The sequence below is a fragment of the Lissotriton vulgaris genome, chromosome 5, assembly GCF_964263255.1.
Source record: "Lissotriton vulgaris chromosome 5, aLisVul1.2, whole genome shotgun sequence".
Classification (NCBI taxonomy): Eukaryota; Metazoa; Chordata; class Amphibia; order Caudata; family Salamandridae; genus Lissotriton; species Lissotriton vulgaris.
In genome coordinates this window covers 965,446,771-965,590,949 of record NC_141693.1, presented here as the reverse complement: position 1 = coordinate 965,590,949, position 144,179 = coordinate 965,446,771, and positions in this window count along the sequence as shown.

The following is a 144,179-nucleotide window of genomic DNA, read 5'->3' as shown; positions in this document are numbered from 1 at the left end:
AGCGTGTTTCAAAAACTTATTGAGAATTTATTTCATGGTATTTCTGGTGTTCAGTCATTCCAGGATGATATTTTAATTTTTGCTGAAACTTGTGATCAACAGAATGTCATTCTCAATAAGGTTCTTGGCATTCTTGGTTCTAAAGGCATGACTGTCAGCAAGGAAAAGTGCAAATTTTTGGTTGAAGAGCTTAATTATTTAGGACACAAGATCACGGCTGATGGCATCTTTCCTAAAGAAGATTTAGTCAATACTTCGGATAAAATTTCTACACCCAAAGACACAGATTTTTTGCGTTCTTTCTTAGGTTTGGGAGAGTATTATTTGAGATTTGTGAAAGGATATGCTCTAGTAGTGGAACCTCTCAGACAGTTGCTTAGAAAGGGTGTTCAATTTATTTGGAGCAAGATTCACGATGAAGCTTTTGTCAGTGTCAAAAAACTTATTTCCAAACCACCTGGTCTTAAGACTTTTGATCCCCAGGGTAAATCCTTTGTTACTGTGGACGCGAGTACTGTTGGCCTTGGTGCTGTTTTTACTCAGATTGTGGATGGTAGAGAAAGAGTTATTTCATTCATTTCCAGGGCAATTCGTAGTGCTGAAAAGCACTATAGTACCATTAAGAAGGAGGCCTTAGCCTCTGTTTGGGCTGTTGAAAAGTTCAAAAGTTTTTTGTGGGGTAGGCCTTTTGTTCTTGTTACTGATCATAAACCGCTTGTTTTCATGATGGATGGTCTCAGGAGTGGTAAAGCGTCTTCTAGACTTGTTAGGTTGGTTGCTAGATCACAAGAATTCAACTTTGAGACGCAACATATCCCTGGTGGTAAAAATTTCACTGCTGATTGTTTGTCTAGGCTTCCTCCCTCTGAAGAAGATAATGATGAGATTTTGGATGAGCATGAATGTGTTGTAGCTCTGGTCGATGCTGTAGGTTCTTTTGAGTTGAGCATTTCTGAGCAGGATTGGATTGAAGCTATGGACAAGGATTTGGTGCTTAATAAAGTCAAGGTGTTTGTTGGTGAAGGTTGGCCTCGCATTAAGAACTTGGAAGATGGTTTGAGAAGTTTTGCCCAGATTGCTGATGAACTTAGTATTGAGGGGGATATTTAATTGCGTCAAGATTTGTTTATTCCTCCTGATAGTCTAAAAAACAAACTTATCAAGCTTGCTCATGCTGGTCACCCAGGTATTTCTGGTACCAAAAGGATTCTCAAGAACTATTATTGGTGGCCAGTCATGGATGCAGGTTTCGAGAATGTAATTGATAATTGTTCGGTTTGTGTTAGGGCTGATAAGCATTGGAAGGTTTCGTCTCAACCTTTGTCTCTCATAGAAGGTGCTATTGGTCCTTGGGATAACATTTCTATTGATTTTTCTGGTCCTTTTGAATGTTTAGGTAGGGAAAAGAGATTTTCTATTGTGGTGGTAGATAATTTTTCAAAGCGGATCTATTACACCTTTGTGGAACATCCCAATACTGATGCTGTCATTGACTTTTTGGATTCTGTTTTCAGTTTGGAAGGTGCCCCCAATCTCATTTTATCCGATAATGGGGTGCAATTTGTTTCCAGGAAAATGAAATGTTTTTTGGAAAAATTTGGCGTAGTATCTGAAACCACTCCTTTATATTGTCCTAGGGCCAATGGTCAAGTTGAGAGGGCCAATAGATTCATTAAGGAGGGCATTCAGGCTGCGTTTGAGAGCAAATTGGATGTTTTTCAATTTTTGAAAGAGAAACTGTGGAGTTACCACGTTACTCCTAATTCTTCCACTGGTTTTTCCCCCTATTTACTCATGAGAGGTAGACATGCGAAGTCTGTTTTAAGACCTAACTTTGTTAAGGGTGTTAGGCATAATGTCAACTTGCAAGGTATTGTTGATGAAGTCAAACAGAACATTTATGAGTCTCGCATTGCAGGAAAAATTTATCATGATGCCTCTCTTAAGTCTAAAGATAAGATCATCAAGGTTGGTGATTGGGTTCGTGTTTTGAAACCTGTTTTTCCTAGCAAGGGTTTTTCTAAGTTTTCAAATCCTTTTCAGGTTGAAAGAGTAACTGATTCTGCTGTTTTTCTAGCTGAGAAGGGTTGGTGGAGCAAGGGTTCAGTTATTCTTCTTAAACCTGGGCAAGAACGTTTCTTTGCTGAAGATGAGGATGGTGGTTGCATGTGGAATGATCTTGTTCAAGGAAAGGAGCTTCGTGCTGCTGATGTGTTTGCTGATGGATCTGCACATGATGTTAGTTCTGAAAATGTTGTTCCTTCTGAAAATGTTGTTGCTTCTGATTGTCCTGAGACGTCTTTTGTTCCTGCTTCTAACTTGCAGGAGTCAAATGAGTCTTCTGCTCAAGTTGATTCTTCTTCCCACTAAAGGGTTTCTAGAATGCATAAGAAATTTGATGATTATATTTTGGATGTTTGATTTATTTTATTTTTATTGTTGTTCTGTAAAAAGATACATGTGGTAGTAGGTTACTTTTCTTTTTTTTATGTCTATTTTCATCTGTATATTATTAGCTCATATGTAGAATTTTACTGTGTCATCTTTAGAATTACATGATGTAATTTAGAATTATTGAGGTTTGCTCTCTGAGGAGAAAACGGTTGGGTTTGGTAGAGTTGGGATGTTTGCCCTGCTGCTCCTGTGGGTCTATGGTTTATGAATTAAATAAACTGTACAGAAACCACAATATCGACTGCTCTCCATCTTTATACTGCCTTAGAGCCCCCAGTCCCCACCTGGCTCACACACTTACTTTTACACCATGTTGATGACTGTATGTGTGAGAAAATCCCTTCAAGAGCGTAGGCGCACGTTTTTTAAAATAAAAATTATGAATTTACTCTTGCGAAAAATGTTATGTGTGCATCGATTTTGACTTAAGTTTGTAAATTATATTTTGCTACAGACTTGTTTCACATACCATATCTACCCTTTGCAAATTCAAATTGTGAAGAATGTATGTTGTGCAAACGCATAGAGGTCATGCCCTCATTTTGTCAAGACAGTGTCAGTCACATGTCAGTCATGGCGCTGACAAGCCTAAAGGACTAGGGCAGAGTCATTCTGCTGTCAAACGCACCTCATTGAAGGACAGAAAGTCAGAGATGTGAATCAATAACCTGTGATTCCCATCTCTGACTGGGTCCCAGGGCTTGAGCAAAGATGGAGGCTTGGGTATATTGGACTGGAGGAGAGAGTGTCTCTTGCAAAAGGCACATTTAGTGGGCGAATATAGCAGAAAAGTTAGTCACATTACATTTCTATCAGGTTGATATGCAAGGAGTTGTGCCACTCACGGAGGACAAAAATGAAAAGGATCAGAAGGACTGGGGAAAAGTCAGCCATGACACTAATGGGCCTATTACAAGTAGTGTCAAGACCATGCCAGGTGTGTTGAGTAACTTTGAAGGGCCCTCAGGACTTGTCCTTCTCCATAACTTTTCAAGCTTCAGAAAGTTGATTTCTGAAAATGCAGTCACACAGATGGGCACATCCATGCTGAAAGCGCAAGACAGGTAGAAGCTACTCAATATGTACAGTGGTGCACACAGTCCACCACAAACTCACACATAGACACAGGCACTGAAGTACATTGACAACACAGAGACACTTGAGTGCAGAAAACACGGATACACGCTCCCATGAAACCTCATACTTTGAGTAGGTTTGTAAGGGTGATATTTGTTCTGAGTTCTAAAAAGAGCCTCCCTGAATGTTCTTGTGTTTACACTGCACTCCGATTTCATGATTCTCTCCCCTTTGCATCTTATCCCCCTTGCCCCCTTGCTTTTCTCACTTGTTCGTACCCTTTACTCTCCCTTTGTTATAGATATTATTGTGTTGGCGTTTGTATATTGATATAGTGTTCACCAAATGTCCCACACCATACAAGTAGTAGCCTGTACCTGTTGAAGAGCCAGCTGCCCATGCATTAGGAATAGCCAGAGTGCAGGTAGCAGTATATATGTGCACTCACTCTAACCAAACAGGTGTAGCAGAACAATAGCAATCAAGGATATACTGTGTTTTGGATTAATGCAGCAGCAAATACTACTCCTAGTTTGTCTCTTCTGTGTATCACTCAAGTTTTCAAAGAATCAGTTTGCAATAATCTTTTGACTATCTATCTCAACATACTGTACGTTTTAAAATAATACGTGTTCTTTCCATATAAACTTATTCATAGCTTCTTTACCCAAACTAACATTCAAATAGCATTTTGAGTATTTCAAAAACCTGCCCAGATTAAAATGCTAATATATTTTATTTAAAAGTATATTTACATTCTACATAATTCTTAAATACATTAGCAGATGTACTGCCATTGTATTATATGTTGCATTGCAAGTAATAAATACATCAATTTAAACTTATATTGTAACAATGCCAGCATGAATTACTACACATAGTTTACATCTTTATCCATTAATGCATTTATAATCAAGTTTTCTTATGGAAATCAAAACTCATGCATCTTGGCTTTGTCACTGTATATTCCCCTTTCTCGCCTAAATCGATTTGCTCAATCTGCATCTTTTTTTATTTTTTTCAGCACATTTCTACATTTCTCTTTCCAGTTTATCTTCTTTTGCATCCATTTGTTGTTTTTCTCCCCCGCATATTTCCTCCAACTTAATGCTCTCACATTCTCTGTCTCTCTTTGTCATTTGCCAAAATATTCATCCGTTTTTCCTCATTCTGTTTGTTTTCTCTCATTATCAGGGACAGCACAACAAGACGTTACAGCATCGTTATGGCACAGCCTGGTGGTGGTAGCAAATCACAGCAACAGGCTTGAAAGTTGTCTGTTTATTGGATTATGTGGAGCATTTTTTAAACAAAATTTTTATTTTTCTTGGAGCGCCGAAATATCTCGTGTTTTATGCAATCTTTTTTTTCCCTCCCAGTATTTTTCCAGCTTTTCTATTCACCCTCTCTTTTCTATCACTATCAGATCTTGCACATCCCAGGTAATCTTTCTCTTCCTCCCCCACATTAACCTTTCTCATTCTTACTTAATTTAAGTGTAAAAAATTCCAAAGAAGTTTGGCTCACACATTAAACTCATTTATATTAATCAATTTTATTGCATATTGTTACGGAGCAGCCAGCTCTATAGATCAAAAATATAATGCACTTTCCATACTAATGTATTTATCAAATGATCAACACTTCCGGGTTGTTGACTTGCTGACAAGGGGTCTGATGTATGAAATCGCGTGTTTGTGATCTTCCAATAACAAATTTTAGCGATTCACTATTAGGAAATCACAAACTGCGATGTATAACAGTGTTTTTGACATTGTTATCGACTCACAGTGGGTCCAAATAGACCTGCCTCATCAATATTCATGAGGCAGGTTGCAATTTACAACTCATTCTGAATGGCTACAATCACAGGGATGGTGGCCTGCTGGGGTCAGCAGACCACCACATCTGTGATTGTTTTTTAAATAAAACAATATTTTTTTATAATACAGCCGATTTTCCTTAAAAAAGTGGTCTGGTTGGTGGTAACTGCAAATGTTTGGAGGCCACATTCCTGGTTGCAAAACATTCATGCATACCAGTGCTATTCTGTATTAGGGAGGGATGCCCTACACATGCCCCTACCTAATGCAAAAGCAAAATACAATTTGGTAACAAGTTACAGTCTCGCATTTTGCTTTCTGTACATGGCAAAATGAATCTTATCGGTTGCAAACAGCCAGATGGTACATTTGCGAAAAGTAAAATGCTTCATACATCCGGACCTAAATCTGTTTTTTCAAAGCATAGCAGTTTGAGAGCATGATCAAGGAACGTGAATTAACATCAAGTGTTCTCTGGTTGTCTCTGCTCACTTCTTGTCGTAACGTGTGCAATTGGATTAAAGCCTTGGTAGTACGCTCGTGAATCTCTTAAATTGCATCTGTTATCTTTACCTTTTTAAAAGACTGAGGGGCATATCACCAACAAGTAGCGATATTTATCGCTAAATATGCTTGCGACGATTTTTTTATCGCTGCCTATCGCTGGATATGTTAGTGGAGAAAACATGCTATTAGCAACGTTTTTCTCCATTGTGCTAAAATATCCAGCGATAGCGGAGAAATGCGTGAATATCGCTGAGAATACAGTGATATTCATGCATTAGCGGCGAAATGCTCTTAGCCATGTTATCCACCTCCCATCGGATAACATGGCTAAGAACTGGTCTGGGTAGGTGTTAGTATTTGGAGATATTTGCGCGTAGCGCAAATATTTCCAATGCTACGCCTGCCTTGCTAATAGGTGATAGCGACGTTAGCGACTGCTTTCAGTCTCTAACTGGTTGGGTACGCCCACTTTGCATGTCATTAGCGATAAAGATCGCTGACATGCAAAGCGGGCCCTAAACCGCTCGCTATCGCCTAAAATCTGTCGCCTACATCAGTTAGCAACAGCTTGCTAATAGGGCGATAGAATTATCACCGCTTGGCCGCTAAAACGGCGATAATTGGCTATCGCACCCCTTGGTAATATGCCTCTGAATCTTTATACTTTCACAATTTCCAATTGAAGAATACATTATGAAAGGGTTTCATCCTGACGTGAAACAAATCCACACAAGGGCCCTTATTGGTGCGCATTTATCCAAGTGAATTTCAAAACAAACTTTATCTTACAAAAAAGTTTAGGTTTATCTTGTGAATCAGGCCCTAGGTATCCCCTGAGACTTATTTTCATAATTAGCATTATATGGCAGAAGCTCTGTTATTAATTCAGGGCAAGATAGCTCTACATCTGAATACTTCTATGATCTCCAAACATCTTGAAGACCAGAAGAAGAGACATATTATAATTGAAAAATGTTGTGAAACTCCAGTTGGCTTTATTTGTTTCTTATTTCTGGACCATAAAAAACATCAATTAGTGTTTTTTTAAAAACATTTTAGGCATCATTCATTAAATGAATTCTATTCAAAGGAAAATACCTCTGACTTCATCTTTTTTTGAGAATCAGAGATTAAATAACAGCAATTAGGACTATTCCCATTTCCATGAAATCATTGGTATCAACTGATGGAAAGTGACTACTGCTGGCAAGTGGCTAATTACATAAGCGCAATCAATCAACAGGAGAGTAAGGGTATAAGTGTTCACTCTCTTACCCCTAATAGTACTATTCATTAACAACAGAAGAGTGAAAGAACAATAAACAACCTCAAAAGTTCATGTGAGGGACAAACAGCAAGAGGAACATTGGTGAGGCAAAAACACACAAAAATGAAGTTTTTAAGAACCCTCACTCACCAACCTAGTGGTGACATGCTTCATCACTGGGTTCCCACTGGAAGGACCTAATGTCCTTCCAGTGTGCTACGACGCCTGTTTACAGCGGAGCTGGTTCTTGTGTGTGTTGAAGTGGTGAGAAATAACCCAATTGTGCTAAGTGAGTGCAAAAAAGGGGGGGAAGTTTAAAAAGATGCAAAGTTGTGACTGTCAAATATTTTATTAATAGTCCAACCAGCACTAATTAAAAACAGGTGATGAATGGACTCATAGGTTTAGTCTCATTTATTAAAGACCCCTAGTCCTCAGTGAATTTAAACGAATTTGGTCAACATGTTTCTGCTTGAAGAACCCGAGTCGCTCAGCATTCTTCAGGACCAGTAGTATGTTCCTCCGGCGGTATGCACGCACTAAGGTGCACCGTACCATGAGGACATTAGCGTTAACACTAATATCCTGATCCAGAAGAATGCTGAGTCCATTCATCACCTGTTTTTAATTAGTGCTGGTTGGACTATTAATAAAATATTTAACAGTCACAACTTTGCATCTTTTTAAACTCCCCCCTTTTTTGCACTCACTTAGCACAATTGGGTTATTTCTCACCACTTCAACACACACAAGAACCAGCTCCGCTGTAAACAGGGGTCGTAGCACACTGGAAGGACATTAGGTCCTTCCAGTGGAAACCCAGTGATGAAGCATGTCACCACTAGGTTGGTGAGTGAGGGTTCTTAAAAGCTTCATTTTTGTGTGTTTTTGCTTCACCAATTTTCCTCTTGCCTGTTTGTCCCTCACATGAACTTTTGAGGTTGTTTATTGTTGTTTCACTCTTCTGTTGTTAATGAATAATTACATGAGCGTACATTTGATGTAAACATAAAATAGACAAAATATTTAGGGGGAAACAGCCATTACAACGGGCTGTTTCCCAGCATACCATTACAATGCAAGTGATATGAAATCGCGTGTTTGTGATCTTCCAATAACGAATTTTAGCGATTCACTATTAGGAAATCACAAACTGCGATGTATAACAGTGTTTTTGACATTGTTATCGACTCACAGAGGGTCCAAATAGACCTGCTTCATCAATATTCATGAGGCAGGTTGCAATTTACAACTCATTCTGAATGGCTACAATCGCAGGGATGGTGGCCTGCTGGGGTCAGCAGACCACCACATCTGTGATTGTTTTTTAAATAAAACAATATTTTTTTATAATACATTAATAGTCCAACCAGCACTAATTAAAAACAGGTGATGAATTGACTCATAGGTTTAGTCTCATTTATTAAAGACCCCTAGTCCTCAGTGAATTTAAACGAATTTGGTCAACATGTTTCTGCTTGAAGAACCCGAGTCGCTCAGCATTCTTCAGGACCAGTAGTATGATCCTCTGGCGGTATGCACGCACTAAGGTGCACCGTACCGTGAGGATATTAGCGTTAACACTAATATCCTGATCCAGAAGAATGCTGAGTCCATTCATCACCTGTTTTTAATTAGTGCTGGTTGGACTATTAATAAAATATTTCACAGTCACAACTTTGCATCTTTTTAAACTCCCCCCTTTTTTGCACTCACTTAGCACAATTGGGTTATTTCTCACCACTTCAACACACACAAGAACCAGCTCCGCTGTAAACAGGGGTCGTAGCACACTGGAAGGACATTAGGTCCTTCCAGTGGAAACCCAGTGATGAAGCATGTCACCACTAGGTTGGTGAGTGAGGGTTCTTAAAAGCTTCATTTTTGTGTGTTTTTGCTTCACCAATTTTCCTCTTGCCTGTTTGTCCCTCACATGAACTTTTGAGGTTGTTTATTGTTGTTTCACTCTTCTGTTGTTAATGAATAATTACATGAGCGTACATTTGATGTAAACATAAAATAGACAAAATATTTAGGGGGAAACAGCCATTACAACGGGGCTGTTTCCCAGCATACCATTACAATGCAAGTGATACCGCGCATGCCGTTACAACGAATTTCATTGTAAAGGTATCTGTGGTAAAAGCACATACCTTGTAAAAAAATATATAGGCGATCCATGTTGTTATGAGGAAACAGGGGCTCTTCCGTTTGCTCACCACCCCTGAGACCCGACATGCAGTAGGAACCAGGAGGAGAATGAGGAACCATGAGGAGATAGAGGTAAGCGGAATTAGGCCTGGGGTCGGGTTATTTTTTAGAGTAAAAAGTAGTGGGGGTCATGCAGGGTACTGTTTTAGGGTTTAGGTTAGGGCAGGAAGTTGTGCAGAATAGTGTTTTATGGTAGGGAGAGGACTGCAGGTCGGGGAAGGTCGTGCAGGGGTAGTGATGTGTGGTTTATGGTAGGGTCGGGTGTGCAGAGTAGCGTTTTAGGGTTTAGGGTAGGGTTGAGTCGTGCAGGCCAGGGTAGTGTTTTAGTGTAAGGAGAGGTCGGGGGACGGGGAGGGTAGCGCAGGGGTAGTGTTGTAGGGTTTAAGGTAGGGTCGGGGGTCATGCAGGGTAGTGTTTTAGGGTAGGGAGAGGGATGGTGGTCGGGGGAGGGTCATGCAGGGTAGTGTTTTAGGGTTTAGGGTAGGGTCGGGTCGAGCAGGGTAGTGTTTTAGTGTAAGGAGAAGACGGGTCGAGGGGAGGGTTGTGCAGGGTAGTGTTTTAGGGTAGGGAGAGGACTGGGGATCGGGGGTCATGGAGGGTGCTGTTTAAGGGTTAGAGTTGGGTTGGGGTGTTGCGCTGCGTACTGCATTAGGGTTAATGGTTGGGTCCGGGGGTTGTGTAGTGTTTTAGGGTAGGGAGAGGACTGGGGATTAGTGGGCCATGAAGACGTAGTGATTTAGGGTAGGGAAAGGATTGGGGCTCGGTGGGCTCATTCAGGGATTTCTAAATTAGGTTTTAGGGTAGGGCAGGGTAGTGTAACTTACCTTAGATACTTTTATCAAGAGTATACCTTTACCACCGATGCCTTTGCGTTGTAATGACATGCGTGGTAAAGGCATATTTGTGGTAAAAGTATGCGTTGTAATGGTAGGTCGTGGTGAATAACTACGCATAGTAGTACCCGTGTTGTAATGACACGTGTGGTATTAGTACGCATAGTAACATGTCATATTCTATTTAGGGACAGAGAATATATGGATAGGGGACATGCACATGATTATTTTTTTGCAGATGCTAATTCAGGCACCTCAGACTGATTTTCTGTTCCGCTCTACTTCACAATCTCCTCTCACAAACAATACTACACAACCAAATCCATTGCATGAAACATATACATCAGCACCCTTTTTCACTACTCCTCAAAAGCAAAGCATATCACACACACCAGCACAACAAGATCTTCAAAGCGCAACACCTCATATTGCTTACCATCACAAAATACAAACATGTACCCACCTTTCAAACTACACAAAGGAACAAACTCCAATGCCAAGCTTTCACTCTTCCGCCACACTTAACACTGATACTGCAACACAGCACCTCTCTTCTAACCACCTCTCATCCATTGGACAATATAGAACATTACTACATGACCCACATGCTTCACCACCTCCCCTGACTCATACACCTTCTGCCTTAAACACACGCAAAAATATAAGCAGCAGGCCACACCTCACAACTTTGCTTCCCCATGTCTACTTCACAACAATGTTACACCACAAAAGCAACACAGCACTCCAATTCACTCTCAAACACCATCTCCAACACATACACATGCAGACCCATCAAAATGCCTTCTTAGCATGCTGGATGAGGAACACAATACAGAACAGCTACATGATTGCTATCCTAATACAGCTAATACCAGCAGTAAAAACACACCTGCTACAAACCCACACAATACTGATCACTCTTCTACCAAACAAAGTACCACTATCACCAAAGGCCACTCACTAAACTGTCTACTAATAAATACTCGATCCCTCTCTAAAAACAAGCATCACATCTCAGACCTTCCCACCGATGCAAAACCAGACATACTATTCATAACCGAATCATGGTTGGTAGAAGATCCGGCTCCAGTTCTGCATGAAGCCATTCCTCTAGGCTTTCAAATAATCACCTAAAATCGTATAGCCAAAAAAGGATGTGGTCTAGCTGTTGTATTCAGGCAACCAATACATATCACTAAAATTGACAACAGCTCCATAAAGAATTGTGAGGCTCTTCTAACAAAATGCAATCCTACACCATCGTCCTCCTGTAACTTCCTGCTCCTTTACAGACCTCCACCTAGCAAGGCAACATTCCCAGACGCACTTCTAGACACCATTTCAAACCTGATAACAATACAATCCAACCTCTGTGTTCTGGGTGACCTTAACATTTGGTTTGATAAACCCAATATGACCCATCCAAAAACTATAATCACCGGCCTAGACGCATTGAACCTGCATCAGATTGTCCACAATCCGACACATACAGCTGGACATATCCTAGACTCATTTTTTATAATACTTAACTAGTTACCTTTCAAACTATAGCTCCAGTCACATGGTCAGACCACCACTTGCTTGCCTTCCAACATAAAACAACGCTAAGTGACTCATCTAAAACTACCTTACATCCATCCACCTATCGGCCGTGGAACAAACTCAGTTTGGAACACTTAGAAACACAACTAACATCCAGTACAAATCTGGAAACCATAAATTCGGTTCAAAATCTATGAGTGGCTACAGGAAGCTTTTGACATCCTGATACCACTCAAAACCACACAACAGAACAAAAGAAAAAAAGGGCCTTCGAGAAACATAGAAATAAAAGACATAAAACAACAAATTAGAAAGCTGCAACGTACCTGGCTCAAAAGAAACGCCAAACAAGACAAACTTCACCAACAGGAAATTAACAGATTACACAAGTCTGCTAAGAAAAGGTACTATTTAGACAGAATTCAAAACGCTAAGGCCTACATGCATCAATATCGGCTTTTGCGATTTCTAAATTGCGATAAATAGCGATTCGCAATTTAGAAATCGCAAAAGCCTATGCATGATTATTTTTTTCATTTTTTATGCAATTCGGTAGAAATCGCTATTTTTACCGAATTGCATAAAAAATTCGATTTTTAAATTGCGAATTCGCAATTCCCATTCATTCCTATGGGCCAAAAGGCCCATAGGAAGAATGGGAATTGCGAATTCGCAATTTGAAAATCGCAAATCCTGATTGCATTTCAAGGGTGGTGAGGGGGGTTCAAATGAACCCCCCCTGCACCCATGAAATGTTATTTTCGCATCATGTTGCACACACACATGTCCTAAGGACATGTGTGTCCGTAACATGATTGTTTAAAAAATGCATTTTCAGCGTTATTTTCACTTTTTGCAAATTTACCGAGTAGTTCAACTACTCGGTAAATTTATCCCTCTAATTGCGAATTCGCAATTTAAAAAGTATTCATGCATTGCTTTTAAGAAATCGCAAATTTGCGATTTCTTAAAAGCAATCGCAATTTTACAAATCGCAAAAATGTTGCGATTTCTAAAATAGCTTGATGCATCCAAAAAAGCATTTTTGGAATCGCAAACGGACGATTTTAAGGAATCGCACCGTTTGCGACTCCAAAAATGCTTGATGCATGTGGGCCAATATGTGCAACTAAAGAATTTTATAAAATACTCAATGAATTTCGCAAACAAAATTGCCTAGAAGGAACTCCTCCTGTTACTCTAGATTTTACAGACAAAGTGGCAAATCATTACACGGACAAAGCAGACATGTTGGAATCGTACTTAAAACAGAAACAAAGCACCAGCACTAACCCTTGTACAAAACAACAATCCAAGAATGCTCTAATCAAGCCTCTTCGTTCCTTCCAACACATCTCACACAATGAATTTATGGACCTGGTCAATGCAAGCAGGCCTGCCGGCAGCCCTTCTGACCCCTGTCCGCCACAAACTTTCAAGACAATTCTTTTAACAACCTCTGCTGCGACTCCAGTAGGAAGAATCATCAACGATTCCTTAACTACTGGAATATTTCCAGAAGAACTCAAAAAGTCATACAAACGCCCTTTACTGAAGAAAACAAACTTGGACCCGCTGAACCCTGACAACTACAGACCCATTACAAATGGACAGTTCCTGGGCAAACTGATAGAAAGAGCAGCGTTCGCCCAGATGTCACAATTCATTTAAGAGAATGACATACTTTCAGACTTCCAAACAGGATTCTGTCCGGGAAGAGGCACTGAATCTGCCCTCCTCGCCATCTGGGATGACCTAAAGAATACAGTTGACCGCAAACGGGTTGCTGTGCTACTCCTCTTGGACCTCTCAGCTGCCTTTGATACGGTTGACCATGACACTCTGAAACAAAGACTCTATGAAGCCGGAATAGAGGGAACTGCTCTAGACTGGATCGCGTCCTACCTTCGAAACAAAACTAATGTCATCCATACCCCACCTTTCTCGTCCAAACCGTACTCCACAAAAGCAGGGGTCCCTAGAGGTTCTATCATCTCGCCCATGTTTTTCAACATTTACATAAAGTCATTACCAGTACTGATCAATAAATTTCACCTTACGTGCTATAACTATGCAGATGACATGCAAATACTCCTTCAACTGGACTGCCCAAAAACAATGGAAAATCACAAATTTTCAGCTGTCTCAGACCCGTGGATCAATGGATGACCTGGAGCCATCTCAAATTGAATGCTTCAAAAACTGAAATACTCATGTTTGGCAATTGGAAACATTACAACCCAATTGCCGCATGGCCTGATGAACTGTGATCACTGCCTAAAGTATCGTAGGAAGTAAGAAACCTCGGAATGACCATAGACTCCAAGCTGCCGATGAATGCCCAAGAGGATAAACTAGCAAGATCAAGCTTTGCTACTATAAAAATGCTGCAACAAATTTTCCCTTATTTGGGATTTCCACGCAAGGTCCAAGCTACCATCTCCCTTGTTCTGTCCAAACTCAATTACGCCAATAGCCTCTAACACGGATCACCTTTAACAACCATGAAAAGACTACAACGGATTTAGAACTCGGCTGACCGCAAGACCACATCTCCCCTGCCTTGAAAGCCCTGCTTTGGTTACCGGTTGCCAGAAGATCCACGTTCAAGCTGCTTTGTATCACCCACAAAGCAATACATGGAATAGGACCACTCTTCATCAGGAATAAAATCACCAAACACCTTCAACAAAGGAACCGCCGCTCTAAAGGAGCATCCAGCCTCAAAATCCCACCATACAATAAAAAAAAACATGGGTGGCACATCTTTCTCTGTTAAAGCAGCCAAACTATGGAACTCTTTACCCCCAACATAAGGTCCACTGACAACCACCTTATCTTCAGAAAACTAGTCAAAATTTGGCTCTTCCCCACATAAACACCATACCGAACAAATTGACTGCATATCACTCTGTATACAAGCATATTTTTCTCACTATAGATATGTACCTATCTTTGTGTATTACTTTGTATAAACATGTAAAATAATTATGTTGTTGAGAGGAAAAAAATAAAATAAATAAAATTATATTTGGTCTACATGTACATACTTCCATTGTACATGTATGTACCTTCCATGTACTTGGATCTGTGTGTCTGTTACTTTTCTCCTGAAAAAGCATATCCAGTGCACTACCCTATTTCTCATCCTGTGCCTCTATCAATATATTTAATGTACATATACTTACCTCCTTTATGTATCTATATACTTTCAATGTAATTATGGATCTATATATTTATCACTTTCTTCTAATTTAGCATTTACAATGCACTTCCCTATTTCTCAGCCTATACTTCGCTCAATATATCTTCTAGCCCAACCTTCTCACTCATCTCAAACTTCTTCTACTACTCCTTCCAATGCACTACCCTATCTCTCATCCTATACATCTATCAATATATCATTTACATCCACTCTCTCATTTATCCCAAACCCCATACCACTACTATGAGTGCCAAAATAACCCTTTCTAGGCTATCTCCTACTCTACCCCTCCTTGCATTATCTGACACCTTTTTTTTACTATACCGATCCCCTAAAACAAACCTTTCTAAACTCTTCCCTCCGAGTCCCCACCTCCAACAATCCTCACCCAAAAGCCTCCTCCTACTGCTAAGACCTAAAAAAAAGAAAGAAAACATCCTTCATTCTTTTATCCCTCCACTATACTTTTCCATCGATATTAACAGACTAACATGTTCACTTCTCAAATTCCATTTTAACCTATACTAATATACTACCCAAATAACTGAATAACATATCCACTACTCAAATTACTTCTTATTTTTTTTACTGTACTAATTTTCAACATTAATCCTTTATGGGTTCCGGAGTGGAGTGCTACTCGCCAGAAAAGTGCTTCAACACCCATCAGGGGTAACAAGTGCTATATGAATGCAAATCTTTCTTCCCCTTTTATCCCTCCACTAACCTTCTCACTCCAAGTTACTTCATATTTCACCATATTAATTCACCACTAATCCTTTGTAGGCTTCCTGAATAGCGTGCGTCAACAAGCGCTATATAAATACAAACCTTTGTCCTACTCTATCCTTCTGCTATCATTCCAAATCTAATTAACTGACTAACCTATCCACCACTTAAAATGTACTTGCATGTTTCACTATACTAATTCAACACTAATCAATAAATGCAATTACAATACAATACAATACAATACAATCTGGTAGTCATTTATGAGGGGAACTATGGGGTTGATTACGATTGCGGGCGCTCGGACTGCTGCCCACATTCATGGGGGTAAGGAGTCCGCCCGACAAACAAGTTGAAGGCTGACTGCCACATTATGATGCAACTGTGATAATTGGCAGTCTCAAAGTGCTCCTTTACATGGCCGCTTGTGCTGCAGCCCAGGAAAAGGACCACAGCACAAGACGCCATTCAAAGGATCACTTCCTGCACATCCATGAACTGTGTGCCATGTACCATGTAGTGCAAGGAACACAGTGCATGGATGTGAGTTGGGGCCCTATATGTGCCTCCTGTGCCACTTTACAGTGGGCCCCCAAAATCCGTTCCCAACAGCCTTTTCTTGGTGGTCTTTCCAACATTAAAAGGCTGTCGGAAAGGGATATCGTAATCCTGAAAGTAGTGCCTGCCTCAGCACCGCCTCTATTCGGGAATGCGATTCCAACCGCCTCACCGTCTGGTCACATGATCCTGTCATAGGCGGCGGTCTACCTCCCGACCATTTAGGGTCCCACCGTCTGCATTGAAATGCAGTGGTCACACCAAAGGCCTGTTGCAGTCGGTCTGACCGGCATTATAATCAGGGCCAATGTACTTAAATAACTGCTAAATTCTCTGCAGGACTAGTTTTTGGGCTGTTTTTTTTATTACTGTTGCAGAAGGGTTGCTCCTGATGAAACGTCATGGCCAGACCGAAAAAGCACTGAGATTTTTTTATAAAAAGTATCTCCAAATGCTTTTGGAGAACTCCCAATGTTAATAATTTGGTTTTGAAGGACATTTAAAAATAAACAACTTTCATGTTTGCAAAAGTGCAGCATCCTAGACAATGAGAAGGGAACTCTTGGAATATCAGGGAATTTGGAATTTGGGCTATTCTTCATTTATGAATGCCATTTTTATATAATGTTAGCAATATGATGCACACCATGAGGAAATTGGCAGCAGTGGCTTTGACGTAACACTGGTCCTGGATTTATGTTGGTGGTATGATACAACCATGCATGACTAAACTACACATATCTACACAATGCGGTCTGAACCACAACCATGTTTTTACCATGCAGGCCTTTACCATGCATTCTTTTGCAATGAATTTAGTTGTAAAGGTATATTTGCTAAAGGGATATGCATGGAAAATTGCACATCCAAGCCCCCCAAACCCCAGCCCTGCAATCCACCCAGCCCTTAAAACTGCCTCGACTCCTCACCCTGAGCATAAAGCTGACCCCCAGCCCTTAAAACTGACCCCTTCCCACTCCACGTGGACTAAAACCATGCCCCCCGCCAAAAAACTATCCCAGCCCCCGCCCCCTCTGCCCTGGGCCCTAAACTGACCTCACCTATAGAAGCGAGCCTCCCAAACCCGGCTCCAGCTCCACTTACCATGCTGTGTCCCGGATCTTCATCTCCCGATCCTTTCTGTTCCTCTCCCAGCCCATCTTTACATCTAGACCGCTGACTGTCTTAACTATGAATACACGTGGTTAAGGGAGGCATATGTGTGGTTAAGGCAGATGCGTGCTTTAGGCAAGCATTGTTCAACTTGCATGGAAATGGCACACATGGCTCAGCCTGCGTTGTAAAGTCCATTTGCAATTATGTTACATACTTAAATTTAATTGAAATAGAATTTAAATGATTTCTTCTGTGGTGGTACTCCAAAATTAATTGGATTACAACTGGTCACTTTCCGAATCCCCCCAAAAAAATTGATGACAATTATAGAGAGAGGAAAACTAGCAAGTGCCACCTTTACCCCTTGCATTATGCTAATTTATGTAGAGGTTTTAGAAGGTAGTCAACACATTAACGAGAATCTCTCATCTACAGGTGATATTACTACAGAGGATTGTCCTGATCCCTGAAAAACATAACACAACTACAAAAGCAGTGGTATTTTATATTAGATGATTATTTGTTATGCAAGGTTCTGATAAGTAGGAATGATTGTAAGGATTGTGAGCAGCCCAGCTGAAAATATATTTACAGATGGTTAGCTAAGCCCCAATAACATTTTATCGCACATCTTCAATCAGGCTAATTACTATCGCAGAGGCGGGCCACCGTAGGTGACTGAGGAGCTGTCGCCATAACAAGGCGGCGAGCCCCCAGTGCAGCTAGGTGGGGGCAGGAGATGGCACAGGAGACGCCAATATGGCGCAAAAATGGGGTCGCCCTAGCAAGCAGGGGAAACCCCAAAAGGTGTCCGGCTCAACCCCCCCCTTTCTCGCATCGCGGCCAATGGTGGGGGCCGGGTGACATTCGAACCCCCAATGAGGGGGAGTCTCGTAGCTAAAGTGCAGCCTGGGGGGCATATAAGCGCCGCTCCCCCAGGTATACTCCTATCTACAGGAGCGGGGGGAGCAGCACGGCGCACAAAGAATCTTGTAGTGGACAACAACGCGACACCGTGCAGCCCCACGTGGAGGACCAGCGAAGGGAGAGTGGTACCGGAGCCCACCCGGGGCACCCAGCCGATAGGAGCGCCCAAGGACCCCTCCGGAGAGCGACCGGAGCCCAAAAGGTACCTACAGCATCTGTACAAAGCGCCCGGCGGGAGCCTTATCGGTGGTGCACTAAGAGCGGGAAGTACGCAACCGGAGCCCTCATGGTGTGCCCGAGCGGACGGGGGACAGCGGGGACAACGCCCGGGTGAGCCGTCTCCGCGGCACGATTGAATTGCCCCCGAGAAGGTGACCGGAGCCCACCAGGTGCCTCACTAACAGCCGGAAGGGCCTGGGCCACAGGAACGTGACTGGAGCCCACCCGGTGCATCGTGACCAGGGAAAGACCCACCCAAACCAACCGGAGCACGGCCAGGCAACAGGAAGTGCGACTGGAGCCCACCCGGTGCTTCCTGACTAGGGAGAGACCCGCCCAGCACACAACCACTGCGACCGGAGCCCACCCGGCATGTGCAGGGACTGAAGGAAGCTCGGGGAATCGATCCCGAGCAGGAACAACACCCACCGTTTCCCCGCACCTACCTTGCTCCAAGGCACTGGGGAGAACGGGAGGAAAGCACAGAGCCCGCCCAGCAGCACCGTCGAATGGGAGAAGAGTGCCCCTCGGTATCCAGGGAGCACGAGTCAGCAGCAGCGGGCGCCCCCTAGTGGAGGAGGAGGGCAATAGGACACTGGAATAAGACCAACAAGCATTGGCAGAGCAGGGAGGTTTTCTGTTGTGGGGACTTTTGCTTTGGTGCGTAAAACACAGCGGCTGCACCCAGCCACCACGTGCCACAGCGGACAAGTTTGGTGCAAGGGCACTGGTGGCAGTACCCCGCTCTACACACGGAGAGCCCTCACCGAAAACAGCGGCACTCCACCCAGAAGGGATGGCCAGGAGAGGGGGCAGACAGAAGGGTAAGGACGACCTGAGTGACCTGCTGAGGAGGATACGCGCAGCCTCAGAGGTGCATGGCGCCGGATGGTTACCGGAGCACATCGACGCGATCCGGAAGAGGGGACGAGTGAGACGCGGCGAAACGCAAGCACGCCCCTCGGGGCCAAGAGGAGCAGGAGGGTGCCAGCGAAGCTCGATGATGCGGCAAAGACCACGAAAGCACCAAAACGGACCCAGCCAACTGCAGCCAGCACGGCGGTGGCGGGACCGGACAAGGGGACTAACCAGTGGTGAGCATATTAGCACAATTATTCAAGAATGTTGTAGGACAATGGCGCCACTGTTATTACAAGGGTTAGGGGTGCAGAACGCAGGAAGCGCAGGGGCGGCAGGGGCGCAGACAAGCACGGGACAGGGGCCAGTGCTACCGGAGGGAGCGACAACCTCACAGGGAGGGGATGCCACAGGGGCTCCTTGGTATTTAATCAAACCAGGTGCGGCGCGGCAGCAGAAGATGATAGGGGAACAGACCGCAGCTGCTCCGGAAAGGGAGGGGGGGTCACCCACAGCAGCATGGGGAAATGTCCAGCTCCAGGGCGCACCTCTCACCACAGTAGACATAGCCGGGGCCTACGCGAGACCTTCACCGGGCCCGCACCCATCACCACCAGAGCCACAGGCCTGGCTAGCCTCATTCCCTTGGATGTAAAAGAAAGAATATGGCGGAAGGAGTTCATAGATATCTTCTCGCTACTAGAGATACAGTTAGAGGGGCTAGACTTGACAACATGCGACAAGAAGGAGGAAGACAGGAGGGAAAGGAGAAGGGAGCAGAAGGAACGGATATTTGACAATTGGTTAGATGCGTTCCGGATAATGGCATGCATCATAGTCGAGAAGTTCCCGCGCTGCGCAGCCGACCTATGGCTTTACGAGGCAAGCATACACAATGCACAAAGGCAGTTCCAGGGTGAGGCATGGCTAGAATACGACAAGGGTTTCAGGCTCAAAATTCAGACACACCCGGAAATGGAATGGAACAAGGAAGACTTTTCCGGTTTCATCCATAAAATGATGGTAGCGAAGGACGCTAGGTCTTAGGGGGGGAGGGGCGAACACCCCTTTCGTGGATCCTTTTAAAGAGGGAAAGGAAGGTCGTTTCAGTAGCACAAACACTTCAGCACAGGTAAAGGAACGCACGCAAGCGGACCACCAGCAATATGCTGGAAATTTGAGGCCAACAAATGCACATATGGAGCAGCATGTAAACTCTTACACACATGTTCAGCATGTGGGGGAGGGAACCCGGCGGCAAACTGTAGGCGCAGAGATGACCCAAAGCGCGACAAAAGGGAGAATAAGAAGCAATGAGGCACGCAGGGAGGACAGCGAAGGTGAAGCGCGACAAGGTACCCCCTCCCTCGCATGGTCCCCCATCAACACACAACGACTACAGGCGCTAGCCAACAGATACCACAATAAGTCAGACGCGAAAATATTGGTACAGGGATTTGAGAGAGGTTTTACCATGCCACTCAGAGGTCCACTCCCCCCAGCTGCAAGAGGAACTTGAAATCAGCAACGCAACACCCTGGGGTGGTAGCAAGGAAGATAGAAAAGGAGAGGGCCCCTTCCCAGCTGGGCAGGATGGAGCTGGTCATCTCACCACTGGGGGTGGTGCCAAAGAAGGAGGTAGGGCAATTTAGACTGATCCACCACTTATCATTCCCGGATGGGTTGTCAGTTAATGATGGGATTGAGTCTGAGGTGTGCTCGGTGAGCTACTCCACAATAGACAATGCAATAGACTTGATAAGGGCCACGGTCAGCGGCACGCTCATGGCAAAGGCAGACATAGAATCGGCGTTTCGCCTTCCCCCAGTCTACTCCGACAACTTCCACCTGTTAGGTTTCCAGTGGGAGGGACAGTACTACCATGACAAAGCAATGCCAATGGGTTCTTCAGTGTCATGTGCCTACTTCGAGCTATTTAGCACATTTATTGAATGCGCATTACACGACCACCACCCGGCAGGCGGGAAGCTATATTACTTAGATGATTTCTTATTTACCGGCCCAGCAAGGCCCCCCGAGTGCCGAGACACCTTGGGGGCATTCATCAAGCTCGCAGGAGAATTAGGGATTCCCTTGTCCAAAAACAAAACCGAGGGGCCAACGACAAAGATCATGTTCCTAGGAATAGAGCTGGATTCAGTCTCAGTCACGTCCAGGCTCCCCCCCACCGAGAAGGTAGAGGACTTCAGGCGAGAGATAAGGGGCCTGTGTGGGCGGGAAAAAGCCACACTAAGGGAGATACAGCAACTCATTGGGAAGCTGAATTTCTCCACCAGGGTCATCCCAGCAGGCAGAGTATTCGCGAGGCGATTGACAAAACTCACGCGTGGCCTCACACACAAGCACCACCACGTTCGACTGGGGGCAGAGGTAAAAAGGGACCTGGTGGTGTGGGATTCCTTCCTAGAGGACTTCAATGGGGTCCTGATCTGGAGGGAAGGTTGGCTCACCTGCAAGCAGGTCGAACTGTACACTGATGCGTCAGGGAGCACAGGGTTTGGCGCAATCTTGAGGGACAAGTGGTGCGCGGGGCAGTGGCCCGACAGCTGGCACAGGCAAGGCGTAACAAGCAATATAACGTTCTTGTAGCTTTTTCCCATTGTAGTAGCTCTGGTGATTTCTAGGGAGGAACTTCAGAACATGAAATTGGCACTATAGTCTGATAACAAGGGCGTAGTTCAGGCAATGAACAGGGGTACGGCCAGGTGCCCAAACACACTGAGACTAATGGGATGTCTGGTTACTTTGCAGTTGGAAGGCAACATAGACCTGCGGGCAAGGCACGTGCCAGGGGTGGAGAATGAGATAGCGGACGCCCTATCCAGAGACAACATGAGCAGATTCAGGGAACTGGCACCCAGGGCAGACGCAGAAATGACCCCCTTCCTGCCTCAGCTGTGGAAACTAGCAGGGCAGACCTCTCAGAACTGATCACCCACGCACTGACCATCGGCGCAGCGAAAAGGTACAACAACTACGTAGCGACAGTGTTGAGAGTAGGGGGCATACAATCACTGGTCAACCCGGGTGACACGCGCTGGTCGGCAGAGCAGTTTATTGTCTGGGCATACAAGAACGAGAGGTCCAGGTCATGGGAACAGGCCGACCTAGCAGCCGTAGCGCACCATGCAAAGTTAGAAACAGGACACAACCCGATTGCATCACACTACATAAAAACCGCAATGAAATGCTGGAGGAGGAAGGAAGGAAAGAAAGCGGACACGAGGCGCCCAATAGATTTTGAAAGATTAGGGGCGCTGCTAAAAACACTGGAGAGCGTAGCGTCATGCGAATGTGAGCGGCTGCTATTCAGGGCAGAATTCATCATGGCTTTCTTTGGGGCATTCCTCATCAGCGAACCAGTGGCCCCCGCCAGGGAGTGCCTGGCGGAGCGCTGCCTACAGGCCAGTGACGTAACTCCAAGAGCCGGGGGGGTAGAGTTGGTGCTGCGGCGGTCAAAGACAGATCAGGCGGGTAGATGGACCACAGTGAGATTACATTGCATTAAGGACCAGGAACTCTTCGCGGTATGCTGCCTGTTGGCCTTCATGGCAGTACGCCCAGCAGGAGGGGGCCCCCTACCCAAACACAGGGATGGGTCCCATCTGAGCAAATTCCAGTTTACAGCGGTAATGCGCCTCGCCCTCAGCAAGGCGGGACTGCCACCAGGGGACTTTGTGTCTCACTCATTCCAGATAGGGGCAGCCACAACCGCGGGAAAATGCGGGATGCCCGAGGCAGGCATACAGGCAGTGGGGAGGTGGCGCTTGCGCGAGCGCATACAAGACATATGTGAGGCCCCAGCTATTATGACCAGGGGGCACACGGGGTAAGCAGGAGAGTGACCGGTCGCTTACCATTTGCATGACAGGGAGCAGACCCCACCTGGTTTGGGTGGTTGGCCACTTGTTCATCAGACGGATGGGCACATGGTTGAAAAGCAGAGGACGCGTGCTCGGGGCCAGACCACGACACACGTGCATTCGCTGGTTCGGCCGGTCGGGCATGCGTTGGGAGCAACTGTCGGCAACCCTCAGAAGCCTGAGGGAAGAGGCGGGGCGCCACCCGGACGTTCTGACCATACACCTGGGGGGGGGAACGACCTGGCCAGTTTGGGGCGGAGGGCCCTACTCATCGGGATACAGAACGACCTGGTAGAGACAGCCAGGGCATTTGGGCGCTCGACAATCATATGGTCCGAACTGGTCAACAGGCAGAAATGGCGAGGTGCAGAATCATACAAGGGGGTGGAGAACTCAAGAAAAAAGTTGAATCTCACAGTGAGTAAATTCTGCAGGGCAAACAGCCTGGGATCAATCAGGCATGGGTTGATACACACGGGTTGTCCGGAGTATTACGCCAACGACGGGGTGCACCTCTCTGAGCAAGGGATGGAGATCTTCTGGAGCAACCTGTGGGGCGCCATGGTGTTGGCAGGATGTCAGTAAATGAGGGGGCGTAAGGGGGGAACCGCAGGAAGACAGCAGCCTCCCTGACAGCGTGGCGAAGGGCTACGCTGAGAACGGTTGGTACGGAGGCACACCGGAGGGCGGTGTGCCAGAATAGGTCCACTCACCTTCGGATGCCGCACGGCTGGGTGAGATGGCCTAAGGACAGCGGCTCTTGGATGCCTCACGGCTGGGTGACATGGCTATGAAGGGAAGGGGTAAAATGCAGAGACGGCACTCGCAGCCCTGCCCCCGCCGGATGGCAGGGCACAACAAAGTCGAAAAGGTAGCGAGGCGGCCTAACTCTGGTACAACGGATATCCCCTTCCCGCGCAGAGGAAGTGCAAGCAAATCCAACCTACGGAAGAACCGCCCCAGAAGGGCAAAAAGACAATAGCAAGGAAACGTATGATGACAGAACATGAAAATGCAAGATATACCTGTTTCCTTGTAATCCTAATAAACTGCGGCCAACAAATGCCCACCACAAAGACAAGACGTGTAGTGGCTTTCTTGGCGGGAGGGGAAGTACAAAGAAAAGGTATTGGGAATCACTGTGGGAGTGGGGCAGAGTGCGGGGTTTATCTAAGACATACCTGGCTGATTAACAGTGTAGTAGCATTCGTTTAATTATACCAAGTCATTTAAAGCCCTTCTGCGTATCTTCACATGCCATCCGGGTTGAAGTAAAAACTGCATATTTCTATATCTCTCCATTAACTGGGCCTTCTGACTAACCCTTCCCCAATCAGCAGCATCTTATGTATCTCTGTTATATATGATGCATTATGAAGCGAGGAAGGATACAGGACAGTGAACAATATTTCTGTTCAAATTATGGGAAGTACACAAACGCCTACTGCTATGATATTGCCTCTACTTCCTTCATGATGGAAATTAGAAGGTCATTTCTCCCTCTGGTTACATATCAGCTGCGTTGAATATTAAAGAGATTCACAGAACGGAACATTGTTCTTCTCCAGCCAGTTATACAAGCCTTAAAAAAATTACAATTGTGTGCATATTTTACAAGCCTGTCTAAATTGGACAGTTCTTGATAGGAAATAAGAAAGAAATCCTTTTCCTATGCCTTATGCCTCCGTAATGCATTCCAGTTCATTCAATGCATGATCTGTGACCATATTACCATACAGATGTCCTCAAATGAGCAGTTATAATTCTGTTCTGAAAGCAAAAGTTATTTCACAAACAAAGCTCTCAGAGTCAAGGTTAGTCCAAACATGGTACATATTGTTTTAAGGTGCAATGTTTTCAGTCTTTGAGTGCTTTCTAACCAGATATGTTCATAATAAATTTACAGTGAACTATACTGAATTGGGGGGTTTTCCAGGGGCACTCTGGAATAAACAGTGCAAAACGGAAACAAGTGTATGCTAAATCATATTTGGGATACACTGAAAAAAATAGGCACACCTTTCATCACAAGGCGTGGTGGGTACATGTAAGCTTGTTTTCCCTACGACAGCAACATATGTATATTTGGCTTGAATTGTTTTATTCAGAGGTAGAAAAGTAATTGTTAGTCATCACTGTGTTTTCATGTAAGACAAAATCATAAATTGTTGGTAAACAACACTTTGAAAACCATCTCATGAATGCTACAGTTTTCTTTACATTTTCTATAGTATTGAGATTCATTTGCAAACCAGTTTGTTAAAGTTGCAAAACAGAGATCAAAGACTCAAAATGTGCAACATACGTTGCCTTAAATAGCATGTGCTGCGTCATTTTCATTTCCTCTGCCAAAAAGTGGTTCATTATTGAAGTATATATCCAGGGGCCCTGATTATAAAATGTAAAATGCTCCCTAAATTAGGAATATATTGGTAAAAGCATCAACTCAGCAATAATAATCAATTCAGTATCAAGATAAGATGTTCGATAAAAGGGTCTCCAGCCTTTTCTGTAACAAGAGCTACGTATGTTCAATGAAGCCCATCAAGAGCTACTAATATTATTAATGTAATAGTGACCACATCAGACAAGATTACATTAGAGTCCACCATATTCACCAGTGATCAACTCTGTGACTGTATCAGGCTTGGTAACGAGCAGTAATGTAAAAACTATTTGTCAATATCGAATTCATCTGTATGGGTAATACATAATAGCAATAGCTGCAATGCCTGCTGTACCATGGTAATAACATTTGTAAATGGCCTCCCAAGTGCGACATGATGCCACAAATATCCAATCTATATATTTTTGGGAAATCCAGTAATTCTTCTACAAATATCAGCTCATGACTTCTGAAAATAGGTATATTTTCGCTCAAACATCCACTCTCTATTTTGGTATACATAAATAACTTAAACCATGCAAAAGCTTCCACTTTAGTAAGCTGCACTGCACACGGGAGAGCTACTAACGGGTAGCATGTTTTTTTATAGGTTTACAAGAGCCCTTGTCATAACAGCCAATATAGTTTCTTTCGAACAAAAAGAGTTTTTTTAAACTCGATTATATGCGAGAAAAATCGAGCAAAAGGAATCCCACGTTTTGTGCGATGAACCATAGGTATGGACATAATTAGTAAAGGCAAAGTTTAAGTAATACAGAACACGAGGTTTGATTTCTTGTAAACAACATTTATGCAGATGTCATACTGGAAGTTGTAACAAAATTGCTGCATATAATATGTGAATGTTGAAAATAAAAAATAAAAAAGATTTTAAAAAAAACAGTTTTAAGGCTCTAGCGTTTGGCATTATTTATTAGAAGCATACCCAGCTGAATTTGAACACAGACAGGGCTCCCATTCATTTTTCGAAAGCTTCCTGAATGTTCCACTTTCCTCGCGCATTGATGTTTGGTGTATATGAAAGCATTTCTCAAGGGTTTGTCTCTGGGGTTTCTCAGGAAGGAAAGCAGATTGGGTGAACTAAGAATACTGACTAAAGCTCTTTCAGTGCTGCTGGTCGCTGGAAACCGACTCCCGCATTATCTCACTAGCACATAGAAACATAAAAAGAGGAAATTATGCAGAAAAGTATAAATTATGTAGATGATGGAAAGCCTATGCAAAACATGATATGTGCACATAATGGCATATTTCCCCAGGGTTTAATTGCATCCTTTGGGTACCTTTTGAAGCATTTGAGTATTCAGAAGCAAGCACATTTATTATAATTTAAAAAATAACACATGGAATCCAGTTGATGAAATATTATACACTGTAATAGGAATCTGGCCGCGCTAATTTCTGAGATTTGACGAATATGCAGAGCAGGCTAAAGTGAAGCAACTGGTGTTTATGGGATGATCAGATTTTCAATTAAAATCGGAAACACTTTTGATTTATTTATTCCCCAAGCAATAAGGCTTGCAGGTTACACTCTTTTCTTGCACCGTAGGAGTCTCGGTTTTGTTTGCATGTGGGCAGTGGCGTTTAATATTAAATCAGATGTAGACACATTTATTGAAGTATCGTTTGAGAGGCTGATTAACACCATACACCTTGGTCATATATTTTCTAAGACACAATGGTGATATTGTTCTATGTTATCTGATCACCTCCCACGATACACCTTCGACATTATTCAGTAGCTATCTCAGAGTAAGTTAGTGCATTATATGCATCTTTGATTTATTTGACTATATAGTTTCTTTCATATTTGTGAACATTCCGATGAAGAACATTTTAAAGCTCAACTAAAACACTAGTTGGAACTTAATATATATGATTTTTGATTTGCAGCTGGCTAACATGTCACCTTCTGGCTACTTCAGAGCACTTGAGAATATTTTTGAGTATGTAGTAGATCGGTGCAGCGTCTTTGGGTAAAACATTTGTCTCCCTGTCAACAGGGCCTATATTATTCATTGTGCCCTGGGAGCCTAACAGGCATGTGTGCCCACTTTATGTGTCCCCAGGGCACAATGGTATTACAGAAGGGGCCGCAGATGCTTGTCTGCTCCCTTCTATGATACTGATAGCGTTGGTGCAAATGCTGCGTCAGCGCTATCTTGAGAGTGCGTTCCCTCATTTGCATGGGGTGATATGAGTGCATAGGCAAACATGCCTTTCAATGTGCCTCCTAAATTCAGCTTTCTAAGGATGACAAAGGGGGTTCTATGGACTCCTCAGATATCCCTCTGCAGGCGGGTGCAGCCACTTGTGCACGCAGGGCTAGACTGACTGTAGCGGGCACCGGGCAATCCCCTGGTGCACCGCACGGGTGGGGGGGCCGGTTTTGGGCCCCTGGGGGCCGTCTTTGTTACAGGGGCGTTTTTGCAGCATAGCTGCAAAATCGGCCCTGTAACAAAATTGGCCGAAAACCGGCCCGGGGAAAGAGCTCGGCAGCACCCCCAACCCCCCTGGGGGGGTGGCCGAGCACTTTGCCAGGGCCTGTTTTGGTTTCCAGTCCGGCCCTGACTGCACCTGTATGTAAGGGGATTCAGAATCTCTCTTGAAAGTTCAAATTGGTTGCTGCCAGCACAGAGAAGCACAGAGCACCTTTTAAACAGCTGCAGCATTAAGACTTGAATGCACTGCCTCCAGGTAAGTGCAAGTTTGCATCCGCTCTGGGGGCAGCACAGTCATCCAAATACGGTGCACTTTCCTTCTTTGCGCATGGCGCACTCTTTGAAAGGTGTGCCATGGCGCAAGCAAATATAGAGTGCCGGTCCCTGTTTGTTCGATGGATTTCAAAAGTTTTATGATCTTTTAAAGGTGTTATTTTGTGCATAATAATGAATTAAAGATTCAATGTGGAGAAGTTAGATGCCACCAGCCTTGCTGCAGCCATTGTTGAAGCAGTACCCTTCAGCCTTGCTGCAGCCATTGTTGAAGCAGTACAGAAAGCTGGACTTGACTGGAAGAATTTTTTTTCATGACTTTGATGAGTATACCCCTGGATGAGAACTAGGATTACAGGTAAGTAACTAATCCATTTGTTACCTTTGCCTCAAATTGTAAAGCGCTCTGATATCCTTCGGGATCAAGTTTGTGCTATATAAAACTTTATAAATAAAAAATTAAAATAAATGCAGAGCTACCTCGCAGCTTTAGCAGTGCTTAATTTGTGCCAGTGGTAGCAGATAGAGTACACTGCTGCTCATTTATGGGCATATGGACTTATTTGTCATCATCAGAATTGAAAACAGAGTAAAAAAAAGAAAAGAAGGAAAAAAGAAAGTTGGAAGAAAGTGTCAGGAAAACAGTGATAACACAAGAAAGCAGGGATAACACAAGAAAGCAGGGATGAAAAAGAAGTCAGATAGAGAGACAAGAATTCTAGGGCGGTGAAACAAAAAGGCTTGAGGCGAAATCAGGACTAAGCGACCTTGCTATTTCCTTAAGCCCCTGCGCCTAGTATCCCCACTAGCAAGCCCCTAAGAACTCTTTGGCCCTCTCCACATTTATTTTTTAAATATAAATTAAGTGCTGATGGTTGCTTTATAGCATTGGATTCACTCCAGCACATTGATTTATTCCCCCCATTTGTTTTGCAAGCGAGCATGGACTGACAAACAACTTCATGCTTCCTAATGTATTAGCTTGGGGAGAGTTTGGGGTCCTGTTCTTTTTATCAATAGCTATTTGGGCAAAGAAAAATATGTGATCATGTATTAACTTGAATGTACATTTTCAAGTTCCCATTAAATGTGTTGTGCCATTTTAATGTGTACATTGGGGGAATTGGAATGAAAATGCGATGGAAAAGTGGATACATTAAGACTGCCCAACAAGTCCTCAGCAGATGTGCTAGGAACCTGGACTGTGCTCTGACACCACCTCTTTGTTATTGTATTCAAGTGGACCCAAGTAAGGTAAACTGGGAAGAGGAGAACATGTAGAAAGAAATGTGCCAGGAACCTGAGCTGAGCTCTGATACCTTCAGCTAGTTTTCATGAAACACAATGTGGATTCCTATGTAGCAAGCCTTTTATTTGGACCCGTAATAATTAAGGGTAGTGCCATTATCTCCCTGCACTTGGTATGAGCAACTTGATAAGTCTATGGGTAAGAGAGACTGAAGAGAAACATCAATGTTAAAGTAGGAATCAGGAGAAGTGTCCATGAGATATTGAGAGACACTTCATACTCAACAGAAGAACGTATTTAGAAACTACACTTTAGAAGGTTGAAACCAGGCTCATGAAATCCCTTTATATGCAATCTTTGTGCGATAATAAAAGACTAAGGGCCCGATTCACAAAGGTAAAGAGCGACAAAAGTCTAACTTTACGACTTTCGGTATTCACAAAGGGCATTTACTACTCCTAAATGCTATTTGTGAATACTGAAAGTCGTAAAGTTAGACTTTCCTCTAACTTTACCTTTGTGAATGGGGCCCCTTGGGCCTGATTTATATATTCTTGGTATGTGTACTCAGCCAATATAATGGTCCTCCCAAAACATTTACATGCAGGAGGATCTTAGATTTAGCTATGGTGGTGACTAGTCTGTCACTGTCATTGCCAAACCTCGCCTACGGCTCGACAGAGTTAGGGCCGATGTAGAATTAACTATATGTCTGCCTATCCAATTAGGATGGGCGGACAAATAGCCATTTATTTTGTGTCAGCCATTGGCAGACAAACCCTGGCAGTGAGGGGCAGTAAAATGCAAATAATGGTCAATGTCTTCCATGGAGAGAAAAGCATTACTTTTTTTCTCCAAAAATTAAATATCCTTCAGAATTTCCCTTGAAAAAAAAAACTGTTTGGTGCAGGGCTGCGTCATGCTGACATGTGTCATCTTGATGAGGCTCCAGGGCATAACCTGGCACCAAAAGAAATTTCTGTGGAGGAAATCAAGAACAGAAACAGAGCAAAAGGAGAGGGATTGATTTACAAGGGGGTGTGCCTTCTGTGGGCACCAGTGTTTTGACCTTGGGCAATGGGAACACATCTCTCGATTGGCCACATGAATATCCTACAGACACTATGGATGTGGGTCTAGTGGGGATATATTATGTCAGCCTTCTCACAAAAGGATAAGTGGGGTGTAGTAAGGGAGTACTAATATGGAAAAGCAAGGGGCCTAGTAGGTAGTGGTCACAGACAAACGATTGTCAGGCCTAAATTGGCAGTTTATCTAACATCTTATCATTTCCTTTATACAGGGGGACACTAACAGTATCCCATAACTTAACAAATACATGGCTAGGTAATATGCATCGCTGTATATATCTTACCTCATCTACTGACTCATTGATATTAGGAACGGATATTCCCCAGTTTTTTTAACTTGTTTATGACTCCTCGTATGAACTCAGAAATGCTACAAGTAGTCCCATTTCCCTTCATAAAGAGAAACTGCCACAACAAAAGAAAATGTTGTCCCAAAAGAGGTGGGAGTACAGGTAATTCCCCTTGTAAGAAACTGGGGGGTGGAAGCCCCACTAAGGCAACAAAAACAATCCTTGTCAGGGTCAGGGTGATCCAAAAAAGCCACTACATTAACTTGGCAGAAAATCAGTAAGGCTTAACTCAGAGGCAAATTGTAACTTATTAATGCAGCTCACAAAGAGTAATAAAATGAAAACCCAACCCCAAAAATCCCAATCCAATTTAGGAAAAATAGAGTTATGTTTAATAAATAAAATGATACCAGACTATGACAACTCTAATCAGTAGAGCAGGAAATATTACGTTTTTAAAGTTTTAGGTTCAAATAGTGCCTAAAAGCACAAAAGCGCCACTAATGCTCATCTGGTTGCACTAGCCCAGTGAAAAATCACAAGATAAGGCTGACCACGATTGAGCACTGGTCAGATACATGGACCAAATTAATCCTGCTGAAGACCTACCTTCAAGGATAAGGATAAATCATGCCATGGGAGAAATGTGTTCTCTAAACCAAGAAAGGAGGGCACCTAATAAAAAACAACAATCTTCAGTGTCCCCCAAATTGCACACCATATACAATAATTTTGAAAGATGTGCCCACGCTACCGCCACATAAAAAGAAGTCTTTTTTTCGCTGAAAGACAAGATAGTACACTGGCTTACACACAATTCTTGATGGTCAAATAATCTTTCTGCAGATGTGCTCTTTGTTGGGAGACCCCCTTGGATTGGCATACACAAAAAGGAAACCAATAGAGATTGTGTGATTGTAAACTTTAAATCCCCTCAAACTGTAAGAAGTTTGCCACATATCCTCTATCAATGAATCTTTATCAGAGTCTCTATGCAAGCTGTGCCTTTAAGATAATATTACAGAGCAAACTGTCCACCAGCAGCATTGTCCCCCACATTAGCAAATGCAATATCACTAAACGTTTGACCACCCTATAAAGTGGAAACAAAAAATAGTTTTGAAGCCCAAAACTCTTCTGAAGCGCTGGACTGACTCATTATACAAGAGGAATGAGAGTATGGTGGTAATATAAGTATGTAAGAATCTCTGAATAGGGAACTTTTTCAATAAGAGTCATCAAGGACAGTCAATGGAGTACCTACTATTGGTGCTCGCACAGCCAGGCAGCCTACCAGGATTCTATCATGCAATATTAATGGTGTCTAAACCAAGATATTAAGCTAAGTCTGGTGCTGCGTCTTAAATGATTTGATATAATCTACCTTCTGAAAACATAGGCTTCTGATGCCTTCAGTCTAAATGGCGTTTATTTTCTGTGCGGCCCAACTATTCCATCATCATCACCAGGCAGACCTAAAGTGGGGCTGGCCACCTTGAGGTTGGTCAATTTGACTAAACCTGGTGTTAAATAAATCTCTATCACTGCATACTATCAAATGTTGTTGCTTGCAGCAAAAACACTTATGATATTACTTTGATTACCTATTATAACAATATCTTTGTAGTGATACAGAAGAACTTGAAAGCAAATTAATGAACTTTACAAATATGTATAAGAAGGAAACTCTTCAAATATGAGTGGGTGATTTTAACCTCCGACTGTTCCATGAGAACAATATTTTGGCTTGTGGTCTACAGGATGCTGAAGTGTTAGTCCTGCCCCATTTTGGACATGTCCCCTACACACAATAACATGTTAATTTAAAGGAATTTTGTTTTTGCCAGAGATTACAGCTCAACTGATACCCCTCCACCTCTGACACTTAAAGGAAGTGGGAAGGGCAGTAATATTGATTTTAGAATCCTTGGACCTGATCCCACTGCTTAGGGAGTATGGCGCAATAGTCTCCTGCATTAATGACCATGACTCTTTAACCATTTCTCTTGACCTAATTCTACCAGATAATGTTGGGTCTGGGGAACATCTGGCACTTGTTTATACACATTATAAAGGTACTTGGATTAAGTAGGGAAAGGTTGGCAAGGAAGAATTTCTGTGTGGTTTCATCAGTGAAAACCAACATATAATTGAGATTTTGAGTATCTTAGATGAAGCCCTTGAGACAATCATAGAGGCCTATAGGTATTTCTGTAAATCCATGTTGTCAAGGCTATCTATAGATAAACCCTCTAGATAAAATTTTTCGCATGGCTGGTTTAACTACACCTGCACTGCTGCCAATGCACAACTTAAGATGTCTCTCTCTAAATCCCCAACATCTAAGGAAGACGTTAAGCATGCTAGAATGGATTATAAAGGAATATTAGATATAGGAAGGCTGATTTAACAAGCAAAGCATGGTAGGACTTACAATTTGCAGGGACTAAGGGATTGTGCCCTTTTTGGAAGGTTGTAAATCAATCGTTCTTTTCGGGTTACCAAAACCTTCAATGGTCTACCATATAACAGTATAGACCTGAGTAGATCATTTCACAAATATATTTTTCAATTCAATCTTTTTTATTAAAGAAGCAGGGTTTTACAAGAAAATGAAACATACACCTAATTACATTCATGTGTCAATGCAACCTGAGTTTTACAATTTATGGAACTTTGCTATGATCCACCTTAGATTTACACAGTGGCCATATTCACTGATCTAGAACACGTTCCTGTCACCCATAGGAGTACAACGTAGGCGCATTTATCCCTTTGTTACGATTTGGAGTGCATACCATGACTTAATCAGATCAGATAAGCTTTATTCGATAAAAAGATTATCATAAAAGCATTGCAAAGATACAGTATTTAACCACACTCAAAAGAGAAGCATAGTAAAAAAATTAAATCTTAATCCATTAGATCCAATAAAATCAGCATAACATATACAGTTTAAAACAATTTCATTCATGGGTATTAATCACCGTTTCTTATGGTCAGGGGGCAACACCCGCCTATTGCCCCCTGCATTGAGCAGTTAAATCAGTTCGGTCCTTGTACTATTAGATCAGGTCGGTCATTTATCCCCTAACCTCCATTTGGGAGCCTGCCATACTCTTGCCTACTGACTTTAATCTGAGTAACCAGGCCCACCCCAGGTATTTTGCTAGTCCGCAGATCAATGTCAATGAGGAGGTATCTGTTTTCATGATGCGTAGGGAAGCTACATGGCTCATGAGGCCTAGTGTTTTACAAACTGGCTTGAGCCACTTTTCTCTGGCCTTTGTGTAGGCAGGGCACGCCAGGAGAAAGTGGGCAATGGACTCATCAGCATGGTCACAGCTAGAGCAGGGTGCGGGTACCAAATGTGGTCCCTTCCATGAGGATACCACTGAGTTGACCTGTAGGGTACAAAATCTCAGCTTCATATACAGAGTCCTGTCCCTAGGGACCTGTATAAAGTCGAGATAGGGCTCTAGTCTGCGAATTGTTTTAAATTCAAAGAATCCCTCCGTGAGTTTCCCTGTCTGCTGGCAAGATAGCTCACGTTTTGACACCCAGTCCCAATATGCCCGCTTCAGGTCCAGCTTAGGAGGGGGAATCTGGGACGCCCATGCCTCGCTTAGACCAATATGGCCCAAAAGATGCTTCAAGTCAACCAACCATGTTATCCTGCCTCCCTTGTCTGCCGCCACTAATTCATCAAACCCCGCAGCATACATGCAGAGTTCCTCCGTCCTCCTGAGGCGGGCCCAGAAAAGAAAAGGACGAAACCTGGCAATATCCTGAATGTTCCTCCACCCGGTGTCATAAAACAAAGGCTTCAGGGGGGTGGAGGTGGGAAGTGATACAAGGTTTCTTAAAAATCTATTTTCTGACCTGGTTAATTCGGTGATATTCTCCATTCCCCAAAGCTCTGCCCCGTAGAGTGCCGAGGGCAGCGCTTTACCATCGTAAATTGCGAGAGCTGGTGCAACCGGTCTGCTACTCGAAAGATGCTGTTCTCTGGCGATTGCGCCAGCCACCCGCTTGTGGTTTAAAAGCATTTTATCAAGGTTTGAGGACCCCCGTTATGTTTTTTGAAACTCTAATCCCCAGATAGTCAAAAGAGTCAACCCTCTCTAATGGGACTTCGTCAAGGGTGATGTTGTTTCTGAAAAGTTTTGAGGGGTTAATGGTCATCAACTTGGTTTTGCTAGTGTTGATGATTAGCCCATGTTCTTTACAAAATGAGTCAAAACTCTTCAGTAATTTCTGTAGGCCACATGGAGACTTGGAGATTAGGAGAGTGTTGTCGGCACATAGGAGGGTGGGTATCTTTTCTCCTGCCAGGACTGGTGCATCAGACGGCTCCTTATTAAGGTGGGCCACCACCCCGTTAATAAATATTGAAAATAGGGTGGGGGCAAGCACACAGCCTTGCCGTACCCCCCTACCTACAGTGATCATCTCTGTCAGCTCCCCTTGGGCCCCACACCTGATTCTTGCAAAATTGTCGATGTGCATCCTTTGTATAAAATCTAAAATGTATGGTGGCATGCCCAGATGTCCAAGTACCTGCTAGAGCTTACCCCGGGGGACCAGGTCGAATGCAGTCTTCAGATCTATGAAAGCCAGGTACAAGCTCCCTTTGCCCAGGAGGACTGACTTCCAATAGATCATGAAGAATCTGAGGACCTGGTCCATTGTTCCCACCTTTTGCCGGAACCCTGCTTGAAAGTGTGATAGAATATTGTTATCCTCCAACCAGGTTCTGATCCTCAGGAGAAGAACCCTGCTAACAACCTTCTGGATCACGTCTATAAGACTGATTGGCCGGTAGTTGGCAGGGTCCTCTCTATTCCCTTTTTTGAATATTGGGACCACCACGGCTCCCTTCCAGGAGTCCGGGATGGCGAACCCTCTAACTATCAAATTCATAATGTGGAGAATGAGCTGGGCCCAAGGCATGGGATCGTGTAGGAGCAGGTCTCCAGGCAGTCCATCTGGGCCTGCTGCTTTCCCTGGAGAGATGCTGTGAATTGCTTGCTCAACTTCCAGAAGGTCAAACATGTCTATGGTTCCATTGGCTTCCCTGGTGATCAGGCTGGTCTCAGTGGAGAGAGGGTAGACTATTGCTTCGCTCGAATATAAGTTGGCAAAGTGGTTCTGCCACTGTGCACAAGTGATATGGTTGGGGATGGGGTCCATTGATATACTTTCCTTACGATTAATTAAATCCCAAAATGCAATGGAATCTCTGTGGACTGCAGCTGTCTTCAGTTCCTGCCAGTGCGCCTCTTTCCAACATCTTTTGGCCACCACCAAAGCCCTTGCATACTCTCTCCTGGCAATTCTAAGAGCAGCTGGATCTTTCGACTTAATACTATGTGCAATGGCCACCCTTTTGTCCCTGCAATCCTTAGTGTACCAGGGATTATAAGTCCTTAAATGATCGTGTTTTCTGGCTGGTTTGCCTTCGACGATGAAAAACAAACTCAGCTTATCTATTGACATTTGGTAAAAGCTTTTAACATTAAAATTAAATTCATTAAGATCCCCCAGGCCATTATACAATGCCATTACCTCGCTGCTTTTGGACACAACTTCCTCCCGCACACTTGCTAGTAGCCCTTCCTGGTGAGAGACTTTGTTCCACTTAAGGCGTCTTTTGCAGTTTGATGGTATTACCTCTCTGCGTACCATATCGGGGCGGTTAAGTTTCTTTGGCCCCCCCCCCCACTGCAAAATATTGTTCATTTTAAGGCAAAGTGGGTTATGATCGCTGTCCAATGTGGACACAACTTCCATATCTATCCGATCTTGCCATAACCGAACGTCCAAAAGGATGTAATCTATCCTAGAGGGGGAACCCAGTCTATTAAAATTAAAAGCTCCATTTTGGTCAGAGCTCGATCTACCATTAACAGCTCGCAAATCGTATTCCAGATTCAGAGCGTTAATCTGTATCCCACACTGTGACCATTTATTTATTGGATCTAGGTTGAGGGACGGGATGCCCCATTTACCATCCTCTTCTATAATTTCAGCTTGGTCACCCGAACTCAAGGGTTCGAAGGTTACATTGAAGTCCCCAGCTACAATTATATTTGTTAGGGGCAATATAGTTTCCAAGCTTTTCTCAAGGGCGGAAATAACCGGAGAGGTTTGGGCACCTGGTGACCCTCTAGCATAGACATTGAATAGCTCGATTGCCGGGCCCCTGCCTTTCCTTTTTGATGGTCAAATGAAGTAAATCAGGGGAAACTCCAGTGTGTGGGCTGGCCACCCAGTTAAGGGCTGTTCTTATTCAAATTTGTAGGCCTCCCGACGGCCAGCCCATGCCTGAGCTAATCGCGGGGATACAATAGGATGTATAGCCTGATTTATGGAGTGCGGCTAAGCTCCATGTCTCCTGGAATATGCATACTTCAAATTTATCCACGAAGTTGTGCCATTCTGAGAGTTTCAGTTTCCTCTCTAAACCCGCCACATTCCATGACAGAATGTTCAATCTTGCTACATTAGTTCTGTTAAGAGTTGATTCGCCCCTCTGGTTGGAAAAGCCCTGTCCTGCCAGAGGGCATTCTGCAACAGGACAGTGGCCCCCGAGAGTGCCTGGACTATCTGGTGCTGCTAATGCACTTTCATCTCTTCGGTTCGAATGTGTTGCCTGTTCGAAACTGGCCTCCCCCTCTCGGGACACTAGTCAGTCAACCCTATTCAGGCCTGACCCCCCTCCTTGGTCCCTGGGATCTTTCTTCCCAGGCAGCCGGCTTCTACCCAGACAGGCATGTGTCTAATTTGGATGGAAGAATGATCAGGGGCAGAGGTACGGAACTCCAAGGACATAAGATTGTCAGCTAGGACAGGATCTTTGAGCCTCACCTCAATACAATCTCTAGCTGAATTATACAGTGTCATACGCCTAACCCCCTCGATGTCTTCGCGAATGATCGATCTGCAGCCTCTTACGTGTCTGAGCCAATGTATAACCTTATTGTGGAGGGATTTGCTCGATCCGTAGCTCTGGCTACCTAAGGTTTTAGGGACCTTCACCATATACACTGTTGCCCTGCCCTCTTTTGTTAATCCCATACTTGGAGCTTTGGTTACTTGGCTGATGGGTCTTGAATTATAAGGGATATAGCGCCCCCATGTTGCCACAGAGTTGTTGGGTGTGTTGACAATGGATCTTCCCGCCCTGGCTTCAGAAACAATTGGTGCTGGTGTAGCCCTGATAACCTTTGACCTCTGTAGTATAGAGTCGCCAGATCCCCGACTATTATTCGTTACTGGCTTGTTAGCTAGAACATCTTTATAAGAGGGAGGCACCGGGGAGGGAAAATGGGCTGACGTGCTCGGCTCAGCTATAGTATGATCCCCCGTGGGATTCAGAGTCGCTACTAACTTCTTTAGACCTTCTACCTCTTTTTGGAGAAATTCAACTATCTTCCATAGCCCTCAGTTTGACTCCCTGCAACCGCAACTATCTGGGAGGGGATCAGAGCCTGATTCAGTGCAACTTTGTTCCTCCAAGATTGTAGAACCCTCTGTCGCATGCTCAAGGATCGCAAATCTATTGGTACAGGGGATAGGGGGACCCTTATCAATTCCCTGGTTAACAGTATTTGCCAATGGGGAAGGAGAGGGCGTGGGGGACTTATGGGTATTTACAATGTCGATATCGACCAAGGGTATTCTATGCACAATAGGGTGTGTTATTAAAGGGGCCTTTTTCTGGAACATTGAAGGGATTACATGCTGTTGCTTATTTGCAGCTGTATTTTTTGGTTGTGGTAGATTGGTGATATCTACTGGGCCTGCCTTATTAGCCCCCACTATCTCTTCGCACTCTGAGACTACAAGCTCAATTCTGTCCAAAACACAGTTGCTTGCGGCGTGTATGTTTTTTTTAACCCTTTTCCCTTTCTTGGTTACCAACTGACCCCCCCCTTCAGTGGTCTTCCTTTTACCAATAAAAAAAAAAAAAAAAAAGCTGTAGTTCCTCAATCGAATGTCCCAAATTGCACAAAGTCCGTAGGGTATACAAGCTTAGATGATTACAAATAAAGTCCCGACCAGTCCAGCTCCCGTGATGTGCTCAGAGGGTCATGGGACATAACGAACGGAACAGTACCCTGAAAGATGACTTGTTAGGGGGATGGCCCAGCCCAGCCATGACCTGCCCCGGACTGTCACAGACTGTCCGCCCTTTGTCCGGGCTTCGTCCGGCTCGTCCCGCGTGCGTCCCGTTCTGCGGGAACTGGATGTGGATATATGCACCGGTGAGCGGTGGGCGTGCCTCCTCGCAGGTGCGGTGCATAGCCCTTCAATTCCTGCCCCATAGCAAGTTAGGGCGAGAGGCCCTCGATATGAAACCCTTCTGGGGGTGACAGCAACTCCAACGGTACTTTGCCAGACACACGAAGCGGGACCCGCGCTAGGGGGTCCTGGGAGCTGTTTTCTGTGCCACGGTGAGTGGTGGGCGTGCCTCCTCGCAGGTGTGGTCTCGCACGGGCTCCTGGTTCTTGGAGTCCCGTGCGGTGCATAGCCCTTCAATTCCTGCCCCCACAGCAAGTTAGGACGAGAGGCACTCGATATGAAACATCTCTGGGGGTGACAGCAACTCCAACAGGACTTTGCCAGACACACAAAGCGGGACCCGCGCCAGCGGGTCCGGCAAGCTGTTTTTTGTGCGCCGGTGAGCGGTGGGCGTGCCTCCTCGCAGGTGTGGTCTTGCACGGGCTCCTGGTTCTTGGAGTCCCGTGCGGTGCGTAGCCCTTCAATTCCTGCCCCCACAGCAAGTTAGGGCGAGAGGCCCTTGATATGAAACCCCTCCGAGGGTGACAGCAACTCCAACGGGACTTTGCAAGACACACGAAGCGGGACCCATGACTTAATGTTAATTGCGGTTTCTGACTTTATATCAATTCCGTCTTTCTTTCTTTTTTTCTTTCTTTCCTTCTCTCTCTTTCTTTCTTTCTTTCTTTCTTCCTCTTCTACATCTCTCTTCTTCTCTCCCTCTCCCTTCCCTCTCTTTCCTTCTTCTTCGCCTCTCTTTCGCTCTTCTTCTTTTCCCAAATCCACTCCTATTGCAACCATCCTTCTGATTAATAACTGCATACATTTATGTATGTTGTTTATTTACCTCATCGTTAGAGAACCACTTGTTTAACTGGGATTGATACTCTCTTTAATTTCACAAATATTTTAACCCTGGAAATTGTTAGACCATTTTAATCACTAGGGATGATGTATTTTATGACATGCAGGCTGCCTCACAACTTAGGGCCTTATTACAATGTTGGTCGGAAATGCTCTGAACAGCAATTGATTTTCCCTAACCTGAGCCGGAAGTCATGTTTCCGACTGACTCAGAAACATTTCCGACCAACCGATTATGATGGAAGGTAGCTGTTCGGTCTGACTGTCTCAGTTCGGACTGCCATTCTGAGACTCTGAGTCGGTCTGAAGCATTTCCGACTGACGTATTACGATGTCAGATTCGGACAACCTTTCAAACTCGGTCTGTCCAACCCAGAACGTCTGTTGGAAACTGAGTTTGGGGGCCCTTAGCAGTCCCCCACTCCTTAGCAGTCCCCCACTCCCCCAGAGGCCTCCGGTTGGGGCCCGTGGAAGTACTGATTGGCCCCTCTTCACAACCATGTACCGTGTGGCAGGCACCTTGGGGTACCTGCCACAGGGTGCAAGGTTTTCTGCAACCACCCATTTCTTCAATGGGAGCCTGTGTTCCAATTGAAGTCAATGGGAGTCCGACCGAACAGTGCTCGGAAACATTGGAATCGGTCGGTCGCACTCCCCGAACCAGAGTCGGTCAGAAACGATTCCGACAAGGAGTCAGTCAGAATGCTTTCTGACAAGCATTGCAATGAGGCCCTTAGTTTGTCTATTAAGGTTAGAGAAGATTAGAGAGTTTTCAACTTATCCTCCTCTCCAAAATCCACTCACAACTTTCATTCTGTTATGCTCTTCATTAGGGACTGGATGAGCTACAACCATCTGAAACTTAATTCCGACAAAACCAAGCTGGTGTTGACGGGTGGCTCCTCCAGTCCCTGGAATTCTTTATTTTGGCCTCCTTCCCTGGGCTCTCCTCCCACCCCCTCCTTTTCGGTCAAAACCTTAGGGATAAAACTTAATGCTCACCTCACCCTGCACTCTCAGATTAGTTCAGATGTTTCCTCGTGTTTTCTCACTCTCTGCACTATTCGAAAGGTGTCACATTTTTTCTCCTTCTGGGCCCTCAAACTTATTCTGTCTGCGATGGTGATCTCCCGTTTAGACTACGGCAATGTCTTGTATACCGGTGTCCCCGCATACAACCTTCGGAGACTTCAATTGGTGCAGAACCAGGCCGCCCGACTTGCTTACAACCTGTCCAAGTCTCATCATGTCACCCCGCTGCTCAAAGCTCTGCGTTGGTTGCCTATCCGGGAACGTGCCCTGTTTAAGATGGGCTGTATCACCTTTCCCGCCAGGGCGGGGACAGCCCCCGGCTTTATTTTTTCCGAGATCAAGGCCTACCTTCCTAGTAGAGAGTTGCGTTCGTCTTCAAAAGCTCTTCTGGTTGTCCCTCGTTTTAAGAAGAAGAGGTCAGGAGGCGTTAAATTTTCTAAGCTTGCGCCCACCTTTTGGAATACCCTCCCCCCACTCCTCAGGTCCTCCCACCATTATCTGGAGTTTCGGAAAGCTCTGAAAACATTTCTCTTTGCCCAAGCCTTCCCACACTAGTAGTTTGTTCTTCCCACTGTCCTATGGTCTGCGTCCCTAGCACCAAGAAACCGCTCGGTGGACGTGCGCTTTATAAATATTTTAATTTCAATTTCAATTTCAAGTGATTACTGCAGTCTCTTAAAATCCTTCTGGAAAGGCTCTTGTTCCGGATGGAGTCACTATGGATCTGTCCAGAGAGAACAGTACTTTCCAGGCCCCTCTGCTAACTAATGTGATAAGAGCTGCCATAATAGGGCAACCAGTAGCATCCTGGAAGGAGGTCACAGTGTTATATATTTTTTTTTTTAAAAGGGAATATGCACACCCTCAGCTGCTATCATCCAATCTCACTTACAGATAATTTGCTTAAGAGATTGGGCATAATTGTAGCTTCAAAGATATAGACATGGCTAGAGGAAAATCTGATTTCACCAAGGGCACAGTACGGATATCCGTCGGGTCTTGGTACCGTGGAACAGTGCCTCAACCTCCAATTAATCATTGTAAAATACGTCAAGGCCAAGAAAGGGGCTACCCATTCATCTACAATGGACCGCTCCTGTGCCTTTGACTTGGTCAATGGACCCAAACTCTGGGACATCATGTAGGGATTAAGAATTGAACAAGCTCTAATAGATCATTTAAGCAGGATGCACTGGGATACCATGATAAGGATACTATATGGGATAAATGGCGAACTCTCTCCGAGAAATGAATACACTTTAGAAGTGTGCTAAGGCTACATTATAGCCCAACTGTGTTTTATAATATACATATATGGCCTGTATAATTACCTGTGTCAGTCAGGTACGGACTTGCCACAAGTAGGACCTTGTAAAGTACCTTTTCTGCTGTATGCAGATAATGCTGTTCTACTTTCCAGAACTGCAAACAGCTTTCAATAGCTTCTGGATACTTTCTCCACTTTCATGGATGATTTAGGCCTCACAACTTCTCAGCAAGTGTTAAATTATTAAAATTGGGCCAAAAATACTACAACTAGGAAATATAATCTAAGCAGGGTTGAGCTACCTAAACTGTCAAGTCTTACAAATGTGGGCCTTCCCTTTGATGTTCAACAAAGTTGGGGATTTTTGCTCATTTTAGCGTTAGCCAACTTCAGAGAGCCATAGAGTCTGTTTTTCATTTGCATGAAGATTGGCACACAAACCAGTGAAGGAGATTTGCAGCACATATTAAAGCAAATGTGTAGCAATAGTGAGTTACTGGGCAAGGGAATGGGGATATAAGGGTGCGGACCAGTACAATATGTAGAAAATAAACTTCTGAGCAAATAATTGGCTCTTCCACAAGTCTCAACAAGAAATTCTGAAGTGGCAAGGAGGAAATATATATATATATACAAAGTCTTCAATAGGGACTGTATATTGCTCTATTGTCAGTCCATATTCCTGTCATTTGTTTAATTTCATTTAAACAAAAAACAATAACATACTGGAAAACACGTGATTACATAATTTAATTATTGTAATCTTAAATCACTTTGTCATCATTTCAAACTTTTTTTCAACAAACTCTATACATATATATACACAGACATACAATTATATAAAAATTACACAAAATATACATACAATTATCATATACAAATCACAAAGTATAAACAACAATTCATAGGTTCCTTCTACCTGATTCGTCAAAAAGAAAGTGTGCACCTATTTCATACAGGGAATACACTTCGAGGTAGACTTATCTACACCATCGGTTCCATTATCTCCAGAACCTTACTCTAACTATTGTGCGAAAAATATATTTCCAATCTTAATCAAATAATATCATCAGACTCTTCTTATCGTAATCTGTTGACGCGGATGCGTTTCGGCCTCCAAAAACAAAATCACATGCAGTGTCTATTCATCACTAAAGCTGTCTAAATCTCTGTGCCAGTCACCATAAACCCTGTGCCACACAAGTGTAACACCCAAAAGAATATAGAATCAAGGTGAAAATGAAAATAAAATCATACTGTGGAAACTCCTAAGTGAAGTATACCAATTAACAAGTGCTCAGCAGCATTACCATACCAAACAATAGATGTGTGATCCAGCGCTCCTACTAAAATTCTGCATAATGACTCTACCTTCTACCACCAAACTTACCATACAATACCAGGCCCATATCAACAACAGGGTGACTGAATCATGAGGCGATTAGATCTATATATGTTGTTTAAACTATCCACAATAAACAAGACCAGCTTGTCATTTAGTAAGTTTATTCAAACATATTCATGAAAACTTAGGTTTTGGAACTTTATTAAACAAGTATTAGTAAATGTCATAAAGAAAGGTTTATTCAGCATTTATAAAGAGAGCTTGATTCAAGAAATATTATTCATTAACAGATATAAGTGAAAATGAGCATTTCCAAAACCTAACTAATTCCCTGTCTCTACCCTCATTGCCTGAAAACAAAGTCTTTAAAAGTCTCCTATCCTTACGTGTGTTTGTCGATCAGCAGAACACGACCCTCTGGAATCAAGAAGGGTAGGCAAAAGTCCGCTCCTTGAGCCAATTCTTATACTCTAAAACTAAGGCTAAACTAACTATTTCCACATTCCAACAGCTGAATTCTGGCTCCCCATTGGCTGAACCACCTCATGCCACAGTAAATTGTGACATCTTCCACCTCAGGTCCGGGCCTTCACACAAAGCCATTGTTCATGTACAGAGTCTAGGCGACACTTCCTTAGACTGCTACATTTTGTAGCAAAGATGTTCATGTAATGCACAAAAATGCCACGACTCACATCCTGGCCTTGAGCCTGTCCATTCTGAGCTTCCCGTGACACAATAGCAAACCTCTCCACAGGGTCGCCTTTGGCAGTTCTTTTCAAACCTTTTCACAATAAAAGTTTATAGGCTTCTCATCTTTTTCAAAATAAGTTTTCTCTTGTGGCTTTACATCAGCAGGCCTCTTATGAGTGCGTGCGTGTGTCGCGCGAGTGCTTGCAGCCGTTACATGCTGGTGAAAAACCACGTCACGGCGGCCCAGTACTGATAGACATTGACAATAGATTGGGGTTCATTGTCTATGAACCACTCCAACTCAAAGGGTCAATGGGCACCTACTGGCTCCACGGAAATTAAAAAACATTGTTTTGAAAAGGCAAAAAAAGTATTTTCCGAGCTAGTTGAATTACACCATACCATTTATAGTTTTGTACGGTGTGCGAGGAAGCTGACTCATTGGAGTTAAACATTGCAGACCAGGGTCATAAGATACGTGGATTACTAAGTATTGCTTGTATGAACCCCGTTAGCATTTTTCAATAACCCGCCGTCCCAATTTATCTTCAGTCAGCCCAAAAACACTCAAAATGGAACTGCTTATGCCATATTGAATACCTTGACGGATGCACATATAAAGTGATATTAACATTTAAAAGACCATGTGTGGGAGCCACATACAAGTTCGCGTTTGCGAAAGAAGTCTAATCTAGGAGTACTCAGATGTACATACACATGTCATTATCAGAGTAGTACAGTATGTGACGTAGCAGAGTCTGTGAGGCTGCATATTACAGAAAAGAATCGTCTAACATGTAGAATCCTCAGTGGTATTTCATAGGGACGGAGTAAGCGTACTAGAAAGCACAGTGCCGCTTATGCGTCAATAGGCACCAAACACTAGAGTTGAACAAGCTTACGTCATAGTGTATAAATAACAGATGCAAGTATACATTCATATGGACATTTTTTTTAAAAACGTGTCTGTAGGCCATATAATAGTTCATATTTCCGTTGTAAACCTACAGGGGACAGAGTCATTGGAAAAAACACTGCTCCTAACTCAGATATTGGTTTAACAGTACGTAAAATATATAAGGTCATGTAGGACAATGATCAGTTACAGGATTCTTACTGAGGTATTACATGACAGCCTCCATGTGACCATTATTTTTAGGTAAAACATGCTAACTGGGCATAACTGGTATCTTGTTCGTTTAGTCCATTGCTATTGGAGTCAAGGTGTGTCATCTATTTGCTTTCTCTGAGACTCAAGATAGATCCTATGTTTCCTCCTCTCGGGCCCAGGGTCACCTTCTCCAGGACGATCTATTGAAAATCCTCTGGTCCTCCACAGCAATGCTCCCTGGACTTCACATCTTATTCTACTGCAGTGTTGCAAGACTCGTGCCTTAATCTTTTGCTGGGTCTGACCTACATAGAGGAGCCCACAGGGGCATGTAATGCAGTAGATCACGTAATTGGTGTTGCATTTTGTCAATTACTTAAGATCAATGCAGTGTTGTTTGTATACGAATCGCTTGGTGTGTACAGTCATCTTACAGGCATTGCATTGTCCGCATCTGGCTGGGGGTCGCGTAACTAGTTAGCATGGAGGAGTCTCGTTCGTTATCGTAATTAACCAGACAAATCGCTCCACCAACTAAGAACGGCCATGCACCACCACCCACAGAATCGAGCAAGAGCTATCAATCTGTCAATCCTTTCCTTAGGGCCTACCTTAGGCGTGACTTATACATAAAAAATGGGGATTTTAAGGCTTGGCATCTAGCTTTAAATTCCAAGTTGAAGTAGCAATAAACTGCACACACAGGCCCTGCAATGGCAGGCCTGAGACAAGTTTGACAGGTTACTTGTGTAGATGTCACATTACTGCATGCCCACTAATAGCATTTAGGTTACAGGCCCTGGGTAGATGGTATACAACTTTACAAAGGACTTACAAGTAAAATCAATATTCCAATGGTGTATACACCAATGCTACCATGTTTCGGGGAGAATCACATGATCTTTAACACTCGTCAACAGTGGGAAAGTCCTCATAGTCCTAAGGTCAACAAAAAAATATAGCAAAAAGAGGAGGTAAGCAGGGCAAAATGTTTGGGCGCAGACCACCCTAAAGTTGAAAGGTCTAACACTTACAAAACATTGTACACATTAAATATAGATTTTATCTTACTCGATTACTTTTTAATATTATTCACTTTTTAATCGTGTTTTCAAGACAGGGTTTATGGTCTCCTACTCTCCTGACCTTGTAAAAACGTTTCAGATCACAGCACCATGTATTTTATGCTTTTCTGTGGTCTATATTCCTGCCATCAAAGACGGTTATTGGTTCCAATACTGTGCTCTGCTAATATAAGACAAAATTTGTTGGCCTTAATTTTTTGCAGCAATTTAACACTGGTAGTGCTGTAGCCACAAGGAAAGGATATGGGATATCAGTTTGATTGCCTCAAATTGTCTTCATGGTCTTCGATTTGCACTTATACTCCTTGCCCTGAGATTTTATAATCCGAAAATGAATTTATTAATTGTATAATTGTTAAGGAATTGTTATTGTGTGTTGAGTTTTATGTACTTTATTCAGCCGAATAAAGAAATATGAAAAAGACTTACCTTCTGAGCCCAGCACCAAGATTCTGTTTGCAGTACTGAATGGGTGATTAGAACAGTGCAGGGGAAATACCATAAACAAACCATGAGTGCAAGGCTAACACATGGATGAAGACAAGAGTGTATGAGTAGTGTTTGAAAGAATGAAAAAAGTGCATGGGTACTGCTGATGTAGTAACTGGATGACTGTATGACTGTATGAGAAGTACATGAGAGAAAACATGAGTGTAAGGGTAATGCTTGGGACATTCCATGAGTGCATCAGTAGTACCTGAGTGGGTACATGAGAGCATGGGTAGTGCCTGACTGAATCCTTCAGTGGGATAGTAATACCTGGATGATTGCACAACTTTATGGTTAATGTCTGAAGGATTAAATAACATGCATGTGTCTGTGTCTTTTCCTAGTGGCATTATATGTAAAAGAAACATACGAATACATGTGCACCAGAGTTTTACACCTCTACCATCTTTTTAGTTATAACACATGAGAGAATACATGTGCTCACAGACACATACCTCAGTCATAAGACTAAATGTCCCTTAAACTTGACAGAGTGCACTTCCTATTTTAAAGAGACACCTAAAATTATGCGGCATACTTGAAGAATACATCTTCACAGACCAATACAAGCTAACCGAATCACTAATCCCTCTGTCAACATATCTTAACCCCACTTTTAGGCTGCAGCTTCACTATTCAGCAACTCTCAGAGTGCTGGGCCTAAGCAAATAAGTTTGAAGGTAAGAAGCACCTTTTTCAATTTATCTTTTAAAAGTATTTACCTTTTAAAAGTGTCATTATATATCAAAGAAACATATAAATAGATGGGTAGTGGGTAGTGCCTGAGAGAATGCATTACTGATGAGTAGTACCTCAGTAAAAGTTCAGTACAAGAGTACTGCCTGGGTAATTCCAGAAAGCAAACACTAGCCTTCTACCATGTTACTATCTACAAACTATTTCTAAATTAATTTCATTACAATAATACAAAGTACAATAGAGATCTGTACATTTCATACATCACATTTGTCTTACAATTTCCACACTTGGATTTTTCTTTTTTTTTAAAGTAAAAATATCACTAGAAACAATAAAGTGGTGCTGAATAATATATAATACACTTTACAAATCAGTTACTCACGTTTTAGGTAGTATTGCAGAATACCAAATATCAGAAACTCTTAAAGGATTTTCTTCTCCACACAAGAAATGTAATGCACCTCTCTCAGAAAGGTGAAACCAGAAATGGCAAACTTTACCTCTCTTTTTCAAATCGCATTGCTTCCATCATTATTTCAAATAATAAAACACATTTCTATTGGTTAGACATATTAACCCTTTCTAACAGTCTTCAAATGGTGCCCAAACTGCTTTTATAATTTTCTGGAGTCGTGACTCCACTGCGGTGGAGCCGCAAAGCCACACAGTAGGTTCAAAAGCCTATTTTGAATAATACTAGTATAGTTTTTCAGCAGCACACTACTTCTACACATACTACTGTCTTAGAAAACCTTAATTTACTAACTTTTCACTTATATTTAAGTATCCATTTCACATTATTTGTTAGTCCAGAGTTAAGTTTCAACACTTCCCCTATTCTACTTAATGCTAGTTTCCATAGTAACTGTTCATGGAACTTTCAACTGTACAGGCAGGTCACAAGTTCACCATAGTTCCAAATTCAGCACACAAGCTTACTAATGCATACAGCAGGCATGGTTGACTTTTGCAAAATATTACCTTATGGTATCTACTGTACCTCTAAAACAATTTCTAATAATGAATCACAAACATGATATTTCAGCAAACTAACATGTTTCCTATTTTTGAGTGCACAATCTTGATGAACAGCCAATAATCTATCAGCTTTTTTTTAAAACAACATGTTCTCCACCATTTTAGATACCTCTCATTCTCGCAACTGACTACCTCAGCTACATACATCTTTTCATTCCTCTCAGACATCCCTTCAAGATGCTCACAGTGTGGAATGTAGGGCACAGCTATGTTTTCTGGTGCAAAAGGTATGCTGAACAGAGAGGAATTGACAAAAACCTAGGTTTTCAAAATGTGGACATTAAATGGATTGCACAGAGAGGATTAAAGTGGCACCAATTGTTGCCTTTGCTTAAAACCTTTTTGCTTCTCCAACCTCCTGACCTCACGATTGTGCACAGTGGTGGCAATGACCTTGGCACATTGACCTGAGTAGGTCTGGAAATGCTAATGAAGGTTACCTTTGCAGAAATCACGTAGCTTCAGCCTCAAACTATCTTTGTATTCTCTAATATATGTCAAACAAAGAAATGGAAGTGGTCAAATTAATTCTGTCCACAGTTTGAGAAATCTAGGAGGAATGTCAATAAAGCTGTTTCTGCATACCTCAGCGATCATAGAATGGGGTCCATCTATAACAACAATCTACGTTTTGATATGGATGACATCTACAGAAATGATGGAGTTCACTTCACCGATCAAGGAAACAGAGTCTTCCTCAACAACCTAAAGCTGTGCATCCGCACTTACATGTAGCTACAACAAACTCAAAATTAAAACAAGGGTTCTTGTTAGAGCCACCCGATAACCCAATAGTCAATTTTACTTTTTAAAAAACATACATACTATTTTTTAATTTTACCTGGAGTCGCAAACCCGTCATGGTTACACAGGGGGCCCCTGTGAGAGCTGTGATGGAGTCGTGACTCCAGGCACGTGAGCAAAAAAATCCCCCCATTCTCATTATTCAAACTCTGCCTCAGGGTCCCCATCCCCTGAGGCCCAGCCATTATGTACAAAAAATATTTATCCCCAAAGGCTTTTTTTGCACCGGGGACCCCATTCCCCGAGGCATACCCTCATGTTAGGGAGCACAGGGGGAGCCCCAATGCCCCATGGTCCTAGCCGGAGCCCCCCATTGCTTTTTGACAAAGGGAGTAAAGCCCCGGAGAGGTGGCAGCCCCTGGGGCTGGGGGGCATGTGCCCCCTCATGCATAATTAATAAAGCCCCGGGGAGGTGGCAGTCCCCAGGGCCCCCGCATATATTTTGCATATTGCCCCCGGGACCTGGCCCACCCGGGGCTCATTAAAACAAAGCAGGGGTTACCGCGCTTTGTTTTTTGTTTTTTTTTAGTGGGATTTGCACACCCTGCGAGAATCTCACCAAATAAAACTTTTTGGGACCCCCTGACCAAGCGTAGGGGGTCAGGGTGTTTCTACCCTGCCCCATTTTCTTTTTTAAAATAATTTGATTCCCTTTTTTCTTGTGACTCAGTTTTACCGAGACACAAGTTGGCTGTTAACACTTCTTAGTTTGGAGTTTTGACAGCTAACCAAAATGAAGCTTGTGATCGGGAGGGTTATATATTGTATAGGGTTTCCACAGTTAATGGGGGAATTGCACCTATGTCACCCTGTAGAGGAGTGTATTATCCATCAAACAGTCCCTTTACCATGCTATGACTTACACCATCAATTGTATCATTCCCAGCCCTGAAGAAGTCATGGGAGTATCCTCCTAGACGAAACATGTGTAGGCTGGTTGTTTTGTGCTGATTGCTTTTCGACGTGAATGAAATTAAAAGAAACAAGAAACAACTCTTCTGCGAACTTTGTTGAAATTGAATTTTCTCATCGACTTACGTTATAGTGACCTTTTTCGAATACAATAATGTATGAGTGTCCAGGATTTGGTAGTACTACGCAGTTGTAGGATTTCCATACACGCATATAGGGGTTACAGGGGTCTCCACTACCTGGCGAGCACCATATTCACTTGAACTTTACTTAACACGTACACAAATACAGCTGAGTGCCACCACTTCCTACTCACTGAAAACCCTTTCTCTTCACTGCACTCATGTGCTCTTGTTCACCGGCAGAGTAAAGATCAGCATACAGCAGTTCAAAAGGAGCCTTATACACAATGTAAGTCCAGCCCATGTGGGCGTATGCGTCTTGGCATGCTGGTACTTGCGGTCCTTTGTAAAATTAAATGCCCAAGTGAGTGCCGTGTTAACCCTGATAATTGCTCACAGTGTTCCCTCAGTGGGTTAGGCAGACTCTGGCCACTTCACCGAGCGGAAGGTAGATGTTCCGTCAACATGGCCCTTCCGTTCTCCCCGTGAACAAGAGCACAGGAGTATTTGAAACATGTCGGAGTTTTGAATTTCAAGAAGGGGGAGTCTGTCCTTTCAGAGAGCTGTGTTTCCGCAATTAAAAGGTGATTAGTATCCCGCTGTATTGCGTCTCCTCATTGAGCCAAACTTTGTTTGTGGATGTTTAGCGGCCTGGCTCAGGTCGCGGAGATGCCCTGTCATGAGCTCAGTGGACCGGGTGTTTGAACTTCAATCACTTTGGAACTGCTTCTTTCTGTATCTCTCTTTCAAATTTATGTATCCCTCTTTGTGCACCCCTGGTGTCTCTTTCTGCACTCATCTTGCCTCTTTCTGCACCTCACTTGCCTCTTTCTGATCTTAGCTTGTTTCTTTCTACACCTCTGTTCCTTCTTTCAGCACTTCTGTTGCTTCTTTCTGCACCTCTCTTGCTTGTTTCTGCACCTCTCTTGCTTCTTTCTACACTTCTGTCGCCACTTTCTGAACCCCTCTTGCCTCTTTCTGCACCTCTCTTGCTTCTTTCTGTACCCTCGTGCCTCTTTCTGCACCCTTCTTCCCTCTTTGTGCAACTCCCTTGCCTAATTGTGCACCTCTGTTCCTTATTTCCGCACTTCTCTTGCCTCTTTCTGTACCCCTCTTGCTTCTTTCTGCAGTTCTGTTGGTTCTTTTGCACTGCTCTTTCTGCACCTCTTTTGCCTGCTTCTGCAACTTTCTTGTCTCTTTCTGCATTTCTCCTGCCCCCTTCTGCACCTCTGTTGCTTCTTTCTGCACTTCTTTTGCCTCTTTATGGACCTCTCTTGCTTCTTTCCGCAAACCTGTTGAAGCAACAGAATTACTGAAAGAAGCAACAGAGGTGCAGAGAGAAGTAAGAGAAGTGCAGAAAGAAGCCAGAGAAGTGCAGAAAGAAGCAAGAGAAGTGCAGAAAGATCAAGATAGGTGGAGAATTAGGGAAGAGGGGTTCAGATTGAGGCAAGAGGGAGGCAGCCTTGGTAAGTTATCATAACAGGCCCCGCCCCCTTTGCCTACCAGTCTGCAAACATGCTCCCCGGTGCACTCATGGATGGGGAGTGAAGTCCCCTTCGCTGCTGGGGGTGGTTAGGGGCCAACTAGCCTACCTGTTACCTCCAGTAACCCCCACACAGCTGGATTGCTGAGTGTGGTCCAAGGCCATGCCCCTTTTTTACACCACTATGCAAACAAGCCACCTGGGGTACTGCTGCTCAGGGGATGAAGTCCACTTCAGTCCTGAGGCCCTCAGGACACAAGAGGACCACATCCCCCACCAGCAGTGCGCCAAGAGGTGTGTTTACAGAGTGGTGTGAAAAGGGGCATGCCCTCAGACCACCTCTCAGCAATCCCACTGTGTGGGGCTTACTGGAGGTACCTGGGCTAGTTGGCCCCTAAGGACCCTAAGGATGCGAGTTGACTCAATCCCCACCCCAGAACGTGCCGAGGGGCGTATGCAGAGTGATACAGTGAAGGGGCGGGGCTTTGGGCGAGCTACCAGTTTTTTGATACTTTTTATATTTTTTTTAATCTTCACTGCAACGTAATCCTTTTGGCTAACTGACGATGACACCCCATCATCAGCACCACTGGCTGCCTTTCCCCACTGAACTTTACCTTCTCAGACATTTTTAACAGAATTTCTTTTGAGTTTGAAGGTGAGCAGCGACAGGGCCCAATCCACTTTGCGTATCCCAACCACTCTCCATTTCGGCCATCCATAATTTTCGACTATCCTCATTCTCGTGCAACAAAATGTCTGAGGATTGCACCTTGATCTTTTAGGCTCTATTTTTGACTTTAAACTTTAAAACATCATAACTCTGGTTCTACTGATAGGATTTTGTCCCAAATAATGTGTTACAATTTAGTCTAGTTTTCTAAATTTGTGTGGGATTTTATTGTGTTGTTTTTTCACATTATTACTGTTTGAGTGCAGCATAAATACTTTAAATATTGCCTCTAAGTTAAGCCTGACTGCTTTTGTGGCAAGCTACCAGACTGTTAAACCCAGGGTAATTTGGTAAAATGAGCTGTTCTTCCTGACAGGGATTGTGGCTTTTACTTGAGAGGGGCTTAAACCGTCCTCAACCAACAACCTAATTTCTCACACATAGACTTAAATTCATTCAAAATCAAACTGTGAGACTAGTAACTGTAGTTGGTTTTACCAAACTAAACATATTTTTTTCTAAACTCCACTGGTTGCCCATCCCCCAAATGAATTATTTTTAAAACCCTCTGTTTGGTACACAACTGCATATATGGAATCGGTCCCAGCTTTTTTATATCTAAGATACCCAAATAATTCCCTTGATGAACCCCCTATTCAGGTTGCTTAAACTTAAATGCTGTTTCTTGGTTTAATAAGTCTTCTTTCGGTGGCAAATTATTAAAAAAAACTGGCACCTAATTTATGAAACATCTTACAACCTGAGATGAAATGGATCTCTTCATATGTACGTTTTATGAAGAAACTTAAACCTTCTGCTTTACCCTTTAAAAAACTGCTGAATACATCTGGTTATCCCTAATGTATCCCTAATGTTATGGCACTAAGATGTACCTTTTCGCCCCAAAACTACTCCAATCAAACTAAATAAAACTATACATATTGGAAATTAGACCCTTATGGGTTCAAGGGATGGGAAAAGTTTATTTAATAATCTCAGGTATATTACCCTGCCTCCATATTCAATTGATAGAGCGTCCAGGCACTTAGCTGTAAAGATCTTTCACACTTATCCATTAGAAATCCGTTTTTACATGCATCAACCGTTTTAATCCTATCTGTCTCCTAGCCTTTGACAATCCCCTTTTTACTACTGGAGAACTAGCACTCCTTCAGATCCGCGATAAAATCAGGATTATGATGGATCGGGGTGAAGAGGAAGGTGAACAAGGTAATTTGTACTTCTCTCAATAGCTCATCCCACGCTCCAAAATGGCTGTATACGTTCAGATACAAATGCAACTGCAAGCCTACGTAGTTGAACAAGCCAAATCAGACCTCAATAAGCCTGCCCACTAAAGCTTTTTCCATTGCCAATGTTTGTATGTGGCACTAAGAAACCACTCAAAGACTATCGATAACTGGGCAGTCAAGTAACATTTCCTAATGCTCAGTAGGCTCAAGCATCCCCCTCCCTAGAGGTACAATACAGCTTTCTGGATATGCTAGACAGCCACAGACCGTGCAGGTATGAGCAGTGGGACAGAGGGGCTGGGTGGGGAGAATTTCAACAGACGACGACCAGGGGAAATTAATTATTTATTTAATTTTCCCTTGTGGTTGTCTGTCGAATCCCCCCTTAACCCGTCCCCACCGCTCTTACATGCGTGGACTGCGGCTGATTCTAGCTTTGCCCTCCTTCCAAATAAAGTAGTAGTTAGCATATTGGATGTGCCATTATCCCATTTGGGGATCATTATAGGGAGAGGCTGAAACAAATGCAGAATTCTAGGTAAAATTCTCATTTTTAGAGCCATCAAACGTTTGTGCAGTGAAATAAATAAAGAGTGCCACTTACTGAGGTCAGCATTAGTCATTTTAAAGAGGACCGAGAAGTTAGCTTTATAAAGTCCATAAATCGTTGGTGTGATATATACCCCTAAACACATAGGGGCAGATTTATGTTAACTGGCGCATCCCGAGGGATGCGCCAGTTAACGTGCGCCACAGTGCGCCACAGCTACGCCACCCATGGTGCGCCGCATTTATAATGCGGCGCACCATGGGGCAAAAACGGCACAGATGCGTGACGCATCTGTGCCGTAAAGGTGGCGCATTGCTGGAGTTGCGTCACAAGCGCGACGCAGCTCCAGCAAGGCTCGGGGGTGCCCCATCTACACAATGCTGCATCAAGACCTACGCCTGCTTCAAGCAGGCGCAGGGTTTTGACGCAGCATTGGCCAGAAAGTGACTGAGTGAAATCTCATAGATTTCACTCAGCCACTTTCAGGAGGCGTTCCTGCGCAGGAACGCCCCCCCGGCGCAGGAACGCCTCCTTATGGCGCAGGGCTTTACAACGTGACGCATCTCCTAGATGCGTCACGTTGTAAATAGGGCGCATTGTTTGCGCCGCAGTTGCGTCAAATAAAGTGACGCAATTGCGGCGCAAGGCCATCATAAATCTGCCCCCTAATTTTGTCCATGGGACACCTGAGAATGAAGATTGCAATCAAATGCATGCATGCTCCCGGATTTAGTGCCAGTTGATTAGTTTGTTCGTTTGATCAACTTCTTCTCAACTTTAAGGCAAACACTTGAATTTCCGCTGACTACACACAGCAGTACAACTTGGCATGCATGACTCTCACTGCTGGCAACAAAAGCTACAGACTCATACCTTAGAACACAGGACCAAGCAGCTGCAGTCTTAAACGTCAGAAAATGTGGAAACATGAACCACATCAAATTTCTCTTCATTTCTCGATCAATCATTACCTTCAAATATCCCTGGAGATTATAGCCGTATTCAGCACACTACTGAATACTGCAAACCTTTTGCCTTTTGTTTAGAAAATGGTGACAAGCTCACCAGGCCACAAAATTAATTGAAACACTTGTCATCCTTTTACTAAGTAATTATTTAAGGGATTTTAAACAATGTTCTTATTTCAGCTTCCTCAACCATGCATCATTATAGTTGATAAAAGTTTTCTTGTTTTCACAATATTGGATGAGCATTTCTTTTGCGTGGACAAGTACATATTATAGAACCACCAACGCTTGCCACCTTACAAAGAGAGCGCTGTAAAAAGAGGCTCCAGGGAGATAACCAGCCCATCTATTGTTTTCTTAAAGATTAAAATTAAGATTACCTTATATTTCAGTCATTGCACATCAAAAAACGAGCACTCTAACTATTTTAATGTAAAAACAATATTCTTATACTCATGTCTGTTTTTGACTGTATTACATATTTTGTGTGTTTCATAACGAGCCCTTTAATTTGTGAATGCATTTGGCAACTGACCTTTCTTTATTCGCGTTTCTTTCAGGGAAAAAAAAACATGCAGATGTCGCTTCCAGACTGAAGGTTAAATATTTAAAGCACAATAAAAAAGTGTCTGATAAAAAATGCAATGGAAAGATGCTATGTATGTTGCAAAGTATTTGTGCAGTCTTCAGTTATGGATGGGTGAAGAATATTCTGCAATCTATTCATGTGAGATCCTTCGAAAAAACCTCACTCTACGTTAATGTTATTTCCCTCTTGAAGACACGCTCACCTTTTTGATAATGTACCTTCATCTAGTCAACGACTTTTATTAACAGAGTATCTCAGCTTTTTGACTCCACACCGAAGCGTTGTTTTATATTCCCAACAGAAGTGACGTGAGAGAGTTGGCAGCTATGGTTTAGGGGCAGGGAATCTGCATGTTGATGGCATTCGTATGTTCACACCCAGGTCAATATCAGAATATTTGGCTAGACCCTTAAAGTGGTCCAGCAGAGAACGTGCTGCAATGGCCTGCCTTTTGGAAATGCACTTATTCCATTTTCATGTAACACTTCAGTACAGCAAAATGTTATTATATTTCGTAATTTTGGACGTGACGAGACCAGATCCTGCCTGTTGCCATGCCCCTGAGCGTTCCAGCTGTTCCCACTGTGGTAAACGCGTGCACTAGGAGCCCTTCGCTCCCGACTGCCTTCCCAGATCAGACCTCTGTGACATGGCTTCCCAGTGGCGGGCCTCTTTCCCCAAGTGAAGTGCAATCTGGAAGCCCGTCTGGGCCAGTGGTTTCAGCCACCTGGCCACGTGCCAGTCAGATTCTTGGAATTTGTGCAGCCGTCGTAAGAAACTATCTTCTGTCTTCAAAGTAACACGTCTTTTAAAATAAGAACTGTCACAGCGGCCAAGTCTTTGCTGCACACTGTTTGAGAGAGATATTGCAACCCCATTTCTTGCCCAGATTTGTATTAGGTTAGGGAACCTATCATCCTTTCGTGACTGATAAACTGGTACTATGTCTGCGCTGCATGATTGGTTGGGTTCTAGGAGTAGTCTGTGGTGTTATAAAAATAGTACTGGAATCTTGGAGCTGAAAAATGGGGTGTTGAGGTATGTTTCTCCTGTTCCTCCTCCTCCTCGCTCCTTCCTTCACACACCATTCTACAAGTCTGCATTTTAAGAACCCTAAATGGTCTTTTTTGGGCTGAATTTGTGCTGACATTTGTTCCTTTGCTGCAGTAGTGCCAGCAATCATTCTCCAACTCCTGCATATGAACATGTGCGATGCACATTGGATATGGTGCCACGGTGTCCCTTGTGGCCTGGCAATCACTCTGGCCAGTGGGAGGCATGTTTGTGTACATTCGTGAGCACTCACGTGTTTGGGAGGAAGCCACTGGGCACTTTTCATTAATTTCTGCATAATGACACTTATGCTTCATCAATACCTGCACAAGTGAGATTCGAATCCTCGGTGTCCCCTTTTATCTGTGTTTTGGCATACCGCCCCCCTCAACCCATGCCCAACTTTTCCTCCCTCTTTGGTGATCGACTCTCTCAGCTCACAATTAATAATTCCAAAATCCTGGTTCTAGGTGATTTTAATTACTGGCCGTCAGATGCAAATGAAAGCCCCCTTTCCTTGGCTTTCACTGACCTATTAAGTGGGCTCAATGGCTCTCAACATATTCAAACAGCCACTCACTCTAAAGGCCACATCTTAGATCAGGTGTGGACCTATAATCTGGAAATCAAATCGCTCTCGATTTCACCTTGCCACTGGTCGGACCACTTTTTAATCTCTTTTTGTCTTCTGGTCCCTCCACCGCCCCCCCACAGCCGAGGCCCTAGCCTTCTGGCTCGCAATTGGAATAAAGCAGACCTCGACCTCTTCCTCACCTCTTTAACATCCTCGGCTCCGCCCTGCCTAGGCTCCATAGAATCTCAAGAAGCCACATTAATTGAATGGTTAGAGTCCGCCAGCGACAAGGTCGCTCCCCTCAAACTAATTAGAGCCAAGCGTCCCCATGACGCACATCAGTGGTTTTCAGATAGCCTCAAATCCCTAAAACCGGGACTTCGCCAAGCTGAGCGTCATTGGCGTAGAAACTACGACCCTTTAGAGAAACTTCACTTTCTAAAACTGTCAGGAGAATACAAACAGGCTATTTTAGCAGCTAAAACCGCCTACTTCTTCTCAAAAATTCTTAACTCTGCGCAAAAATCCAAAGACATTTTTGCCATTGTGGAGGAGCTCTCACATCCGGATAGGGTGACTAATAAACCCCTTCCGTCCCAGGCACTCTGCGACTCCCTCAACTGTTTTTTTATAGAAAAAATCAGCAAAATCAAAAACAGTATTTCCTCCGGATCTCCGGCGACGCCCCTCTCCGAAGTTACCTCTCTTTTAACCCCCATTCCCTCACTCAGCTCCCCCCCATACTAGAGGAAGATTTTCTCTCCCTACTCAATAAAGTTTCATCTGGTTCCCCCACAGACTGTTGCCCTCCTGTGATTCTCCGGGCCGCCTTCTCGGCTTGCCCTGCCCCTCCGCTGGCCCTCCTGAACAACTCTCTACTGCTCGGTGAGGTCCCCAGCCAGTTCAAGAACGCTGAGGTGGTTCCTATATTAAAAAAACCCAATGCTGATCCCGGGGTTATGGGTAATTTCCGTCCCATCTCCCTTCTCCCTTACCTGAGTAAGGTACTTGAGACACACATGACCAGCGTCCTCAGCTCCTTCATCGAAAACTCCAACTTCCTTGATTCCCAGCAAGCCGGGTTTAGACCTGCCCATTCGACAGAGGCGGTTATTCTCTCTGTCATGGAGGAACTCCGTAGAGGCGCTGATTCCAACATTAGCCAAGCCTTGGTCCTTCTGGATCTGTTGGCGGCCTTTGACACGGTCGACCACACCATCTAGGTCGACCGTGTCAAAGAAGCGGGCATCGGTGGGACGGCTCTTAACTGGGTCCGTTCCTTTCTGACGAACCGCCACCAATCCGTCCGACTCTCCCAGTTTTCGGCTGACAGGAGAATGCTTACCTGCGGCGTTCCGCAGGGTTCGTCCTTGTCACCACTTCTTTTCAACTTGTACCTCACCCCTCTGATCCGCTCCCTCCGGGGAAGGAATGTCTCTGCATTTAACTATGCAGACGTCATTCAGCTCGTCTTCAATCTTGACTCCTCGGATGAAGCGGCCCAAAACTTCCAATCCACCCTCTGTCATATCAGTATTTGGATGGGCGCTCACCATCTCAAACTTAACCCAGACAAGACGGAGCTTGTTCTTGTCGGAGGCCCATCCAACCCCTGGAACTCCACTTTCTGGCCCCTCTCACTTGGCCCCCCTCCTTGCCCTGCTGATAAAGTAAAAAGCCTGGGGGTTTATATCTCCCACGATCTCTCTATGAAGCATCAGGTCAGTGCCACTGTGTCCTCTTGCTTTTTCCAGCTTAGGAACATCCGAAAAATAGCCCACTTCTTGACCACCGAAGCCCTCACTTTGGCACTGCTGCCCCTAGTCATCTCTCGGATCGACTATGCTAACGCTTTGTATGCAGGCATCCCACAATACCAAATCAAACGACTGCAGTTGATACAGAATCAGGCAGCCCGCCTGATCTATCATCAACCCAAACATCATCATGTCCACCCTCTGCTTAAAGCCCTTCATTGGCTTCCTGTATCAGAACGTTGCAAGTTTAAACTAGGTTGTCTTACTCATAAATCTTTGGCCGGCATCGGCCCTTCCTTCATCTCTTCCCTTCTACATCGGTACGTCCCTCCCAGGCACCTCCGATCCTCTGACCATGCACTCCTCCAGCCACCCAGATTCAGGCGCAAAAAACACGGAGGTCTTAGATTTTCTTTTCTGGCCCCCTCATTTTGGAACTCTCTCCCACTGGAACTCAGACTCTCTTCCTCTTATTCTCAATTCAGGTCTCTCCTTAAAACCCATCTTTTCCGTAGTGTTTATACATAAGCTTTTCTCACTTCCCCCTCTGCCTCTCACCAAATAAAGTGAACAGCGCCAAGAAACCATCCGGTGTATGTTGCGCTTTACAAGTAATTTTTACATTACATTTTTACATTACATTACATTACATTACATTACAGTGACTTCATACTTTCGTTTTCACGTTGTTTCGTTTGGCCCATGTTGATGCTGCTGCTTTCTCTCCTCTGGCAGGGTGGGCCTTTGGCACAATATCTTGTAGGACATTGTGAGTGTCCTATTTTAGATTGGGGTTTCTGATTTGACTTACCACTTCTCTCAGTGGGCTTAGTTCATGTAGTGTTCACTGTTCATAAATCTAATAGTGCATTTGTTTCCATGGCTGTTTTGACAAGGCAGTCATGTAGACATTATGCTTATGTGGTTATTGTTCTGGCTATTGTTTGGCGCCTCCTCGTCTTAAGGGGGCTCTCCCTGCTCTCTGCTACATTGCTGATTGGGCAGCATCAAATGTGATGAGGTAATACATGGAATGGCTGAATTAATATCAGCCACTGATAATGGCTCAGCTGCATTCCAATCCATCGTGTTTGGTCCATCCGTGCCATCACAGACATGGACCAACCACGTGGAAACAGTCCAGGCCCTCTCCCATGAAGGGCAGTTCAAATATAACCAGCAGGACACTTCAACAAAATGCAACACAGACTTGTTTCAGCCTCTTTCGATAGAAACAGCTTGAATTCAAGGCCTTGCTTAAATGTGGAGGTTCGCATAGACCAATAAAATGCTAATGGTAATTCAACTGGAAAGCATTTCTGTCCAAACTTTTATTAAGCTTGTCTGTGCCATTGCATACCGGCACCAAGAACATGTAAATCAGACTTAGAGCCTCTCCTTGAGGGTAAGTAAGTAAGTAATATTTATTTTTGTACATGATTAATTAAAATCTTTACAAAATTATAAAAACACCAATAAGAACATTGTTAAAAGAAACCATTTGTTCTTGGAGTTGACGAATTAGATTACGTTAAAAATACGAAATTTGTTAGAATCAGTTCATGATTATCCTCGTCCTTGAGGGAGAGCGCAGCCCAACTTGCTCGTTCACATCCCTTTTGAAGAGGATCTTATGCCAGTTTTCATCTCTGTTGGCCCTCATCAGTAAGGGGCAGCTTGTGCCCTATGGCTCAGCGAACATTGAACTCACGGCAGCCTTTTTCCACTCTACTTAGGTAGACTTATGTAGCTCGGTAAGTGATGAGAGGAACATTGAACAAACACAGCCACTGTGGGACACATTGAGCTGGAGTTATTTTAGTTCGCCTGTACCATTACAGCCAGGGAGCACCACTGGTAAAGCAGTCTCGGCTCGGCCCCACAAGAGACAGTCCTGGCCAAACAGAGGCCCCCCTTCCTCTCTAAAGGGAAACACAGGAGCCCCCTGAGCTGACTAGAGGAAGTTGAGCAGGGATTTACTGTATTTGGTAATGGTGGACTAACTACAGCTTCCCCTAGTTCCAGCTATAGTTGCATAAGCAGCAGGAGCTTTTTGTAGGCAAGCCCATGAACCCCTAGTTCGACCTACAGCATGATTCCGACATTACTATTTCAAACCTGCTCAACTAGAGGGTCGTGTGCTGTACCTCGAACTTAAAACACCTGACGTTGTCTGTTTTGATAACATGATTACACGCAGCATCTTTATTTTGAATTCTTAATGTCGACTAGCAATTTCTTCAAAGACGCTAGAGCGCCCCCAGCGTTTTCTTCAAACATTGTATATGATGTTTGTAAAGACAAACTTCACGAAGGTTACTGTGCTTGAGGGTCTTTCCTTTTTGCAAGTATACAAGAGTGAAGGATCTGCTGCCTCCTAATAAAATCATGTATTTCTTGTTGCGGAGATCTTTTCTTCCGTTCTTGAAAAGGAAAGGCAACTATAAAGGAACTCACTTGCTTCTTTTCTAATTCATTTTCATGTTATAAAAGCTCTTTCATGTTGGCGATGCGCAGACCCTTTTAATATTTGTGATTATAAAAGTGATTTGCTGTAAAATGTTCCATTAAATAAAGGGCATTGCGATCACTAATGAAAGCAAGGACACTAATATAGGTTGGATTCTAACATGGCACTAGCAGAACAATAATGAAAGGTTGACAAACATATTGGAAGTAAGTGTCACGATCACAGTAACTTGGGGGCATATTATCAAGGGGGTTTATCTCCGCTTTTTTTGGCTTTAAAAGCCAAGAAAGTGGAGATAAAATTATCTCCCTATTACCTAGCAGTCGCTAACACCAGTTAGCGACAGCTAGTCGGATATAGCGACCATCTTGGGCCCCGCTTTGCATGTCAGTGATATTTATCACTAATGACATGCAAAGTGGTCGTGCCAAGATGTTAGCGACTGGAAACAGTCGCTAACATCGCTATCTCCTATTACCAACTTTTGGAGATATTTGCGCTAAGCGCGAATATCTCCAAAAGCTAACACCTGCCCCTCAGCAGTTCTTAGCCATGTTATCCAATGGTAGGTGGATAACATGGCTAAGAGTATTAGCTCGGTAAGGCATGAATATCGCTGAATTTTCAGCGAAATTCATGCATTTCGGCCGATTTTTATCGCTTAGGAGATAAACCTTGATAATAGCAAGGTTCCTAAGGGATAAAAATCGCCGCAGGTCGGCGATAAAAATATCGCCGCTAAACTAACATAGCGATAATTATCGCTAGTTGTTGGTAATATGCCCCTTGATTCTTTCTGAGAGGCTTTGGGATACAGAGTAAACCGTATAGTTGGAGTATGTCAGGCACCATATTATATAGTGGGTTGTTGGTCAGTTAGATTTATATAGTGCTTTTGTAACCCTGACGAGGCTCCAAAGGCTGCAGAGGCAATTTTCATATAGCATTTTAGCTTTCACGAGGTTAGCATATGGGCGGATGCTTATCAATTTATTTGGTTTTATAATGTGTTAGATCTAATTACTTCACCATTCTAGCTGAAGTTACTGTGACATTTTAGGAAGATCACTGTGCTGCGATTGGCACGTTGTATGAAACATTCCCTTTTTTCCCTTGTATTCACATTTAATTATTTACTTTAAGAATTGTTTGAAATGTTGTGGACAAGTAGGTATTAAATGAAGACCATTTTACCAAATATAAATGTTTAGGAAATTACATCTTAAGAAGCCAATCAGGGGTGTGTAGATATATAATGGTGGGAGTAAGTTTGATGGTTATTTGAAGTTAATGTCTAGTTTTGTACTTATGCATATTTCAATGGCCACACAAGGCAGTGGGATTTGTTGTTGACTTCTTGGTTCTCCACAGGAATTTTAAGATCTGCAATTGCATTCTCTGGTTAGAAATACAAATACATAAGCCTTGGCAGTTCATTGACCTTAACTGACCTGTAATTGATGGATTGTGGGAGCCAAAACTGTCTGTGGATCATGTGAAACATTATTGGGAAACATATATTTTATTAATGCTGACCGAATGCAAAACAACAGTTATGGTTACTAAAAGGGTCATTTAGACCATTGTGGGCAGTTTTCCAAACAAGCCAGTCCAAAGGACCTGTGTCCTCCTCTTTCTTTGCAGAAGATCTCCTGTCAAAGATAGAGAGGCATGCAGTATAAGCTGTGAAATTTGCTTATTGGATGACATTTTTTTTACACTCACTCTGCAGTGTAAGCTGTGAAATTTGCCTATCGGATTACATTTCTTTTCCGCTCACTCAACAAAGTATTTTGTTTTCCAGAAATATTCTCCCAGAATTGGTCATAGTTATAAAGTGTAGGAAAGTGGGTTTCTGTTGCAGTACCCCCCACTTTTTTCCTGGCTTTTAATCCAACTTTGACTGTACAGTATGGAGTCACTGCCAACCTGGTTCACAGTATCAATGTTTTTCCCCCAAAACTATACCACAATTGGCACAACTTCAGTTATTCCTGTGAGCCACTAGTAAGTGGTACCATTGATACCTAGGGCATGGGTACTGGAGAGGATTTTCTAGGGCTGTAGCACTGGTTGTGCCACCCCAGGGACCCCTTACCAAGGCTATGCACACTGCCATTGCAGGCAGTAAGGATGATGCCCCTACAAAGTCTAGCCTATTCTATGATGTTGTAAGTCAGCAGAAAGTCATAAGGAGTACATGGACTGGATACTTGTCAACAAGAGTTTCCTAGCTCTATGATGGCTCCACTAATTCTGAAGGTGCCAGTGATGGACTTATTAATAAATTCACACATTGGACACTTGTAGAGGGTCCCCATAAAACCTACTGAGCACTGGTGTGGTTTCTGACCTGTTTTTGCCAGCCTGCCTCTAACTGACATGTTTCTGACCTCATGGGGTGAGGGCCAGTGCTCTGAGAAGACAGACACAAAGCCTTCTCTGGGTGGAGGTGCTTCACACCTCCTCCAGGACAGGATGGCCTTCCTGAACTGGAAGCTTCAAAGGCAATGTCACCTTTGAAATCCTACCCAGGTACCTCCAGATAGTGGGGGAGGTCAAAACCTTTTTCCTGCACCACTTTTGGCGTGAAGAAAGGTAGGAAAAATTAGTTAGATTAGGAGGAGGTTCCCCACTTAGCCTTCACCCCCTTTAGGGTGGGGAAGGTGATACAAACCCTCTCCTGAAATTTTACCATCTTGAGATGGTGAGAAAACCTCCTATCAGTGCTAGGGTAGCACCACTTCTCACAGGAAGTGGTCACAAGAGGGTGTACCGTCTAACCAGTGTGGGTACTTGTTATTATATGGAGAGGGTATAGAAAACATTAGTGATTGGAATATATGGTTCCAGGGGATATTCCTTATTTGGAATGGTTGCCCTCACACACCCCTGTGGGTGTCATGCTTCACCATTAGGCATTTTGCTCCTCATGGGGCCGGCGCTGCAATGCCCCATGAGCCCTTTGAGAGGGCTTTTTGTTGGAGATCTTTTGTTGTATCAGCCGTGACGGTGCATGCAAGTGAGCATGGTGAAATGTGTAAGGTGAGAGTGTGATCTTAAAATTACTTAAAGGAGATCAAATTTTATTCAGAGACCCTTCGGTAAGGTTAAAAACTAAGACGCAGAAGTGTGTGCAAGGTTATGATACGCCGCTACTCAGTGATAGTGTTGTAGTGAACTATCGTGATTTCACAATTATATAAGCCTGCTCTGGGTGGAGTTGCTTCTCACCTACTCCAGGACTGGATGGTGTTCCTGGACAGGAACCTTCAAAGGCAATGTCACCTTTGAAATCCAACCAAGGAATCTCCAGATAGTGGGGGAGGTCAATCACTTTTTCCTGCTCCACTTTTGGCGGGAGGAAAGGCAGGAAAAATTAGTTAGATTAGGAAGAGGGCCCCCACTCAGCCTTCACCGCCTTTTGGATGGGGAAGGTAATACAAACCCTCTCCTGAAATTCTAACATCTTGATATGGTGAGAAAACCTGCTATCAGGGCTAGGATGGCGCCTCTTCTCACAGGAAGTTGTGACTAGAGGGTTTACACACCCTAAAGGTAAGTAGCCCACTGGATACTACCTGCCTCTACTTGTAATGTCTCTAACTTCAGTATTTAGATGGCACCCCGAGACTTGAACATCAGATTCGATGGACAAGAGAAGACCAGGATATAGAAGACCTGCTGCACAAGAACTGAAGCCCGGCTGCTGAAGAAAAAGATGCCAAACCCTGCCAGCTGCTCCAAGGACTCAACAATTGCTGCTGCTGTGTCATCTGGAAAGGGCTCAAAGAACCCATAGCACCTCCAGCCTCCCAGAAATCACTGTGAAGCTTACTTAGAGGGAAGTAATCACCCCGTACTCACCAAAGTCACGGATCGTGTGAAGTCTGGTTTGTTGGCTTACTGCTCCCTAACGATCTCAATGTAGCATTGAAGCAAGGAAAGATACAACAGCTCTGGAGGGTAAAAAGTGCCTCTCCACCAAGTTTGGAGGTACCAGTGCCTACCAGAGCTGTGGCTTATAAGTACCTGGGGTACCTGACACCCAACGGCAAATACCAAGAAGAAGAGTCCACTCCAGACTCCTGATGCACCAGAAGCAAGCATCTATTGAGGGACATTGGGACACCTGAAACCCACTTCCTGAGTGGCCCAGACTGTCTCTGCAAGTTGCCTACTCCTGACCGCGAAGATCTCAAGACTCATGATGCCGGGCTGACCGGTATGCTCTGCACCCGGCCCTATTGGCCCTAGCACTGACCAACCAGCCCTGCTCCCGTGGTCCTCAGGCCCTTGCAACCTTTTGATTCTAAGGAGACCCACTTGACCTACCTGTAAGTCCCTCTGTGCAGTGCTTTTTCAAGTGGCCCCCTTCATCTTTGAGCACCAGCTTCCAAGACCTCGGGACTCTGCTCCCAACCTATCCTGGATGCTCCCGAACTGCTCCTGCTGAAAATTTGGACCTGGTCCTGATATTGACCTAAAACGAGAAGCATTGCCTGAATTTCTATACATATCTCTGCTTTTCTCCATTGTTTCCCCATTTGTGCATAATTGCGGATAGAAGTGATATATTTATCAAAAAATTTAATTTCCAAACTCCAAAAGTATTTATACTAGAACTGTGTTTATGGTCCTAAAATGATATAAAAATCGATTTTATTTTTGCAAATTGGTCTTGGATTTGCTGTGCCATACAGCCAAGTTTAGTAAGCCAAGGAATACAAAACATAACACAAATTGATTCATATCGGGGGTATAAAGATTAATGCAGCTGTAAATCATTTCAAGCACAGTAGATAGACATGTGGAGGTATCTTGCAAAATGTTCTGCCAGGCAGTGAATTAAAAAAGATTATGACAATATATATCTGTAGCGTGAAATCTAAAAACTGAAAAAAGGATAGCAATCTAGAAGAAGGCACAATAAGTTAAGAAATGTTTAGATCTGGAAGCAATAACTATGAAGGAATGAATACCGGAATACAGAAATCCCATTTACAGTCTAATAAAGAGTAAAAAGACCATAAAAAAACATAAGCAAGAAACACAAGGAGATATAGTGTGAACAGCTAAATATTATGAAGAAGCTTTGAGAGTAGGGTTAGTAGCTAAAAAACATGAGATGGAGATAGTGTTTGAAACTAAGAGGCAGGAGCAAATGTAAGAGGGGATTACTTAAGTGAAGGTTTACAAATACTACCGAATTGATAGTAGAAGTTATGTTTTTAACATTTGAAGGGAGACTATTGAGTCTTTTGCATCATACCCCGATCACAAGGTCTGCATCATGGAGTGAGACATTCTTACACCCACCTCTTGCCTGTATGCCAAAGAGAAACATTCAGGGTAAGGGAACCGTTGCAATGATTGCACTGAAGAAGAATGAGGATGGGTTTCTGGAGGCAACACTTCTATCGCAACAGAATCAAAAGTAACAGTCAGTAAAACTTACAGCACCCACATTTCCAAACAACTCGACGGACAGCCGCAATGCATTCATAACTTTCTTTAGAGACAAAATAACAACTATAAGCAATTCAATACCCAGCCAAGCAAGTCAACAACCCAACCCTCACAATACACTACAAGAATATTGAACAGCACACCCCATCTGATCCAAGCAAAAATGGAGCATCCTGGAACAGTTTCAGACCTCTTTATGCAGAGGAAATCCAGAAAACTATGCAATCAGTAAAACCTGCCACACATTTTGAAGATTGAATTCCGTTCCACATACTGAAAGAGATCCACCAATCTGTTACTCACCTAAAGGACAGAAATTGTGAATGTTTCTCTCCAACAAAGACCCCATCAAGAATGCCTGAAGATGGGCCAAGTATCCCCGACCACAAAAAATGGCACTGACTGGAAAGACTTGAACACGTTTTGACCAGTATCCAGTATGCCTTTCCTGGCAAAATTGATTGAAAAATGTGCCCATGATCAGCTATGTGAACACATCAAGAAATGTGGTCTATTAGACAGACACTCTGCTTTCAGACCCAGACACAATACTGAGGGCAGCATGCTGAACATTCTATATGATATACAAACATCACATGACCAAAACAAATCCTGCCTCCTAATACTTCTGGACCTATCTGAAGCTTTTGACATGGTCAGCCACAAATGCCTTAGAGAAACTCTTAAAATCAGAATGGGCCTCTCAGGAGCCTTCCTTAAGTGGTTCACATCCTTCTTGTAGAACTGACAAGAAAGAGTCAAAATTGGCAACACCCTCTCAACGTAGCAGATATTGACAGGGGTATTCCCCAAGGTTCTAAAATTTCCCCAACGCTATTTAATCTTTACATGGAATTACTCACTCAAATCTTGAAACAATCAAAGATTTCATACCACATGCATGTGTATGATACTCAACTATATATCAAACTCTCCTCTCAACAGGATATACAGAGACTAGATGATACCCTAAGGAAAACACAAGTGTGACTGTCATACAATTAGCTCAAATTAAATCTGCCAAAAAATTAATTCATTCTATTCTCCCTACCACTTAGCCCCCAAATAACCTCAAATATAGTCTCAGAAACTCAACTTGCTAAACTGCACCCCTGCCATCTGCGACTCTGTAAAATCACTAGGCAACACACCAGTCTCAAATCCAAACATGTAGCCTCATATACAATTCACACCCAGAAGTTCCAACCTTCAACTCCACATTCCCAAAAAACTACAACCATTCATATCGCTAGAAGACCTCAAAAGGGCGGTTCAATCACTAGTGCTAACTAGACTGGACAATGGGAATGCTCCACTCATAGGCCTACCAAAAGCGTGCCTAGCCCCAATGAAAGCGATAATTAATGCATAAAGAATCTTAACAGGTGCATGAGGTTATGATTGCATTTCCCCTTCTCTAAGAGCCCTCAACTGGCTCCCTGTTGAAGCCAGGATTCAACTGAAAGTTGCCTGCATAATACGTAAAGCTGTACAGAATTCTGGTCCAAAATACTTGGTGAATAGAATCAAGCTACCAGGAGGCAGAAGAGTCTCTAGATGTGCTAAATGCCTCTTACTTAAACCAGTCAGATTCAAAAACAGGAAAACCCAATGCTGCACTTTCTTCGGATATGTTCCAAAATTATGGATCTCCCTTCCACCCTCAACGAAAACGATTGCCTCAATCAGGCTATTCAAGAATTGAAGTTAAAGCCTTACTACAAGAAAAACATGTGGCACAAGAGAAATCATCTAAAACTGGCATTAATCAGACTTGATACTGTATACTATTGTTATTCCTGGTGCTTTCAAACACTATACATGAGAACTCTGGTGAAACAGTCATTAAAGCTATGTGATATTGTATATGACTGTGTTATACCTGACTCTTCAGACTCTATGTGCAGCGTATATTTGATGAAAATTAATACAACCCTCACAAGCTCTCCATGTACAGCACTCTGATACCATGATGGTCATGTTAAGGCTCTATAAAAGACTGTAAATTAATAAGTAAATAAAAGGACCACAAAGTTATTCCCCTTCAGCATGGATAGGCAAAAGTGAGTGAGTGTGAGGCAGTTTGGATGAGAAATTGGCAGGAGGTAGCCGGATAGAAATGAAAGCTCACAACTTCAGCAGCTGTAGGTTTGCTGCTGCAACTAATATGTTTTCTTATTTTGAGAGCCCACAGCTTTTCCTTTCCCGATGTTTGTCCTTGGCTCAATTTTAGATATTTCTTCCCCACTGTTCTGCTCCCAAACCTTGCCCTTGTAGTGGTATTATTTATTTTGCCACTGCTTCCATGTCCTACTAGAGTTTTTGGTACTTCACAGTAATTCTAGATGCTTTGAATGATGAGTGTCTGTGCATTCAATTCTTTTTCTTGAACGATTGGATGCAGATAGGCTGTTTCTTGTTACCTTGCAGGCAACATGAATCTTCAGAAAATGTTAGTTTTTGTGAAATATATCTGTGAGTGTAGAAATGTAAAGATGTCTGGTTTTGACAAGTAGGCAGTTTTCATGTCACAGCACTCATTACTATGTAATCAATGGAGCGAGACCAAACCAGGGATGATAGTATCCCTTTTGTAGCATCTTCCAAGCCTGGGTACCCACCAATTACCACTCTACACATGTGGCTTAGCATTACATGTCTATTTAGCTGTGTGTTTTTGCGTATACAACAAGGACCCCCTGAACAATAGATAGGTCAACTCCTAGGTCAGGGAAAAATACATATATGCAAAAACAAACCTAGGCAATTGTAAATACTTGTCTATTCAATGATAAAACTCATCATTAGATGGACGTCCATATGAAAATAATATAAAGAACTGTATCCCGTATCTGTATTCTATCTCTATGACGACTTCATCATTTCCTTGACGCACGTCCTCAACTTTTGGGAAAACTACTGTTTATCCAAGCACCTATTTATCCAAATCATTTATGAAAGTGAAGGCATAGCGGACGAAAGTACGATATCGGATAATGAAGTGGCTTGTCCTGAAGAAGGCGCTGGTTCGCCGAAACGCACGTCGATAAATTACTACTATGCCACATAGTTTTTTAACATTTTGATTTGTGTTTGTTATATGACTGTTTTTTATATTGTTCTATATGTTGTCATCTATTGTATGGTTTGACAATTTTTTATCTTTGATTCATTAAAAACCTGTCTTTTTTAAAGAAAAGGGAGAATATCTTTTTTAATATATAGTTTGTTGATTCTTTGACAATTAAAACAGTAATCTAAATCTTGGAGGTGGTCCTGTTCCCATTTATCATTGAATAGATAAGTATTTACAATTGCCTAGGTTTGTTTTTGCATATATATTTAGCTGTGTGTAACAGTACCTCAACAGTCTAAAACAAGCTTTGATAGCATTACGCTCTGACGCCTACGTCACAGCTCTACGGAGTCCGTTAGGTGGCAAAATGGTTCCTTCATATAATATTGCAAGACGCTACATCTCCCACTCTGTTATATAATTTTTTTTTATTACAAATCAGTAGATATATTAAATCTTCTTGGCACTTTAATTATTTGACCTGATCTGGTTACTGGATGCTGGAAGCTGTCATCTCCAATGTCAGAGACTTTCAAAGATGGTGAAGAAGTAACAACAGTCACTGAATTTTCAGACTCAGTCTTTCTTTCACCCACTTGATCAAAAGACCGATGAATATAATGCTGAAAGTAAGAAGAGTTTCTGGTGTTGAAAAATGTCCCTCTCTGATGGGTCACCCCAAACCTTTTGCCTTCCTCCTCCTCTTTTTGTTACTTCGTTTTCTTGGCCTTAGGACTCTGAGCACTTTCCCACAGCTAACCAGTGCTAAAGTGCATGTACTCTCTTCCCTAAATATGGTAACATTGGTGTATTGGCATATGTAGTTTATTTATAAGACCCTGGTAAAGTGATATACCGTATATTCAGGGCCTGTAATCTAAATGCTACTAGTGGGCCTGCAGCACTGGTCACGCCAACCATGAAAATAGCCTTTCAAACCTGTCTCAGGCTTGCCATTGCAAGGCCTTTGTGTGCAGTTCAATGCAATTATGACTTTGGCATTTAAAACACGTTGCCAAACCTTAAACTCCCCTTTTATTATATATACTTCACCCCTAAGGTAGTCCTAGGTAGCCCTAACGGAAGGCAGCATGCTGTGTAAGTAAAAGGTACAGCATCTACTTTTAAGTTTTACATGTCCTGTTAGTGACAAACACCCAAATTAGTTTTTCACTACTGTGAGGCATATTCATTTCATAAGCTAGCATTGGGAATTCCTTAATACACTTTTAATCTGTAATTCCTGATTAGAAAGGAGTAGATGCCTCGTGTATCATATCTTTGGAATGGCAATGGTAAATCCTCTTTAGTGGTATGGTAACATTGGTGTATTAGCATATGTAGTTTATTTATAAGTCCCTGGTAAAGTGATATACCATATATTCAGGGCCTGTAATCTAAATGCTACAAGTGGGCCTGCAGCACTGGTCATGCCAACCATGCAAATAGCCTTTCCAACCTGTCTCAGGCTTGCCATTGCAAGGCCTGTGTATGCAGGTCAATGCAATTATGACTTTGGCATTTAAAACACGTTGCCAAACCTTGAACTCCCCTTTTATTATATATACTTCACCCCTAAGATAGTCCTAGGTAGCCCTAAAGGAAGGAAGCATGCTGTGTAAGTAAAAGGTACAGCATCTACTTTTAAGTTTTACATGTACTGTTAGTGACAAACAGCCAAATTAGTTTTTCACTACTGTGAGGCCTATTTGTTTCATAAGCTAGCATTGGGAATTCCTTAATACACTTTTAAACTGTAATTCCTGATTAGAAAGGAGTAGCTGCCTCGTGTATCATATCTTTGGAATGGCAATGGTAAATCCTCTTTAGTGGTAAAGATGGATGTAACATAACTGATGGTGAAATGCCACATTTAGAAAGTTGACACTTCTGTGATCTAACTGCTTTGTGAGCCTTACAGCCTGTCTCCAATATGCGTCTGTGGTGGATGACAGCTACACTTTGTGCATTCTCTCTATCCAGCCACAAACACAGGAAGGGTGAGTGTGACAGTGAGCTCATTTGCATTAATCTACATGCTGATAGCTCTTCCTGGGTAGGAAGAGGGAGGGGGATCTGACACTTACACCTGAATAGGTAGAGTCCTGTGTCCCACACAAAAGGCTGATTACTCCCCATAGATAGCATGGCAGACAGGGCTGGGATGAAATGGAACATCTGCACTTCAAGGGCTTGCCTTGAAGTCACCCTCACAAGGATTGCCACTGTGCTTGACTGACTGTTCTGAAGGAACTACTTCTCTGCTTTGCTGTGCTGCAGTGCTACCTGTGGACTGGACCCATCTCACTAGAACCCAGAGTGACACAGAGGGCTTGATGGCTTGCCCCCTGTTCTGACATCTCAGGGCATTAAATCTTCCTGCAACCCTGCTCCTGGACTCTGCCATCTGTGAGTCTCTCTTTGCCTGAGGTGCCAATCAAGTCCTGGGCCTCAGAAGTTGGTTCTGCAGCTGGTTTTCCTTCAACATTGACCCAGTAGTGACTTTTTGCCGATTGGAACTGAGTCAGCTTCCTCCCTGTGTGACTGGTTTCTGGGTCCTGCATGCATTTAGTAATGCCACCCAAGCAGAACTAACAGGGACGTGTTGCCAAATACAGTCAACAGAGAAATGCAAGATCAGCACTATGCCAATTATACTACAGATATACAAGATGCAAAATATGGGCAGAAGAGTAATGCAAGATGGGCACCTTGCCAATTATAGAATGTGCCAATTATACTACAGACATACTGTGTAAGTAAAATTAACAACCAGATAAGCAAACTAACATGGACATCAGGACAAGCAGAGTGACCTCTAAGGTGGTTCTGAACAGTTGTTGAAGCGTGTCCAGGCAAGGTCAGATTTAAAGCCTTTGCAGCTTTGGGCTGGTTGTTACAGTTTGATATATCTAAGGATGATATCTCTGTAGTGCATACATATGAATATATATATTTTTTCCCACAGAAGCAGTGCTCAACATTGACGCGCACCTACATCGTAAAGGGTCTCGAAGCTGAAGCCTTCTTCAATGGTGCGATCAGCGCCCATGTTTCGCCTTCATCCATGGGATTGGCAATGATGCAGCTCATCCTCGACTCCTTGTATCAAGTCTTCATCATCGACCCTTGGTCCATCCAAGGTACTTTGCCAGCGGAACCTGCCTGAGTCTTGTAGTGGGCCTGCTCTCCATCATAGTCGGCCTGAACATATTAGCAATATTGACTCCTAAGCACTATTTTTGGTTTATTCTTTAGAAATTCAGAACTCTAGTTCTACTTATTGGATTTTAGTCATTTTGGTCTTGTTTTATTTATAAACGTATTCTCTATATTTCTAAACATGTGTGAGTATTTTTGTAGTGATTTAATTGCGCTAATGTGTCTATGCGGCACACATACTTTACACGTTGACTTTTTCGATACACCTGACTGCTCTGAGCAAAGCTACCATGGGGTGATCACAGGTTACCTTTTAGTGTGTATCTACCTCACCCTGACCTCACCCTGACAGTGTGCATACCTTTGCTAACTAAAGACCATGGGGGCTTATTTACCATGCCCTTCCATCTGCTGTTGGGTCACTTTTAATATGGGAAAAAGTGACACACTGGCTGCGCAAGGGGCTTGTAAATAAGGTCTCCAATTGCTAACACTCTGGTAGCAGGCTTTCTAGGATGTTGTGTAGTCACCATATGTCCCTTGATGAATACAACATGGAAAGGTGCAGCATTATATTGAGCATCAGCTTTTTCCATTGCAGTTGTCTAGAGATCGTTAAATCTGTGTTAAACTCAATGTACTTTGCCTGTAGCCTCTTGTTACCATATACTTCATCCCAGTTGTATTCTCATTTCCTTCTCTTTTGTTTCTCCGTTGAGGTAACTTGGCTGTCATTGCTCTGCTGACTATCAAAGTCGCAGGACTTAAACCTGTGGTCGAGTGAAGTTATGCTCATATGCTGAAATTCAAAACATTGTTTAAACTGAGCCTCTCAAGAGTTGCATGCTGTACTGCTTTCTTTAGCATACTTATAAAACACTCAATGAGTCTGTTAGTCTGCAGCCACAAAGGTGTACTCTTCTGAGGCTTTATGATCAGATGCTCCTGGAAATCCTTGAATTCTTGACTGTTGAACGGCGAGCCATTGCCAGACTTCAAAATGGCTGGAACGCCCCATGTTGCAAACATTTAATTGAGTCTTTCAAAGACTCACTCATAAGTTGTGGATGAGAGATCCACTACTAATGGAAAACGGGGGTACTCATCCATAATTACCATCAGATGATTTCCACTATCGAGGGGACCAAACAAATCGATGGCTATTCTCTCCTATGCATGCGTAGGGAGTTGTGACATGGTAAGCGTATGTTGAGAAATGTTTGTAGAAGGGCAGCTACATAGATGACAGGCCTTGCATTCCTTTTCAACCCTCTCATCTAAATATGGAAACCAAACTCCATCTCGGAGAGGTCTCTTGGTGGTGAAAATACCACAATGTCCTTTGTGAACCACTTCAATTTTTTTCTGTCTCAACCTCTCCGGAATTAGGATTCTCAAACCTCGCAGTATAGCCCCTTCCTGATTATAGACAGTTCATCTTTAAAAAAAATGCTACTTTTGGTATTCACTATCATTGGTGAATGGTAGAGCATACTGGTTCCATGACTGATGTGTAACTATCGGCCACATGCATCAAAGTCCGGTTTTGCGATTCCTTAATTGCGATTTTTAGGGAATCGCAAACAAGGAATCGCAAAATGGGATGCATGATTGAAATCGCATAATATTTGTGAATCGGTAAAAATCACAATTTTTACCGAATTGCAAATATTATGAGAATTCTAATTTGCGATTTCGCAATTCACATTGATTCCTATGGGCCAAAAGGCCCATAGAAATCAATGGGAATTGCGAATTCGCAAATTAGAATTCGCAAAATGTTAATGCATTCCATGGGTGCAGGGGGGTCCCAAGGACCCCCCTGCACCCCTGAAATGTATTTTGAAGTGCATGTTTCACACACACATGTCCTAAGGACATGTGTGTCTGTAACATGACAGTGTATTAAAATGCAATTTTGAGCATTTTAATACATTTTCGCAAATTACCACGAGGTTCACCCTCGTGGTAATTTGCACCCCCTAATTGCAAATTCGCAATTTTAAAAGTAATCATGCATTGCTTTAAAGGAATCTCAAATTTGCGATTCCTTAAAAGCAATCGCATTTTTGGAATTCGCTAAAAATAGCAATTTTGCCAAAAATGCTTGATGCATTCCAAAAACCTATTTAGGAATCGCAAACGGCCGAATTTACCGATTCGCACCGTTTGCACTTCCTAAATAGGTTGATGCATGTGGCCATTCCACTTTCAACGTCAGCATGCCACTAGTATGGCTCTTGGCAAGGATTATCTGGGCTAAAAATATGGAAGCTGGCTCATTGGACTTTACAATGAAATTAATGTAGGCTCCAGCTGTGTTAGATCTTGTACCTTGACATTGTATAGGCACTCTGGAAAAGTAGTCAGCCAGGCTTTGATCCTTTCCTGGACAATGCACAATGGTATAATTATACTCTTATGATCGTAGTCCCCACCGTTCAATGTGAGGAGGCATCTTGGCTTTTAAATTGCCAAAGACAGTCGATACAACTTGATGATCAGTTACCAGTGTTTCTTTCCATACAGGAACACATGGAAAGATTCACAACACGGACAATCTTTCTTTCTTGGGTTATGAGTAAGCATTTTCTGACTGGGACAAACTTCTTCTGGCGCATGCCACAATATACCTTCGGGCATGGGGGTTTCTGCTGTGCTGTACCAGGATAGCGCCAAACCTGACTGGGCTAGCTTCAACAACAGCCTCTGTATGAAGCTTCTGATTGAAATAGGCCATTTCAGTAGCAGTTTCAATGCCTTGTTTGATTTTCTTGAAACTTCTCTCACATTCTTTTTACCACTTTAATGAAACATTTTTCTTCATTATCTCTCGTAAGGGAGCACTTATGGTGGCAAAGTCTTGTATGCATCTTGAACAGTAACTGCCCATGACAAAAAATGAATGTATCATAGAAACATCTAGTGGGGATCTGCATTTGACAGGGCTTGTACTTTGACAGGTTCCGGTGTCATACCCCCATCTGAAAAGATATAGCCAAAGAATGTTAACTTTGCCTTGTGGAACTCACACTTGTCTGCATTCAAAGTCAGGCAGGTATCAGTCAGTAAACGACATACCTGGGTGAGAGCTTTACCATACTTCTCCTGTGTAGCTCTGAAAATCAATATGCCATTGATATAATTGAATGCATTCAGAACCAGCTGTTCGATACGTCGAATGACATCTTCAAAACATTCTGCCGCTGATTACACACCAAAACTAAGACTCAATCTTCTTCGAATTTCAACTGATGATAACCTTTATAAAAATCAAAGACCAGTTGAACGCTCAAGGATGTCATGCTTAAGTAACGATTCAAGTACTTTTTCAACAGCTTCTTGTAAATGAATAGCAACTTGTCTATGTCTCCGAACAACAGTGCCGACGTTGTCATTAATATCTAACTTTACTTTCATCATCTTGAGCATCCCCAAACCAAGAAACAATGAAGGTATATGGCTTACTATTTTGAGATGAGCATTCATATTGGAATTCACAAAAATCAGTCCCAAATCAACAGCGGTACAGAAATCGAGCAGAAAGACACTTGCTGCTGTAACTTGAAGCACATAGATGAGTGCTTGCACCTTATTTTTCATGTGTTTCAGTGTCGCTCCAAATGAACCTTGACTTTTTATGGACATCAATGCAGCCCACATGTACAATTTGCTATTCAAGGGCATAAGTCGATGCAATGGAGATAATTCATTGTATTTCTATCGAGGCATTACGTTTCTTGATGCATTACTGTTGATAATGAAAGGTATTGAGCAATCATTTACTTTCAATGTAATGTTTTGACAATGTTTGTATGACTTTGGTGCTTTGGCACATCAACCTTTCTTTGACTGACATTTTTCCTCACATACAGTTAGTTCAATATGCACACATTTCTCCGAGGTGCGCAACTGTCTTCCTAACTTTCACTTAATATTGACTTTGACGATGATTTAGTGTTGATTTGCCTCAATTGATGTCACCGCTTTGCCTTGTGAGGGTGTGTCGAATGTTGCCTCTGGAATCTCGTGCTGTGATGCACTTACATTTTACTTTGCTTTAAAAACTGTCAGAAAATGGTTCTCATTCGCACATTCTTTACCTATCTGTCCAATGGCAGAATTTTACCTACATGTGGAAACAAAAATCTACATCTATAAGGCAACTCATGGTGGGGTGACCGAAGAACAGGTTTGCTAACCCCTCCCAAGGGAAAGATTGTGACCAGTCTAAACATAAAGAAAAAGAGTCTTCCCAAGGCCCTCAACAACCTGTTCAGGAGGGTGGCTCCTAAGACAATACACAGACTGAGGGTGGGTACCAGGTTAAAAACTGGGATTCAAAGAAAGCTTGGTGCTTTAATTACAAAGCCAATGGGCACTGAACTGGACAACCAACCTGTCCCAACAAAACGAGTCCCACTTGTGCACCTGCAGAAACTGCAGTGGTAATTCTCCATATGGGATCCCGGGTGGGCCATGACCATGTCAGAGAGCTTACTGAAGCAACTTTAGTCTAAGAGGGTGGGTTGAATGTTGCTGCCCTAGCTGTCTGGCACAGTACAATGGAGAAATACAGGCAACAGAACGTATTAATGGGGTTAGAGTTGTAGCACTGAGGGATATAGGTGCAAGTGCAACTATGGTGACTGAGTTGTCCACAGGACAATACCTGACTAGTGAGATATTCACTGTCCTCAGTGCTGATAAATAGCCTAAGTTACATCCTATGGCAATGATGTCCTTAGAATTTGGAGGAGTTGCTGTTCAAAAGAGGGTGGTGGTATCCTCTGCAATACTTGTAGAATGTCTGCTAGGCAATAATCTGGAGTCCACATTATGGGAAGGGATGGACATTGTCAGTCTCCTAGACCACCCCCCAACTGCATCAGGGAACAGATTCATAATGGTAGCCAGAGAGCAACATTGGAGTGCCATTAAGCGGGAAGCCTTGTTGTTATTTGGACCCTGAAGAAGTTGAGTCCATCCTCGTTTAGTTCTCACTTCCTTGTTCAAACACAGGCCTCTAAGATTGCTAATACAAATGAAAAGTGAAAATCCCAACCTGTTGAGGTGGTGCATTTCTCTACAGGGTATTGACTTTACATTGGAACACAGACCTGAGAATTACCATGCAAATTGTGTAGGAAAGTGCCCTTTTTGACATGGTCACTCCCATATCACATATTATTGAACCCATGCTGATGCCAGTGTTGAATTTCTTAATACATGCACACAGAGGACACCTTGGAGATACCCACTGAAAACCTATCAGTCTCCGATGTGCTGCTGACTGACTGGTTCTTGTCAGCCTCCTGCCAGAGGCAAAGTTCTGACCCCCAAAGGTGAGGACCTTTCCTCTCACGATGATCTGCTGATTAGCATTCCAAGGCAGGGGAGCTGCAAAGTAGCCACCACTTTTGAAATGCGAATCTGGCTCCCCTCATAGGAGAGGATGCCAAATCCCATTTGTTCAGAGCCCTTTGACACCCCGACAGACAGGAAAATTACCAGTCAGGTAGGTGAGCCCACCCCAAGGTTAATACTAAGCATGGGCGTAAAATCCGTCCCGTTCGCGGAATTTGCGGGTTTTCTGCAATTTCGCGGTCCACAAATCTCGCAAAATTGAAGAAAAATCTGCGAAATTGCGTGCGGGATGGATTTTCAAAAACTGAAGTACATGAAGCACTTACAGGGTTACAGCAGGTGCCCAAGTTGAAGCTAATTTCTTTGTAACCATTTACAAAATGGTTACAAAGAAATTAACTTCAACTTGGGCACCAGCTGTAACCCTGTAAGTGCTTCCTGAGTGGCGCCTCCAGAGTTGTTGCCTACTTGCAACTATTCTTTGACCCTGCTCTGACCCTCAAATCAGGGTCAGAGAATAGTTACAAGTATGGCACAATGCTCCAGACTGTCACAAAAATTAAACCACAACAGGAAGCACTTACAGATAAGAAAGTAGGTGCCGGACTTGAAGCTCAAATTCAGTAACACATTAACCAACCCCCGGTTAAGGCTGGGCAGGTGTGCTTTCTCCACATAATCTACAGTGGTGAACCAGAGGGTGCTGTGATGAACCAGAGGGTGCAGTTTGAACCAGAGGGTGCTGTGGTGAACCAGAGGGTGCTGTGATGAACCAGAGGGTGGCAGTGATGAACCAGAGGGTGGCAGTGATGAACCAGAGGGTGACAGTGATGAACCAGAGGGTGGCAGTGGTGAACCAGAGGCTGGCAATGATGAACCAGAGGATGGCAGTGGTGAACCAGAGGGTGGCAGTGGTGAACCAGAGGGTGCTGTGATGAACCAGAGGGTGGCAGTGATGAAACAGAGAGTGGCAGTGATGAACCAAAGGGTGACAGTGATGAACCAGAGTGTGGCAGTGATGAACCAGAGGGTTGCAATGATGAACCAGAGGGTGGCAGTGGTGAACCAGAGGGTGTCAGTGGTGAACCAGAGGGTGGCAGTTGTGAACCAGAGGGTGCTGTGATGAACCAGAGGGTGGCAGTGATGAACCAGAGGGTGACAGTGATGAACCAGAGGGTGGCAGTGGTGAACCAGAAGGTGGCAGTGATGAGCCAGAGGGTGGCAGTGGTGAACCAGAGGGTGACAGTGATGAACCAGAGGGTTGCAGTGGTGGACCAGATGGTGGCAGTGATGAACCAGAGGGTGGCAGTGATGAACCAGATGGTGGCAGGGGTGAACCAGAGGGTGGCAGTGGTGAACCAGAGGGTGGTAGTGATGAACCAGAGGGTGGCGCTGCTAAACTGCCCGGGAGCCCTGAGGGTGTGAGCCCCCACACTGCTGAGCTGCCCTGGGGTTGTGGCCCACGCGCTACTAAACTACCCCGGAGCCCAGTAGGTGTGAGCCCCTGTGCTGCTGAACTATCTTGGAAATCTGAAGGATTCTGGGGTCCTGTGCCAAATGTATTTTTGCATCCTTGAGTTTCCCAAGGCGCCATCCCTGTGTAGCTCCTGTGACCAGGAGGCTGCTTTCTCCTCGTCAGCTGCTCTGATTGGTCTCTGACCCTTTAAAAACAAGATGCATGTGAACTCGCATAGAAGCTCCACCCGTTTTGCCCCGTCCACCACACACTAGCGGTATGAAACGCCTTCCCTCCCGTCCCCACTATAATGGCCAGCTCACTCAAGGGACCTTGGCGCCTTTTGGTGCGCTGGCAAAGTTACAGGCACACGTGGTCACATATTTGTGCAAATGGCACAAAAGTCCGCTAGTTCGCGGGAAAATTCACGAACTCGCTGATTTTTGTTTTCCATTTCGCACGAATTCGCGGACCGCGAATTCGCAAATTTCGCCCATACTTAGTTAATGCCACCCCATAGTTGGCCTAACCTGAAGTGGAAAGAAAGTTGCAGAATTAGCCATCTTTGTGATGGCAAACTTAGGAACTGTCGGACATTGTTAAGCCCACGTCCCCGAGGACGTGGTCACATAGGGGGCGTAGTGACCCCAGAGGTAGGTAGCCCATTGGCTACTTTTCTACACTTCCCTAATACCCCCAAATTCAGTATTTAGGGGAACCCCTGGCACAAGAAAATGTGATCCTTTTGACCTGAAAGAAGATAGATGTGAAGAGTCACTAAGAACAAGAACAGAGGATCTAGAAGCTGATTTGGTACTAATCCTGCCTGTCTGCCTGCTAACTTCGACAATTGCACCAAAAGCCACCTTGTCCTGCAACTGCTGTGTCTCCAAAGCCTGGGAGATCCTCCAGTAGTTCACCGAGGAAACATGAACTCATTTGGTACAGCAGACCTATTCCCCTTCATCCTGCAGGTACCAAAAGACAGAGCTGTGACACTTCAAGCCTGCAGAAACCCCAATGCCAGAAAGCACCACTGCACCTGAGCCACCTAGCCTGAGCTGAAGTGGGCCAACAGTGCCAACATGGTTCCCAGACTGTCATGACTCAAAGCCCACCTTGGGTTTATCCCCACTGTGGACAACTCTGACGCCTACAGCCTCTGTATGCAGGCCCCCTCTGCAGCGACCAGATGCATAAGGACTCCTCTGCACACACCAACCCGGGCCCATGGAAAAGAGGACCAAAGGTGTCCCTACATCCCACAGCATTGTGAGGCCTGAGCTCCCTGTTGATTCAGCCCGACTGGCCCCGCATTCAAAGGCTGCAGCATCTATCTATGAAGACCAATCCCCATTGAATCCTTTAGGTACCCAACCATGTTTTCCATCCGGCCACCCTAGTTCCACTGATGGGGTCTTGATGGTGCTGCCTTGAACCTTGCCCATCACTCACCTTAAGTCTAGGATATTGTTCCGGTAAGTCACTGTACTGTACCTGATTACCGTACTTGTTCTTCCTCCCTTAGGATAACATTGCAGCTTCTGAAAAATGTTGACTTTTTAAATACAAAAGTATTTCTATTGAAAGATGTACTTACCTGTTCATATTGATTCTACTGCCGAAATATATATTAAGATATGTGTTAGTTTTATAAATTGATGTGGATCTCCTTCTTGTGTCGTATGCATCATTTATTGACTATTGTATATATTTGCTGATATCTAACACTCCTCTCTGATATGCCTACGGCTGTTCAACCACACTACCCCCTATAACAGCACCTTGGGATTGCCAGAGCAAGCCTCGGTCCGCTCATAAGGGGACTCCTGGACTCTATGCACAATATATATAATTTTTATATATCATATATAGAGTCATCTTCCTACACTGACAATATGTAATTTATTCGTCAGTTCGCAGCATTTTCTTTATGACTTCTTTCATACCATCACCAGCAAGACTTTTGAGATACTTGATAATCTTTTTGATATCAGTCTCTTCAAGTGAATCAATGAAATCATGAAATGTATCTATCCACTCAGTCCATCTATCACCAATATTTAGCTTTTTGGTGGTATCGAAAGGTGGTGGTGGTTTCAAAAAGGCAGCAGCATGCTAACTCGTTATGGGAGTGACTGACCTTGAGGGTGGAGATCCTTCTGCTCCTGTGGGCTGTCCATTTGAGCCAACATCATTCATTTTATTGCTGAGGCCTTGCAATGGTTCAGCCTCAAGATCTTCATGGACAATTGGGGAAACAGTGAGCTCCTCCTTGGTCTCCATCGGTGCCCTTCACTTAACTTGTTGGAGATCTCTGGAGTTGTTCTGAGCCGTCACCTGGCAGCTTTGGTGTTGGGCCACTTCAGGTATTGGACAGCTCAGTATGCACAACCCTCATGCTTCTTCTTGGATCTCCTCACCTGGTACTGTATCAGTACGCAACCACTTTTTGCAGTATCGCTCCATATAATGTACAATTTTATCTTACGTAGTAATGTGGTACCTTTATGTATGGCTTGACCAGCAGCATCTTGACCATCAACGTGCAGAATTTTGGCAACTCTTCCATGCATTCACTTGCTTTGCAATGGCTGGAGTTGCACTTTGATTCCAAGCTTCAATTCTATTCTTTTAGTGCGACACATGTGGCACGCACAAGCACTTTGCTTGGGTCACGGCAAACTCTCTGAGTGAGCTCGGTCAATGTTTGGGTTACTTATCTCCTATCTCCATGCCATTTGCAATGCCAACCCAGCCGGGGAACCCGCCAATGGCTACGCTATACACTGGCCTTAGTGCTACACATCTTTATTCTGATGTGTGTGACCGCAACTTCAGCATTCTAAAACAAGCTTTTATGGCATTGTGCTCTCTGACAACTATGTCACAGCTCTACGAAGGCCATTAGGAGCCAAAAGGGTTTCATCATAAAAAATCGCAAGACACTACACCATTTATTCATCTTGGTCAAAATCCTAGGTGCAGTATGTAGAATTTCTCCTGATGATCCAAGTCTAATTTTGGGAAGACCAGAGAGCAAGGCAGAGATACCTTCTCAGAGCAATATTACAAATGGATCAACAGCTAGTTTCAGACCTTGCATAGAGATTATGGTGCAGAGCGGCAAAGGAGAAATGTTTGTTTAGGGAAGTATGCAGAAGTAGAAGTAAGCTTAGTATGGTTTCTGAGTAAACTATATCCACAACGAATAGGAGTTGATTTTTGTCTAAGTGTAAATGTATGTAGACTGGCCACCGTTGAAAAATGCAAATCAGCAGAAGTGTATTTGTTCATCTAAATCTACAAATGTACTGTCTTTATAAATAACACTCAATTTTCAGTTTAAGTCTTCTGTGTACGTCATTCATGCAGACTGGTAGGCAGCCTATATGTATCCTGGGTACCATTCAGAATAGGGGGAAACGATATTAGCCACACTTGACTTGAATCATGCACACTAGTGTTAGAAATGGAGTTGTTAGTTGAGTAGGATGTTAACCCTGCTCTAGCAACAGACACAATCCCTGTCAGGGTGAACCACAAAATTGACTACATTAACCTGTGCATAACCCTCTGGTAGCTTTGCTCAAAAGCAGTCAGGCTTAACATAGAGGCAATTCCCACACAAATTTAGAAAAACATAGTACATTTAAATAAATGATTTGACACCTTAATAACAAAAATCCAATCAGGAGAACCAGAGTTATGAATTTTTAAAGTTTAGGTTAAAGACTAGCATCTAAAAGAAAAAAGTGCCAACCATAGACATCTAAGCGTGTGAGACCGATCAAAGTAAAAAAATAAAGCCTGCGTGATGGAGCGCGAGAAGGATACAAAACGTGTATTGGGCCTGGTTGGTGCTTTCCCTCAATCTTAGAAGACATTTAGAAGAAAAATGTTCTGAGAAGCTAAAGTTCAGTGGGGCAAGGCTGCAGCCGGTGTCTGAGGAGGAAGCGTCATCGTCGAGAGCCGCTGGAGGAAGTCACTGTGAAAAGTACTTCATTCGAACGTAGTTTCTTTTTCAGAAGTCAGAAATCTCCTGCAGGACGAGTTTATAGCTGACAAGAGATTCATAAGTCTGGTACCCCTTTCACGAACAACTGATGAAGAGGAGTTGCTGCTGTGGAGAAAAACATAGCTGGAGCTGTCATGAAGACAGGTGATGCACCTTGGGCAGACAGAACAGCTGTTGGTCCCTGTCTTCCCTCGGTTCTCAGAACAATTTTTTGCCAAAAAAGATCTAAGTCCCAAGTTTTAGTTTGTGGCTATCTGGGCACTCTTAGCACCACCACCAAGGGTACAGCAGTGGAGGGGTACCACCTGGGGGGTTAGGGCTCACTCAGGCTGGGTTCAGGTGCAGGTTAACACCTTCCCTGCTGATGGTATCCTTCTACTGTGCTGGGCCCTAATGTAAATGGGTGTGGTCATGACGAGCTGAGCTCGTCATGAGCACACAAGAGGTATACCTCATGGCGAGCTGAGCTCGTCATGAGCATCGAAGGGGTTAATGATGGCTGGAGAATTTTAGGTCTCTAAGGCTCTGATCAGGGGGCAGTCAACTAACCCTTGGAGTCACTGTGGTACTCCTGGATTTAAATAGCAGGGCATGCCTTTGCGGGTTCAAGGCAGGCTCCAGGCAGCAAAGCAAGTCCTTCCAGATGCAGCAAAACAGTCTTGTGGAGTGCACAGCAGGCCACAGGAGCAGGCAGTCCCTGTCAGTCTTTCCACAGAAAGTTAACTGAAGAGTGGGTCTGAGGGTCCTAGTTTTGTACGTGGTACCTTCCTTGAAGTAGGAGAAGTTTCTAGAGAATTCCATTTGAAGTTCTTGAAGCTTGCTGCTTTCTTGCCCTGCCTGCAAGCCCTCTAGATGAAGAATGCTGGGGTGACAAGTTCTTTGTGTGAAGGTAGAGAACAGCCATTTCATTTGCGAGAGGAGCGTTGCCTAGCTCCGCCCCTTTCTGCCAGTTGATGGCCCATTCAAGCAACCTAACCCCTCTATTGTGTGGCTGTCTGGGAGGAATAAACAAAGTCAACTGCCACCTGCACCCTTTATGTGACCCAGGAACAGGCTGCAGGCCCCAGATGTTTAGGAGAGGAAAATGCCAGTCTTGTAAAAGGGTCATTTTCAAAACTGTAACTTAAAATCACATTATACCATTAAAGATGATTTTTAATTAAAATTTTGCATACATTAAACATGTAATGTTTACCTGTTCCCAATCAAAAGTTACCACTTATTAAATGTAAAAAAGCAACTCAATGTTATCCTAGTTCAAGTTTTTTATTTATGTTTTGGAACTCGTGAGAGGTCCACATAAAATTTACAACAGCATAACAATCCATTATTACACAATAAAGATAGCAAACATATTAATACAGATCCAAAAAGCATTTAAAAAAGTTAAAAATTCTTGAACAAAACATTTCATTGGGGGGCTTAAGGATAGCTTCAGAAAAGGCACTAGCAGATAAAATACCAAGTTTTAAGCAAATTGGTCTCACCCACTTACGACGGGAGTTTGACAAAGCCGGGCATATAAACAAGACATGAGAGAGGTCTTGGATCGCGCTATTACACAGAGTACACTTGTTAGAGGAACCATACCACTTGGATAAAAGGTTATTCAAAGGCAACATATCTTGCCTTATTAAAAACCAAAAACGACGAATGCCGTTGGGAAGATTCCAAGAAACATAGAGTTGCATGGTTTTAAAAGCATAAGAATTAATCACCGGCAGACCACCTTTCTTTGTCCTTATCTGGTCCCTATCCAACGAGAAGCTTAACTTCCATGTTGCTAATTTTAAGGAGGCTTTTAACTGATATATAGATAATGAAAAAAAAGCAGATTCCTCCAATTGCAATAACTAGACCGCCTTTCTAAAGTTTTTTACAATTGGAGAATACTCTTTTAGAGGACCCAATAATTCCCTTTGAATAAGGTGTCTTAATGTGGCTGGTTCATATTTAGCTAGGTAAAAAATCCATCTTACTATCCCAGCCATCCTATTGGAGAGGTAGACCTCACAGTAGTGAAAATTAATTTAAAAGTTTTCCACCACCAGTACATGTACAACTTAAAAGTATATGTACAACATTTTAATTACAATGCACCCTGTCCTATGGGTTACCTAAGACTTATCTGAGGAGTATCTTATATGCAATAAAAAGTGAGTTTAAAGCTTGGCAAATGGGTTTATACTGGCAAGTCAAACTGGCAGTTTACCTCTGCAATCGGGCTACAATGGACAACCTGGGACATTTTTTAAAGGGCTACTTAATTGTTTCGCACAACAGTGGCACAACATATGGTATACCACTCTACAAGGGACTTATCAGTAAATTAACCATGCCAACCAGGTATAAGCCAATTTTACCATGTTTAAAGGGGGAGCACAAGCACTTTATCACTGGTTTGCAATGCTAAGGTGCGCAGTCGTAGATCCAACAAAAACAAATTTCAGCATAAATGAAGATTAACCTTGTTATGCGGCTATAGGGTATGGCTCTGTACCAATTTCCTCCTGATACTTGCCTGCAACGATGTATATGATGACTCTGTTATGTGTGCCATGTTTCTTTAAACCAAAATGCAAAATGAAGTTGTTAAAAAAAGTGGAGGGTAAAGACACAACGTTTGGGGAAAGTTTGAGAGGTCTAATAACAAGACATCAAAAACGTTCTAATAATAAATATAAGCTACCCCCAAGAGCTCTTCCAATCATGCTGCATGTTTCTTGGAGGTAGGCTGCCTCAACAGCTCTGAAGATATAGGCAATTCCATTAAGAAGGAACAAGAACTTCACTGAGGATAAGATAGGGATTGTGGTCTACGATGGTGAACTACATGATCTGCCTCCACACAAACTCAGTGGAGCAGAAAAGCAGGCAATGTGGCAGAACATCACATCAAACATAGGGCAATTGCATTTTTGGTGGAAGTACGCATTTTAGGGGAGATCAAGATTGGAAAGATGAGAGATATGTGAAGAATATGTTTGGAAAAGTACAAGCTGCTCTTGGCTTTGGATCAGGATCTTGCCTCTGACTCCTCCATCCCCATCTCCGCATACAGCAGTGAATCTTCTCCACAGAGTATTGCCACCACCTGAATGGCCAGCTATTTCTTAAAACCACAAATATCACGCTATTTGAAGTAATCATGATTTCAAGAACCAAATTAGGCCACCCTCTGCAAATGTAAGGATACCTATTAACACCATGTATATGTATCATATACAGAGGATCAAGTGCACCATATATGACATAACACAGAACAAATAAAATATCAATGTATAACTGTCAATCCATATCTGAAAAGAAAAGGTTCTATGGTTCCTCTTATAAAATAACATTGCACTACATGTCTGCTGCTATGGTATGAGGTCACTTACATGTACAATTCAATGTTTGTCAAAGCACACAAACTGACACAAAGCATGACTTGCTTATCTATGTTGTTGTTGTTCACGCAAGTGTCATGTCTACATTCTCTTACTAAATATATGTGCCAAGATTTCTACAAAGTGTAACTTGCAACATTCCAAACCAGTGTTAGTCAGAAGAAAGTTACAATTCGTGTTTACCCATTGAAAAGCCAGCACTGCTAAAATTGTACCTATTATGGCTTAAGTTGTCACTGTACTTGATAAATGTGAAGTCAGGACTAAGTCAAGTTCCTGGTGCATTTCGTGGATAACAACTACATGCAGGGAGCCCCAATGGTACCCATGTCCTTCACCCAGTGAGCAATTATAGGCCAGCCAGGCAGAGACCACCACTCTAGTCAGGGCAAGGGAGTTACACGCCAAAGATAACCCCTGCTCACCCCCTTGGTAGCTTGGCACGAGCAGTCAGGCTTATCCCGGAGGCAATGTGTAAAGCGTTTGTGCAACACACACAGTAACAACATACTAGGCACACCACAAAAGGAACTCCACTCTAGATCATCTCAAAAATAGCCTTTGTATTATCATAAAACACATAAGAATAGTATTCACACAAAATACACGGGGCCAACCGGCACTGGGAAATATTTACAGGAGTTTACATACACATGACAGGGCCACTTGGACCACTGTCAGAACCATCACTTAGTAAAGATAGTAAATGTAGAACATAGAAAAAAACACAACCAGTAATTTCTGGCAAACACTGTACTCAGCATAATCCTGTAATATAAATCATATTATGCACAGTATCACATTTAGGCGTGGAATATATTCTGTGCCATTCTCATAAGCCTAAACATATTAGACCATAACCTCCTAAGCATAAATTAAATTAGGAAATAATCTCACTAGCATAAACCACAGTAGAGAGTAACTCAAACATAAACACAGTATACAAAACCTCATAATCATAAAACCACATTTAGAGGCATGAATCAGGGTGCGTAGATCATACTATATAAATTATATTTCCTAGCACCGCATAAATCACATTAGCACCTAACCTCCTACTAAAAACCGTTGTAGAGGTATAAATCACATTAGGGTCTGGTACCCTATTAACCTAACAGACCCCCTGGACAACTGGCTTTCTCAAAGTGGCTCAAATGCCCTGTGTCCAACATGTCAGGGCTGCTGCCAATGCAGCATAGTATTTATGTGTGCATGGCTGTATATGTTCACCCTATTAACCCGGCTTGGAATCAGCCCGAAATATTTGAACAAGGGACCTTTCCTCCTACAATAAGAGAGGCACTAATCATCACAATTCTGAAACAAGACAAGGACCCACTTACATGCGACTCCTACAGACCGCTGTCAATGATTAACCTGAATAATAAAGCTCTCGCAAATCTTATTATGGCACAATTGCTCCTTCTCCTGCCCTTAGTGCTTAGACCCGACCAGTGTGGCTTCGTCCTTGGAAATATGCAGGAAATCGACCCCTTGATCCATGCAACTGCGGTATTCCTTTACACCACTAAGACCTTCGACACCCTGGAGTGGCTGTATATGTTCACCCTATTAACCCGGCTTGGATTCAGCCCGAAATATTTGAAATTGATCGCCCTCATATAATACCTCCCTGACAGCATGCCTCAGTCTCAACGGCATTGTGTCGCCCTCCTTCCCCATTTCTCTCTGTCTCCTTTCCTCTTTGCTATCAACATGGAGCCACTGGCTGCCCGGCCGAGAGAGCACTCTACTCTCTCTATGCTGATGATGGCACTTTATATGTCAAGCATCAAGCAGTAAACTTAGATCCCCTGATTAGGGATATTATACAATTTGGTGGCCTCTCCGGGGTAATCATCAAATGGGGGAAATCGATCATCTTCCTAACAAGGACAGCCACAGAAAGATTCCAGTTAGAACCTAGTTCCAGTTAGAATACCCTCTGGAATGGGCTCAGAGTCCAGTGAAGTACCTCGGGATCTGGCTAAGCCAGAATATCAATGAATTGTGGCAGTGCAACTATGGGAGAATGATGGACTGACTTGAGAGTCGTGTGGGGCGATGGATCACACTTCCTCTGTCCATTGGTGGGCACTTGGCAAACAACCCAGAGTCTCATGGGAGACCCCAACACTGCCCTTCGAAGAAGGAGGACTGGGAGCCTCCGATATGGAGCTGTATTACAATTGTGCCAAGGCCGTCTATCATTGGATTTTCTCCACTCAATTCATGGCACACACAGCTCCAGAGCATGATCAGGTGGACCCCACACCGTTCCGCATGTGCTGTCTGCATCGCAGCCGTGGCTCTGCGCTGAGGTGGACACTGTTGGTTGCATGGTTTGGGCTTGGAGAGAATTGCGCCGTAGGGCACATCTGGTGTGCCATCCGGATTTGCCACTACTAGAGCATTCGTTAGCTTGCAGGAGACTAGACAAGCTCCGCATCTGCACACTGGGGATGTGGACTGCTCGATAGAATGACATACTTTCAGATCCACTCAGTGCTGAGGGCGAGATACGCCACATTACTGATGGCACGCCCCATGTTTCAAGTCCTTGAGGATTTCCTGAACAACCCATCTCCACATAAAATAATTGTCCTCTTGGACGTTGGCATGCAGCATGAGGCATCAATATATGTACCTGCTGCATGCAATGGTTGGGAAGAGCTACTGTGGGCCCCCATAGGGGATGAGCAATGGGCTTACTGATGTGCGCAAGCTAGAGACTTGTCCCCTAATTATAGATTGTGACTAATCCACTTTAAGTACCTCCACCAAATTTACAGAACTCCCTCATGACTACAGAGAGCTGATTTGAGTGAGGATGCGAGGTGTGCCCGTTGCCAGAGGAGGATTTCCTGCATCAGTCCCGGACCAGTGGGAGGTGGTGAGAAAGCCGGCGTAGCCACCGGTAGTCGTATATGAGAGCAGGCAGTAAATCACAACACGCTCTCAGGGAAAACACCACAGAAGATCATTACAAAGGATTTATCCCATCATAAATCCAATTGTGACGCGTTTCGACCAGCAACCAGTCTTGCTCACGCTTGCCGGGTGAAACACGTCTCAATTGGATTTATGATGGAATAAATCCTTTGTACTGATCTCCTGTTGTTTTTTTACGGAGAGCGCGTTGTGATTTACTGCCTGCTTTCATATATATATATATATATATAGTTACAGGTTACAGTAGACAGGCTAAAGACATAAAAAATTATCAAGAAGAATGGCCTAGTGTCCTCACAGATTAAACCCTAGGGGAGGCTGTTCCCACCACTCCAAGAGTGACTTTTAGACGTGCATACTCCATGCGCAATGAGCTAGTGAGAAATAGCCCGGAAATCAATGTAACAGGAAATTGGTTGTCACCCCGCAAGGGATTTTTTAGGTGCAGCTCATGTCAAGCTTTTAAGTTTGGCATAAACACAGCCACTTACTTGACACCTTTTTCAGATATACTTATCGCTCTGAAGGCCCACTACACTTGCAGAACTGAATTTGCTGTTTACGTTCTCAGTGATGTCACTGACCATGTCTTAAATGATGTAATACCTGACGTCATCAGCAGTGGATTGCGGGCGCACGAGTTATAGTTAGTGCAACTAACTGTAACGGAGGAATTTCAATAGGTTTGTCCGAGTGAAATGTCCAGCTAACTATAACACCACTAAATCCTATGTTTTTTTTCCGTGAATTTCTAAGGTTTTTTTAATGCTAATTCCTAACTATAACATGTCTGAAATCTATGGTTTTTATCAGTGAATTTCAAAGGTTTTGTAAATTACAATTTTTAAATGTATCAATTGTTATATTTAATTTTTTGATACTGATTTACTAAATTTTTTAAAACTATTTTTAGATATTTTATTTTTTTAATTACATTATAATTACATTATACATTACATTATACAATATACTTTCTCAGAATGAATTACTTTAGTTTAAATACTTTGCAAATAGGCAATAGACTTTTAAGTACAGTAGTTACAGTTGCTGCAATGGGCAACACAATTTCAAACACAATGCAACATTGAGCTCAATGTGAATTTCTAGTTAAATGCAATTAGTTACTTTATGGATTACTTTTCTAACTACAGGACTGGATCCTAGATTCAGTCCTGGGACCTCTGTAAACAGTTGAGTAAAAGCGTTTTGGCTACAGTAGTGATTTTTAAGGAATATTTTTGTATTTTAAAAGTTGACAATTTTTTCACATAGAATCGCCAATGTTATCCTCGGAGGAAATTCACTTAGCAGGTAAGTAGTGTTATCGTTACTTTTTCTTATTCAGTGGTGGATCCTAGATCCAGCACTGGTGCATCTCCTGTAAACAGTTGAAAGAATGGGTTTAAGTCATGCAGGCGATTTTTCAGGAATATTTGAGTTTGTGAAAATCTACACTTGGGAACTTTTCTGGTGAAAACCAGACAATGGATTCCTATGGAAGGAATTACAAGTTACTGGTAAGTACGGTTAGAATTACTTTTCAGGGTCAGTGCTGGGCTCAAAGATGCATTACTGGGTTCTCTCCTGATAAAAGGTGAGTAAATCGGAATTCGTTGGTCGGATGATTTTCCGCTGATTTAGAGAAATAATATAAAGTTCCAAAACTCCACACTTAGAAGAATTTCCAAGTGAAACCAGTCAATGTTAGGGCTAAAAGATGCAGCACTGGGTTCTCTCCTGATAAAAGGTGAGTAAATCGGAATTCGTTGTTCGGATGATTTTAGGTGAATCTTTTAAAGTTCCAAAACTCCACACTTTGAAGAATTTCCAAGTGAAACCAGTCAATGTTAGCCTATGGAAGGAAATTCCAGTTACTAGTAAGTATGGCTAGAATTACTTTTCAGGATCAGTACTGGGCTCAAAGATGCAGCACTGAGGTTTCTCCTGATAACAGGTGACTAAAGCAGAATTCGTAGTTCCGCTGATTTTAGAGGATTATTTGTAAGTTTCAAAAATCGACAGAAACTTTTTCAGTAAAAAGCAGGCAATGATATCCTATGGAAGGAAATTCAAGTTACTGGTAAGTACGGTTAGAATTACTTTTCAGGGTCAGTGCTGGGCTAAAAGATGCAGCAGTGGGTTCTCTCCTGATAAAAGATGAGGAAATCGGAATTCGTTGTTCGGATGATTTTAGGGGAATATTTTAAAGTTCCAAAACTCCACACATTGAAGAATTACCAAGTGAAACCAGTCAATGTTAGCCTATGGAAGGAAATTCAAGTTACTGGTAAGTACAGTTAGAATTACTTTTCAGGGTCAGTGCTGGGCTAAAAGATGCAGCAGTGGGTTCTCTTCTGATAAAAGGTGAGTAAATCGGAATTCGTTGTTCAGATGATTTTAGGTGAATATTTTAAAGTACCAAAACTCCACACATTGAAGAATTTCCAAGTGAAACCAGTCAATGTTAGCCTATGGAAGGAAATTCAAGTTACTGGTAAGCATGGTTAGAATTACTTTTCAGGATCAGTACTGGGCTCAAAGATGCAGAACTGAGGTCTCTCCTGATAACAGGTGAGTAAATCAAAATTCGGAGTTCGACTAATTTTAGAGGATTATTAGTAAGTTTCTAAAATCTTCAGAAACTTTTTCAGCAAAAAGCAGGCAATGATATCTTATGGAAGGAAATTTAAGTTACCAATAAATACGGTTAGAATTACTTTTTAGGATCAGTACTGGGCTAAAAGATGCAGCACTGAGGTCTCTCCTGATAACAGGTGAGTAAATCTGAATTTGTAGTTTGGCTGATTTTAGAGGAATACTTGTAAGTTCCAAAACTCCACACTTAGAAGAATTTCCAAGTGAAACCAGTCAATGTTAGCCTATGGAAGAATATTTAAGTTACTGGTAAGCATGGTTAGAATTACTTTTCAGGATCAGTACTGGGCTCAAAGATGCAGAACTGAGGTCTCTCCTGATAACAGGTGAGTAAATCAAAATTCGGAGTTCGACTAATTTTAGAGGATTATTAGTAAGTTTCTAAAATCTTCAGAAACTTTTTCAGCAAAAAGCAGGCAATGATATCTTATGGAAGGAAATTTAAGTTACCAATAAATACGGTTAGAATTACTTTTTAGGATCAGTACTGGGCTAAAAGATGCAGCACTGAGGTCTCTCCTGATAACAGGTGAGTAAATCTGAATTCGTAGTTTGGCTGATTTTAGAGGAATACTTGTAAGTTCCAAAACTCCACACTTAGAAGAATTTCCAAGTGAAACCAGTCAATGTTAGCCTATGGAAGGATATTTAAGTTACTGGTAAGTACGGTTAGAATTACTTTTCAGGATCAGTACTGGGTTCAAAGATGCAGCACTGAGGTCTCTCCTGATAACAGGTGAGTAAATCGGAATTCGTAGTTCGGCTGATTTTAGAGGAATATTTGTAAGTTTCAAAAACCGACACTTAGCAAAAAGCAGGCAATGATATCTTATGGAAGGAAATTCAAGTAACTGGTAAGTATGATTGAAATTACTTTTCAGGATCAGTACTGGGCTCAACGATGCAGCACTGAGGTCTCTCCTGATAACAGGTGAGTAAATCGGAATTCGTAGTTGGGCTGATTTTACTTCGGTCCAGAATATATAGAGCCACTTTCCTACAACATCCTCTCCCTTCACCACTGTGCAAACACGCCCTGTGGCACATTTTAAGTTAGGGAAATTATTCCCCTTCAATCTTGAGGGTCCCTAGAGTCCAACTAGCCCACTAGGTACATCCAGTAAGCGCCACAGAGCTGCATAGCAGAAAGATGTAAAAAGGGGCACAGCCTGCCCCACCTCTCTGCAAAGCAGCGCAGTCGCGCTTCCTGGAAGCACCTGGTGGGCTACTTGGTCCCATGATCCCTCAGGATTGAAGGGGAATTTTTTCCCCAACTTAAAAAGCAACACAGGGCATGTTTGCACACATCACCTCAGGCCCCGTCCCCTCCCTTCCCCACTGTGTAAACACGCCCTGTGGCCATTCTATGTTGAGAGAATAAGTGCCCTTCAATCCTACGGGTCCCTAGGGTCACACGAGCCCACTAGGTACCTACAGTAAGCGCCACAGAGCTGCGTTGCATAGAGGTGTAAAAAGGGTTGTGGCCTCTGAACACATGTCTGCAACGCAGCTCCCTGGCTCATACTGGAGATACCTGTTGGGCTATTTGGCCCTCATCGACCCTCAGTATTGAAAGAAAATTAATTCCCCAACTTAAAACATGTCACGGGGCGCGCTTGCACATTGGTGAAGGAAGGGGGCATGGTCTGAGGTGACATGTCTGCAAACACGCCCTGTGGCAGTGTGGGGATAGATTGGGCCCGACACTTTATTTTTATTAAAATGCCCTCGGGATTTGCCGCCCCATGGGCTACTTAGCATCGAAGCGCGGGAGCCTGCGATTCAATGTTTTTTTTTTATCAGCAAGATCCGTAAACTCTGCATGGATTTTGCCATTTAAAAAAAAAAGAAAAATCAATTGTTATGACCCTGGGTGTCCTTGTGGGACCCCTGGGCAGGTCTAGGAGGTCAGGGTGTTTCTACCATGCCCCCTTTTCGCGCTTTTCTAGTTTATTATTTAGGTTTCTTGTGCCTCGGTTCTACCGAGGCACAAGATGGCTGCCAACACTTCCTGATTTGGAATGTTGACAGCCAATAAGGATACAGCTTGTGCACGGCAGGGTGCGCTTAGGGTGGGCGGATCCTCCACGGCCATAGATATATATGTGATTTTACTTTTGATTTTCTCAGGAACTATTAAACGGATTTACACCATTTAAGCAAAAGGCATGACTCTGAACCAAGGTCTTACTGTTTGCCAAATTTGGTGTAATTCCGCTCGGCAGTTCGGGCTGCAGCTGCGACTAAAGGTTCCTATGGGAAATTGCATGAGGAAAACACGTTTTCGGATCCCCCTTTTTTCTCGGCCCTCTCTTGATGAATCACCCAGAGTCTCTCAGGATGGTAGCGGACTGGAGCGGGCCATAAGATTTGAAAGTTTCACGAAGATTTGTCAAGCTGCACCAAAGTTATTCCAAATAGAATGTTGCAGATTTCCTATGGAAAATAGGTCCCTACTATAAATACCTACTGGCGACTGCAAGTTTCCTGACTCTTCCCACTTCCCAGCCGGCAAAGCGAGAAGAGAGGGATACGGACACCAGATTCTTGTGGTAAAAAACAGGTTTTTATTATTTTTTCAGCTCGTCAGACACGCTTTGGATAACACAGTATCCTTGTTCACATGCGGAAACGCAGTCCGCTTACTGTTTTTATATCCATATTTTTTAAGTTTATTTTTGTTAGTGGTGCTCCCGTGTCATGTGATACATAATGAACATAAAAAACATACTTATGACATTAGTTGCACTTCCTTTGTTTTACCACAGGATATTTACAAATTCAAGAGAAACCACATCTATTTGTGAGGAAAGCATGGAATTGCACGTTGTATTAGTATATATATATATATATATATATATATATATATATATATATATATATATATATATATATATATATATATATATATATATATATATATATATATATATATATATATATATATATATATATATATAGATATATAGATATAGATATAGATATATATATATATATATATATATATATATATATATATATATATATATATATATATATATATATATATATATATTACCTACTGGCGTTCGCCAGTAGGTATATATAGTTAGGATAAATTCCCTATGGGACTTTTGAAAATTCTATGTCTAATAACTTTGGCGTTTGTGGATGGAATCGGCTGAAATTTTCAGGAAAATGGCACATTTTGTTTCTGAGCAGCTCCTGAAAATTTGGTGGGGTTTCGTCAAGGGGGGGCTGAGAAAAAAGGGGGGTCCCAAAACGCGTTTTTTGCATTGAGTTTTCCATAGGGCGGTTGGACTCACTTTTAGCTCGAACGGCTGAATGGATTTGCACGAAACTTGGCAAAATTGTAGGGACTGTTAGCCCGATGTGCCTTTGCTAGGTCTCAATATATGTGCTCCAGTAGTTTTTGAGAAATTAACGTTTAAATCAAGATATATATCTGTAACAGCGCTCTGGGCAGCGATCCGGTCCGCTTACTTTTCGCTTATCGGAACTTTGCGCGCAGAAAGCTGATTGGCTCTCCGGTGTCTGTCAACATTCTAAACAGTCCGGAGCGGCCGCCATCTTGTCTCTCGGTAGGATCGAGAGAGAAGAAGAGGTGAAAAACGAAGGGTGAATTTAACGAAAGGGGGCAAGGTATCCCCCTCTTGACCCCCTAGGAATGTTGTTGGGGTTATTAAAGGGACCCGTGGGGAAAAGAAAAAAAAAATGATTTTTCACGGTAGAAGCGCTTCACGGGCCGCGAACTGGGCCGCAAACTGGTAGCGAAACGGGAATTCGCCATTTTGTGCTTCGTAAATTAAATTACTAGTTATAAGTGGGTACGGGAGACGTATCCTAATCCCCTATGTTTCCTGAGGGTGGGTGAGGAGGCTGATATATGTTGATACATCTCTTCCAGCGGCTGTGCGTGAGCTTTTTTTTTTTTTTGCTGCGTGACAGTCCGGAGCGGCCGCCATCTTGTCTCTCGGTAGGATCGAGAGAGAAGAAAAGGTGAAAAACTAAGGGGGAATTTAATGAAAGGGGGCAAGGTATCCCCCTCTTGACCCCCTAGGAATGTTGTTGGGGTTATTAAAGGGTCCCGTGGGGAAAATAAAAAAAAAATGATTTTTCACGGTAGAAGCGCTTCACGGGCCGCGAACTGGGCCGCAAACTGGTAGCGAAACGGGAATTCGCCATTTTGTGCTTCGTTAATTAAAGTACTAGGTATAAGGGGGTGCGGGAGACATATCCTAATCCCCTATGTTTCCTGAGGGTGGCTGAGGAGGCTGATATATGTTGATATATCTCTTCCAGCGGCTGCGCCATCTTGCCTTTTTTCGAATGCCACAATTTTGTCGTGCACGGCAGCCATTTTAGATGCCAGGCTGGTCCCAGGCTATCACCTACCCCTGCGGATGTAGTTTATGGCCCCAGCTGTAGAGAATTCAGACATGCCAATCCTCCTGATTCAGGCGTGTGAGTACTGATTTCAGTGCTAGTCTCCCGCCTCCCGATTTCTGCAAGCAAAAACCCGGGGGCATATTACTAACAACTAGCGATAATTTTTGTCTATAACTTGTTTAGAGACAAAAATTATCGCCGCACATCGGCGATTTTTATCGCAGATAAACCTTGCTATTATCGCAGAAAAGTCAGCGATATTCATGTATTATCGACCTAATGCTCTTAGCCATGTTATCCACCTCCCATTGGATAACATGGCTAAAACCTGCTCAGGGCAGGTGTTAGCTTTTGGAGATATTCGCGCTTAGTGCGAATATCTCCAAAAGTTGGTAATAGAAGGTAGCGATGTTAGGGACTGTTTCCAGTCGCTAACATCTTGGCACGCCACTTTGCATGTCATTAGTGATAAGTATCACTGACATGCAAAGCCGGGCCCAAGATGGTCGCTATCTCCTTTTAGGTGTCACTAACTGGTGTTAGCGACAGCTTGATAATAGGGAAATAATTTTATCTCCGCTTTCATGGTTTTTAAAGCCAAAAAAGCGGAGATAAACCCCCTTGCTAATATGCCCCACGATTCCTTGGGGGTTTCAGCTGATAGGGCTTGGTATTGTGTTACATGGTAATTTTTCCATGAAACGTCAGAGGGTCGATGTAGGGGTTCTAGAAGAGGTGATAAACCATTTAAGCCTCATGAACAAGCGCATGGTCTTTTAAAGATTTCTGAAGTACTCGGGGCGGCGGTGTGTGTGTGCCCTCTTTCAGGAGCGGGCGGGGGGGCACTGCCAGCAACTTGCCAGGTCAGGTAGTGTTCAACACGTGCATCACCCTTTCTCTGCTTGCTATTGCGCTCCATGCTTCGGAAAGGTAAGAAAAAGAACGTGCATTTGAGTTTGAAATGTCCGATCCTGCAGCAGCACACTTCCAAAGCCCACACATGACAATAACCCGATTCAAGGCCCCATTCACCCGTTTTTCAAAAAATAGATAACACTCCAACAAAGTAAGGTTATAAAACTTTATTAACTTTTAACGATAATGAACAGAACAAAAACTAAAAACATTTAAACATTTATTAACACAAAAAGCAACAATGGTTAGAAGCTGTCTTTTGTGCGAATAGTCCCAAGGCAGCACAACGTGCAGAGTTCTGGACGGCACCCAGGTGATGTCGCCTGGGTGCCGCACTGGTTTAGGGATCCTACAATGCTGCTCCGAAAATTGGCGTGGGGCGTCCCGGGTGGGGCGGGGGGAGGCCTCGTCAGTAGCGGTCTGTTGTGCGAATAGTCCCAAGGCAGCACAACGTGCAGAGTTCTGGACGGCACCCAGGTGATGTCGCCTGGGTGCCGCACTGGTTTAGGGATCCTACAATGCAGCACAGAAAAACAGCGTGGGGCGTCCCGGGTGGTGCGGGGGGAGGCCTCGTCAGTAGCGGTCTGTGTCCAGTGTCACATGGCTGACACAACATGTACGACAGGCACCCAGGTGATGTCCAGTAAACTGCCGCACTGGTTTTGGTATCCTACAATGCTGCTCCAAAAATTGGCGTGCGGCGGCCCGGGGGGGGGGGGGAGGCGGCGTGAACGGGCCTCCCCAGGTGGCGGCCATTCAGCTGTTTACCGCCCGCTATTGCGACTACAGCGTCTCGCTCACCATGTAGTTGAGTTGTTCCCACTCTTGCGGTGCAGCGATAGGCGGCTGCCACATGACTCTTAAAATGGCGGACGGCTCTTCGGTTTTGGGCCTGGTCCACTGAAATGGCCCTGGGACACCTTGGAAGTCGGATGCTTGCCTGCTAGGGCTTGGGCTCCATTCTCGAAAAGCGTCCCCTCAGCCGTGAAGATTGTATAAAAGTCTTGGGGGCTCCCAACTCCCGCAGGCTTTCGGTGGGGAGCGGCTGCCATGATTGCTCGCGGAATGACCACGACGGAGCCACGAGATGGTGGTGCTCTCATGCTGACGCCAGCTTCAGTCTGAATGATCCAGAAACAAGGTGGGGCTTTCATCGTTTGGGAAAAAAAAATGTTCTAAACCAATGAAAAGTGTTATTTTTAGGTCATATGACCAAGCCTTCCATCTTTAGGAAACCAAAAGTAAAATGAACCAATGAAAAGTTTTATAAACAAGTCACATGACCTGTTATGCGACATAGGGCTACAAAAAGCGTAGAAAATCCGTTGGCACGTGAGGCGGCGTCAGTAGCGGACCGATGTGCGAATAGGCCGAAGGCAGCACAACGCGCCGAGATCCGGATGGCACCGAGGTGGTGTCCAGCAAATTGCCGCACTGGTGTGGCCATCCTACAATGCTGCGCCGAAAGACGGCGTGTCCAGCTGAATTGCGGTCACTGTTGCGGTACAGTGACTCGAACGCGCCGAGATCCGGATGGCGCCGAGGTGGTGTCCAGCAAATTGCCGTACTGGTGTGGCCATCCTACAATGCTGCGCCGAAAGACGGCGTGTTCAGCTGAGTTCCGGTCACTCTTCCGGCACAGTGACTCGAACGCGCTGAGATCCGGATGGCACCGAGGTGGTGTCCAGCAAGTGGCTGCACTGGTGTGGCCATCCTACAATGCTGCGCCGGAAGTCGGCGTGGGGTGCCCCGTTGGCTTATGAGGTGATGTCAGTAGTGGACTGATGTGTGAATAGGTCGGAACCAGCACAAGGCGCCAAGATCCGAATGGCAAGTCCTGGATGTTGAGTGCCTCAGTTGAGATTTCTGAGCAGTGCTTGTAGAACTGTCTGAAGCTTATTTGCACCTGCTGCAGCTTCACTAGGTCCGGCGGAACTTGTTGCCTTTTCCTTTCTGCTTCTTTTCCTACAATGCGTTTCTTCTGAAGACACGACCAGGTCCCTGAATGTGTGCAGGGGGACGCTATTGAATGAATGAACGCGCCGAGATCTGGATGGCACCGAGGTGGTGTCCATCAAATTGCCGCACTGGTGTGTCCATCCTACAATGCTGCGCCGAAAGTCGGCGTGGGGTGCCCCGTTGGTTTATGAGGTGATGTCAGTAGCGGACCGATGTGTGAATAGGTCGGAACCAGCACAAGGCGCCCTGCACTGTTGAGCCTTTTTCAATGTCTGTTTTTTGTTCTTTCCCTTCCATCAAAAACAAAACAAAAATACAAGGCGCCAAGATCCGAATGGCAAGTCCTGGATGTTGAGTGCCTCAGTTGAGAGTTCTGAGCAGTGCTTGTAAGACTGTCTGAAGCTTATTTGCACCTGCTGCAGCTTCACTAGGTCCGGCGGAACTTTTTTCCTTTTCCTTTCTGCTTCTTTTCCTACAATGCGTTTCATCTGAAGACACGACCAGGTCCCTGAATGTGTGCAGGGGGACGCTATTGATTGAATGAAAATGGCGGCTTGACACAAAGCTGACTCAAGCGTTACTGTTGGTGCTATACAGACAAAAATTGGTTTTCAGTTTGTACATTCTTCAGGTTTTTTTTTCCATCCAAGTCTGATTGAGAGTTTGTAGAAAAATGGCTTCAGATTTTCCACATACTACTCTTCAACATTCTTCCTAAATGTAACAATGTGAAACTCACTAGGAGAACGGCTGTTTCTGTTTCCTTTCAAAATGCTGCCACCAATATTTTCTGAATGGAAGACATCATCTTGTAACATAAAGGGCCGAAAGGGGTTCTGGTCTGGCCGATGGTTGGTGGAGACATTTTGACTATATCTTGGACCTGCCCGGCCTCGCCCAAAATGGCGCCGGTATAAATGGGACTCGTAACTCTTTGCCCGCAAATGTATATCTAGAAAATGTTATTGTAAGTGGCCCTGTCGTATTTTAATTACAAAATGTACGTCCACCGATACCGCAACTGTTAGACACCTTTGTTCTTGTCACCTAATGGCCCGCTCGTTACGTTCTTCTACAGTGTAAATGTCTCCTCATCATATACGATTTGAGTTTGCTCCGTGGCCGGCCCACGTGGTTATAGGCCCGTATTTGTATACTGACATTTTCACAATAAAGGTTTTTAAAACAAAACACGGTAGTAGTATTTTCATTTGTAAAGTTTTTACTTTTAGTGACTGTTTTCGAATCAGTAAAAGGCAAGTGAAATAAAGCAGTCCAATTACATGACGGATAAAAGGTATAATATGTAGGAACGCAGTAAAGATAAATGGTCAAGGGCAGTTGTGTTTTTCATGTCTGCAACATAAAGTGATCGATAAGAATCTGATAATCAGGCGCATCGGCGACTAAGACAGCAGGCCGAATCTCTTTTACTCAACGGCTCCGTCATGGAAGGAAGAAACGCCCTTTTTCTCGAAAAAGGAATATATTTTACTTGCCAGACAGTTGTAAATTTTCCGGGAAAGTACATTAGCCTGGAATATTATAACATATGTTTGAAAAAAAAATATTGTTCGAAAATAATAAAAAGCGTAATTTTTAGGTCATATGACCAAGCTTTTCATCATTAAATTAACAAAAGTAAAATGAACCAATGAAAAGTTTTATTAACAAGTCACATGACCTGTTATGCTTACGTTACGCGCTGCGCGCCGCGCCTCGGATCACTTCCGGGTGCGCTAACGCGGCGTGTCATAAAACGCATTACGCGACAACGTAGGTCAAGAATATAGTCTAAATGTCTCCACCAACCAGCGTTCAGAACACAACCCCTTTCAGCAGTCCAAAAAGTTCTGTTAAATGACAACAGAGGGGACAGGCAACAAGAACCATCAGTCAAAGAGGGGAGGGCAAGTTCTTCTCTTCCGGGTCATGTTGGGGCGCTACCGGAACTGATCGAATTGGTAGTCTACAGTGTTTCTGGATGTTTCAGACTAAAGCTGGCGTCAGCATGAGACCACTACCATCTCGTAGCTCCGTCGTGGCCATTCCACGAGCAATCATGGCAGCCGCTCCCCACCAGAAGCCTGCGGGAGTCGGAGGCCCCCATGACTTTTGTAGAATCTTCACGGCTGAGGGGACGCTTTTCGAGAATGGGATCCAAGCCCTAGCAGACAAGCGTCCGAGTTCCAAGGTGTCCCAGGGCCATTTTAGTGGACCAGGCCCAAAACCGAAGAGCCGGCCGCCATTTTGAGAGTCCTGTGGCAGCCGCCTATCGCTGCACCGCTAGAGCGGGCGCATCTCAACTACATGGTGAGCGAGACGCTGTAGTCGCAAGAGCGGGCGGAAAACAGCTGAATGGCGGAAGAGGCACAGTGTAGCAAAAGCGGGCGGAATGGCAACTAAAACGATAAAGGGGCGCCTCACTACAGTTTGTCTTCAGGTCAAACGGATTGTGGGACAAGGTCCAGAATTGAAGAGTCATCAAAAGGCAAAAAGTACCGCCGGACCCCGGGAGCCGGCCGCCTATGTCGGGGGCGATCTCAGGCTACACCAGTGCTATAAGACTTGGGGAGGGTGTCGGAGCCAAGCGTCTTCTCCGAGTCCATGGCCATCACAGCGCCCCTCAGGGGCCTCCGTCAAGCTGTTTAGGAAGGTAACATATCATATTGTTTTCTAATGCAGTCAGGTCCACAAACGACACTCACTTACTTTGAGAATAGTGAAGCTGCAGTAGGAGGAAATAAGCTTCAGACAGTGTTACAAGCGCTGCTCAGAACTCTTAACTATGGCACCCAACATCCAGAACTTATGCTATTTGAGAATGGTAGTGACATCGAAGCATCTCGGGGACCAAAACCATTAACGTACTTTCACGTATGAAAATCTTACTTGGGGAGGGGGCAGGAGCGAAGCGCCCCCTCCCAGTCAGCGCCACCACACCGTATGTTGAAAATCTGAAGCCATCGTTCTACAAAGTCAACCAAACTTGGATTGAAAAATCTAGAAAAATGTACAAACTGAAAACCAGTTTTGGTCTGCATAGCATCAGTAACAACGCTTGAGTCAGCTTTGTGTCAAGCCGCCATTTTGATTCAACAAAGCACAGGCATTGAAAAAGGCTGAAATTCAGAACTCTAAACTATGGCACCCAACATCCAGGAGCTTGCTATCCGGATCTTGGAGCCTTGTGCTGTTTTCGATCTATTCACACATCGGTCCACTACTGACATCATCTTATAAACCAACGTTATGTAAATAGTTTTTTAATAAAATGTTTTACCCTATTTCTTTGCTGGTGTGTTGTCTATATTTTTAATATTTGCATAGGGTTTGTCATTATTTTGTGCGGGATGGGTGATGGAGCCGAGCTGTCTTGCAGCCCTCATGGTGTGGAGCTCAGTTCATCTCACTATTTTCGTATTTCTCAAGAAGGGTTGTTCCTAATATTTCTATTTTAGCGAGGTCAAAAAGAGATCCAATTAGTGGCCTACTGATTTTGCTCGATTACTTTTATTTTTTTACACGATTTTTCACTATCTGCAAAGACTAAACAGAGTATTGCGACTTTGTGCTTGTTTGTAAATAGAGAATGATCCAAAGAGAACCAATTCTAAAACAGTAAATGCTTGGACAACAATCAATCAAATGGAGAGACAAGGAGGTACGACGGATTACAACGGGGGTAAAGGCCTGCGTTAACTACCCTTCTGTATCTGCAAAGAGAGAGTACTAACAAAGGCAAAAGAGGGGAGGGGGGGGGCAGCGTTCAAAGCACATCAGCGTGCATAAATACGAAAATGTTTTTATCTATCACGTACTTGACATTTTAAAGCTTTTCATATTTGCTATTAAAAAACCAATGAAATTCACAGAAAAAACCATAGGTTATAGTGGATATATAGTTAGGAATTTGCATTTACAAAACCTTGAAAATTCAATGCAAAAACCATAGGTTATAGGCCATATATAGTTAGGAATTAGCATTTACAAAACCTTATTTTACTCGCATAAAACCATTGAAATTCCATATATAGTTAGCTAACTATAAGCGCTAACTATATATCGCGCACCCGCAATCCACTGCTGATGATGTCACATATTACATCATTCATGACATGGTCAGTGACATCACTGATGACATCACTGATGACATCTCAAATGACATCACTGATGACAACTCAAATGATATCAATGATGACATCTCAAATGACATCACTGATGACAACTCAAATGACATCACTGATGACATCTCATTTGTCATCACTGATCACATCACTCATGTGATAATACAATGAACCTCTTCAGACTCTAATATAACCTTACATACACTCAGTATAAACAGACACTCACAGACTGTCACTCATCCATGGACTTACTCACACACCTAGTCAGTCATGCAAAGAATCAATCACACCTCCATTTCCTCAACTATACAGTTATACACATCTTACTTATTCAAACATATAATAACACATATTTACTCTCTTATATAATCCCTGATACAAGCTCACAGTGATCGATACAGCCACTCACACATTCACTGGCTCTTATGTTCAGTTATTTATATATCTCAACTCTCACATGTATTGTGTTTTACATACGTACTTACTTGCACATGTAGCAATGAGAAATCCATTCACTCACCAACACACCCATGCACAGTCAACCGCTCATATAGCTGTTTCCACATGCACTCTTGAACTCATACTCCTAGTGAATCAACTGCTTACACATCTATGCACAGAGTCACGCACCTCCCAGCCACCCACACACACACTCAGCCTCCCATTCAAATATTTGGGCAACCAATCAATAACCCATATGGCTACTCTTATAGCTACTGATCAACACAAGCAGCAGTTTACACAACAACAAACATACTGATGCACGAATTAAGACAGTTTAGTCACTAACCCATGCACTCAGTGAGACACATTTAATCACTCACTCATACAGTCAGTCATGCACCTACTAAATTCTTCATCCAGACACTTATACATCCACTCATTCTTCAATATGTGAAACATATTTTAACTTTACAGAAACATACAGTCACTGGATGTTGTAATCAGTGATGCCATCAGTGATGTCACTGACCATGTCATGAATGATGTAATATGTGACATCATCAGCAGTGGATTGCGGGTGCGCGATATATAGTTAGCGCTTATAGTTAGCTAACTATATATGGAATTTCAATGGTTTTATGCGAGTAAAATAAGGTTTTGTAAATGCTAATTCCTAACTATATATGGCCTATAACCTATGGTTTTTTCATTGAATATATATATATATATATATATATATATATATATTCACTGAAAAAACCATAGGTTTCACACCAGTTATAGTTAGGAATTAGCATTTAAAAAACCTATTAAATTCACTGAAAAAACCATAGGTTTCACACCAGTTATAGTTACCTGAAAATTTTACTGACATAAAACCATTGAAATTCCCACGTTATAGTTAGTTGGACTCACTATAACTTGCGCGTGTAATGCACTGCTGATGACATCACATATTACATCACTCATGACATGGTCAGTGACATCACTCATGACATCACTGATGACACCATCCAGTGAACGTGTGCCTTTCTGAAAAATAAACATGTTTTATATATGTTTATGTAAAGGTCAATGGAAGAATAAATGTTTAAATAAGTGTCTTATTGGATTTTTTTTTTTAAATGATTGGTTAACTGGCTTATTAAGTGTATCATAGTGAATACATATATTAGCGAGTATTGTTTAAATATTTAAATGTTTGTATGTGTCAAATGGTGCCCAACATCCAAAGCAAATTCTCACACTTCAAAATAGTTTGTATTTATTGTGGGGCTACTATTGCTTATGGTGAAAAAAGTATCACCTTAATTAACAGAGCAGAAGAAAACTACAAGTGCTCTCACAAACGAAAGCAATGATTCTTTATTGGGTTTTTTTTGCTCCTGTTGAGCCATTTTCAAATCCTTCTGTTTTTTTCGAAGTACTAAAAAAACAAAAAAAATATAAAATTGTTTTGAAAAACCAAAAAAAGTAAAAAATGTTCACAAAAAAAATATATATAACAACAAAAACAATTTAAAAAAAAGTTATCTTCAGAACTACCTCCCATTTATATAAAATGATTTACATTTTTAAACTCTGCCATTCTCTTTTCTCTTCGGTGCGCTCCCCGGTATGCGTACCGGGGCGCGCACCGAGAGCGCAACCAAAAAAAAAAAGGAGTGAGCATAAGGGAAGGACACAGAGAGAGTAATGATAAAAGAAATACAGCTAGAGGGATGTTCTCTACAAGTCTCTATCTAGGTTTTTTAAATGCAAATTCTATTAGCGAATAACATTTTTATATGTTAATATCCTTCTGCTACCACCTGTGCAGCCATCTCATTTCTCAGTAGAACTGAGGCACAAGAGAGCACAAAACAAGAGTGGAAAACGCAAAAAGGGGGCAGGGTAGAGACCCCCTTAACCCCTAGCCCTTCTCAGGTTGTCCCAGAAGGACTCCCAAGGCCAAAAAAAAGAAAAAAATATATTTTTTAATGAAATTGCTGGGTGCATGTACGGTACGTACGCGGACCTGTACGCGTACCGTGCGCGCACCCTGTGATTTTTTTGTTTTTTGTTTTTTATTTCACCGGTAAGCGCTCCCTAAAAAAATGTGGGAAATAAAATTACATAAAAACCACTGGACAGACTTTCACCAAATATAGAATAGACCCTACTACATACCAGTCCCTACCATTATCCCACATTTAATGGTATTTCATTGAGCCATTTGGGCTGTAGCCCTGTCTAAATATCCTGAGGTAAATTACATGACAAAAACACATATGAAAGTGTTAGAATTTTCAACCAATTAAAATGTTACTTTCATATCCTACTTTTTTTTCATGACATTTGATTGGTTATATACATGAATATAAATTAAAAATGAGAGGGAAAACACAGCCATTTTGACTACAACTACCTGAGATACATCTTTTAAAACATTTCCTCATTTATCTTCATCACCTTTCTATAAGGTAAGTTATAAATTTGTGAAGGGGCACTTTAAGTTCATTTGTAAAAACGTTTTCTGACCGTTATTTAATGTCCCCCTGTTATAATTACAGATTCAGATAGGCTTCTCTGTTATAGTTATAGATTACATTAGGCTTCTCTGTTATATTATAATTATATTAGGCTTCTTCACATACACTTTTTTATATTTCTACTTCCTACTACATCCAATTTATAAAAAAGGCTACATTTTTTGAAGTCAGTCATTCTTTTTTCCTCATGGTACCCTCCCCGGTGCGCGTACCGGGCGCCCCCCGCGAAAATCAAAATTTTTTTTTTCCCAGCGGGACCCTTTCATAGCCCCCACATCAAACCTAGGGGGCCAGGGGGGGTCTACCCTGCCCCCTTATGGTCATTTCCCCCTTTGTTTTGGCCACCTCTTGTATCTCGATCCTACCGATACACAAGATGGCGGCCGCTCCGGACTGTTTTGAATGTTTACAGACACCCAAGAACCAATCAGCTTTCTGCGCACCAGTCGCGTGGCGCGCCTGGAGCGCTCCCCGGACCGCGTACCGGGACGCTGCCATAGACATATATATTTTTTTTAACCTAAATTACTCAAAATCCACTGAAGCACATATCTTGAGACATAGCAAAGGCACATCGGGCTACCAGTCCCTACAATTTTCCCAAGTTTGGTGGAAATCCATTCAGCCGTTTGGGCTAAAAGTGAGGTCGACCGCCCTATGGAAATTAACATGGGGAAAACACGTTTTGGGACCCCCCTTTTATCTCAGCCCCCGCTTGACAAATCCCCCCCAAACTTTCAGGCAAGGATCGGGGCGCCGCGAGGCCATTTTGAGGAAATTTTCAGGCAGATTCGTCAACCGGCGCCAAAGTTATTCCAAATAGAATTTTGAGATTTAACATTGAAAAAAATCCTAACTATAACTACCTACTGGCAACCGCCAGTAGGTAATATATATATATATATTTTTAGAGGATGTGCGGCTCTGGAATCTGAACAAATCATTGTCCCGAGGAGGGAGCCGCGGAAGAGGAACATTTCGTGGCAGAGGAAAGGGGTCAAACACCGCTGCCGGAAAACAAGGAAAACCCGAAGAGCCAAAAGAAAGAAAAACCTACCCCTTGCGAAATCGGAAATAGAGAATCTAATAATAAATCTATCAAAACATGAACTCACTGAAGAAGAAACCTCTCTATTAAACAAAGGACGTTCCTTTTGTCCGGAGAAACATTTCAACCCAGTTGAAACAAGGATTGACTTTTATAAATATGTCCGTCAATTAAAATTAGCAAAGATACATGCACGGCAACCAAAACAATCTGAAAATATGGAAGCCTCAAGAATCCCTGAGGACGAATCGTGGCAGATCCAAGAGGTCCCAGATTTACAAAATATTTTTGGGCTATTATATGATGAAGATATAGCACAAATATCAGGATCACAACTGATGGAAGAACTAGACATAAGAACTGATCGGAGGATCAACAGCGGATTGAAAAATAAATCAAAGTTTTGCCCCATATTATCACCTGGCAACAGAATTGACATGTTTTCTGAAGCGGTAATAGAAGAAATAGACAAACTTTCAAACACTCGTAAGAAAAACAACAGAGAGAATCTAACCAGCAAGGAAAGAAATGCTATAAAAACAGACAAAGGCGGTAATATTGTCCTAATGGAAACCAAAAATTATGTTAAAGAGGCAAATAGACAATTAAACAACCCAGCCAATTACAGCAATTTTGGAAAAACGTCCCATAAACGCGATGGTGTTACATCTAAATGGATTACTAGAGAACTGGCAAAAAGAAGGATTATTGTCTGAAGACGAGAAAACATTTCTTACCAATGAATTTCCAATAATCCCAATGATCTACTTTCTGCCGAAAGTACATAAGACATTGATTGATCCACCAGGGGGACCCATTGTCTCATCATGCTCTAGTCTATATGAAAATATCTCACAATATGTAGACCTATTTCTAGCCCCAATTGCGAAAAGTCAAAGCTCGTACATTAAAGATACTGGGGACTTTTTACGAATATTAGAGAATATCTCCTGGAATGAGAATTATTTGATGGTGACAATTGATGCCGTCTCCCTCTATACTTCTATAAAACACGAAGTAGGTTTAAACGCGTGTCATTACTTCCTAAAACAAAGAAATATCAGCAATCTTAAACACACTGAAATGCTAATGGCAATGATCAAATTATGTCTTACCAATAATGTATTCCTGTTTAATCAACAACTTTTTAAGCAAGAATGTGGAACTTCTATGGGCATCTCTTTTTCACCCAACTATGCCAATACCACCATGGGCTGGTGGGAAAAAACCATAGCATGGGACCCCTCAAATCAAGCTGACCTAGAGAAACTGATCTTATGGGTTTGTTACATCGACGATTTGTTTTTAATTTGGAATGGTACTCAAATTGAATTTGACTCCTACTATGACAAACTGTGTGATAACAATATTGGACTGGATTTCACATACAAAACAAGTAGAAAAGAAATCGATTTTCTAGATTTGAAAGTTTATGTAGAAGAAGAGCAAATACATACGACTCTATTCCGCAAGGAAACTGCAACCAATAGTTTCCTACATGGGACTAGCTTTGACCCTCAACCATTACTAGCAAGCATCCCATACGGCGAATTTATTTGCATGAAAAGAAACTGTTCAAAAAAAGAAGATGCAGAAATCAAAATTGAGGAAACAGCTGAAAGATTGAGAACACGAGGATACAGCCAACAAACTTTGGAGAAGTGCAAAAAGAAAGCTGCCAAGCAAAACAGAACAACAATACTCATTCCAAAATTGAAAACCAACGATCCTAAAGGACCACCACGCTTTGTAACAACCTACAACAAAGAAAGCGGAATCATAAAAAGCAAAATTAAAAAATATTGGCACCTGATATCAGGGGACCCTGATATTGGAAAGATAGTAGGAACTGAACCAACGATAACCTACAAAAAAACTTCCCCACTCAAGGATAAATTGGTACATAGCCATTTCAAAGAGAAAAAGACTAAAAAACAAAGTGGCTGGCTAACAGACCAAAGAAAAGGTTTTAAAAAATGTAATGCTTGCAAAGCTTGCAAAATTGGCCTAAATAAAACTACCTTTGAAGAAACGGATGGAAAAAGTTTCCCAATCACCGAAAAAATAAACTGCTCATCCACACATGTAATATACATCATACAATGCAAATGTGGATCCAAATATATAGGAAGTACGACCTGTGCCCTAAAAAAACGAATTCTGGAGCACATTAGAGCAGTTAAAAACAAAGACATGTCTTATGCTACTGCTAAACACATGGCAACCTGTCAAAAAAGTGACTGGAGGGCCATGTCATACTATGGAATACATATGATTGAGATGGATGAAGGCGGAGGCAACAGAAAACGTAAATTACGACAAACTGAATCAAAGTTCATCATTAGACTTAAAACGAAAATGCCTAGAGGGATGAACTTTGACGAGGAACTTTACGTACATTTAGAATAACATCAGTGACTGACCTAATGAACTGCGATGGTTAAATATGAGAAAAAATATGAACTACCCAATTGGGTACTATACCCAGTGAGATGTCATAAACATATGATGGAATACTGTTAACCTGTGGTACTATACAACAAATGAAACTATTAGTTGTACACTGTGACTTTCAGAAATCAGTTAAACTTGTTACTATTTCTATAACAGTGAACTCACAAGTAACACAATGCTAAAGTGCCTAATGTCAATAATTAAGTGCTTAAACTGCTAATGTCATAATCATGTTAAACAATCTTTTTTTATTACATGAACTACATATCCCATAATGCACCATAGTAGCCAGGTGGGATAAATAGTAAACATAGTTGTATGCTCACTTACCGAGAACAAAGCCTGTTCCTAGGCTGAGGCGCGTTGGTCTGAGCTGGAGCAATAAATCCCCATGAAACTAAATTGGAACTGTGTTGTGCCGCATTTCTTGTGGCAAAAAAATAAATAAATAAAAATATATATATATATATATATATATATATACACATCTTTATATTTCAACATCATAATAGTGTGCTACAGCAGTAAATTATTAATAATAATACAAAGAATTTCTAATGTTATGTACTGAATTACAGCTCAAGCACTTTTACACTAGATGTAGCCTACATTCATGAAATATAAAGAAATTGTATCAGGGTTGTGTTACTTCTTTGTTGCAGACTTGATGAAAAATGTATATTTCCAATTTTACACTAATAGACATTTATTTTACTGTTAGTTTATTTATAACCAATTTTAATTTAATGTGGTGCAGCATACTTATTCCCTTGCATTACTGTGCTTAGGAAGGGGTTCCATGGCTGTTGTATGGGAATTCCCATACATCCACAAAATGCATTTTAATGCAAATCTATATCTATTATCACTTGTAGTAATAGATTTGTCCCGAAATCTTGCATTTTAATGAGGCTGTCATAATGAGTAGAAATTTAGATTTTTCACAGCCTGCTGGGCAGAAAATCTGGATTTTATTAAGGACACGGAGGCTAATATTATGCAAATCTCCTTTATTACCACAGCTCAGCAGCAATAATGGAATAGAACTTTGTGAACATTCTGAAGAGATGACAAGTCCCTCTCTGACCAGGTATCTTCCTTCTTGTCAAGCTGCGAAGAAAGATGTCCAACATGAAGAAAGGAACAGGATTCCAACGAGTAAATTTTTAACTTCTAATCCAGTAGATTCTTATTCTGAAAGAAGAAGAATACATTTCCGAGACATTGTTCAAATAAAAGGGTGGGTTACAAAACAGATTAAAATATAGAGGCGGGATAATATTAGCCTCCGTGTCCTTAATAAAATCCAGATTTTCTGCCCAGCAGGCTGTGAAAAATCTAAATTTTATGGCACGACACGGAGGCCATATTATGCAAGTTCAAAGTGCATTAAGAACATTATCAATCACATTAGAGATTGGTCTAAAATAACAAGATCTAAACATAGTATCATTAGACCAGTCTGCCGCCTTAAGAATTTCTTGTAAACCACCACCAAGGAAATAGGCTTTAGAAGCAGAAGCGCCCCTAAGGGAATGATCTCCAAAGATGGAGGAGTTCACACCACTTTCGCACATAACTTCTTTCACCCATCTGGCTAGAGTTGGAGAAGAAACTCTTTTATGGGGAAGTCTAAAGGAAATCAACAACTGAGCCTCATTTGATCTTAGATTGGCAGTCCTCCTCTCATACTTTTTCAGACATTTAACAACACAGAGTCTTTCATTCTGAGGAAAAAAAGGGGTAGAATATAGAGGAAGATAAAGTTTTAGTTCTTCTCTTAAGGTAGAAACATACACCTTCTGGTTGAAAGGATCCGCTAGAAATATCTAGAGCTTTGACATCGGAGGTTCTTCTAAAAGATACCAGACATAATAAAACAGTAAGTTTGAAAGAGATACGTTTTAAAGAGAGGGAGGAATTCTCTCCCCAAGATGATAAGGTTCGGAGTACCAGTGTTACGTCCCAAAGGGCGGTATATTTAGCGGTTGGTGGATTAATGACTCGTGCTTCTCATAATTTTTTTAGTAAACAAGTTCTGTCCGATGGAGAGACCATCAATGAGGGAATGACCTGCAGAAATTGCAGATCTATAGACATTCACGGTTCTATAAGAGAGTCCTGAAGTAAAGAGTTCAGAAAGGTAGTTGATAACATGAACTAGATCAACTGAAACGGGATCGTGACTTCGTTGAAGACACCAGCGAACCCATTTGCTCCATGCCAGTCGATATGCTAGAGCCCACGACTCAGAAATGAGTCTGAAAGCATTTGGCGAAAGCCCAGGGATTTGCCATTGTCTCCTGAAATCCTCCAGGCCGTCAGAGTTAGAAGACCCTGATCCACGAGGGGATGGACGTCTCCCTCTGGACCCGAGAGTATTTCCCTGAAGGAGGGTATTAGAATTGGAAAGTCTATGCTTATTTCCAGAATGACTTGAAACCAGGCTTGGGACCTCCAAAGAGGAGCTACTACAGTTATAATGTCGTGGTAGCGTCGAGCATGAAGGAGAAGCCGAGGAAGCAATGCAAATGGCGGGAAGGCTTAAGGTTTCAGACCTCTCCAATCTTGTAGAAAGGCATCTACATTCTGAGCTTGAGGGTCCCTTTCCTCGGGTCCCTGTTGTTTTTGGCTATAAAGGCCACAACCTTAGGGTCTAACTCTGGGGTCATTGCGATTTTATTTGGTAGGGATGGGCGTGGGCATTCAGATCTGAGTCTAGATCTGACTTCTTGGGGTATTTCCCTCCTAAGCCAGAATGACAGGTAGTCAATGATATGTTGCAAGGGGGTCCATTCCGGAGAGAGTGGGTGCTTAATTAGAAGGGGATCAAACATTTCTTCCCCAAATGGGTCTAGAGGCATACTGTTAGAGCCTGAGGCCTTAGAAGCTCCTTCTAAGCTTCTGCTTTGTCTAACATTCTCATCCTCCACATCTGTATTAAATCCTGATGAGCATGATAGCTCAATTTCTTCTTCACAGCTTTCGTCACTGTTGATGTGGATAGGAAATTCTGGGCCTATATCTTGCCCATCTGGGGTGCCCGAGGCACCAGTCTGGTCAGCGCCCCTAGGGCCTGTAGAATTAGAGCTCTTTAGCTTCTTTGCGCCTTTCTTGGGTTGGGTCGGGATAATAGCCCTCTTTTTACTACTTTTAGGTACCCCATTGGTCTTACTAGTAGAGGGTGCAGAGGATAAATTGGAAAGGAGTCCAATTTTTTATTAATAGCGTCGTCAATTGCGCCTAGGGCTTTCTATAGAGCCTTAGTGACGAGTTCCTCTAGCTTTTGGTCAAGAGATAGGGATGTAGACATTGTTAATAATTATGCCTCTTGTTAATAGGTATCCCCTCTGTTAATAGGTATACCTCTCCCTTTCTTTTTATTTTTTATAAGCTTTATAAATATGAAGAAAAACGAGCTAGTTAATCGGAAAAATTGCCGAAGTTAGGGTGTTGTCCGAATACAGCTGATCGTGAGGAAAAGACCGTTGTCGTATGCCTAATGCCGAAGGAAATGGTTGTCAGGTACACAAAATGGTTGCAACGCACGTTGCGACGTGCGTGGTCCCCGTCAAGGTGCTTTCCTCTAAAGCACGTCGCTGTTCATGTCCGTCGAACAGTGTGCACGGAGAAAGCTTATCTCGGAGAGGGGAAATGGAGCGGTGGGGGCAACTACGAGCGAAGGTAGGATCCGAGTGAGAGCAGTGCGAGGGTGTCCGGCGCGTGAGATGTAATCATTTAAAAGAATAAACGATACCGTTGATCCCGGAGAGGGGAAATGGAGCGGTGGGGGCAATTACGAGCGAAGGCAGCGCGAGGCTGTCCGGCGCGTGAGATGTAATCATTTAAAAACTTAAATGATACCGCATGAGGAAAAAAGGGTGTCACAGTCAAAACTATCGCTTGTATGGATAGCTCGCATAGCGATCTCTATCTCAGGGTAAAACAACCCATGAAGCATACATATTTTAAGGATTATAGCGATTTAAAATAAGCGCGGTTTGGGACAATTAAACATCAGAAAAGGAGAGAAGTCTCAAAACTAAAGTCCTAAAACTAGAATCAGTAAATTGAGATAGAGTACAGAGTCACTGTTGATAAAAGGTAATTAAATCAAGCCTAAAACAGATAAACACAACCTTATCATAGTTGGACTATCATGTTAATATTATATTAACCTTTAAACATTCAAGCATTTAGCATACGTTATAAGTAAGGCTAAATCATAGGTTATGGTACTAAGCTTGGAGAGATAGTACTTATCTTTCTGAGCGGCAGCAACAAAGAAGGAAGATACCTGGTCAGAGAGGGACTTGTCATCTCTTCAGAATGTTCACAAAGTTCTATTCCATTATTGCTGCTGAGCTGTGGTAATAAAGGAGATTTGCATAATATGGCCTCCGTGTCGTGCCATAAAATATATTTTGTTTTTCTCTTTGCATCTGTGCTGCATTGTACACTGCAATTACATGGAGGAAATAGCCTTAAAGTATAGATTTTTGGAGGAAGGAGATTTTTCCAACATCAAAACTATCCTGACAACAACACTATTGCACTTAGGGTTTCTGAAGAGACTGGACTGTACATAAAGAACTGTGCAAAGACCACAGCTGAGAGTGGGTGAGGCTTAGTCACATAAAGAGGATTGGTCAACAGTGGACCTTGACATTTTTTGCCAGGTCACCCCCAGATGTATGCCTTCTGTTGCTGTACCAGTTTTTATTGACATTAGGAGAATCTGTGAACTTTTTTGGCAAGAACACCTCACCATGGGACTCCAATTGGTGGCTGTATAAACTCAGACCCATACACAGAATCCACACCAGGAACTTTGAAATACTAGCAGACTGAACATGCTACATCCTGATTCCACACCCTGAAGATTCTGAGGAAGATCATCAAATGACACCCAAGCAATAATAGAAAAAAGTCAGTCCAGCCCAGTCATCAGGAAGGTAGACTATGGGAACATCTTCTACACTGGGATCACCATGTAACTCACTAGAAGACTACCAACCATTCATAACTTGGCAGCCAGACTCATCCCCCACCTCCTACACAGAACTCATATCACACCACACCTCCGAACGCATATCACGCCACAGCTCAGGGAGTTCAACTGGCTCCTGATAAAGAAACACCTTCAATTCAAACTCCTCATACATACATTCAAGGCGCTACACAACTCATGCCCCATCTACCTGAATAGTTGCACTTTCTTCCATCAACTAATCTAAATTAGGCACAATATTTTTATTTGGAAAATCTGCTCCTATATATTTTGCCCATTACCTTTTGGGTGTTTGATTGCCAGTAGTATGCCTGAAAACCTAAGACTAGTGCAGCTTTCCAAGCCTACTACTGCAATTGTTCATGAATGTCGAAAAGTAATACATTTGCATCCATTCAAGGACTTCTATGGGCGCATATGTATTACTTTTTTGGTATAGGGTCACTATATTGTATTCCCACAGTGGCAAGTTAGCATTTTTGTTTTGTAGCAGAATTAAACTGAGAAGCTTAAATCCACATACCTTTGCTCTCCAGAAAGCCTTTACTGTTTCAAAAAGTTGAACTCAAATGACAATAAAATGGAATACTTGTCCTCAGCGCATTCGATGCTGAACAGTATGAAGGCTTCAGTTCATGGGTTGGAGAATGTGTTTACATTATTCATGAATATTGGTATAATTATTTGATTTTACATAAATAACTGGCCATAGAACCTTCTGCATTGATCAGTAATCTCAATTTTCAATCTGTATCACTAAAGAAAAAATTTCCTGAACAGGCGCTCCCCACAAATAGCAGAGGGACACTCTTAGCTGCTTCATGGGCAGTAGTCATAGCAGGGAGTCCCTCGTCTGTTTTTGCCAGTAGGAGGGTTACAATTGACCTCATCTGGGGGTGCCCGAGGCGTCAATATATAAATCATCATGAGGTGAGGGATCAGCCTCTTTTTCTATCCACCACGCACCAGACAACATACCACATCAAACTTCCACTCACTCACCCACTCCTGGAGGAAGGGGGAATTGGCGGAATTTCTTGGAGCAGAAAAAGGGTTCATGCCAAAATTTGGACTGATTTACTGAACTTACACCTTAGAAGGGTGTTCTTTTGTTCTTGCACTGGGCAGGCAGGAAGAGGGGGGACTGACCTGCTGGTGGTTGAACATTTTCAGGGGTTGTACCCCAGCAGGGACGGAGTGCTCTGCAGTGCACTGGTCTTTGTGGAACTGCAGGTATTGACCATCCCTCTGAGTGACGGAGAAGAAGTCGCAACTAAGTTATGCCAAACCTGCTCTTGGTTGAGGGCATGGGCGATGGATATGGAAAAGTGGCCTGCTGGCACTTTTGCATTCCAAAGTGTTGCCAACTGTAATATTGCTTGCAAATTCTTTGAGCTGTGTTGCTGATTTGTCTTACTGTATTCTCAGAACAATAATAGCTTGGACTGATCTTGCAAGTGCATTCTGAAGTATTGCGCTCAATGGGTCGAGACAACAGTTTTTTTGTTTGCATAATCTTTGAGCTGTTTGCTGATCTTACGTCCTGTAATCTCATAACAATAATGTCTTTGTCCGATCTTATGTCATGTATTCGCATAACAATAATGTATGCATAACTATGGTTATCATTACTCACTGCTGTGATGTGACTATGTGAATAAAAGGCTAGGACCTTGGTTAAACCACACTAATTGCAGTTGTTTATCTCCTGGAGAGTCGTTTCATTGTGTGTGTGTGTGGGGGGGGGGGGTGGGGGTTGTCAACGAGTTGCACCAGTGCTTAATTTGTGCAGGAGCTTTCAGGTGCTTAGCACCGGCCCTTTTTTAACAGGGCCGGGGCTATGGAATTTTTCTCCCGAGTGAGATGAGCCAAATAATTATTCAAAAGGAATGTACCTACCTGTCCTGTGTCACTCTCCTTCCAGTTGGATTCCTGTCTTGTCCAGTATGTTTTCAAAGGATGGCTCACCCAGCTCCAGGCATGATGATTGCATCACATTAGTGATGTCAGTAATGCATGCCTACCTTTCAAGGAGCATTTTATTTCACATTTGTTCATTATCACGGTTGAAGGTGGGCTGATGGCTGAGCTGCGGGCAAGACTGGCTGGGGCCTGGCAAGTTCCGGTCTCGGCAATAAACTTAACGCGACATCTCCGAAGTAATTAAATAGTGCGTAGCTGCTTTCTGTTAAAAACTCCCTTCCAATCCAGAAGCAGGCCATTAATTATTCCTTTTGACTTGCATTGCATGGTGATGCTCTTGACCTGGGCCAGGGGCCCACCAAACCACATTATTTGCCAGCGACCTAATAGAGCCAGTGCCACGGAAACTGTAGGTCACAGGTAAGAGAGTAGTAGATAGTACTCCAACAAATCGTTGTTAAGTAATCTGGAAAAGATTTACTATTGTGTGTCCTCTTCACCAATTTCTTTGCAGCAAATAAATGTATAAGTTAACGCTCAACTTTGCTTTTTCTAGCTCAGCACCTCATGACTCCATGACCCCTTTCCTCTGCCACACCTGACATCCCGATTTATGGGTTCCTAGAGTAAATTGTCAGTGCCAGTGCTTTTACGCATATGTAAACCGGCATGTTTTTCTTTTGGCAGAATCTGCACATGAAAAAGGGCAGGCTACAGCACTTGCCTGCAGCTGCAGTACAAGTTTTAGGCAGAATCCAGTGACACCTGTATGGACAGAAGTTCCTGCAGGTTAACTATCTTCGTGTTTCTGGCGCAAATTGGTCTACTGTGGGACCCCTGGCTCTAGCACTTCTGTTCTTGTAGTAACCTTAGATGTAAATCGGGCAGTTGAATGATTATCAGACAGGCCTTGTGCATGAACACGCACAGATATTTTAAATTTGCGCATTCATCTCAAAGGCCCGGACTGTGTCAAGTTTCACGTGGCAGTTTCCATCTGCACTGCTTCCCTGCCAACACAAGGCAACAACAAATAAATACTACCCTCTTCAGGCAAGCTGCTTGGAGAACCAGCCTCCAGAGCTCATGGCGACTGATGGAGTTAAAATGAGAATGACTTTTTCCAAAACAAGGGATACTTTCACATTGAAAATTTGTTCTTTTGATCTTGAAACTAATTTAAACAGCAGAATGTAAACAATGCACGCTATATTACTTGTGTTTTGGCCCAATATAAAAATACCAATATCACTTTTGCACGCACATTTTTAGCATGCACTTTGTGCCCTTTTCACGTAATACTCACTAGCGCACCTACAGCTATCTTCTGGCTGCCTGGCCACTTCATCATTTGGCAAAGGGATGAATTCGCTCTGTTTCTGTTTGTAGTAATTTGTAGCTGCCTAACTTGGGAATTTCTTAGGAGGTTGGAAGGGAGAGGGTTGGTTTGTTGTTGCCTTGAACATTCATCACCACTTTTTCTCACAGTTTACCCGATTTGAAGCTTTAGCTAGTTAGAGGGGACTGGAATGTTTTGTTTATGTCCATATGGAGTAATGCTAAACTAAACCGGACCTTATTAAGCAAGAAATTAAATATGAGCAGAATTGCAAATAGAGCTCAACTGCAACTTTTGTCTATAAAGTATTGGTGCGGCTCACCTAAAAATCATAGATGGTATAAATGTTATATATAATATCACAAAGAATCACGTCTTGTTCTCTGTGGTGGGGTCGAGGCTGCTGCTGTATTTAGAGAGCATGGGTTGTGAGACATTACGGTATGATCGGATATTGCCACTGTGAGCCTGCGTTCCTGCGAGTGCATTGCATTGATTGATGATTCTTTTTTGGAGGGTCCGGTTGCAGCAAGGAAGAAGGGGTTTGGCAGCCAGGTGTGAGTAAGTGACATTCCGGAATAAGCATCATCAGAAAGGAACAGCAGGGCTTCAAATTCAGAGTGTACCCGGGTCCGCTCGCTGCCAGCACTGGACTCCAGACAGGAGCTCTCTACCCACTGCTGGGCACTTGCACTGGGTCTGCAAGTCAGATCCTGACAGCCTGTGTATTCAGGAGCTAATGGGGCCTTGATGTGCTTCCTGTGGGGCAGGGATGTGGAGGTGAGATGTCATGGGTGTGTAGAGCTCAGTCTTCGACCTCTCTGGGTGGATGTGTGGTGTTTTCAGATTTACACCCCTGTGGGTGACAGGCACCTCCTCAGGACCTTGCTGTACCACAGCTTGGCCCATCTGTGCTTCAATGACACACATCTAGTGACTGAACCTCACCCACAGATGCACAGTACAGTGTAGACTGTTGTGTTGTGCATCTGTATGGCCATGCACATGGCACATTTTCCGATCTTTCAACCTGGAGATTTTGGTTCTAACCCTTGTTATGGCACGTTCAGCAATACTAGTTCTGGTTGTGGGAGGGTGAAACCAATTGAGGAAATGGGTGGAGCCGAGTGAGTGGGTGTGGCCTCCTTAAAAAATGTGAGCACCGGCACTAAATGTTTTACAAATTAAGCACTGAGTTGCACATTGGAGCGCACTAACATTATTCAGTCATCCAAATTTAAAATGTGCGCTGATGAGGTGTATCTTTTACTGCGCCAGTGAGAAAAAATACTCAGGGGCAGATTTAAAAAGCCCCATACACCACTTTTGGTCACTTTTCCCATGTTAAAAATTACGCAGAAGTGGCGCAAGTGGCTTGTATATAAGCCCCTCAGTTTCTTACTTGAAAGCACTGTGAAAATGTTTGATGAATAAAGGCTGCCTGCTCTCTCGCTAGCTTCTAGAGTGCAGTGGTAAAAATAACAGTTGTTATGACTCTCCCATTATCTCAGCCAAGATGTAACCTATATTAAAAATGCACAACAGCATTATGAGATTAGTGATTTCATTTAGTTGGCCTTATGAACTAATGCCAAATATATTGCGATGGCAACCCTGTGTTTTTTTAATTTCCATTGTAAATGAATAATTGGAGAAACAAGAGGTGCTTAAAACCTCCTGACTGCCTCGAACGGACCAAATCACCCCATGATGATTTCAGAAACCTCCAAACAGGAGCTGCATCTGCTTACCTGGGCTTGACATCATTTCAGTGGTACTGCGCCAGGAATGTTTTTTAGAAACTTGCAGCATAACATGTAATGTCTGTGAAGCCATATGACAGTCACATCATGTCGCATCAGGTCACGTGACAAGATGGCGATGACATGGCCTAATGCAAACTGACGAGCACGCCATGATGCATCAGAAGTGAAGGAAGTTCATTGCTTTAAATGAGGAGAGAAGTTAAGTCACAGCAACAGGAGCAAGACTGCGGATGTGCCTCGGTGTACCAACTAAAGGAGTTGATCTGCAATGTCCCCATACCTAATTACATATTTCATCTCTGGCAGTATTCGTGCCAAGTGCTAGGAAAGGAACACCCCGCCTGAAGATGAGTATTTTCTAAAAAAAAAGGACTCCTTGTGACGAATTTAATCTCAATCTATCTTACTTTTTTTAAAAGGAATATTTCCATTTGCAGCATTTTATTTCCCAGTGTGGGAAGGGCAGACAAATTATTATATGCTTAGTAATTCCATACTTTTTATTGCGGCCGGATGCAGATACGAGAGCAGTTTGCTAAGGCTGTACCTGACTCATTTTCACAAGTGACGGAGAAGGTAAAAGACAGAAATCTATCAACTGTTGTACAGATTAACTTATCACATAGTTAAATGGGCTGTCATTCTAGGATGGCTGTGCTTGGCAGGGTGAATTCAAATGCATGTAAATTTCCCAGGTGGCTGACTAGTGAGTACTGTGGAGCTGTCAAATGGTGACATGCAAAAATACATTACCATTGTTTAAAATATATTTGAAGGGAAAGGCCCTATTTTGAAAACATTTTCTCAGACAAATGATTCGGACAAGATCTGAAAAATGCTAACTTCATCACTTATTGCAGAGGCATGTTTTCCTGCCAACTGTCTCGATTTTGTTTTATGAAAATGCACATAACAATAGTTGTCGGAGAAGCGGGTTGGTGTCCCATGTGACACCTTTATAAAGAGCCAGTGATTCAGTAGCTTCACCTGTCAGTTTCACTTGGCCCTTCAAAAAGTGATTAGAAACTTCAGAAGAACCAATTACAAAGTCCATTATGTTAATAATCTGTGCATAATAATTATTTGCGACTGCGCCCAATTCCGATACTTCACCATGATGTTGTCTATTAAGAATGAACGTTTTCTCCCCCAATAAGAATCAATAAATTGATGAGGGAATAGATAACTTCTTATATTAGCTTCATTTTCAAAGAAAAGTAAAACTTACTGCCAATGGAAAAAATATATATAAAATGTTTTAGAAATGGGGGTTTCTAGTTGGCAGAGGTAGGTACTTTTGTTCAAATAGGACCCTTGCCTTTAGTCAGGGTAAGGGGATACACTTCTAAAATAACCCCTGTTGACCCCCTTCGTACCTTGTCACGAGCAGACAGGCTTATCTCAGAGGCAATGTGTCAAGCATTTTTGAACACATACAGTAATACAGCGAAAACACTGCATATGGGCTCCACAACAGTTTAGAAAAATAAGCAATCTTTATCTAAAACAAACCAGACCAAAATGACAAAAATCCACAATCCAGTAATAAAAATATGACTTTCAAATGGTACAAATAGTTCAGTTCAAATCAAATTGCAGATGCAACACTTTTCACACAAAGTGCTTTGGATGTGTCATGCATACAAACAAAAAGGGTCACAGGGAAGGTGATGCTTTGGTTCCTTACACTCAGGGAAGTTGATGCGTCTGTAACTTGCTCTGTGAGAGGTGATGCGTCAGTTCCTTATTGCTGTGCAGGGGAGGTGATGCATTGGTTCTTTACCGGAGAGGAGGTGATGTGTCGGTTTCTTAATGCATGGGGAGGTGATGCGTTGGTTTCTTACTGCATCCTCCAACGATGCAACAGGCTTGGCACCTTGATGCGGTGTAACGATCTGTGACGAAACATGGGTTCTTGAAGTAGCACAGCAGGTATTGCGTCGGAATCGGTGCGGTGATCTCACACTTCGGAGATTGGTGAACTCAATGCACCATGCAGCAATTTCTTGAGCCACGGTCAGGTGCTGCGACGATTTCTTTGGCGATACGTCAGAAACAGGTTTCGGATACGTCGTGCTTCTCGAAGTTACGTTACTTTTCCCGGCTCACAGTGGCAAACAGCCTCGAGAGGTCCAAATTATCAGCAGGCACTTCTTAGCAGGTCAGAACTCCCAGCAAGGAAGTTCAGGAGAGCTGGTGGTGAAGTCTTTGAGTCCCAAAGACTTCAGAACAGGAGGCAAGCTCAGTTTCAAGCCGTTGGAGATCTTCCTCAAACAGGGGACACAGCAAACAGCAAAATCCTTTCTCCTTTCCTTGACAGCAAGTAGCCACTACAGGCCAACCCCAGACAGCAAACAGCACAGGGGCAGTATTCCTCATCAGCTTTTCGGGTTCTTCTCCTTAGCAAAGGTTCCTCTTGATTCCCAGAAGTGAGTTAAAAGTCTGAGGTCTGGGCTCCTCTTTTTATGTAGTAAATCTCTTTGTTCTCCCCTGGCCTAGGACTCTGAGCCCAGTCTAAACCAGTTCTGGGGGGCACGTTGCAAGTGCACAACAAACTCTATTGTCAGTGTGAGTCCTGGCTCCAGACATACCACAGGGGGGCTGGGCCATCATTGTGGAAGGGAGGCACAGCCCTATGCAGGTGCAGGTGCTACTCCTCCCACCACTCAAAATGCAGACCAGCCCTATACAGCCTAGCGCTGACTCATCCAGACTCTCCGTAGCCACTGGACATCCCCAGCCCCTGTCACTCCAAAGCCAGACAGTCAATACAGATGTTAGCAGAGGCACACTGGATGGCTAAGCAAGAAAATACATGCTTTCTAATAGTGGTATTTTCAAACACAGAATGTAAAAATCACCCTCACTAAAAGATGCATTTTAACATTCTGATTTCAGGCATACTAAACTTTATTTTCCTTTCTGGTTCCCAGGGGAAGTTTTGCTAATATGATGTTATAAGTAAACTCCCCATTCTATCCAATGGGAACAGATAGCCTTACAATAGTGGAAAACGAAATTGGCAGTATTTCACTATCAGAACATGCCACACACATCAGAGCATGTCCCACCTTTCACATACACTGCACCCTGCCCACAGGGGTACCTTGGACCTACCTTAGGGGTGACTAACATGTAAGAAATGGAAGGTTAAAGCCTGGTAAGTGGGTGCACTTATGCTCACAATAAGAAGGGGGAGAGGAAAACTCCCTACTCCAACCTCATGGTCCAATCACTGAATCACACACAGAGGAGTAAGGAAAGGAATTCCTTACTTTCCTAACTCGTCTGTGTGTGATTCAGTGATTGGACCAAGAGGTAGGGGTAGGAAGTCTTCCTCTCCCCCTTCTTATTGTGAGCATAAGTGCACCACAAGGCCTCCTCATGACCTATGAACAGCTAATCTTGCTGGAAGATGCCTCTTTCCGGAGAGATTTGGCACTCATCGCATAGAGGTGTACCAGAGACTGGTTAATCCTCATCATTAACAAGGCTAAGAGATTAGCAGACACCCATATCATCCAAATACAGACAAGTGAGCAAGGTCTGAAAATGAGTGTCATCCTAGTAACTTTTAAATGTAAGTTGGAGGAGGTCAATACTGAGTTGAGGGAATACAAAAAGTATCTTATGCAGTCAAAAATCACTAAACTGTAAAACATTTTAAAATGGTTTTTGACTGAGAAAATATACCCGTACACAAATGAGGAATATATTCAACGCAAACTGGCAGACATGAAATGGGTCCCTCAGTCAGGGAGAAGAGACCTGGACTTCCAGAGCAGTAGCAACGATGGGAGCGTTTTTGATTCTTATCCACGAAGAAGGCGAAGAGGATGGAGTCCCCAGCGGTGAATGCATCCCTATGTACCCGCCCCTTCAAAGGGTTACATGAGCCAGGGGTGTGGATCGCCTGGTATGATTTTCCCTGTGCAGCAGGGTTGCCAAAATCCCCAATTCCCACAACCACGCCCCCTTTTTTAGGCAGCGGCAAGGGCAAGAGTAGAGAGAGAAAGAAAGACCAACAGAGGGTCACATGGGACAACCTGGACCAGAGGATGACCAGGAGCATATCACAGGACATCAAACCAGTCGCGAGCAGTGAGGGACACTAGTGGTTAACCTATCTGCGGCACCCCTGTCCACAGCTCAATAGAGAGTTTTAAATTAAGGTTTGGGTTTTGTCCCTACTAACACACTGGATATCTTTCGGATATGACAGGAATTGACAGGTTTCTTCAGAAACATAAGGCTAAGGGTGTTCTTTGAAGGAAAAGAGGAAGGGGACACACATGGTGAGGACAGTCCTCTATGCCTAAAATCTTATTTCACTCCACCAATAGCATCATTATTCTCGGAGGTGGCAACATTTGAGCAGGCGGTGATTCACGGTGTGCAATCCCTTAATGAAACACGGGCCACCCTTTTGTAAATTTGAATAACAAAGAAAAGAGGCCCTTCAGCAATTGAAAGCTAACCCCACTTTGATAATAAAACGGGCAGATAAAGGGGGCACCATTGTCATCTTGGAGAAGAAGAGGCCAACAAACCGGACAATGACATCCAGTGGCATACCTGTCCAAAAAACTGAACCCGGCTGAAAGGAACTATACTATTTCTGAAAAGGAGCTCTTAGCGATCAAAAGTGCTTTTCAGGAATGGAGGCAGTACTTGCGGGGGCACGTTTCCCTGTTACGGTATACACAGACCATCAGAACCTTCAGTACATGAAGGCGGCTCAGCATCTGTCACAGAGGCTATGAGGTGAATGCTCTTATTCGCTGAATATGATTTTGGGTTTACTTTCCGACCGGGTTCTGAAAACTTTAAGGCAGACTCCTTATCCAGACAGGATTCGGTGGGAACCATTATCGACCAAAGCAAGGAGGCAATCTTTGAACCCTCAAAGGTGCTATGTGCCGTGAGGGTGGAAAACGTTTTTGAGGTAGTACGCCACCATGAAATGGCGCCTGCATGGGAGAAATGGGCTCAACAAGACCATGACCGCTCGGTGAAACAAGGGCTGCCATGTTTGAGAGGCAAACTATATCTGCCTATCCCAGATCTGTAGAGAAAGCCTATGTTTGGTGCCATGAATCCCCATTGGCAGGACATCCTGGAATTCTCAAAACAACCCAGCTGGTACAACGCCATTTCTTGTAGAAATATTTAGACAAAGATATCTGTAATTGGGTTTCTCATTGTGAAGAATGTGCCAGAGCTAAATGAGAAACATCCAAGAAAAAAGCACTGCTTTTGTCCCTGCCTACCCATCTATGACCTTGGCAGAATATCAGCCTGGATTTTATAACAGCATTGCCCATGTATCAGGGATATTCAGCCATCCTAGTAGTTATTGACAGTCTCAGAAAAATGGGACACTTTATACCATGTAAGAATTTGTCTACTGCAGGACAAACTGCACAGTTGTTACTGAGTAATATTATGCGACTTCATGAAATACCCAAAGTGATCTTGTCGGATAGAGTACCCAATTCATTGCGAGTTTCTGGCCAATTGCAAATTGATTCCACGTTATCAATGAACTTCCATCTGCAATGGATGGGCAGACAGGTAGATTAAACCAGACTCTTAAGAAATATCTCCGGTGTTATGCGAAAGAGGATCAGGACTCAGGGGTATCTCTGCTGTGGATGGCTGAAATGGCCTACAATAATGCCTGGCATTGCTCAACAGGTGTCCCACTGTTTCTGGCGAATTTGGGGTATGACGCAAGAACACTGCCCGTCACCCTTCCAGAGGACATAGCAAATCAGCCTACAGTTAAAGAACATGTGAAAAATATATAAGCTATGCATCAGAAAGCAAGAGTGCATTTGATAAAAAGCAAAACAGGTCTATAAGAAGTGGGAGGATTGCCACTGATTGAAAGGGCAGCAGTATCAGGTAGGAGACCGAGTGTGGTTGTCGACAAAAAACATACAGTTTAAACTGCGCAGTGTGTTCCATCTCAGATATGTTGGTCCATATGCCATTGTGAAGCAGATTAATCCGGTGGCATACAAGCTAAAGTCGGAATAGGAGGTCAGATGTATTCTGGATTCCAAGCTTCGGAATGGCAGACTATGGTATCTGGTATCCTGGAAAGGGTACTCCGCGGAGGATGACTCTTGGGTTCCTTGTCAGAAGATGCATGCCCCCGTCGCGGTCTGCTCTTCCCAATGGTGGAACCCCACCAGGCCTGGTCGTAGGAAGCGCCTGGAAGGATGTCCTACTGTAAGGAAATAGACTGACGGTTGTGCCTAAGGAATCAAAGAATCAAGGATGTAAAAACTAAATTTCCCAGGAATCCTTGGTGCTGTGGAGAGGTGTTATAGTTTGGCTGACGCCTGCACGAGTTGTGCGTAATTCTTGTTTCCGGATTTGTTTTCTCTCGGACTAGAGAGAAAGGCGGCTTCTGGAAGCCGCTCCGTGGACCCTTCGTTTTAAACCCTTGGTTAGCGTGAAGTTCCCTTGGCAAACTTCCCGAGGATTGGTGGAAGTATTAATTGTTGTGGAGATGCAGGTTTGTGTTTTTCCGGTGAGGTATCTGTTTGCAAACCTATTGTACTTTCCTGAGCGTGCAGCGGTGAAAGTCGTTACGCTGTCACATCTGTTTTCTTGTTGGATTCTTTGGAATTTGCCGGCCTGGCAATTGTGAACGACTTTGTTAGCCAGAGCGGAATGTAGTGGTGAGGCTTAACTACACATTACCGATTCTGAGGAATAATTTCCGTTTCTATTTTTGTTTGACTTGCCTTGTTCCTTAATTTCAGTATCAAAGAACATGATTGTTATTAGTAAGATATGGTTGCTTTTTTGATCTTTTATCTGGTGGTCTATTTTACATGAAGGAGATCACTAGTTGCTCTGGAATTGCTTTGCCTTGACACTGGAGAACGAATTCACTTAAAATTTGGGAATATTCTCTCTCTTTATCATCCAGGATATAAACTTACTGCACCTTTGTTTATTAACATTTATTTCCATTTGGATATCTTCTCACTTTGGTTAAAGTGTACTAGTGAATGGTACGTATGGGGTCAGCATGAAGATTCATTGACTGAGGAGTTACTGGTGTTTTAGATGTGGAATAATCTGTTTCTGTCTTTTCGACATTAATACATGATCAAAAGAGAGAATTCGTCATCAGAGCAAGGTGTAGATAGAGCCTAGTGAGAAATTACAGAGAGTAGCCTTTTACGTGTTCATGTTTCGATGGTATCATTCTTTGTATTTACAGGTCCTTTTTTCCCCACTGTTCCTTCCCTATCCTTCCCTCACCTGATCGCCTTAACACTCTTTGTCTACCAGTTCAGAGAGTTGGGGATGTCGGGAGATGGACCCCTTATTGCTTCACCTTGATTCTGAGGAGGACTTATCTTAGACGGAAGAGATTTCTGACAGACTAGGCCTATCCATTTATGGGGCTTTTTAATATTTTGTTTATATTTTTCGCATTATTATTTCTTGTGACCCGATGACGTGATCACTATTGCTGATCATTGGGAGAGGCATGGTATAGATGCATGTCCTTTAGGTTTATTCTTGGTGCTTGTAATATTTATTTTTAATTTATTTTTCTTAGGTTTTTTTTCTTTGAAATGTGATTGTATGACGGTGTCGTGTTTTTGTGTTTGGCAGGTCACATAATTGGAGCTGTTTTCAATTACTGTGGAAGTGCAATTTCCATCTTTTACATTATTTCATAGCTGCTAAAAAACATGCCTCATCCTTTTACTGTTGTTAGTTTGGTATTGTGGCTAATGCTGCCTTATAACCTTATATTTATTTAAAAGATCATGTGAGAAAGGGGCAGTACATGACCAAGTTTCTCTCAGCCAGACACATACAACTCTACCTAACAAAATAGTCACTGTAATTTGGAAGTCATCCTTTTTGACACTTTGTTCAGCAAGACTTCAAATGTGCAATCCCAAGAAATTCAAGTCCCCATGTTTGTGATCAAGTTATTATAGCTGTCCTGAACATACCTAAGTATTTCAATAGAAATGTCTCAGGATCTACCAGTGATCATCAATAAATTACAACTGTCCCAGGTATGGTAGCAAGAAATTGTAAATGTATATAAGTATCAAACCATGTGTTATAATCAAGCTGTTGCAAGAGGAAGAGGTATTGATTCTGGAGTCGAAGATCATAGCTTCAAAGATGGCTTGGAAACCCAGAACTGCAGTATTCAGGAAACAATTTATCATAACTCATGTTCAAGAGCTCACATGTTTTACTAATGTTTCCTCCAAGAGGTTTCAGTGGCTAAACCACCCAAGCAAGCTATTGTCATGCCCCTGCTTAAAACAACAAAACAACAAAAGACAGAATGATTATTGGCATCTGTCCTTTCCTGGCAAAATCCTGGGAAAAGAGGTCTTAGAGCAATGACCTCCCTTCAGATGAGTCACTTTGTGGTCATTTTTGGAATGTGATAAACAACTGGCTGCAGAATTAGGAATTGTGGGAAAGATATTATTGCATCACTCATGGTTATTTTACGACTGCCAGAAGCCATTTGCTGCATTAATATGAACTTTGTAGAATATACAGATTGATATATCTTCTATATGGTGTGGATTTATTGAAAAGCAACTGGTAATTCTATGATTATTTATGCTTCTGGTCTAGTGATATATAAGGGTTGACACCAGTTTTTTTCTTCTCCTTTTCATTTTCGCTTTTTGATCCCAGACCTTTACCTATTACCCTACACTTTATCAATGATCATTCCTTGTGTTGAATTTGTTACTGGTTATACGCCATTATGAATGATATATAATTCTCATACCGTCCCAGGTTTTTATTCATTACCGGCTCATGCTGGGAAGAGCAGTGGGGAAGGGCAGAGGGGGGATTTCATCAGACGAGGGAAAATTCATTCTTTATTTGATTTTTCCTCGTGGTCCTCTGTCGCCACCCCCCAACCCAACCCCACCGCCCCACCGCTCTTAGCTCCATGGGCATCAGTTGTCTTTATTGGGATTTGTTTTGCTTAATGCATTTCTACAACAGAGCTAGTGATGATTTGGTCTGTCATGATGTGGTCCACAGATGGCTTTGGAAGCTATGTGTAAATGATGTTTGGAAATTCCAGTGCTTGTGGTTAAAGAAATACTTGCTTAGCTTAATATATAATGACTAGGCCTGTCCTTATATGGGGATTTTTTATATTTTGTATATATTTTTTGCATTATTGTTTCTTGTGACCCTACGACGTGATCACTAATGCTGAAGACTGGGAGAGGCATGGAATAGATGCATGCCCTTTATGTTTATTCTTGGTGGTTGTGTTATTTATTTCTTATTTATTTTTAATTTTCCTTATAATTCTTTTTAGTATTTTTTTTCTTTGAAATGAGATTGTATGACGGGGTCGTGTTTTTATGTTTGGCAGGTAACATAATTGGAGTGGTTTTCAATTACTATGAAAGTGCAATTTCTATCTTTTTCATCATTTAATATCTGCTAAAAACGCGCCTGATCTTTTGACTGAAGTTAGTTTGGTATTGTAGCTAGGCAGGATTGTTGGTATACTATGAGTGTGATTTATTTTTACTTTTATGTCCATTTGATTTGAGCTTGTTTATGGTAAAAATTACATGAAATGTGGAATGGGCACACAGGGTGCCTCGGTGGTCTCATTACTACACTATCTATGAGGTGTTGATAATATTAGCCCCGGATGTGCTATGACACATCACTTCAACATGGCCGGTCCATTCACTAAATCTGGTGTGGGTTATTCTCTTGGTCACTGCAGGTTGAGTGAACTCACTTAATTAATTACTATTTAAACAGGGTCGGGCCGGTGGGCCGTTTTTTTTGTTGATGAGACGTGTGAGAGGCAAGTTACAGCTGGTGTGTGGTATCGGAAATGGACTAAGGTGGGATTATGTTGACATTTAAATTGTCCTAAAGCATCGTGGTTATCTTGGGGGCTGGATTATGCCTGCAGTATGTGTGTAACTTGAATGGGGCAGATGCTTGGGACTCTTAAGTTGCATATGACTGAGTGGATGCTGCCAGCAATGTAACAGACCCAATTTTATACGTTAAATATGTCAAACTTTGCTGGACGGTTGGGGTGCACCCTGCGGTGCAGTTTTGATTTGTTTATGTATGGTTGGTGTGTTGCTTATTTGGGTCAGACGGCTGGGGTATGAACCTCCTATTATGGTGACTGACGGCACCCTTGCCAGATTTGAACTCTTTGAGACTTTTCACTACTAACAATTGACAATATGCAGTGCTTTAACCAATGTGCTAGTTTGCAACATCTTGGGACATGCCATGTTCTCATTAATGTATTAGCTAGCAACATGTATATTTTTGGGAACACATGATGTATTTTGTGGAGCATTTTTCGTGAAGTATGATGTGTATGGATGATACGCAGCAGCTGTAAAGATACTATTTTGCATTGTTTGAAGATGGCGACTCATTGCCCTACATTAAGAAGCGGTCGTGCATGGTGTTTATTCCTAAAAACACAGTTGATGGACAGAATGTAGAACAATGTCATACATTCACCCCAGTACAAGGATCTGGGCCTAAATCCATCGTTTTTGTGCACTCCACACCACCCTGGGTTAGACACTGGCTATATGCAAATCAGCTCTGACCCTGTGCCTCATGGGAACAGTCCAGTCAGAACTACCTAGCCATGTCTTTCCCAGACCGGAATCAAGCATCCAAGGACCGGTTTCTGGCTATCAGCCTTCATCAGCCTGGATAGCTTGACTCCAGTGGTGTGGAGAGCCTGGGACTCACGTCTGAGTATACCCAGCACACTCGGGGTGAAAATTGCAAAAAACACAGTTGATGGACAGAATGTAGAACAATGTCATACATTCACCCCAGTACAAGGATCTGGGCCTAAATCTATCGTTTTTTTGCACTCCACACCACCCTGGGTTAGACACTGGCTATATGCAAATCAGCTCTGACCCTGTGCCTCACGGGAACAGTCCAGTCCGAACTACCAAGCCATGTCTTTCCCAGACCGCAATCAAGCATCCAAGGACCAGTTTCTGGCTATCAGCCTTCATCAGCCTGGATAGCTTGACTCCAGTGGTGTGGAGAGCCTGGGGCTCACGTCTGAGTATACCCAGCACACTCGGGGTGAAAAGTGCAAAAAACACAGTTGATGGACAGAATGTAGAACAATGTCATACATTCACCCCAGTACAAGGATCTGGGCCTAAATCCATCGTTTTTTTGCACTCCACACCACCCTGGGTTAGACACTGGCTATATGCAAATCTGCTCTGACCCTGTGCCTCATGGGAACAGTCCAGTCCGAACTACCAAGCCATGTCTTTCCCAGACCGGAATCAAGCATCCTGGATAGCTTGACTCCAGTGGTGTGGAAAGCCTGGGACTCACGTCTGAGTATACCCAGCACTGTACTGGGGTGAATGTATGACATTGTTCTACATTCTGTCCATCAACTGTGTTTTTTGCAATTTTCACCCCGAGTGTGCTGGGTATACTCAGACGTGAGTCCCAGGCTCTCCACACCACTGGAGTCAAGCTATCCAGGCTGATGAAGACTGATAGCCAGAAACCGGTCCTTGGATGCTTGATTCCAGTCTGGGAAAGACATGGCTTGGTAGTTCGGACTGGACTGTTCCCATGAGGCACAGGGTCAGAGCTGATTTGCATATAGCCAGTGTCTAACCCAGGGTGGTGTGGAGTGCAAAAAAACGATGGATTTAGGCCCAGATCTTTGTACTGGGGTGAATGTATGACATTGTTCTACATTCTGTCCATCAACTGTGTTTTTTGCAATTTTCACCCTGAGTGAGCTGGGTATACTCAGACGTGAGTCCCAGGCTCTCTACACCACTGGAGTCAAGCTATCCAGGCTGATGAAGGCTGATAGCCAGAAACCGGTCTTTGGATGCTTGATTCCAGTCTGGGAAAGACATGGCTTGGTAGTTCGGACTGGAATGTTCCCATGAGGCACAGGGTCAGAGCTGATTTGCATATAGCCAGTGTCTAACCCAGGGTGGTGTGGAGTGCAAAAAAAACGATGGATTTAGGCCCAGATCCTTGTACTGGGGTGAATGTATGACATTGTTCTACATGCTGTCCATCAACTGTGTTTTTTTTGCAATTTTCACCCTGAGTGTGCTGGGTATACTCAGACGTGAGTCCCAGGCTCTCCACACCACTGGAGTCAAGCTATCCAGGCTGATGAAGGCTGATAGCCAGAAACTGGTTCTTGGATGCTTGATTCCAGTCTGGGAAAGACATGGCTTGGTAGTTCGGACTGGACTGTTCCCATGAGGCACAGGGTCAGAGCTGATTTGCATATAGCCAGTGTCTAACCCAGGGTGGTGTGGAGTGCAAAAAAAACAATGTATTTAGGCCCAAATCCTTGTACTAGGGTGAATGTATGACATTCTTCTACATTCTGTCCATCAACTGTGTTTTTTGCAATTTTCACCCCGAGTGTGCTGGGTATACTCAGACGTGAGTCCCAGGCTCTCCACACCACTGGAGTCAAGCTATCCAGGCTGATGAAGGCTGATAGCCAGAAACCGGTCCTTGGATGCTTGATTCCAGTCTTGGAAAGACATGGCTTGGTAGTTCGGACTGGACTGTTCCCATGAGGCACAGGGTCAGAGCTGATTTGCATATAGCCAGTGTCTAACACAGGGTGGTGTGGAGTGCAAAAAAAACGATGGATTTAGGCCCAGATCCTTGTACTGGGGTGAATGTATGACATTGTTATACATTCTGTCCATCAACTGTGTTTTATGCAATTTTCACCCGAGTGTGCTGGGTATACTCAGACGTGAGTCCCAGGCTCTCCACACCACTGGAGTCAAGCTATCCAGGCTGATGAAGGCTGATAGCCAGAAACTGGTCCTTGGATGCTTGATTCCAGTCTGGGAAAGACATGGCTTGGTAGTTCGGACTGGACTGTTCCCATGAGGCACAGGGTCAGAGCTGATTTGCATATAGCCAGTGTCTAACCCAGGGTGGTGTGGAGTGCAAAAAAACGATGGATTTAGGCCCAGATCCTTGTACTGGGGTGAATGTATGACTTTGTTCTACATTCTGTCCATCAACTGTGCTTTTTGCAATTTTCACCCTGAGTGTGCTGGGTATACTCAGACGTGAGTCCCAGGCTCTCCACACCACTGGAGTCAAGCTATCCAGGCTGATGAAGGCTGATAGCCAGAAACCGGTCCTTGGATGCTTGATTCCAGTCTGGGAAAGACATGGCTTGGTAGTTCGGACTGGAGTGTTCCCATGAGGCACAGGGTCAGAGCTGATTTGCATATAGCCAGTGTTTAACCCACGGTGGTGTGGAGTGCAAAAAAACGATGGATTTAGGCCCAGATCCTTGTACTGGGGTGAATGTATGACATTGTTCTACATTCTGTCCATCAACTGTGCTTTTTGCAATTTTCACCCCTGCTGTTTATTCCTGGCATCTGTGACATTTATGTACTGGATATATTGTAATGATTTCCTGAGTAGTGATGCTAATGAGGATGTGTGATGCTTTTTCTTATTATCATTATTTCTTTACTTTTTATGTACATATTTTCTGTTTTCTTTCCTTTTGGCTTTTGTGGTGTTATGTTATCATCATTTATTTAAGTAATACACACTTCTCTGATATTATGTTATCAAGTGTCAACCACAAGGCCCGAATGGCCTGAAAAATAAATGACCTTGGGTTCGAACCCTGATAGGGATTCCATCAATATAGAAACATTATTCCCACATGGTGGAATGTGGAATCAAGGAATCTACAAACTACTTTGGCCCTAATTATGACGTTGAGCGGAAAGCTATCCAACAGCTCGTCGGAGGCTTTCACCTGATATCATAGGTTTCCATCCAACCACGGTATAACAATACTAACAGTCAGAGAGAAACCGTGCGGGGGAATTTGTCATGGCTGTGGGCAGAATTGTAATCCCAAGATGACAGCGGAGCCACCCTCAGCTTTGCTGTCTGGTTTACAATGTCGCCTTCTGCCTGCCCTTTCATGGTGGTCCAAGCCAAAATGGAAAGGCAGGTGGAAAGTGTCCTTGGGGGGCCCTAGCAGTGCCCATTCTCCCCTGGCCCTCTGTTCCTGCCTCAGTGATCATTGTCAACAAGTATGAATTGGATCTGTAACATAATTAGCTTGAAAAGTGTCAAATGATGTATTCCAGGCCTCAGCACTCTCATCAATTCAATTAAACTTTTACATATGCTCCAAGAAGAGGTCGTACAACTATCTAGGATACCATTTCAAATGTATTCTTACAACACCAAGCTATAACTCTAGCTAGAAGATTCTATTTCTCACAATTGCGATCTATGTCAACCTGAGTGGAAACTCCAACATAAATTGCAAGTGCTCCCAATATGTTGAACTTGTTGACCCAAAGCTCAATCTAAAGGTGGGAGAACATCCATGTATCCAAGAACAGAGCCTCAGCTGATTCCAGCTTCACCCAGCAGCCACATAACCACCGGATCACAGTGGTTGTTGATCAAACTCTCTATGGAGTGGCCACAGCCACTGATTTTCCTTTTGTGTGTGTTATACAGGATTGAGGTTTTACCATTATTCATGTTATTAGTGTCTACAAGAACCCAATAAACATTGCCTTGAGAAATAAAAATTGTGAACTACCTTGCACTATTACTTTTAAATTTAGTGACATATTTCTGATTATGCTAGGAAACATTTTAGTCTGGTCACAAAAGTAAAAGTACACTTCTAAGTAGGTGATGCATCGTGTCAAGAGAAAAGGTTAGAATGCTGCACCACAGTGGTAACATAAAAGTATCCATATTAGAAAGCACCAAGAAGAACAGGGTTTAGTTGCGCTCCTATGCACCAGGTTTACAGTGAGAGACTGTAGTCTTTCCTGGCAAAGGTCCAGCCAATAATGTATTGAGAAAGTCAGAGATCACATTGATAGCAAGGAAAATTTACAAGCGGTTTTACTCTTAACCTTCGACAGAGCACTCCAACTCAGCGCCAACTCCGTCTCTCAGTCAGCAGATCTTTGCCACTGTGTTAGAATGGAAAGAAAATCAAAAATGATCAACTTACAACAGTTTAAAGTTTAGTCAATGATGAGAGGGTTCGTAAATTTTATAGATTTTATTTCTCATTAAGAGATTAGTAATAGTTAAAAAATGTATTCAGATTATTCAGTTACAAAAATATCAAGAAGAAATTTGGTTCAAATCAGCATGAAAAATAACAGCACGTGCCAGTTTCGGAGAATCAGCAAATAGTCGCAAAAGAGAGAGGACTCTTCATTAAGAGTACTCCAGGAAAACTCTGCCAAAATCCCTGACAATTGTAGTAGCAACTGTAAGTCCAAGTAAAAGGAAATTCAATCACAGGGGGGGTAGTAATGTATGGAGTTTAACAGGTAAGTAAACATATAAATAAATTAAACGAAATTTGTTGCGCGCACTGCATTGCATTTGGTGATGCAGTGCACGCAACGAAATTCGTTTTATTCATATATATGTTAACTTACCTGTTAACCTCCGTAATCCATACATTACTACCCCTCCCCACGTCACTGCCCGCAGGTACTACCACCACCGGCCGCGGCTGATTTTAGGTGTCTTGTGATGTGGCCTATTGTAATGCTGGAGGTATACAATCCTGGAATCCTTTGGAAGGCCTAGGTTTGTTTTAAATTCATGGGTTTCAGAAATGCATCTAGCCATCCCAAATATCATGTGGCCAGGAACACTCAAAATCTAGAAACAATTTGCAGTCCCAGTTTTCAGGCATAGTAGGGTAAATTGCTATAAAGCAGTATGTGCACTGATAGGTAGTCTGTGGTGCGCTACATGTAGGTTATGGCTTTATCACTGAAGCACGCATCAATTTGCATGTCATCTAAAACATATATAGTATTATTCATATAATATGGCTCTCTGCTTTCCATTGTTACTATGAGTTCAACGGTATTATACCCAAATAATGAAAAAATGACAATTAAGTATGCTACCCAGGATTCTGGATCACAAACAAGCAGAGAAAAGTATTCATTAAAAATGCATTGTGCAAAATTGAAACTTAAGTGTCAAGTTTTTATAGGAGTCTGTCATGTACTTGACAATTAAAATAGCTATTTTTAAAAATTTAATGAGATACAATAAGGTCTGAATATACAAGAAGCTTGAACATTTTAGAATGAAGTAGAGACATAAAAAGTCCATTATATTTTTCATACAAAAATGTCCCATTAGCGAAATATACAGTAATCCATTTTTAATTAAATGTACGCGTGCAATTTATTACCTAAATGTGAATTAATATTAATATTTCACTTCATGTTGTTTTCCAAATTAGACTTTTCAAACAGTAGATAAGATTTAATACATATGCTGCTTGAATTCGAGGAAATGCTTTATCTATTCCAAACATTTTCCGTAAATAGTCATTCATATCGCCTTTTTCTTGTACTGCTTATTTTGTTAAAAATATTCTGTGCTGATTCCACACCAAAGTCAATGTTCATGACCACGCCTTTGCTCTGACCGTTGCTCTGGCCATTACAAATGGCATAAACAATCTTACAGGTGCGATTACACATCATATTTGCCTCATGACTTTGAACGAGAAATGTATGAATGCACTGTTATTTATTGACATGAATATATTTCATTACTTAATTACTCTGTACTTGTACGTGTTGTTACACATTTGTTTAAATATTGTAAAGCAATTGGCATTGCATTTGGTGTCAAAACGTCGTCAGCATGCATAAAACACTGGCCTATTAGTTGAAATTGTGCTTGGTGTCTGCTATAAACACACAAATACTTTTGGGCACCCCACAGTCGCTTGTCTTTTGGCACCTTTGGTTTCCTTGCTCCCTGTGACACATCATGCTGATGCATTTATCTCTTTTGATGGCATTTAATTATTACAGCTTACTTTATATTTCTAATTTGGTTTTGCATTTTCATTGCTTAGTGTTTTGACTTTATTACTGTGTTGGTACTTCATAAATTCTTTACTTTACCCTAAGGTAAGTCTGTCTGCTCTGTGCCATAGCTAACCAGGGTTTGAGCTCAGGTTAATTTAGTCTTTATGGATTCACCTTGAGAAGATTTGGGCTTATTCTTTGAGGTGTACAGTCACCCACCCCAAATAACAGTCCAATTTCTTACACCATCCAATTTGGAAGCCTTTTTAAATAAATGCATTTTTCACTTCTTTTTTACATTTTGAAGTTTCTGAGCTTGGTTCAAGGTCTTATGTTTTAGTGCAGCTGCATGTACATAGTGTTTGATACCTCTGGTGAGAATCCAAAGTGTTTCTAGGTGGACAGGTGGGCCACTACTCTATTGTTTCTGCTTAGGTAGAGTTTTTATCACGCGGGCTATGTAGTGAAAATGTTAGTGTTCTGCATGGAAACCAGAGTGATCCTTTTATCATTACTTACCATCAAGTAGCAGCACCTTAGTGCTGAGCAGAGAACAGAGGCATACAAGATCATGTTGCATCTGCTTATACATAAAATGTATGTAATTGGTGGGCAGAGTGTGACTTTAAAGAGTGGCCTTATTTGGATGTTTGTGGCAATGTGTGTGATCCTATTGTGTTGAAGTGATCAAGTAGCTGTACTTTACCATGAAGTGAAGCAAAGGAGATTATGAGATATATTTTCTTATGCTCCTACCAACCAATGCTGTGTGACTGACTTGCTTTTCCATTTTGGAATGTACTGTATCTGTTATTGCTGGTAAACAACCATTACTTTGCATCTTTTACTTCGCACTTCTTTTACTTAGCATCTTTTACATAGCCATGTCTTTTACTTTGCATTTTTTTACTTAGCATGCCTTTACTTTGCATATGCCTTTACTTAGCATATGCCGTTACTTCGCAGGAGAGAGGTAAGTGGGGCAGTCTAGTTAGGGTAGTGTAGTAGCATATTTGTAGTGTAGGGTGTAGTATTTTAGGGTTTAGGGTAGTGTTGTAGTTTATGTGTAGTGTAAGGTGTAGTGTTTTAGGGTTTAGGGTAGTGTAGTAGTGTATATTTAGTGTAGGGGCAGTGTTGTAGGGTCTAGGGTAGTGTTGTAGTGTATGTGTAGTGTCGGGGATAGTGTTTTAGGGTTTAGGGTGGTGTTGTAGTGTATGTGTAGTGTAGGGGGTAGTGTTTTAGGGTTTAGGGTAGTGTTGTAGTGTATGCGTATTGTAGGGGTAGTGTTTTAGGGTTTAGGGTGGTGTTGTAGTGTATGTGTTGTGTAGGGGGTAGTGTTTTAGGGTTTAGGGTAGTGTTGTAGTGTATGTGTAGTGTAGGGTGTAGTGTTTTAGGGTTTAGGTTAGTGTTGTAGTATATGTGTAGTGTAGATAATGTTTTAGGTTTTAGGGTAGTGTTGTAGTGTATGTGTAGTGTAGGGGGTGGTGTTTAGGGTAGAGTTGTAGTGTATGCGTAGTGTAGGGTAGTGCTTTAGGGTTTAGGGTAGTGTTGTAGTGTATGTGTAGTGTAGGGGGTAGTGTGTTAGGGTTTAGGGTAGTGTTGTAGTGTCTGTGTAGTGTAGGGGGTAGTGTTTTAGGGTTTAGGGTAGTGTTGTAGTGTCTGTGTAGTGTAGGGTAGTGTTTTAGAGTTTAGAGTAGTGTTTTAGTGTATGTGTAGTGTAGGGGATAGTGTTTTAGGGTTTAGGGTAGAATTGTAGTGTATGTGTAGGGTTGGGTAGTGTTTTAGGGTTTAGGGTAGTGTTGTAGTGTATGTGTAGTGTAGGGGGTAGTGTTTTAGGGTTTAGGGTAGTGTTGTAGTGTATGTGTAGTGTAGGGTAGTGTTTTAGGGTTTAGGGTAGTGTTGTAGTGTATGTGCAGTGTAGGGTAGTGTTTAGGGTAGTGTTGTTGTGTATGCGTAGTGTAGAGTAGTGTTTTAGGGTTTAGGGTAGTGTTGCAGTGTAGGTGTAGTGTAGGGTAGTGTTTAGGGTTTAGGGTAGTGTTGTAGTGTATGTGTAGTGTAGGGTAGTGTTTTAGGGTTTAGGGTAGTATTGTAGTGTATGTGTAGTGTAGGGTAGTGTTTTAGGATTTAGGGTAGTGTAGTAGTGTATGTGTAGTGTAGGGTAGTGTTTTAGGGTTTAGGGTAGTGTTGTAGTGTATGTGTATTGTAGGGTATTATTTTAGGGTTTAGGGTAGTGTTGTAGTGTATCTGTAGTGTAGGGTAGTGTGTTAGGGTTTAGGGTAGTATTGTAGTGTATGTGTAGTGTAAGGGGTAGTGTTTTAGTGTTTTGGGAAGTGTAGGGGGCGTGGAGGGTATTGTTGCTGTGTAGGAAAAAATATAAAAAAAGAATATTTATGCATAGTAAAATCCTGCAAATGAAAGTACTCCTAAGTAATGCCTATTTAATGCATTTTAATAATTTTGCGAAGTAAAGGTTTTCAAAATAAAAAAAACTGCTATGTAAAGGCATCTGTGAAGTAAAAACTTCATAGTAAATGCATGCTAAGTAATAGCATGCTAAGCAACGTCATACATTCGTTATTGCTATGTAGTAGGGATGCTATCTTATGGATAACAGCTAGGTCTTTGCAGATGTGTACAATTTCATGTGCTGTTGATTGTTTTATTATCTTTGTTCAGAGTGAGCTGCAATGTTTCACTGCCTCAACAGAAAAGGTATTTCCACTGAATATTGTGTTCTTGAAGAGGTGGGGCTTTACTTGAATATTAGATGGACTAGTGCTGTAAATGGTCCTGCCATCAGCGCAGAGTGTTTTGGAGGAGGAACTTCTGGATGTGTCTAGTGAGTCAATCACTCCAAAGGCAAAGTGATGTGGCTGAGTAGGAGCAGTATTTGCCTGGCAGCTGCATTCTTTGCAATTGTTGGAGAAGGTAAAGTGTTTCTCCACTGTCATTTTTTTTTGTTTAGAACAGGTATAACAAAACAAGGTTTATAATGGCTTAAACTTTCCATGGAAAGAGCAGATGTAAGTAAAAAGGAACAGCAGGTTTGCAAGGTGAAACAGGCACTTTCAATAACATGGTTCACTTGAGTGGTTATTGATCCTGTCAGCACTTTGTACATCAAAAGGGCCAATTGATGGATCAGAGCTATGTTGGAGTCTTTAAAGATGAGAGCCCTAAACACAAATACATGTAAACCTATTGAATACATATAGGAACATAAATACACTGGACAATCCACACAAGACAATGTTCACAGTAAATACCATGAAGGTTTATTAAAATGAAGAAGTCAATACAGAAAACAAAGGTTTATGGTTAGTTAATTCATAATGCTCATAATGTAAACAAATGTCAAATATTATTGGCCTTGGAAACTTAGGGGCTCATTAGGATTGCAGATTTTCTGCATCCTCTGGGCCGGCGGAAGCCACCACTGGCCCGGAGGATGCGGAAAATCCGCTACGGACCCACCAAAGACCCACCGCCACATTAGGATGGCTGGTGGGTCCTGGTTTCAGTCCGCTGCTTTTCCGCCGCGGTTGGCTTACAACCGCGGCGGAAAAGCTCTAATATGGTGGCGGTGTCTCTCAGACACCGCCAGCCATATTAGGATGTGTTTAAAAAAATGCTTTTCCGCAGCGGGTATTCCGCTGTGGAAAAGCATGTGGAAATTCACTGCGGGGGCCCGTTGCAGGCCCCCTGGGTGAAGGGAGGGTGGGGGGTGCACATGGGGGTACCTATGGTACCCCCCTGTATTTGTATGCAGAAATCGACAGGCACCGCACGGTGCCTGCCGCTTTCTGCATACAAATGCAATGTAAGCATTTTTACCATTGCGGCGGGTGCAGCTGGAAGCCGCACCTGCCGCAATGGTAAAAATAGAGGATGTGACCGCCAGGGTGGCGGTCACATCCTAATTGCACAGGAGGGAACTCCGCAGGCCCTGCGGAGGTTCCCTCCTACTCAGCAATCCTAATGGGCCCCTAAGTCCTAATCCAATTATTAGCCAGAATCAATTTAGCACACAGCAAATGAGTAGTCAAGGAACAATTGTCATACAAACTGCTCAGCAGAGCAGGAAAGAAGAACATGAGAAATATTCTACAGTAGGCTTAATAATAGGCTCAACGTCAAGTCTGCCTCTAAAGGAGTAAGTGGAAATCTTTGGTTTATCTCCCAAATGATCAGTTTTAATGCACTTTTAGACAGGGGAACCGTATGGTCAATGTGGTTCAATATAAAAGTTACATTGAGCTTTCCAGTAGTAAAACAGAAAATACATCACATATTAGTATGACTTTTGCTTTACATCTATTGAAAAATACTGTATTATGCCCTACAGTAGAAAATAAAAGTACATTGAAAAATATAAACAATAACCTTTTTTGGTCAAAGGAAGTGACCTTCAATTATGTGCCGTTGCAAATCCATACTCTCCCGGAACATCATGAACAGAAAATAATGCATTTTAAAATGTTGCAGTGCAACAAGACTTATTGGACTACCTGCATTTATTTTACAGTTAATATTATAATGAAGGTTACAGCTGAGGTTCCACGGTGAACAGCAGAGGAGAAGCCAAGTCCGTGCCAGCATGCACCTCAAACTCATTTTAAATGTGCAAATCAAATTTTAAAACATGACCAGGCCTGCTATGTCAACTATCACATTTTGTATTATTAAACCCAGTAAAAACCATTACATTTGGGTCTCTCTAATGTTATTTAAAAGTATAGAATAATAAGTTATGGAATTTGCTTCCACAATAGATTGGAATGCATGACCACTCCTAAGGTTCTTACTATAATAGATGTCATTGGGGAGAACATGTTAATGGGGTCACATAGTTATTGGTTATTGGCTGGTACTTCTCTCATTTTTTATAGGAGGGGATATTGGTTTGGAAGAGCTGAGTTTAGCATTAATTGAGACATAGATTGAAGATAATGGTCTAGACAAGAGGTGTTTAGGTCTTCTTTTTTGTTCAGTTTGAGATATGTGGCAGAGGCCAAGGTGAGTAGCTGAAAAAGAAGAATACTTGCTACTAAATGGGAGAGGTTTAGGAAAGGGTAAGGTAGGGACAGACACCAGCACACACAAGAGCATGCCTATTGTTATTCACAACTGCACTTCTAAAGTTGCTTCAGTCACAACGGACACAAAACAGTAGTAGAAGTACTGCAGCTGAGATATGGAATAAGTAGAGTGCCTCACATGGCCAACCACTGATACTACTATACAGAAGTACACCTTTGTGAATTATGCTTACTACTATGCAAAGAGTTTTCTATGTGTGGACTTGTATTTATTGTACCATTTACACATGAAAGTTCAAAGTTCATACAGAAACAGCTTTATGGATCAAGTCCAAAATGCTGAAAAATACAAAGATACATTTTTTTAAGAGAATGCTAACAATTCAGTAGTTTTGTGACCACTGGTGTTGGTCAGAAACTATATAAAATCATCTTAAGGGCTTTAAGATTTACATTTCCTGATGTGCCTAACGCCAGTAACGTGGTAACAAGAGGCAAGCAAATTGTTTTCGTTTCTAAATATGAATATATATCATTCTTTTGCAACAAGTTAAAGAATCAGTGGGATTTCTTGAGTTAAACGCTAAGGCTAATTATTGGCAAACATACTGGATTGGCTTAAAAAAACTCACAAAAATCCAGTAAAAGGCAATATCCTATAAAGGAATAACACAT